Genomic DNA, 120,260 nt, shown 5'->3' on the forward strand with positions numbered 1-120,260 from the left:
TGAGCAAGGTATGTTCTTCCACTTATGTAAGTCTCTTTTGGTTTCTTGCAGAAGTGTACTGTAGTTTTCTTTGTATAAGTCTTTTACATCTCTGGTAAGATTTATTCCTAAGTATTTTATCTTCTTGGGGGCTACTGTAAATGGCATTGATTTGGTGATTTCCTCTTCGATGTTCTTTTTGTTGGTGTAGAGGATTCCAACGGATTTTTGTATGTTTATCTTGCATCCCAATACTCTGCTGAACTCTTCTATTAGTTTCAGTAGTTTTCTGGAGGATTCCTTAGTGTTTTCTGTGTATAAGATCATGTCATCTGCAAATAGAGATACTTGGACTTCTTTCTTGCTAATCTGGATGCCCTTTATTTCTTTATCTAGCCTAATTGCTCTGGCTAGGACTTCCAGCACAATGTTGAATAAGAGTGGTGATAAAGGGCATCCTTGTCTGGTTCCTGATCTCAAGGGGAATGCTTTCAGACTCTCTCCATTTAGGATGATGTTGGCTATTGGCTTTGTATAAATGCCATTTATTATGTTGAGGAATTTTCCTTCCATTCCTTTTTTGCTGAGAGTTTTTATCATGAGTGTGTGTTGAACTTTGTCAAATGACTTTTCTGCATCTATTGATAAAATCATATGGTTCTTGTCTTTTGTTTTATCTACATGATAGATTACATTCATTGTTTTTCTAATGTTGAACCATCCCTGCATACCTGGTATGAATCCCACTTGGTCATGCTGAATTACTTTTTTGATATGTTGTTGAATTCTATTGGCTAGAATTTTGTTGAGGATTTTTGCATCTAAGTTCGTAAGGGATATAGGTCTGTAATTTTCATTTTTGTGGTGTCTTTACCTGGTTTTGGTATTAGGGATATTCTGGCTTCATAGAATGAGTTTGGGAGTATTCCGTACTTTTCTATGCTCTGAAGTACCTTTAGTAGTAGTGGTGTTAACTACTACTTTCTCTGAAAGTTTGGTAGAACTCTGCAGTGAAGCCGTCTGGACCAGGACATTTTTTGTTGGGAGTTTTTTGATTACCTTTTCAATCTGTTCTTTTGTTATGGGTCTATTTAGTTGTTCTACCTCTGTTTGTGTTAGTTTAGGGTAGGTAGTGTGTTTCTAGGAATTCATCCATTTCTTCAAATTTTTTTGAACTTGAGTATAGTTTTTCATAGTAATCTGATATGATTCTTTTAATTTCAGTTGGGTCTGTTGTAATATCGCCCATCTCATTTCTTATTCGGGTTATTTGCTTCCTGTTTTTCTTTTGTCAGTGTGGCCAATGGTTTATCAATTTTGTTGAGTTTTAAAAAAAAAAAAACCAGCTTTTGGTCTTGTTAATTCTTGCAGTTGTTTTTCCGTTTTCTATTTCATTTAGTTCAGCTCTAATTTTTATTATTTGTTTTCTTCTGGTGCCTGATGGTTTCTTTTGTTGCTCTCTTTCTATTTGTTCAAGTTGTAGGGATAGTTCTTTGATTTTGGCCCTTTCTTCTTTTTGGATGTGTGCATTTATTGATATAAAGTGACCTCTGAGCACTGCTTTTGCTGTGTCCCAAAGGTTCTGATAGGAAGTGTTTTCATTCTCATTGGATTCTATGAATTTTCTTTATTCCATCCTTAATGTCCTCTATAATCCAGTCTTTTTTGAGCAGGGTATTGTTCAGTTTCCAAGTGTTTGGTTTCTTTTCCCTGCTTTTCCTGTTATTGATTTCCACTCTTATGGCCTTATGGTCAGAGAAGATGCTTTGTAATATTTCAATGTTTGGATTCTGCTAAGGCTTGCTTTATGACCTAATATGTGGTCTATTCTTGAGAATGTTCCATGTGCACTAGAAAAGAAAGTATAGTTGATTGTTGTTGGGTGGGGAGTTCTGTATATGTCTACGAGGTCAAGTTGGTTGATTGTGACATTTAAATCTTCCTTGTCTTTACTTAGCTTCTTTCTGGATGTCCTGTCCTTCACCAAAAGTGGTGTGTTGAAGTCTCCTACTATTATTGTGGAGCTGTCTATCTCGCTTTTCAATGCTCACAGAGTTTGTTTTATTTATCTTGCAGCCCTGTCATTGGGTGCATAAATATTTAATATGGTTACATCTTCTTGGTGTATTGTCCCTTTAATCATTATATAGTGTCCTTCCCTATCCTTTCTGATGGATTTAACTTTAAAGTCTATTTTGTCAGAAATTAATATTGCCACTCCTGCTCTTTTTTGATTGTTTTTTGCTTGATATATTGTTTTCCATCTTTTGAGTTTTAGTTTGTGTCTCTAAGTCTAAGATGTGTCTCTTGTAGGCAGCATATAGACGGATCTTGTTTTTTAATCCATTCTGCCACTCTCTGTCTCTTTATTGGTGCATTTAGTCCATTTACATTCAGGGTAATTATGGAGGTATGAATTCAGTGCTATCATTTTGATGTCTTTTTTTGTGTGTCGACAGCTTCTTTTTCCCACTTGATTTTATGTGCTGAGTAGATTTTTTTTGTATATTGTCCTTTCCTCATATTTGTTGTTCTTGATTTTGTTTCTGCTGAGTCTATATTTTTCCCTTGTATTTTATTTTGATGAGTAGTATAGTTTGACTCCTTTGTGGTTACCTGATTATTTACCTCTATTTTTCTAAATTTAAAGCTAACTTTTATTTCTTTGTATCGCCGTATCTTCCTCTCCATGTGGAAGGTGTATGATTACATTTCTTAGTCCCTCTTTATTATTTTAATGTTGTCTTCTTTTATGTAATAATATCACCATTACCCTGTGTTGGGCTTTTTTTTTTTTAATCTTGCTTTGTTTATGTTTTGGATTTCCCTGTCTGGGTTGACTTCTGGTTGCTCTGCCCAGTGTTCGAGTCTTGGGTCAATACCTGATATTATTGATTTTCTAACCAAAGAACTCCCTTTAGTATTTCTTGTAGTTTTGGTTTGATTTTTACAAATTCCCTCAACTTGTGTTTATCTGGAAATGTCTTAATTTCATCTTCATATTTAAGAGACAGGTTTGAGGGATATATGATTCTTGGCAGGCCATTTTTTTCCTTCAATTTTTTTAATATATCATCCCATTGCCTTCTTGCCTGCATGGTTTCTGCCGAGTAGTCCGAGCTTATTCTTATTGGCTCTCCTTTGTAGTGACTTTCTTTTATCCCTCGCTGCTCTTATAATTGTCTCTTTATCTTTGGCTTTGGCAAGCTTGATTATAGTATGTCTTGGTGACTTTCTTTTAAGATCTACCTTATGTGGAGTTCGATGAGCATCTTGGATAGATATCTTCTCATCTTTCACAATATCAGGGAAGTTTTCTGCCAACAAATCCTCAACAATAACAATATTCTCTGTATTTTCTGTTATCCCTCCCTGTTCTGGTACTCCAATCACTTGTAGGTTATTTCTCTTGATAGAGTCCCACATGATTCTTAAAATTTCTTCATTTTTTTTAATTCTTTTATCTGATTTTTCTTCAAATATATTAGTGCCAAGTGATTTATCTTCAAGTTCAGAAATTGTAGCTTCTACTTGCTCAATTCTGCTCCTCTGACTTTCTATTGAGTTATCTAATTCTGTAATTTTATTGTTAATCTTCTGAATTTCTGATTGCTGTCTGTCTATGGATTTTTCCAGCTTATTAATCTTTTCATTATGTTCCTGAATAATCTTTCTGATTTCTTCAGTTGCTTTATCTGTGTGTTCCTTGGCTTGTTCTGTGTATTGCCTCATTTCCTTCTTGATGTCTTGAAGGGTGCTGTATATTAAACTTTCGTATTCTGCATCTGGTAATTCCAGGAATGCACTTTCATCTAGAAGATAGCTGGATTCTTTGTTTTGAGAGCCTGTTGAGGTGATCATGGCCTGTTTCTTTATGTGATTTGATATTGACTGTTGTCTTCAGCCATCTGTAAGTTATTGTATTAGTTTATGCTTGCTTACTGTGTCGTAGCTGCTTGCTTTGTTTTGTTTGGTATACCCCTATGGGTTGCTTGAGTGAGCTAGCTTGATTATTTTCACCTTTGGAGCTCTGGTGTCCTGTCCCCAGCTGGCTAGAGCTGTTATTGGGTATATAAGTCTAGGAGTCCATTCAGTTTTCTTGTATGAATTCAGCTCAGGTTTCCAGGTAGCTGATATCAAGTGTGTGGTACAGGCTGTGTCCTACAGTCTTAGAGGGGCAGGGGTGATTGGCATATATACCGGTATCTGATTGCAGCAGGGGGTCACGCTCTGAACAAGGCAGGGGGCTGAGAACTGACCCCCAAGTGTCTCTGAGGAAAACACATCTTTGTTCCCTAGAACGTGCGGGTGGGTGGGCTCTGTAGAGGGACCATGGGCACCCAAAGTTTTTGTTGTAAGGACTGGTAGGTACCATTTATCCCTGAACCCCTGTGGTGGGTGGCTGGGCTGACCAAGTGGAGCCACCAGTCCTTAGGTCCCTGTTGTGGGTAGGCGAGGACCTTGTTTAAAAGGCAAAGCAATGTCAAATGTCAAATACCTACCTCTCCACCGTACCGCTGAAATGGTTGGAGTTTGCCAACAAGGGCCTATTCTCCCGAAATAGGCCCACACAGGTCCATGCAGAAGGGAAAGGTGCAAAAGGTCCACAGACGGTTTATGCCTGGACAGGAGCCACTTCTGTCCTGAGCTCCCCCAGTAAATGGAGCTAGCAAATTACCTTTTCCCCCCAGTTGCAAATTTTTTCCTTCCCCAAGGCCAGGAGGATGGCTCCAGGTGCTCAGCAGGGTCTACCTCAGGCCCAGAGATTCAGCTGCTGAAGCCGGCTTGGGGGTGGGGGGGGCGCGGTAAAATATACACAAGTACTTAGCTTTTGCCGAGAGTGACCTTCTCCTCCGGGTCTGGAGGTGTGAGTGGGCTGTGTGGCTGGCTGCTTCTCCCTGAGGAAACTGCTGCCGAACACTAGTACCAGCCCGCTGCTGCTGCCACCGCCGCCGCCACTCCAGGAATGGTGTCTGAGGGCTCCCCGCGATTCAGGGCCGGTAACTCCTCTCCGCTTCTGAACGGTGTCTTCCTCCCCCTGCCCCTCAGTTTGTTGTCTAAGCTTGCCTTTGATGCTCAGGGCTCCCAGCTCGTCACAAATATACTCGTTTCACTTGTTTTTTCAGGTCTTTGTTGTAAAGAGGGCTGGACGGAAGCTGCCATCTTGGCTCCGCCTCGGAAGTGGACATTTTGAATCCCAAACTCATGTGAGAACATGTCTGAGCTTACAAATCCTCATAGGGAGACATTTTCACCTTCCCAGAGCCCAGATAGTCTCCCTACACTAGTGAATGGATTTTTGTCTAAAAAAATTTTTTTTTTGTCTAGTCCACCCTTTACTGAAGGTGTAGTCCTTTGAAAGTCTACTTTTTCAGTTCCAGCTCTTTGCTTTCCTTAGGCCCAAGGCACTGTCTCCTGCCTTTACACAGCTATTAAAACCTAAACACCTTACTTAGATAACCAAGTTGCTCCCACCCCACCCACCAAAAAAAAAAAAACCAAACATGTTGCTGTCCAGTTGATTCCGACTCATAGTGACCCTATAGGACAGAGTAGAACTGCTCCATATGGTTTCCAAGGAGCGCCAGGTGGAATTGAACTGCTGATCTTTTGGTTAGCAGCCATAGCGCTTAACCACTACACCACCAGGGTTACACACCCAGAGTGACTAAAACTTCAACTCCCACTAAATGCTCTGGTTTTCGGTTTTCTGCTTTGTATTTTGACCCCTGCTGATTTCCTTTACTTAATTGCTAGCTTGGTTGTACATTTAAAAAGATTTTATATTTTGTTCTGTATTTATAAGTGTTTTGTAGTTTGGGAGGGCTTTTAGGTTATTTTGTCCATCACATTACTGGAAATGGACAACAAAGATTATTTTAAAAGGAAAATACTCTTAGGATTTCAGGCAGCCTGGGCTTAGATGTTAATTATTTAAGAAGGCCAGCCCTTTCTTTCATAGAAGAATGTAAATGGATTTTTTCCTGCCCTGTTTGTTTCATCATCTTGAAATATTTTTGCTTGCTTAAAAAAGAAAAAATAATCAAATTACCAGTTTTGTGATTTTTGTTGCCTCTTTTCTTTTTTACCCCAATCTTTGCACATTTGGAGTCCCTGGGTGGTGTAAAACAGTTAACATTCTCAGCTGCTAACTGAAAACTTGGAGATTCAGTCTATCCAGAGGGGTCTTGGAAGAAAAGCTTGGTGATCTACTTCTGAAAAATGAGCCATTGAAAACCCTGTGAAGCACAGGTCTACTCTGACACACATGAGGTCGCCATGAGTTGGAGCTGATTCAATGGCAACTGGTTACTGGTTTGGCACATTTGGCACAATACTAGATTTCTTGCCAGTTTCCTGAAAAGGACTATATAGTGAGGGTGAGATGAAGGCTACATATCACATGCATGCCTCTATATTGTGGATGTGTCATTTTTAATATGAGAAAATTGATCAGATTAATGATTCTCGACTTTTTTTGGTGAGCTCTGGTACAAAAATAAAACCTGCTTTGCAGGCTTTTTGGAAAGGAGAGAGTAATTTATCTCCTTTCACATCTTTTAGGAATGAACAAGTGATATAATATGGATAAAGAGCAGGCTTTAAATGGAAGAATCTTGAATAGTTGGTCATCCTCATTTTTTTCTCTTACTTCACACATTTAGTCATCAAAATCTGGCCTATCTAAGAATTACATTTCTGCCTTAAAAATCTACCACATCTCTACTTCAAGTCTTGGCCTTTTCCAGTCTTCCACATTGATGTGTTTATGATTTTCCTAAAACACATGTCCTTAAAATATTTCAGAGATTCCCTATCACCTTCAAAATAAAATCCAAATTTCTTAGCATGACATAGCCATATAATTTGTGTCTACTTTGTAATTCTTATCTGCAAAGATTCTCTAATATATACCTTGTGTTTAAGTTGTACCAACACTTCCCCAAATTCTACATATTCTTATTAGGCCTGACTTTCTGGTTTTAATGAAAATATTGATAAGTTTGCTTCCATTAAAGCTAGGAAAGTTAATTTAATAAATTCTGTTTTGGGTACAAATAATACATTTAAACTTAAAATAATGCTGTGACTTGTAATAATCTACTTTTCAATTTTTCAATATTTTTTCAACTGCTTTAATATTCTGGAAAAAATTAACCATCAAAAAATACATAAAAATGTATATAAGACCTAGATGAAATGGTCAAATTCCTAGCCACACATAAACTTCCTGCATCGACTCAAGTAGAAAAACAAAATCTCAACAAACCCGTATCAAGTGAGAAGATCGAATTAGTAATCAAAAACCTCCCAACAGAGAAAAGTCCTGGACCAGATGGCTTCACTGAGGAATTCTACCAAACGTTGATAGCAGCAACCCCAATCCTTCTTAAACTTTTCCAAAAAATAGGAGGGAATATGTCCTAACTCATTCTATGAGGCCAGCATTACCCTGATAATGCCCAAAGACACCACATGAAAAGAAAACTGCATACCAATATCCCTTATGAATATAGATGCAAAAATCCTCAACAAAATACTAGCAAGCCAAATCCAGCAGCATATTAAGAGAATTATACATCACGACCATGGGGGATTTATCCCAAGGATGCAATGCTGGTTCAACATAGGAAAATCAATCAATGTAATAAACCACATTAAAAGAACAGAGGAAAAGAACTACCCAATCATCTCAATCGATACAGAGAAGGCATTTTGACAAAGTCCAACACCCTCTCATGATAAAAACACTAAACAAGCAAGGAACAGAAGGGAAATTCTTCAATCTGATAAAGAGCATTTGTGAAAAACCCATTGCTAACATCACGCTCAGTGGAAAAAGACTAATAGATATCCCCTTAAGATCAGGAACAAGACTCACAACTGCTATTCGATATTGTACTGAAAGTTCCATTGTTATTATTAGTTGCCATCAAGTCGATTCCATCTCTGTACCCCATGTGTACAGAGCAGAACTGTGCTCCATAGCGTTTTCAAGGCTGTGACCTTTCAGAAGCAGATTGCCACTCTTGTCTCCTGAAGCACCTCTGGGTAAGTTCAAACCACCAGCCTTTTGTCTAGCAGTCAAGTGCTTAACTGTATGACCCAGACATCCACTGAAAGTTGTAGCCAAAGCAATTAGGCAAGAAATAAAAGGTATCCAAATTGAGAATGCAGAAGTAAGTAAAACTATCCCTATTCACAGATGACATGATCCTATGCATAAAAAGATCCCAAAATCCACAAAGAACTCAGCAAAGTGGCAAAATACAAGATCAGCACACAAAAATAGTTGGATTTTGTGAGTAGCATCTGGGGTCTTAAAAGCTTGTTAGTGGCCATCTAAGATGCATCTATTGGTCCCATCCCATCTGGAGCAAAGGAGAATGAAGAAGATCAAAGACACAAGGAAAATATTAGCCCAAAGGACTAAAGGACCACATGAATCAGAGACTTCATCAGCCTGAAACCAGAACTAGATGGTGCTCAGCTACCACCAACAACCACACTGACAGGGATCACAACAGAGTGTCCCGGACAGAGCAGGAGAAAAATGTAGAACAGAATTCAAATTCACGTAAAAAGACCAGACTTACTGGTCTGACAGAGACTAGAGGAACTCCTGAAACTATGGTCCCTGGACGCTCTGCTAACCCAGAACTGAAACCATTCCTGAAGCCCACTTTTCAGACAAAGATTACAGGCGTATAAAACAAAATATAACACACTTGAGGAATGTGCTTCTTAGTTCAATCAAATACATGAGGCCAGATGGGCAGCTCCTGTCCAAAATCAGGATGAGAAAGCAAGAAGGGACAGGAATCGAACAAATGAACACAAGGAGCTTGGGGTGGAAAAATGTTCACCTGTGTTTTATTGACTATGGGAAGGCATTCAACTGTGTGGATCATGACAAATTATGGATGATATTGCAAAGAATGAGAATTCCAGAGCACTTAATTGTGCTCATGACGAACCTGTACATAGACCAATAGGAAGTCGCTCAAACAGAACAAGGGGATATTGTATGGTTTAAAATCAGGAAAGCTGTGTGTCAGGGTTGTACCTTTCACCATATTTATTCAGTCTGTATGCTGTGCAAATAATGGGAGAAACTGGACTATATGAAGAAGACTAGGACATCAAGATTGGAGGAAGACTCATTAACAACCTGCGTTATGCAGATGACACAACCTTTCTTGCTGAAAGTGAAGAGGATTTGAAGCACTTACTGATGAAGATCAAAGACCACAGCCTTCAGTATGGATTGCACCTCAACATAAAGAAAACAAAAATCCTCGTAAATGGACCAATAAGCAACATCATGATAAAGAGAGAAAAGATTGAAGTTGTCAAGCATTTCATTTTATTTGGTTCCACAATCAATGCCCATGGAAGCAGCAGTCAAGAAATCAAATGACGTATTGCATTGGGCAAATCTGCTGCAAAAGACCTCTTTAAAGTGTTGAAAAGCAAAGATGTCACTTTGAGGACTAAGGTGTGCCTGACCTAAGCCATAGTATTTTCAATCCCCTCATATGCATGGTGTCATGGATTGAATTGTGTCCTCCCAAATATGTGTGTCAACTTGGTTAGGCCATGATTCCCAGTATTGTGTGGTTGTCCTCCATTTTGTGATTGTAATTTTATGCTAAAGAGGATTAGGGTGAAATTTTAATACCACCCTTACTCAGTTCACTTCCCTGATCCAAGGTAAAGGGAGTTTCCCTGGGGTGTGGCCTGCACCACCTTTTATCTCTCAAGAGATAAAAGGAAAGGGAAGCAAGCAGAGAATTGGGGACCTCATACCACCAAGAAAGCAGCACCAGGAGCAGAGCGCATCCTTTGGACGCGGGATGCCTGCACCTGAGAAGCTCCTCGACCTGGGGAAGGCTTCCTCCAGAGCTGACAGAGAAAGCCTTCCCCTGGAGCAGACGCCCTGAATTTGGACTTGTAACCTAGTAGACTGTTGGGAAATAAACTTCTCTTTGTTAAAGCCATCCACTTGTGGTATTTCTGTTATGGCAGCACTAGATGACTAAGACACATGGGAAGGCTGGACAATGAATAAGGAAGACTGAAGAAGAATTGATGAATTTGGATTACAGTGTTGGCAAAGAATATTGAATATACCATGAGCTGCCAGAGAAACAAACAAGTCTGTCTTGGAAGAAGTACAGCCAGAATGCTCCTTAGAAGCAAGGATGGCGAGGCTGCGTCTTACATACTTTGGACAAGTTATCAGGAGGGACCAGTCCCTGGAGAGTAGAGAGTCAGTGAAAAAGAGGAAGACCCTCTATAAGATGGATTGACACAGTGACTGCAACAATGGGCTCAAACATAGCTATCTATGATTGTGAGGATGTCTCAGGACCGGGCAGTGTTTTGTTCTGTTGTATATAGGGTTGCTATGAGTTGGAACCAACTCGAGGGCACCTAACAAGAACACAACTTAACAACCAAAAGATAAAGAACCCAATCAAAAAATGGCAAAGGACTTGACTAGGCATTTCACTAAAGAAGATAACCAAATGACTGATAAACACATGAAAATATGTTCGTCAGTAGTCGTTGTTGTTGCATGCTGTGTAGTTGATTCCAACTTAGAGTGACCTGATATGACAGAGAACTGCCCCGTAGGGTTTCCTAGGCTGTATTTAGGGAGATGCAAGTCAAAACTACAATGAGGAATCACTTCAGACCCACTAGGATGGCTATAACCTAAAAAAAAAAAACGGAAAACAGTAGGTGTTGGCGAGGATTGAAGAAATTGGGATCCTCATCCATTGCTGCTGGGATTGTAAAATGTTATGACTGCTGTGGAAAATAGTTTTGGGGTTCCTAAAAAAAGTTAAAGATAGAATTACCATATGATCCAGCAATTCCCCCCCTAGGTATATACCCAAAAAATTGAAAGCAGGAATGCGAACAGATACTTGTATACCAATGTGCATTGCAGCACTATTCACAATAGCCAAAAGGTGGAAACCACCCAAGTGTCCACCAAGAGACGAATGGATAAACAAAATGTGGTACATACATACAATGGAATATCATTCAGCCAGAAAGAGAAATTAAGTTCTAACATGCTACAACTTGAGTGAGCCTTGAAAACAGTATGCTGAGTAAAATAAGTCAGTCACAAAGGGACAAATATTGTATGAACTCACTTATATGAAATATCTTGTTGTTAGTTGCCATTGAGTCAGCTCCAACTTAACAGCAACCCCATGTATAACAGTATGAAGTGTTGCAAAGTCCTGCAGTGTATAATGACCAAAGTTTATTAGTGGTTACCAATGGTGGGTGAGCAGGAGGGAAAAAGGAGTCCCCTCATTGCTTAGGGGACACAGAGCTTCTGTTAAGGGTGATGGAAAAATTTAGAAAGGCGTAGTGGTGATGGTTGAACAACATGATGAATATGATTATTGCCACTGAATTGTACATGTAAAAAATGTTGAAATGGGAAATGTTTTGTTACACATATATCTACCACAATAAAAATTGTATATGAAGCACACATTTTCCCTTTTGCCTCAGGCTTCATTCAGACTCAGTATGGCACTGTTACTGATCCTCTTTATATAAAATTTTGATATTTTGTTCATCATAGTTTTTTTTAATTTTTATTGTGCTTTAAGTGCATGTTTATAAATCAAGTCAGTCTCTCATACAAAAATTTATATACACCTTGCTATATATTCCTAATTGCTCTCCCCCTAATGATACAGCACACTCCTTCCCTCCACTCTGTATTTTCATGTCCATTCTGCCAGCTTCTAACCCCCTCTGCTCTCTCATCTCCGCCCCAGACAGGAGATGCCAACATAGTCTCATGTGTCTACCCGATCCAAGAAGCTCATTCTTCACCAGTATCATTTTCTATGTCATAGTCCAGTCCAATCCCTGTCTGAAGAGTTGGCTTTGGGAATGGCTCCTGTCTTGGGCTAACAGAAGGTCTGGGGACCATGACCTCCGGGGTCCTTTTAGTCTCAGTCAGACCATTAAATCTGGTCTTTTTACGAGAATTTGGGATCTGCATCCCATTGCTCTCCTGCTCCCTCAGGGGCTCTCTGATGCACTCCCTGTCAGGGCAGTCATCAGTTGTAGCCGGGCACCACCTAGCTCTTCTGGTCTCAGGCTGATGTAATCTCATGTTTAGGTGGCCCTTTCTGTCTCTTGGGCTCATAATTCCCTTGTGTCTTTGGTATTTTTCATTCCCCTTTGCTCTAGGTGGGTTGAGACCCATTGATGCATCTTAGATGGCCGCTTGCTAGCGTTTAAGACCCCAGATGTCACTCTCCAAAGTGGGATGCAGAATGTTTTCTTAATAGAATTTATCATGCCAATTGATTTAGATGTCCCCTGAAACCATGGTCCCCAAACCCCTGCCCCTGCTACACTGGCCTTAGAAGCATTCAGTTTATTCAGGAAACTTGATTGCTTTTAGTTTAGTCCAGTTGTGGTGACCTTGCCTGTATTGTGTGTTGTCTTTCCCTTCACCTAAAGTAGTTCTTATCTACTATGTAATTAGCGAATACCCCTCTCTCTCCCTCCCTCCCTCCCCCGTCTCGTAACCATCAAGGAATATTTTCTTCTCTCTTTAAACTATTTCTCAAGTTCTTATAATAGTGGTCTTATATAATATTTGTCCTTTTGCAACTGACTAATTTCACTCAGCATAATGCCTTCCAGATTCTTCCATATTATGAAATGTTTCACAGATTCATCATTGCTCTTTATCAATGCATAGTATTCCATTGTGTGAATATACCATAATTTATTTATCTATTCATCCGTTCATGGGCACCTTGGCTGCTTCCATCTTTTTGCTATTGTAAACAGTGCTGCAACGAACATAACCAAAAAACCCAAAAACCAAACCTATTGCCATCGAGTCAATTCTGACTCATATGAGCAACGAACATGGGTGTGCATATATCTGTTCGTGTAAAGGCTCTTAATTCTTTAGGATATATTCCAAGGAATGGGATTGCTGGATCATATGGTAATTCTATTTCTAGTTTTTTAAGGAAAAACCAAATCAATTTCCAAAGTGATCGTACCATTTGACATTCCCACCAGCAGTGTATAAGTTATAAGTGTTCCAGTTTCTCCACAACCTCTTCAACATTTATTATTTTGTGTTTTTTGGATTAATGCCAGCCTTGTTGGAGTGAGATGGAATCTCATTGTAGTTTTGATTTGCATTTCTCTAATGGCTAATGATCGTGAGTATAATGATCGTGAGTCTGTGCTCATGTATCTGTTAGCTATCTGAATGTCTTCTTTAGTGAAGTGCCTGCTCATATCCTTTGCCCATTTTTTAATTGGTTTATTTGTCCTTTTGTAGTTGAGTTTTTGCAGGATCATGTAGCTTTTAGAGATCAGGTGCTGATTGGAAATGTCATAGCTAAAAACTTTTTCCCAGTCTGTAGCTAATTTTTTTACTCTTTTGATGAAGTCTTTGGATGAGCATAGGTGTTTGATTTTTAGGAGTGTTCATCATAGATTAAAAAAAAAATTTTGTACTTTAGATGAAGGTTTACAGAACAAACTACTTTCTCATTAAACAATTAGTACACATTGTTTTTTGACATTGGCTAACAACCCCACAACATGTCAACACTCTCCCTTCTCGACCTTGGGTTCCCTGTTACCAGCCTTCCTATCCCCTCCTGCCTTCTAGTCCTTGCCCCTGGGCTGGTGTGCCCCTTCAGTCTCGTTTTGTCTTATGGGTCTGTCTAATCTTTGGATGAAGGGTGAACTTTGGGAGTGACTTCATTACTGAGCTAAAAAGGTGTCCAGTGGCCATACTCTCAGGATTTCTCCAGTTCCTGTCAGGCCAGTAAGTATGGTCTTTTTCTGTGAGCTAGAATTTTGTTCTACATTTCTCTCCAGCTCTGTCTGGGACCCTCTACTGTGATCCCTCTCAGAGCAGTCAGTGGTGTAGCTGAGCACCATCTAGTTGCACTGGACTCAGTCTGGTGGAGGTGGTGGTAGATGTGGTCCAATATCATCATAGATTTTTGCATTAATTTTTATTTTAAAAATATTACATTAAAAATGTTATTTATATTGATTACTGAATATTTTGACACCCCCTTAAATTTTGCACGAGGTGAGTGCCTCACTTGCCCCCCCCCCGCCCCCGCCCAGTCCTAGCCCTGCTTGAGGTTCTTGGAGATATAAATTATCTATTTGAGAGTAGTGGGCATATTAAAGTATTGTAGTTGCAGTAAAGGGTTTTTACTCCTGGAAGTGGCTTCCATCAAGCCTCCCTACATTCTAGTACAGAGTTCTATTGTGTGGAGAAATTTTATTAGTTTTTAAAATAATATTTATTTTTTGAATATGTAATATGTTTACATGATTTAAAATTCAAAAGGCATAAAGATATATACTAAAACATCTCCTTCCCACTCCCTCCATCCCCCAGCCAACGCATCCCCTCCCCAGAGGCAACCAATGTTAACAATATCCCAGAGCTAATTTATGCTTATTCAAGCCAAGATGTATACATATAGTTTTATCCCCTTTTTCCTTAAAAGGTTACATACTGTGTTTGAATCTTGCTTTTTAAAATTTAAGAATGTGTATTGGAGCTCATTCCATATCCGTACATAAAGAGGTTCCTCATAACCCAGACTTTCTGGACCATGGGGACTGATTCCTTGAAAATGTTGCCCTGAGATAACCTTTAAACCTTCAACCAAAAATATCCCCTGAAGTCTTCTTTAAACCATACAAAAAGTTAGCTTATTTAGTAGAGAATGTTTGCCTTGAACTAGTGCTCTTTTGAAGAACTATCTATGTGTGATCAAATTGCCTGCAGCAACTTGAAAGATTAGATAGGAATCTTCCGTAGCGGTGAGTTCATGCTAATGGGGGAGGAACAATTTGGAAAAGGAGAGCGAAATGGTTGCATAACTTGAAGAATGTAATCAATGTCACTAAATTGTACATGTAGAGATTATTGAATTGATGTATGTTTTGCAGTATATACATTCAACAATAAAAAAATGAATTAAAAGAAAGTTTCTCACTCTTTTTTCTGATACTTAAAACTACTTTTTTTCTTGTGCTTTAGATGAAGATTTACAGAGCAAATTAGTCTCTCATTAAACAATTAATACATATGTTGTTTTGTGGCATTGGCTGCCAACCCCGTGACGCATCAACACTCTCCTCGACTTTGGGTTCTCCATTTCCATTCGTCCAGCTTTCCTGTCCCCTTCTGCCTTCTTGTCCTTGCGCCTGGACTGGTATGCCCATTTACTCTTATATACATGGTTGAGCGATGTGTGTTATTGTTTGTTTTATGGGCCTATCTAATCTCTGGCTGAAGGGTGAACCTCAGGAGTGACCTCAGTACTGAATTAAAAGGGTGTCTGGGCAGGGAGCACAACAGAGAACCCCTGAGGGAGCAGGAGATCAGTGGGATGTAGACCCAAATTCTCACAAAAAGACCATACTTAATGGTCTGACTGAGACTAGAGGAATCCCAGCGGTCATGGTCCCCAAACCTTCTGTTGGCCCAGGACAGGAACCATTCCCGAAGACAACTCATCAGACATGGAAGGGACTGGACAGTGTGTAGGAGAGAGATGCTGATGAAGAGTGAGCTACTTGTATCAGGTGGACACGTGAGACTGTGTTGGCATCTCCTGTCTGGAGGGGGGATGGGAGGATAGAGAGGGTTGGAAGCTGGCAAAATTGTCACGAAAGGAGAGACTGGAAGGGCTGACTCATTAGGGGGAGAGCAAGTGGGAGTATGGAGTAAGGTGTATATAAACTTATATGTGACAGACTGACTTGATTTGTAAACGTTCACTTGAAGCTCAATAAAAATTAAAAAAAACTATAAAATGAATATTACTTCAAATAAAAGTTATTTTAATGTCAAAAAAAAGGGTGTCTAGGGGCCATACTTCCGAGGTTTCTCCAGTCTCTGTCAGACCAGTAAGTCTAGTGTTTGTGTGTGTGTGTGTGTGTGTGTGAGAGAGAGAGAGAGAGAGAATTCTGTTCTACATTTTTCTCCAGCTCTCTCCAGTACCGTCTATTTTGATCCCTGTCAGAGCAGTCGGTGGTGGTAGCCAGGTACCATCTAGTTGTGCTGTACTCAATCTGGTGGAAGCTGTAGTACTTGTGGCCCATTCGTCCTTTGAACTAATTTTTCCCTTGTGTCTTTGGTTTTCTTCATTTTCGCTTGCTCCCGATGGAGTGGGACCAGTGGAGTATCTTGGATGGCCGCTCATAGGCTCTTAAGACCCCAGACGCTACTCATCAAAGTAGGATGTAGAACATTTTCTTTATAAACCTTGTTTTTTGTTTTTATATAGCTGTATAGTTTCCCACTGTAGGAACATAATTTATTTAACCGTTATCTTATTGAGAGACAGGTTGTTTCCAGTCCTTTTCTATTGCAGACAATGCTACAGTGAAAAACCTCATTTATGTCATTTTGTACATGTGTGAGTATATCTGTAGTACGAATTTCTAGAAGCCAGATTTCTGGGATGGAAGGTTTGCACATTTGTAATTTGGTAGGTATTGCTAAACTGCTGACTGTGGAGGTGGAACCAATTTACACTCCCACCAATAATATAAGGTAGTACCTATTTGCTCTGCCGGTCTGATATGTGAGAGATAGTTTTCCGTTCTGGGTTTTGTGTCAAGTGTGGAAGCTTGATGAAACCTCAAGAATAAAGGCCTAAGGGGGGATATCAGTAATTAATATATCATAAGGAAGGGAATCTACCACCCATCTGTCAGTTTGTCCTACTCTAGTGGCTTTTAAGGAACTGTGCCACTGGTATTTTAAATACCAGCAGTGTCACCCATGGCGGACAAGTTTCAGCGGAGCTTCCAGACTTAAGACAGAGTAGGAAGAAAGGCTTGGCGATGTACTTCCAAATATTAGCAAATGAAAACTCTATGGATCACAACAGAACATTATCCAATAGAGTGCTGAAGATGCATCCCCTAGGTTGGAAGGTACTACACAATGGCTGCAACAAAGGACTCAAACATACCATTGATCGCGAAGATGGTGCAGGACCGTGCAATGTTTTGTTGTTATACATAAGGTCTCCGTGAGTTGGAACTGACTTGACAGCAACTAACAACAACAAAGGAAGGGAATATAAACCAGAGTCAACTGTTGGAAATTTGTAAAATCTATAACCTTTGCAATTTCCCCATATTTATCGTTTGTGTTTTCACATGTCTATTTCCCCATAGTGATTAAAAGCAAAACCCTTAAAATAGTACGGGCCTACGTGCTTGTCTTGAGAAGGGAAATGGGGTGAATTAGGGATAATAGTTAATCTTGATGGGAAGAAAAACCCCAGTGTTGGCAGCTCCTAAGAAGGAAAGCTGATTACATCCCTGGGACCTACCTGAGGAAGAGAAAAAGAAAGTGCTTGACAAATAAGGCCCGGGTCTTTTGACCTTGTGGTGTATCCTGCCACACAAGGATAATGAAGAATAGCCTTTCAGAAAAGAATTAAGCAGTGTTAATAATGTTTACTTCAAAGTGATGAGATACATAGCCATGTCACGACCATATTAGATTTTTAGTTTGAATAACCCTGGTCTAGTACATCAGGTCAGTCATGTCATATAGTAAATGGTTTAAGCCTCAAGGAAATAGCTACAAGTCTAAAGTTCAGTGTAACAAATACCGCAAGTCCCTGACTCCTTACTCTTTCCTTCTTTCCCTTTTTTGGTCTTTCTCTTCCTTCCTCCTTTCCGTATCAAAGTGCAGTGTTAAAACACAAATGATCATTTTTATCTTTTTTTTGCTTGGCTTATTTATAAATTTTTGTCAAAAGTTTGTAAAACATTATAGTTGTGAGTGATCTTTTAAGTATTTCTGACTTTAGGGTATGGTATGTTCCTTAAATGGGGGGGCAATAAACAATTCCAGGGGTTACCCAGACCCCAGAGCTATAGAGCTAGGTATGGATAGGCTTTTGTGCAAGTTCTTCTCTGTAGCACATTCAACCTGATCAACTGTTAACCTTCTTCTTCCTGGTCGCTTCTGCCCTTTGAGCCTCAAAGCAACCTCTCATTAGCACATTATTATTCTATATCCTACCTCTTTTCTTACTATCATCTGTTTTCCTCCTTTCCACTTTACTCCAGACTCCTTTCTCTCACTACTCCCCCATGTTTCAAATACGTTCCCTCTTCCCCATCTCCACTTCTACTATCTAAATTAATTTCTGCATTAAAAAATAAAACCCCATTGCCAAATAAAGAACAATGATGAATCTGCGAAGCATCTCAAAACATGGAGGAATCTGGAGTGCATTCTGCTGAGTGAAATCAGTCAATCACAAAAGGACAAACATTGTATGAGGCCACAGCTATAAAAACTCAGGAAAAGGTTTAAAGAAAAAGAAACAATATTTGATGGTTACGAAGGAGGGGAGGAGTGGGAGGGAAAAACACTGAATAGACAAAGGTAAGTGGCAATTCGGAAACCCTGGTGGCGTAGTGGTTAAGTGCTATGGCTGCTAACCAAAAGGTCAGCAGTTTGAATCTGCCAGGTGCTGCTTTGAAACTCTGTGGGGCAGTTCTCCTGTCCCCTATAGGGTCGCTATGAGTCGGAATCGACTCGATGGCAGCGGGTTTGTTTTTTGTTGGTTTTAAGTGGTAATTTGGTGAAGGTTAAGGCAGTACACAATACTGGGGAAGCCAGCAAACTTTGTACAAGGCAAGGTCATGGAAGCTCCGTAGACACATTCAAACTCCCTGAGGGACCAAATTGCTGGGCTGAGGGCTGTGGGGACCATGGTCTCGGGGAATATCTAGCTCAATTGGCATAACATAGTGTATAAAGAAAATGTTCTACATTCTACTTTGGTGAGTTGCGTTTGGGGTCTTAAAAGCCTATGAGTGGCCATCTAGGATACGCCACTGGTCTCACCCCTTCGGGAGCAAAGGACAATGAAGAAAGCTAAAGATAGAAGGGAAAGATTAGTCCAAAGAACTAATGGACTACATCTACCACGGCCTCCACCTCTACCTCTTAACCATCTACAGTACAACCAGATGGTGCCCGGCTACCACCACTGACTGCTTTGACAGGGATTGCAATAGAGGGTCCCGGACAGAGCTGGGGAAAAATGTAGAACAAAATTCTAGTTCACAGAAAAAGCCCATACTTACTGGCCTGACAGGAACTGGAGAAATCCTGAGAGTATGGCCACTGGACACCCTTTTAGCTTAGTAATGAAGTCATTCCCGAAGTTCACCCTTCGTCCAAAGATTAGACAGGCCCATAAAACAAAACGAGACTAAAGAGGCACACCAGCCCAGGGGCAAGGACTAGAAGGCAGGAGGGGATAGGAAAGCTGGCAATAGGGAACCCAAGATAGAGAAGGGAGAGTGTTGACATGTTGTGGGGTTGTTAGCCAATGTCATAAAACAATGTGTAATAATTGTTTATTGAGAAAGTAGTTTGTTATATAAACCTTCATCTAAAGTACAATAAAAAAAAAAAAAAACATTGCCATTGAGTTGATTCTGACAAATAGCGACCCTATAGGACAGAGTAGAACTGCCCCAAAGAGTTTCCAAGGAGCGACTGGTGGACCTGAACTGCCAACCTTTTGGTTAGCAGCCGAGCTCTTAACCACTTCGCCATCAGGGCTTCCCAATTCTCCATGTTTTTTTTTTAAATAATATTTTATTGTATTTTTGGAGAAGGGTTTACACAGAAGTTTAGATTCCCATTCAACAATTTCTACACAAGTTGTTCAGTGACATTGGTTACATTCTTCACAATGTATGAACATTCTCATTATTTCCATTCTGCTTGTTCGTTTTTCATTAATCTAGTTTCCCTGCCCCCTCACATTCTCATCTTTGTTTAAAGTAATTGTTGATCCTTTGGTCTCCATAGTTTCTTGTCTGAACTGGTAAAATGCCCTTATTACTGTTCTTTCTGCCTTAATCCAACCTCCATACAGCTGCAAAGGTGATCTTTCTAAATGCATATGTGAGAATAAGGGGAGAACTTTTACTTTATACAATTCTGTAATGTTTTAAGGAGCCCTGGTGGTGAAGTGGTTAAGAGCTCAGATGCTAACCAAAAGGTTGGTGGTTCAACTCCACCAGCTGCTCCTTGGAAACCCTATGGGACAGTTCTGTTCTGTCGTATAGGGTTGCTATTAGTCAGAATCAACTTGATGGGAATGGGGTTTTTTTTTGTATTGTTTTAATAAAAAGTGCAGACCTCATTATGTCATTCCACTGTTTAAAATCCTCCAATAGCTTCCCGTTGATTGCAGGATAAAACCCCAAATTCTTACTATTATATGCTCCATTAGCTCTGCCACTTCATCAATTGATCAACTTTTTATGACGTGATTTCCTGTTTTTCTCCTGTTCTCTCAGACAATGACTCTACCAGGGTTATCAGAGATGCTCAATTCTGAATAATAGTAATAAATAATAGCTACCTCTTAACCATCTACAGTGTGCAAAGTACTGTATATGTTACCTCATTTTACAACCCTGCAAGGTAGGTTATTACCATCTCAGTTTTATTAACTGAGGATCAAAGAGGTTAGTGATGTCCCTAAGGTCACAGAGGTATTGGCAGGCAGGATTTGAACCCAGTTCTGCCTGATTCTAAAATTTGAGCCCTCTCTAGTATGCGTTCCAGTGGTTATGATCAAGCCCCTTAAACAAACATCGCTTCCCATCTTTACATCAGGAGGCAGTTTATTGTAGTAGTTTCGATCATGAGCTCTGGAGTCAGACTGCCTGGATTCAAATTCCAGCTCTAACATTGTTAGCTGTTAACCTTGGACAAGTTACTTCTCTGAGCCTCAGCTTCTCTATATGTGAAATGGGTATGGTGATAATAGTTACTCTCATAGAGTTGTAAGAACTTTAAAAAGATGATCCATGTAAAATACTTAGAAAATATGTGGCCGATGTGTGCATACCATCAATGAAACACAGCTATGGTTATCGTTATACAGTAGTCTCCGACTTATGATGGGGCTCTGTTCCGATGACTCCATCATAAGTTGGTTCTGATGTAAGTCGAATACATTTTTTTTGTTTTCATTATTCTTGCCTTTTATTACCAGTATCAATATAAATCATAATGTTGAACATCTGAGTATGATGTTGCCGCTGTTGCTGTTAGGTGCTGTGGAGTTGGTGCCGACTCCTAGCGACCCTACAGGACAGGGTAGAACTACCCCATAGGATTTCCAAGGAGCAGCTGGTGGATTCCCACTACCAGCGTTTTTGGTTAGCAGCTGACCTCTTAACCACTGTGCCACCAGGGCTCCCTGAGAATGATAACATCAGCAAATTACACACTGCAACATTGTATGCAGTACATATTACTAACGATAAGATGTAAAAAAAACAAAAGACAGTCCTAAGTGTGGTTCACTGTAACTTGAATATGTCGTAAGTCGGGGATTGCCTACCGTATTGCAGATACATCTAAAAATTCTCTGGGCCCCGTGGAGCTCCTGATCGGTACGTCTGAATCCTGGTTTGCCACATCTTATTTGTCCCTTCCATGTATTTCTGTGTAATAGAAGCTCCCATCACTTTATTGCATAGGCGTGGCCTTTTTGAGAGTGACTTTTACAAGATACAGGTTTAGACTTACAACACAATTTTTATTAGTTCATACTTTAAATGGCTAATTGTTCAAACGCTGCTCTCTTGTTACAGTGTTGAAGAATGTAATGGTTTAATTGCCAAATTGCCTTAGCATTTCTTATTTAAGTACTAAAGATAGTAATTTTTTTTTCAAGCACAGTTTCTATCTTTTTTCCCATGTGCAGTGGTCAGCTCTACCTTGCTTGCCTTCATAGTGGGACCTCACTGTGGCCAGAGTAACATCCTGGTGTATACTCTTACCAGCTCTTTTGCTGGCTCACTTTGCGTCCTGTGTCAAAGGTTTGGGCATTGCCTTGAAGCTGTTGATTTTAGGGACCCTACTTACAAAACCAGCCCCAGGCTGGATACTCTTGCTTTGTCTTGTGATTTACATAAGCATTCAAATTAACTATCTGAACAAGGGCTTAGTGTGATGTCGGTAGTCTTTCCCAGGTATTGTCCTTTTCACTACTGTAGTCATGACCTGCCCTGCTATTGTTTTCAAGGGATGACAGCATATGGCCCTCAACAACCGTCTGTGGTTTCCTTACCATAGTTTTTGGCCTTTTTTTTTTTTCCAAGCCTTTCGAGGGGTCTCTCTTGGTCCTGACTTGTTGCCCTTTCACTTGAGATCAATAAGCCTAAACAATGCCCTTACTACTCCATAGATTTTAAAGTGAAGTGCACCAAACCTTTCCCCATCTTTTGAGTCCAGAAGATGCCAACGAAAATAATGCTAAAGGAGATTATGAAGTATCTCAAGAGAAGCACTATTAGGTGGTCTTTGGAATAAAAACTCTCTAGGCCAAGACTTTTTAAGATGTCAATGAGGATAACTGGTTTTTTAAAAAAGGGCCATCAATTGCTTTCCATTATCCCACGCAAAAACTATATGGGGCTTATTGACTTGTTACAAGCTCCTTATTAAAATTTATTATCATCAACAAACATGAAGTTCTTGCTTGATTTCTTTTTTATCTGTTATCACTAATGTTAGTTCCTGAACTCACTGGACAGAGACGTTAGGGATAGTCTTATTCCTGGTAAAACCCTAAAGGTCCTAAGACAGTGCTTTAGGCATCACTGGGGAGTGTGGGGGAGCCCTGGTGGTGTAGTGGTTAAGAGCTCAGGCCACTAACCAAAATGTCAGCAGTTTGAATCCACCAGCTGCTCCTTGGAAACTCTATGGGGCAGTTCTACTCTGTTCTATAGGGTCACTGAGTCAACTCGACGGCAATGGGTTTTAACAGGGGAGTGAGTGTGTAAGGAGAGAACGCAGGCAGGGCCCCAGTTACCCCCACTACCGGAGCAGCTTCACTTTTCTATTTTATGTATTAGGCTTCTAAGTAAGGTTTCATCTCAGGAAAAGGGGCTGTTAACAATTCTTTTGTTTTACAGTCTAGTCTTGAGTTTTCTACCTTGAATAATTGGAACGAAGACTTTGAATGCCATTAAGGCTGACAGCACTAGCTTTCTATCCAGGTACCGAAAACTAATTTGAGATTGATGAAAAGAAAAAAGTCATAATGGTTGTTCTGGTAGTCAACAACCTCCTGAGGACAAGGGCAAATGTTTGGTGCTCAAATATATTGCATGAACGTGACAGATCCTGTTTCTCACGGTGTATATTATTAGCTCAGCAAGCAATAACACTGTAAAAGAAGACATTTCAGTGTGTGTCTCACTGCAACAAGAATGCTTTCATACTAAGTTAAATTAATAAGAAGGAAAAGACTCAAGAGCCTTCCTTCATGACTTGAAGTTTTACATGAACACATTAAATTTTGGAGCGAAAAAATTAACGAAGGCATACAGATACACAGTATATGCCAAAAAAACCAGAAACCTGATTTCTCTGGGCTTCAAAATGCCATTGTTTTTATTACTACTACATTTCTCTGACCTCATTTCTTAGCATTCTCCTTACTCACTTCACTCCTGCCATACTGACCTTTTGGCTGTTCTACAGGGCATACAGCCCCCACCTTGGGGCCTTCGGATGGGCTGTCACCTCTCCTGAGATGATGTTCCCCAGACATACCCACGTGGCTTGGCCACTTGACTTTCAGGTTTCTGCTGAAATGCCACCTTCCCAAGGAAGTCACCTCTAACCATCTTATATAAAACAACTACCTCACGCATACATTCCCTTACTCTGCTTTTTCTCCATAGCACTCAGTATTGACAGATTTACGTTTATTGCCTGTTCCTGCTCACGAGCCGGGGTCAGGGGGCAAGGACGGGGACTTTCTTTTGTGTACTGCTGAATCCCTGGCACCAAAAACAGTGCCTGGCACAGAGTAAGCCCTCAAATGTGTTTTCACCATGATTTAAAAAAAAATTCTTTGTAGTGCTTATATGGGGAAAAGCTAAATAGGGACTTGAGACTTCTAGAATGTTTTATTTCCCCAACTTTCATGAATTTGCACTAGAGGCTCAGAACAAGTGCATCCATTTTAGGTCTATACTCCAATCTACTAGGATTTGAAGTAAGAAGAGGGGAATCCAGTCAATATGATCTCTTTACGGCACTCAGGGACTTAACTGTCAGCATTGACTTCCTTCCCTCCCCATCTCATCTCAAGGTTCTTTTTTTTTTCTCATAAAATGGTCAGGGATCCATGGAATACTGTGTTATGCCTTACACAGACCAGGCACCTAGACTGACTGAATTTCAGCCTTATAACCAGCCCACGCTAAATCTCTCCGGGTTGCAGGCGATAACCAAAATAGAAATCCTTCTCGATCAGAGCTGAATCTGTAGAAGCTTTTATTTCAATGATCAAAAGAATGCAGGTAATAGAATCTATAGTAATTAACATTAGGCATGCACCTCTACCTGAAACTGCTGTTAGTTTTTGACTGGCCTAAATCTTTATGACTAATTTAGGCACATCTTTAACTTTTCTGTACCCTGAAATACAGGGGAAGTTAACTTCTTCCTTGTGGCAGTCTACTAATGTGAATTACCTTCACTGGCTTGATTCCTTTATAACTAAAAGCCTCTAGACTCTCAGGCTGCCTGTACTGCCTCCAGAGGCCATACTTTATATAGGTCTTTAAGTAAGTCATAGTATAGGGGAGGGAGATAATCTAGAAAGTGAAGTGTACAGTCTGAATGCTCCATAGGTTTTTTTCCCAGCACTGATAGTCTAATACTAGATAAGGAGGCCTGGAGTTACAGTAGCAAATTACTCTCCCGCCCCACCACAGCTGTCCTTTCTGCTACAAATATGACTATCAGCCTCCCCAGTAATATGAAATGAATCCACACAAATGACAGATTTTTACCTATGTGGTCCCACTATCAAATTATAGAAAGCAGTTCCACTCTCAAATTATAGGAAGCAGTTAACGGGACTTTGAAAAAAGCACAGTCCCACATACAGTAATATGCATCTGGTAGAGTTTTCCATTCATCTGTCAATTATTTTCACAATATTAGCATTAAAAAACACAACCAAATACACATATGACCTTCAAACCACACACACACAAAATTGGTCTTTGTTCATTCTCAGATGACACGATGTCCCCAAAGTGAAAAAAGGTGGAAACCAATTCCCCGGTAGCCTTTTCTTCAACCTTCCCATCTACAGGTCTTCATTTCTTGAACTACCTTCCTTCTCCGAAGAGGTAATGCTGAGATCAGTCAGAAAGGCTTTCTGAGAAGACTGGCTTGGATTTCTGGGTCTGTTCCAGTCGATTCAAGATGAATTGGCTTGTATCAATGAAGCGCTCAACGCAGTTCACAAAACAGGCCTCAGCCCGACTGTCCAACTTTGGCCCAGGCTTGTCCATGCACTTCTCCTGCTCAGGACAAGATACAGAATCACAAAGGGAACTTGGGGGTGGGGAGAGTTACTTATTGATTAGAGGAAAAACTTCACCTAAAATAGAATCTGATGTTAATAATGTTAACACCTGGCAACTTACCAGGTGTCCAGCAATTTTCTACAGACTTACATTAAATTTTCACAACAACCCTATGGAATAAATAGTACAGTTCCTGCAAAAGCCGGAACCTGAATAAGGCAGAAACCTGTCAAAGAAGAAAAACTCAAGTATTTTCTACTAATAGAGAGCAACAGAAAAGTGATAAGACTGCACCCCGTCAAAGGCAGAAAACTTGCAAGACCTGGAAAAACAAGGCGGTCCCGCTGAGTTCTGGCTCTCACAGGTTTCACTGTATCATTAATCCTCATTTTACAAAGTGAGAAACTGTAGCACAGAGATAATTTGCCCAAAAGCATAGCCAGGAAATGGTGGAGCTGAGATATTACAAAGCTGAAAATGGCAAAATACAAGTGAAGTAGCACTTCACTGAGTTTGGGTATAACCCTAGTTCTGCTTGCATTAAATGCCTTCAAGTTAACTGCAGAAAAAAAGGGTGAAAGGATTAATCACTGCAGCAAGACAGCCTAAAACTTACCAGAGGAAAAAAATCCATGACCTGAGATTCTGTAACCTTGTCTGCTTAAGCCAAAAGTTCTTGAATCCTCTCAAAATGAGTGGTCCATAGCTTACAGGTTCTTAAAGGGTCCTTAACCACCACACCCCCTCCTGAACCAAATATCAAGAATCAAAGCACTCTGGTCCAAGGCAGACCAGAGTCAAGTAGACATTTGTTAAGGGGGCATGGTCCTGCCATACCATAAGTTTATGGGAAAAGGAATTATGGAAACCGATTACTGTATATAGTTCAAATGAATTTCCTTCATTCTTCTCTGTGTACACAAGCTTCAGACCCTCCAACTCCAAGGGAAGTTATCCTTGGCCTCTGGATTCTGTGGGCAGCGTACCGACCGTCCTCGACAGCCAACAGAACACTTTGATCCCAAGTTGCAAATGCCTTCCACCCTTTTGCCAAAGTCCTCTCACGGAGCACACTCACTTCCTCAACCTTCAGACCTGAGACAGCCTGGCGTTACACAACAATCCAACAAGAAAGGCATGTAAGTGTGTAGTTGGGAGAGATTACGCCACTTTTATAGTTAGTGGCCTAGAGCCACTCATTTCTCACGGGGGGGGGCGGTTAGGGCAACTGGGTAATCGAGGTAAACCTCGGGGAGTCCACAAAGAGCAGATTCACTGACTCCCCGGGACTTCGGCTTCTAAAATTAAAATTCCAGTGCTACGGGCTCTGGTCAGGCTTGGTGATCAGCACTAGTCAGCTTCTACCTCAGGTGCCCAAAAGTGTTGGGTGGGACAGCGGCATAAGTTTTCTTTGATTCACAGTCCTCTGCACCTCAAAACCGAGGTCCGGAATGACAGTCCCCTGAGAAGTGGAGTCACCCCTTCTCTCTTCCAGCTCGGCTTGTGGAACCCGGGGAAACCAAAGCGGTGCTGCTGGGTCCGCCCCCTCCCTGAATCCCCGACGTCATAGCGGGTCCCGTGGGGTAAGGGCAAAGGGAAAGTGGGTAAAAGTGTCCAGGTCCCAGCCCCAGGGTCCTCACCCAACAAAGTTCAGTCATCTGGTGTACCAGCTGCTGAAAGCGCTGCTTCTGCGTCTCCACCTCGATGAAATGCTGCAACTGCGGGTCCACGGTGCCCAGACCCGCCGCGGAGGAAGACGAGGGAGAATCCATCCCAGCGCGGCCACGCGTGCCGAGACCAACCCCGCACCAACTCACCGACCTTCACGTGTCTCCGCGACGGAACCGGAACCACAACCGGCCGGCTCAGGGCCCGCCCCCATACGCGCACTGCGCCTGCGCGAGGCAGCCCGTCAGGCCGCTCGGTTGGCTTCGCGTGGCCGCAGGCTTTGTCTCTGCTGTTGGCCGGGGAGGACCCGCGTTCCGCCCCCGCTGCGCCTAGCCTGCGCCTTCAGCTCGCAGGACTTGCCCAGCGCTGCAGTGGCGCTGGCGAGAAATTACTTGCCAAAATAAAATATATATATATATATATTTTTTTTTTTTAAAGTTACCTCAGACCACGTGGGCAGTTCCTGGGGGCCCAACAGCTCCGCCCCACCCACTTCCAAATTGGCCCGCGCTTGAGAAGTTACTTGCCAAAATAAAATTTATATATATATTTTTTTTTTCTTAAGTTACCTCAGACCACGTGGGCAGTTCCGGGGTGCCCAGCAGCTCCGCCCCTGCCCGCTTCCAAATTGGCCCGCGCTTTTTTTTTTTTTTTCAGCCAGGGTGGTTGGATGCGGGCCGGACTCCTGGTCCCATTACTCCTCTTAGCCATTCCCGGGCCCTGGCTCTAGCTCTTTGATGGAGTTTTCTGCTTCCTGACATAGGGAAATGAGGCTCTGGCAGAGTTTATCCCCAACTTTCAGATTCACCCAAGTATTTAATGCCTACTCTGTGCCAGACACTGTGCTTTAGCTTGTGAGTTTGGCTCTGAATTCTCCAAGAGCTTGAGGGGTTAGATACCGAGAATCCTGTTGAGTTCTCCGTCCAGGAATATTGTGAAACCAATGCCACATCACAGGAATACTGAGATAGGGCGCTTCAGGGAGGCTGTATGATGAATCGAGATAGCAGAGGCCTTCAAGCTTTCTAGTAACTTTATTTTATCAAAAACACCCCTCCCATTTTTATGACGCCATTTTATTCTTGCCCAATCTGCCCCCTCCCCAAGCTCTAATGCCTACCCAAAGAGCTCTTGGGCCTCTTGTGTGGCTATTTACATCCCTCCCTCCCAAAATTGTTTCTATCCAAATTCAGTCTGTTTTCTACTCTTCGGAAATTTCCGGGGTGGGGGGGGCAGCAATACCAGGCAAAATAATTCCTTGGCCTTTGCTCTCAGGGGAGTCAAAGAAGAGAGGCATTCTTAGATGGAGAGTGGGGTCTCTGTGTATTCAGTGGGAGTATAAAGGCCCCAGGGCCAGAAAGCCTGGGATTTCCTCAGAGAAAGTGAAATTGGGGCTTGTGGAGGAGAGGAATAGAACCAAGAAGCTTATTGGCCAGCTCAGGATTCTTCATCCATGACATCTAGAATGTTGCTCAGAAGAATTTTGAAAGTGGGACGTTCATCTGCTTTCTAAAACCAAAGAAAAATACAGTGTTATAGTGGCCTTAAAAAGAAAAAAATGAAATCAAACTCGTTGCCGTTGAGTCAATTCCCACTCATAGCGACCCTATAGGACAGAGTAGAACTGCCCCCATAGGGTTTCCAAGGAGCAGCTAGTGGATTCAAACTGCCCACCCTTTGGTTAGCAGCTGAGCTCTTCACCACTGCGCCACCAGGGCTCCTATAGTGGACTAGAGTCCCGAGTCCAGAATTCAAGAAAAATTCAATGATTAAGCAGCAAACATTTATTAAGTACATACTGTATGTCCAGCACCATACCTTGTTGCTTACAGAAGGAAGAAAGAATAGAAATACAGGCTCTCCATAAACTGCTTGTGAACTTTTTGTTGTTCATAACTCAGGTTATAAGTGTGATAAGAAAAATTTGCAAATTATACTGACAAACGTATTGATTAAAACTGAGGGCTAGGTTCATTATATATTTGCACACAAGTACATTTTTTATTTGGGGTGTTGTTGTTCCACTCCGTGGAGTCAATTTTCAACTTATAGCGACCCCATGTGACAGAATGAAACTGCCCCATAGGGCCTTCTAGGCTGTAATCTTTATGGGAACAGATTGCCAGGTTATACTGAAGTGAAAATGGCTACCAAACAAGTTTAAGTGGTTGAAAGAATTGAAATCCCATAAGCTGTGAAAATTTTTAGTTTTGTTTCAAGCATTGTTGCTATCACCCCATATATCCAAAATTAACAAAGGGAGTAACATTTCAAAATGAGGGGCTGCATTACTGGGCAGGGATCCTGAGTGCCTGGGACCTTTTATCACTGTTTGGCTTCTAGACTGAGGCTCTTTTTGACATCCACAGTCCATAAGCCACTGGGATATTTGGTAACTCAGGGCACACTCATGCTAGAATGGTCACCACCTGTCAGAACCGAAAGGTCATTAGTTCCTTGGTCCTTTGAATCAGTGGTTCTCAAGCCTTGCTGAGTATCGATATTTCCTGAGAAGTTAAAAAACTTCTAAAAGGGTCCTTGGGTGACATAAATGGTTTGCACTCAGCTGCTAAAGGAAAGACTGGCAATTTGAATCCACTTGGTGGTGCCATGGAAGAAAGGCCTGGCAATCTGCTTCCATAAAGGTTACGGCCAAGAAAAACCAAACCAAACAGATTTCTGTGCCCCACTCCAGACACACTTTATTAGCCTCTCTGGGGATGAGCCCCAGCAGTCCATATTTTGAGGACTTCCCCAGGGATTCTAATGCATGTCCAGTTTTGTGAACCACTACTTTAAACAGGCTATGGAGAAAGTGCCTGTCTGAAATGGTTTTTAGTGAGCAGAGTGAGGGTACCCTAACTGTGAGGGAGTGTAGCCAGCCGCCCTTAATCCTGCCTCATGTAGGAGAGACAAGGGAAATGGTTCCAAAGCGTTCTCCTTTTTCCCACACTTTCCTTGTGACCTCTGTCATTTGTTCAAGGGCAAGGAAGCATGTTCTGACTTGCTCTTCACCTCACCGAGGAGGCTTCAGATTCACATATGTGCTTCTTGAACACTGTCTGTCTTTCCTTGTTTGGTGGGGGTGGCGGGGGCAGAACTAAGAGCTGGGCATTTATTTCCTACAAGAGATTTAGGTTGTCAAGTTAAGGTTGCCAAATACCCACTGACAAGTGGAGAAGGCAGCTCTGGAAGGACCCAAAGTGAGAGCAGCAAAGCATTTAATAATAGTGGGACAGGTTCCTTATTTCCAAAATACCACACCCATCCACATACCCCACAGTGTACTATATTAAAAAAAAAAAAAGTACTACCTATTTTAGTTCCCTTTCATGTTTTAGGATTAAAAAGATAATCTAATTTAGGACCTCAGGCAGAAAAGATTGGCAGCTAGTAAAGTAGAAGAAAGGGCCTATGACTCCCAAAAGAATAAACAAACTCTAATGACTTTTCGCTTTCAATTGTCCATACGCTTGCCTGGGTGCCTTTGGCTGCCTGGTTTTCCTACATGATGTGGCTCCACAACACCCCCCTCCCTAAAACTGAGTTCGTATGGAGGGTTGCTAACAATACTCTGGAGTCCTTGGGTGGCACAAACGGTTAAGCGCTTGACTACCAGCTGAAAGGTTGGTGGTTTGAACCCACTCAGAGGTGCCTCAGAAGACAGGCTTGGCCATCAGCTTCTGAAAGGTCACAGCCTTGAAAACCCCAGGGAGTGCTTCTACTCTGCACACACGGGGTTGCCATGAGTTGGAATCGACTCAATGGCAACTGACAACAATGATACTCTAGTGAGAACTGGGGTGGGCCTGGGAAAGCCTCTGGTCATTAGAGAATTTGGGATGTAGGCTGGGGTAAGGAATGTGTACAGTTATCAGTCTGTGTCCAGCTGGCAGGCAGCCATGGAGGAGGACCTGGGGGCCTGGCAGTTTACATGGCAAAGTAGGTTTGAGCAAATAATCTAAGAGGAATCAATAAAACACTTACCTCATGCCAGCAGCTGTACATGATGGTATATACCCTCTCAGAAGCCAGATGAGGCCTGTAGAGGCGTAGGCCTTGGGCAATGTGTTCGGCGGTCTCACTGTTAGTAAATCTCTCATATGGCATCTTCCCTAGAGAGTAGATTTCCCACATCAAAACCCCTAGAAGATTGAAAAAAGAATGTGTTTAGCCAGTTGTCAGTCTTTTGGGGTAGTAAGGGTCCTAGTCTTCTTAGATCACCCTCAAAGATTGGAATCAACTGTTCTCCCCCTGTGTTTTTTTGCATTTGTACAAACTTCTGCTATAGTACTGACTACATGGGATGGCGATCAGGGTTGCTCTAGAATATTAGCTCCTCTCTGACAGGGACAGGATCCCAAAGTGGCACAAATGATTTGCACTCAACTACTAACCCCAGGGTTGGGAGTTTGAACTCACCCAGTGGTACTACAGAAGAAAGCCCTGGCGATCTGTTTCTGTAAAGATTACAGCCAAGAAAACCCTATGGTGCAGTTCTACTCTGTAATAGGGTCACCATGAGTTGGAATTGACTCGACAGCAATGGATTATTTGGTTAGGAGAAGGACAGCATCTTTATTTGTCTTTGTAGTTATAGGATCTGGCAGAGTCCCTGGTATAGAACTAACCAAAACCTGTTGCCGTTGAGTCGATTCAACTCATAGTGACCCTATAGGACAGAGGAGAACTGCCCCACAGGGTTTCCAAAGCTGTAATCTTTACAGAAGCAGACTACTACATCCTTCTCCCAGGGAGCAGCTGGTGGGTTCGAACCGCCAACCTTTCAGTTAGCAACCGAGCTATTAAGCACTGCACCACCAGGGCTCCTTGGTACATAATTAGCTTTCAGAAAATATCAAATACTGAATGAATTGTTTGCTTCCTTCAATATATTATAAGTTCTAAGAAGGCAGGGATCGTTCTAGTTTACTGTTGTTATCCCCAGCAACGCCTGTGGCGCCTGACATGTAGATGGCACTCCCTAAGTATTGGATGAATGAAAGCAGGAACAGTCTCTTTGGGAAAGCTGCAAAGTGTGAATTTTCCCATTGCATTCCTCTTCCTTTAGGCTGTGTAATTTTTACAATCTTATCCACTTACCAAAAGCCCAAATGTCAGATTTGCTGCTGAACTTGCTGTACATAAGGACTTCTGGTGGAGACCACCGGACTGGAAATTTGGAGCCTACTGAGCTTGTATATTCATCATCCAGGACATACCTGTGAGGGATTCAGGACTTGGTACAGTTAGGATTAGAAGAGCTTGCTATTTGCTTTAGTTTTCTTGGCACAGTCACAAGAGTTGCACAAATGTGCACTTACAGGTTTTCTCAAAAGGCTCTGCTGGCCAACCAGTGTCTTTTACAAATGCAATTTTTAAAAAATATTTTCCTGTTTTTCATATCTGATTTAGCTTTTCCGATAAACATTGTGATTACAGGAAGGATGAAGTGAAATAAATCTAATAGGTGCTCTTCTCTATCCCCCTTTCCATTCCCTGTTCCTCTCCTTGCTGCCTTCTATTCTGTCATTGCCAGTGGGAATTAGACCGCTTATTAAAGAAGACGGGATGGAGCAAAGTCAACAGGATTACAAATCAAAATAAGGTGTTGGGAGACTAGCTAACAAAGAGGCAGGGCAGAGATAAAGGGAGAAAGGAGAAGAGAGGGATATAGCAATAAGGCAAAAGGATGAAAGAAGTGACTTAAATACTTCAGAGGCAGAAAAGGAATAAGAAGATGGTAGAAAAGACTAGAATGAGGGGAAAAAAGAAACAGAGGGGTTAAAAACTATAATGTCTCCTCATCTTTGTATTGTGCTATTTTCACTTTTAAAGGGAAAGATGAAAAGGGCACACTCACCTGGACAGGCCAAAGTCAGATACTTTAACAACTCCTTGGTCGTTAACCAAACAGTTTCGAGCAGCCTGTAGTACAACAAATACCAGTGAGACTTGGGCCCTGGCACACAGGTTAAAGGCACAAAGCTTTTCCCCACTAGCAGAATGAAGCCTGGGAAGCTTCATCACTTTGAACTAGACACCTTATCACCTAATAAGAGTCAGTTGCTGCCACTAAGACATTTTGATGCATTTTTGCACATGGAAAGCAACCTGCTGCGTAGTCATAAGTAAAGCCCTGAGGAGATACAGAATGATTTAATTCACACGGGCAATTCCATAACACCCATCCCATCCCTGAAATGCTGAGAAAATTAAGGGAGAATGGAAGAGAAGTTTCTTTTGTTTTCTGCTTTTCTGCCAGTGGAAGGAGGAGCAATTTAGCCTTGGCCTAGCTGAAACGAACAGTGCCACAGACTCAGATGCCACCAGGGGCCAGGCAGGTAAAGTAATAGAATGGAGTGGGGTGGGTAGTGATTGCAGGAAATGGGAGAACACACGTCTGGTCTAAAGGAGGCAGCTCCGGCTCAGCTGACTGTTAGCATGGCCTGTGAGAATACTGGCCCAGTATTACAGGGTGGTCCAGATTTTCAATATAAGCTGGAAATTCCAGTTTTTTTTTTAATGTGAAATATCTCTTTTTGAGTGACTGCTAACTAACATATAACATTTTCTTTTAAACCCATGTGGGCCAAATACACCCACAAGCCACCAGTTTGTGACTCTGATGTAACCAAATGATAGCTCTGTGCCAGGAGCAGTCCCTTTGGGAAGCACAGGGTTGGGTTGCCCTCCTGTTCCAAGTCCAGAATGGCCACTGAAGGGCCCCACCATTTCCTTTTGGGGGCTTGGTGGGGAGTCACTGCTGTAGTATCCACCGTGGCAAAACCCATGGATTTGAGGCTGGAGATAGTTGACTGGTTCTCCACTGGGGCAGAGGCACAACTAACTTTTAGCGTTTTCTAGATAAAACTTAAACAATGGCACCAGTAACCTCCTTTCCCCATCAGTGTATGGTATATCTTCCACTGCTACTTCTATCCCCTCAGCCCTCAGCCCCAGGCCAATCCTCCTGAGGTCCCACCAGGTCTCGGTGAAGGAACTGCTTTGACTCCAGGTATTCCATGGCTTCACAGACATCCTTGCACATCTCCAGCAGCTGCTGAGTCTGGAAGCGGTGTCGCATCTCCCTCAGGTAGTTCAGGAGGCAGCCATTGGCCATGTACTCAGTGATGATAAAGATGGGACGCTGTTTGGTGCAGACGCCATACAACTGCACCAGCTTCTCATGGGAAAGATTCCTACAGAAGACGCAATGAACTAGTTCTCCCCTTCTGGCCCTACATACTAGTCATAAAGGGGCTGGGGAAGAAAGGGGTTGGCCTAGAAGTAGAGCACCAGATAAAGGACCATAACGTCAAGTTTACGTTCCTCCTTCCCACCCTAAACCTCAAGTGCCTAATATGTGGGAGTGAGCAGGGATTTAGAGCCCATCAATAGAACAGAAAACAAGCCCAGGGCTGAATGAACACTAAGGCTAAATTAAAATCATTCTTTTGATAGTCTCATTTTCTACATCTGCTCCCAAATGCTACTGAGATGGTACACATCCATGATCAATACTATTCTCAACCAATATCTAAGGCAGAGAAATGATTACCTTAGCAGCTAGAACTCCCACAAATCAAAGGTTGACCTCAGGCCCTGGTCCCAAATCTCTCTCACTGTAAGTCACCTTAAACCATAGTATGTTATCCTGGTCATTCTTAGATTCCAGCAAAGAGTTGAGTTTGGACTGTAACTCACATCATGACTTTGGCTTCTTCAATGAACTCATCCTCGGACATGGAGCCTTCCTTGATCATCTTGATGGCCACGTCATACTGGCCTCTCCATTTCCCGTACTTTACTACCCCAAATTGTCCAGTCCCCAGCTCCTTCAAGAATGTCAGGTCCTTTGGATCTATTTCCCATGATCCTATAACAACAAAACCTTGGTGTGATTCTTTGGGAGTTAACCCAGTGATTATGCATATAAAATTCCTACACTAGATAATCCTTACTGAGGTAGAAATAGGGAACTAGTAAAAGTGAAGTTCTCAGGAATACTTATCCATCTTTGCTCATGGTAAATCTCAGGCACAGGGAGTTCATGGTTGGAGAAATCTGGGAATTTTAGGTGAAAGTTGGTCATAAGGCAAGAAGATGAACAGCCTCTCAAAAAATCCCTTTATGAGGTTAGATAGGAAGCTTAGGGGGCAATGAGTCCATGATAACGCAGGAACAGCAATTCAGAAAAGAAGGGTGAGAGTGGTTGCACAGTTTGAAGAATGTAATCAATGTCACTGAATTGTACATGTAGAAATTGTTGGATTGGTGTATGTTCTGCTGTGTGTATTTTCAAGAACAAAAAATAATTTTAAAAAGACCAAGGCCATTAACAATACCATCAAAACATGAAATATTTAGGAATAAACTTATTAAAAATTTGCAAAATATTTGTGTGAAAAGTACAAAATATTCCCGGGACAAATGTCTAAAAAAGTAAATAAATGGAGGTTTTTTTTTTTTTTTTGTACCTCGTTGGTGGGGGGAAAAAAAATTTATGAATCTATGTGCTTGCAATACCAACAGAAGCCACTAGAGGGAGAAAAATCATTAAAAAAAAAAGTTGTGCTTGGCTTTGTCTTAACTTTCCTTGGGGTAAAAAAAAAAAAAATTGTAGCTGGTGCAGAATTGGGTGCTGCAAGGACACTCACTGACTTAAGGTGTAATTGGCTCTCCCGAAGGTAGTCCTTGCAACTGGCTAGCTCACCCTACCCCAGAGAAACAAGCAGTTACCGTAACCCAGGCCCGCAGTGGAAGGCGCGTTCTTATTTTGTTGAGACACTGGATATTTGAGCCTGGATATGAGTCCTGAAACATACAAAGGGGTATGTTTGTACCTAGCTGGTGCAGCCTAGACGATGATCCCTCACATACCTCCCTCACAGCCTCACTCTTCTGATGTGCGTTTTTCTAGGAAATCTCCACAAAACCACATTTTGGGGAAGTTTCTCCTGTCACAAGAGTTCTCAGGGACCAAAAAAAAGAGAGAATACTAATTTAAATACATCCCCGTCCCCCAACTAAATATACCCTTACCTAGGCTTTTTTTAGGCTTAGCTCAAATCCTGCCTTCTCCGGGAAATTTTCCCCGTGAATTAATGCCCTCACCAACCTGCCAGTTTCTAGGATTTCTACACTACTTAGAAAATGGCTTCTGATGTTTTCTAATTTTATATTCTTTGAGGGCAAGGACCTTGACTCATAATGTTTCCGTGTGCTTCTCTCTCCCTCTTTTTTTTTTTTTAATACTTATGGTCGAGTTGATTCTGACTCATGATGACCCTAGGTTTGTCAGAGTAGAACTGTACTCCATAGGGTTTTCAGTGGCTGAGTTTTCAGAAGTAGATTGCCAGGTTAGTATCAAGGAAATTTCTGAGCATGAAGTAGGAACTCAGTGAATACTTCCTGATTGATCAATCATCAGCCTCTTCTGTGTCTTTCCTTAGCGCTGAGCATTTAAATCAACTGACCAATCACCAAAAAGAACTCAGTCCCTATTGGGTGTCCGGTCTGCCTTTGACTATCTCTATACTTGACCTCTTTCCAGCCTCATAGGGGTTTATTTTCACAGTTTATTCACACTGCCCTCTGAAGCTTATTCTTCCCCTCACCACCGTGTCCTCAATTGCTTCTCCAGGTGTTTGTAACATCCTTCTTTTCAGTTGCCCCTGACTCACCTGCAGAGTTATGCTGGTGGTAGTTAATGAGCTCAGGGATGGTGCTGAAAAGGTGCTTCTCAGCCAGGTAATACTGGCTCTGAGGTGTGGAACACACAACATAATGGCGTATCACCCCTTGAGGGTCCCTGAGGAAGTGGATGCTAAATCAGCAACTTGGGAACCAGAGTCCGTGGAACCCAACAAATGAAGTGAGATAAGTTTTGAGTTGAAGGGACAGAGGGATGGGGAGGGGCCGACCATTAAGGAGCTGTTGGGAGGGCACCCCCTTCCTTTCTCGCCAGGGCTTTGGAGCAGTGGCACTTACCCTGTAGATTTAGCAAACACAGACACAGTGTATTTTCCAGCTTTGCTGGAGTCTCTAACAATGAAACCTCCTTCTTTCCCCTGAAACAATGAAAAAGAAGCTGACTGTAGGAGGAAGTGGCACTCATACTTGCATCCCACTTGCCCAAACCTGAGAGAAAATAGAACCCCTGATTTTACTGCCAAGTTCCATGCTTGAGCTGCCAGCCTCATTGCTTTTGGTACTGAAAAGTGGAATTGGGATCCCGTAGTATAGTGGCCTTGCCACTGCCTTGCCTGGAGGTGGTGGGCAGCAACAGGCCCTCAAATCAGGATCCTTGCTTATTGTGCAAGGAGAATGTTCTTTGTTCACATAGTTGCTTACGGTCCCACACTTACTTCTTGCTTTAGCAGTTGCTCAGCTTGACTTCGAGTCATGTGTTTGGAATACCACCTGCAAAGGGAAAGTGCTTGAGTGGCTCCTAGACCATGTAGTAATTAGTTCAGAGGTTAGAGCGACCTCCAGGGCTGGTCCATGTCAGTGTTTCAATCAATTCACTCAAACCCTATTATTGAGTACCTATCATGTGCCTAGTGCACTGCATCCCTTTCCCAGCCCAGGTTGACACCAAAGATTCATGGAAATGGACAGTGGAGGGTGAAGGGACCAGGGCTCTCAAGGAAAATCCACTTCCATGATTATGGAGAAAAGGACAACGATAGAAATTTGACATTTTTATCCTTTGAAATGTTTCCTATCAGGCTGTCAAACTCTGGTTCTTCTGGAGCTGGGGGGGTGGGGGGGTGGTAACCTCACCAGCTCTCCTTAAGCAGAGGGTGTTTAGGGTAAGGGTAAGAAATTGGTACTAACTTGGGATGGTAGCATCATTTGACCCAGTTGGCATTGATTTTAATATGTATCTTAAAATTTAAAAATTGTTGATGGTATAAAAAAGATATATATTTTGTTCCTTCTGGAAGATCGTGGGCTGGGAACATAAGGATACTCACTCATACATTTCTATGGAGTCTTCTGCTTCTGTGACGTAGTTACTAGGGATGTAGCCTTCCTCCCTGCAGAGAAGACAACATGGTAGACCATCCAGCATCTCCCCAGCTTTGGGGAGAAACAGATTCCTATATCCCTGGGCTCAGAACCAATCTCAGATGGAGCTGTATATATATCATGCCCACTCTCAAAGAACATCACGTCTCTGATGCACGCACCTGTGGCATTGATTCTATGCGCACGACAACGTGTGTGCTATACCCTGGAAGCTCAGAGTGGCAGCAGAGGCCACATGTGGAGCTACACGCTGGGAGGTGCTTGGAGGGAGAGCATATTCACTTTGGGATATAATGATCAGGATACTGAGTGGGGGAATTATGCTGCAGGATTTTGCAAGGGCATGGATGGGGGGGGCACAAGGCTCAGGAACGGCTGACATGAACTTACCCATTTTTATCCCGTGCTCTCCACCACGGTAAGTTGCTCTGCTCCAGGATAAAATACTCTTCACCCTTGCGCAGCTGTAGATCATTTGCATTCATTGGCATATAATCATAAAGGGCTACAACCTTTTTCAGCTCACTTGTGGAGACAGGGGCTGCTGTTGGCTCAGGAGGTAGTGGTTTTTTCAAGATCTGTGTAGTTAGGAGAAAAAGTAGGGGGATTTGGTTAACTATAGAGTATTCCCATCATCCCTCCCAATTCTCTGGCTTACCAGAGACACGATTCTAGCCCAAATCAGGCACAACAAAAGGTTTATTTAGCATTCAGTCAACAGCCGTTTTTGAAACACCAACGTGAGGGTTCTCAGCCTGGGTTGTGTACATTAGAATTATCTGTTGTGGAGGCAGAGCCAACATTGCCCTATAGACAGGTAGATAGACAGAATCGCCTGTTGTTTTTGTTAGCTGTCGTAGAGTCAGCCACCAACTCATGGTGACCCCATGTACAATGGGATCAGACCAATGTTATCCGTAAGGTTTTCACTGGCTGATTTTTGGAAGTAGCTCTCCAGCCCTTTCTTTCTAGTCCATCTTAGTATGGAAGCCCTGCTGAAACCTGCTCAGCGTCATAGCAACACACAGGCCTCCGATGACAGATGGGAGGTGGCTACTTATAAGGTTCATTGGCCAGGAATCAAACCTGGGTCTCCAGCACGGTAGGGGAGAATTCTACCCCTGAACTACCACTGTCCCCAGTGGAATCACCTAGGGAGCTTTTTGTCATTATTATTATTTTTGAAATTATTTATCAAGCATTATTCTTTCTTTGTGTGTGTGTGCTTTAGGTAAAAGTTTACAGAGCAAATTAGTTTCTCATTAAACAGTTAATACACAAATTGTTTTGTGACATTGGTTGCCAACCCCTCTATGTGTCAACATTCTCCCCTTCTCCACCCCGGGTTCCCTGTTTCAATTCGTCCAGTTTTCCTGTCCCTTCCTGCCTTCTTGTCTTTGCTTTTGGGCTGGTGTGCCCATTAGTCTCGTATACATGATTAAACTATGAAGCACTTCCCTCATGTGTGTTATTGTTAGCCCTATAAAATCCAAAAAAAGCCCACTGCTGTTGAGCCAATTCCAACTCACAGCGACCCTATAGAACAGAGTAGAACTGCCCCATAGGGCTTCCAAAGAGCGGCCGGTAGATTTGAACTGTCGACCTTATGGTTAGCAGCTGAGCTTTTAACCACTACACCACCAGGGCTCCGTTAGGCCAATAAAAAAAAACAAACCCTTTGCCATCCAGTCAATTCTGACTCATAGCGACCCTATAGGACAGAGTAGAACTACCCCATAGGGTTTCCAAGGAGCACCTGGTAGATTCAAACTGCCGACCTTTTGGTTAGCAGCCGTATCTCTTAGCCACTATGCCACCACGGTTTCCATTAGCCCTATAGACCTGTCCAATCTTTGGCTAAAAGGTGAACCTCAGGAGTGATTTTGGTACTGATTTAAAAGGGTGTCTGGGGGCCATATTCACAGGGTTTCTCCAGTCTCTGTCAGACCTACGGAGCTTTTAAAAATCCTGACACTCAGGCAGTTTCCCAGACCAACTGCATCAAAATCTCTGGGAGTGGGCCCCAGGCATCAGTATTTTTGAAGCTTCCTGGGCAAATACCATGTACAACCAAGGTCAGGAAACCTGCTTGGCACTGAACTAGTAAGTGGACCTAGTAAGTGGCTCGGAACCTAAGTTTCTGTATTTGTAAAATGAGTGTAGTAATACCCACGTTGCTTACTTACAGTATATGATAAAGAGCTTCTTAGACCTCAAAAAGTAACCAAAAAAAATCAAATTTTAAGGTAAAACGTTAGTGGTAGATTTTAGGTGTCGTTCACTGTTAAATTCTTTCACCTTTACCATATGCTTCAAATTTTTTATAATAAAATGATGGGGAAAATACCAGGGTTTGTGACAGTGTTTCAAACAGGTGATTGGATTAAATTGTTACCAACAGCGTCCTAATAGCCCTCTGCCTTTCCAGTGAAGAGGAAGTCCTAATGAGCAGGACAAATCCTCTGTCCCAGCAAGAATACCAATTAACACTGCCAATTCCCAGAGGAATTCTAAGACTGGTGTATTTTGCAGTGGTTAACCATTGGGCTGCTAACCAGAAGGTTGGCAGTTCGGATCCACCAGCCGCTCCTTGGAAACACTATGGGGCACTTCTTCTCTGTCCTATAGGGTCTCTATGAGTCGGAATTGACTTGACAGCAATGGTTTTGTGTGTGTGTGTGTTTCCAGGGTGTGACTGCAAATTTCCATCTAAGCAGTAGCAGCATCCAATTTCCGCATATACCTGGTCCTCCTCGGGAGTGGGAGGAAGAGGCTTTTTTGTCTTCCGGTGGGAGCTCCCAGGTTTTAAGCCTGAAAAATAAGAAGCCAGCGATGATATGGAATGCATTTTAGGACAAGTTTCAGGGTCAGGTTTGGTCAGGAACTTGGCTCCCATACAGTGCCTTTAGGTAAGGTAGAAAAAGGGTGGGTGGATACAGCCCTGTGCCAGGGCACACAGCTTGGAGAGCAGGGCCCTAGCTGGATTTCTGTCCCTTTTTACAGGCCCCTTTGTGCCTGGGCTAAAATGGAAAACCACATGCATATGTACATGTTTGGCAAGTTGGGTTAGACAGTTGGAGAGCGATGGAAATAGAATCAGAGGAGGGAGAAATCAGAACTCTTACTTCCATTCCTGTTCTCCAAAATTTGGCAGCCCATGGCGTTTTTGGCTGTCTGAGAGCAGCAGAGATACTGCCCATCAATCCAGAAGCAAGGGTGGTATTTCTGTACCAGATCACTGTTGTACCGGATTACTGTTGCAGGAGAGAAGAAAGAGAGAAAGAGAGATCACATCTGACACGAGGGAGAATCCATCATTAGCATGTTTTCCTCTTTGACTGGGGTTAGTGGTGAGCTTCAAACAACTGCCCCTTCCTCATTCACCCTGAAGGAAAGAAGACAACAGGACTGGTTGGCTCACATGACTAGCCTATCTGACGTGTATCCTGGCCCTGCAGTGTTCCTGTGCAGTTCTCTCCAGTGGTCTGTCATGATGAATAACTCCTGACCAGCAAGATAAAGATATCTGATGTCTCCAGAACTCAAGAACAAAAATGTGATATCTGTATTTTCCATAGCCATTTACAATCTTCCTGTAGGTAGGGCAGGTATTGATTATGGTGTTCATTGTCCAGATAAGGCAAACAATGTGTCCAAGCCAAACTCTCACTCCAGTGTTTAATATACCAAGTTCCCAGGTCCCTGAGTGATCTTTCAGGGATATCCGCATTAATGAGAACTTCTGGATTAAGCTTTCTGTGTTAATAGAATAGTCAACAGAGCTGAGCTCAAGAGCAAAACTACTGGTAGAACTGAAGGTGATTCTGCCTCTGGAATAAACATGGCCTTAGTCTTCCTAGGGACACTGGAGTGGGTTGAGCCCATTGCTGAGCATGAACATAGAGGCTCCATTGCCCTCACAGGCTTATGAGGCTGAAAAGATTTCCCAGAAGCCAAAATACTTTGCAAAGACTGGGATGGTTTGCAGATAGAAGGAATTCATGTGTCTGTGTTTAATAGTATGACACTTCAAGAACTGTAACATAAAGTCAATTAGAGAAGTCATCCGAGAATCATGTTGTCAGATAACCAAGATAGTGCTCCAAGAAACAATTGACAGTAGTAACCACTGGGGCACAACCAGGCTGCTCTAAGAACACGCACATTTTATGACACACACATTTCAGCATTTACTACTAAGAAAAATCCCTGGATTGCTCAAAACAAAACAAAGCTTTCCTCTGTAGAGACCAACTCAAGTCCTTAAGAGCGTGCTAGTTACACTGTACTAGCTTATGGCTTTGGAGCAGGCCTAGAAGCTTCTGGTGGCCAGGTGTGTTTTAGAGGCAAATGAACAAAAATTCTTTTTTTTTTTTGTAAGTGTTATCTTTATGCTTTTCTAAACATGGATTTGAGACTTCTAGCCATTCTCCCCCGCCCACCCTCACCCCTCGCTTTTCTAGCACTCCTCTTCACCATTGGGAACTTTGGTGGCGCAGTGGTTAAGAGCTATGGCTGCTAACCAAAAGATCGCAGTTTGAATCCACCAGGCGCTCCTTGGAAACCCTATAGGGCAGTTCTACTCTGTCCTGTAGGGTTGCTATGAGTCAGAATCAACTCAATGGCAACAGGTTTGGGTTTTTGTTTTTGTTTTTGTTTTTTTGGTTCTTCACTATTGGGGAGTCACTGAATGGTGCAAACAGTTAAGCACTTGACTACTATCCAAAAAGTTGGTGCTGTGAACCCACCCAGAGGTGCCTCAGAAGAAAGGCCTGGCAATGTACTTCCAAAAGGTCACAGCCTTGAAAGCCCTATGGAACACAGTTCTACTCTGCACGTATGATGCCATGAATCAGAATTGATTCAACGGCAACTGGTTTGTTTTTTTCTTTACCATTGTACCATCAGCAGGGTGGTGGGAGCTGTTCAGGTAGGGTGCAGGTAAAAATGGGCTGCATGGTCTGCAGAGAATTTGAAAACAAAAATAAAACTGACTAAAAGTCCATCTGCCTTTTATTTTTACCATGCACTGGCAATTCTGAACAACGTCCGTGATAAACTACTCCTCCCTGCCAGGGCTGATTGCTGATTGCTCTCACTACCTCCCTTCTCTACCTATCCGCCCCTCCCCCCCGCCCCATGCCTCAGAGATTTGAAGACCGTCAGATCCTCCGTGCCTTCCGCAAGGCTGGGCAATAGTGTACATGCCAAGAATACTTAACTGACAACTAACTACTCTGATAAATTAGGTTATGCTAATATGCTAATGAAGGAAAATAAGGCTTCCTTCCCCTCTCTACCCCACCCCCACCCCCACCCCCAGCACACTCATTAAGAACCCTCCCTACATTCCTAAATAATGTCTGACTCTTAAGAGATTCCTTGAAGATAACACGTCTTCTTTTGCCGGCTAATCCAGAGCTGGCATTTCCAACTACTTAGGCAGAGCTGGCATTTCCAACTACTTAGGAGAAGATTGCAAAAGCAGGGTGTCCAGTGGGAGGTCTAGGGCAGACTGCTTACTTCACCAATGCATAGGGCCAGCCCTGCCTGAGAAGCACTAATGGTTGGTGCACATCTCCAAGTACTTGATGGTCTGGTCTCTTATATTTACATTTATCAAGATAGCTATAATTCCCGGCTACCACCAATGACTGTCCTGACAGGGAACGCAACAGAGAATTCCTGCTGGAGCTGGAGAAAAGTGGGGTGCAGACTACAAATTCTAGTAAAGCGACCAGTTTAATGGTCTGCTGAGACTGGAGGGACCCCAGTGGTCATGGCCCCCGGACTCTGTTAGCCCAAAACTAAAACCATTCTTGAAGCCAACTCTTCAGACAAAGATTAGACTGGAATGTAAGGTAGATAATGATACTGGTGAGGAGTGAGCTTCTTGGCTCAAGTAGCCACAAGAGACTATGTGGGCAGCTCCTGTCTGGAGGCGAGATGAGAGGGCAGAGGGGGACAGGAGCTGGTTGAATGGACACAGGAAATACAGGGTGGAGAGGAGGAGTGTGCCATCACAACTACGGTCACATAACGATGTGTGTATAAGATTTTGTATGAGAAACTGACTTGAATTATAAGCTTTCACTTAAAGCGCAATAAATAAATAAATAAAGATAGCTATAATCCTGTTTCAGGCATGAAGGAAACATTTCTCCCCATACTGGTCTTGGAGTTCCACTAATGCCATCCTTTCACGCATTTTGGTGACATTGGTCATTTGTCTGGCTCTTGAAGTGCCCATTAGGACAGGCTGTATTGGCCTTTAAGTAAACAAAGATTGAAGAGTGAAGTGTACACGAAGTGGGACTGTAACATAAAAATGTCCACTGCCACGTTCAAGGAAATGGAAGGAGACAGGCCATGGCTAAGTCCTCAGGGATGCAACCTACGCGTGGAAAGTGCTGTTGAAGCAAAGGTGGCGGCCGGATATGAGGCCCCTGAGGCCCTACTTTGTTAATTGAGGTATAACTGACATATAATAAAGTGCACGGATCTAAGGTGTACAGCTAGCCACATTCGTCTAACAACTGTTTAACCACCATCACTCAGATTCAGCACCTCAGAAGATCCCCTCATGCCTCTTCACAGTCGATACTCCTGCAGAGGTAAACAGTATTCTGACACGTTCCCTTTTCACGTTAGTAATGTTCCATTGGGGCATTTCACCCAGGAGACAGAGAATCTATCGGTAGAGTGAGATTTATGAATCCTACGGCATCCCACCGCTGGCATTGCCAGAACCTTGGGCTGACCTGGGATTGTCAGTGACTTGTACCTGAGTCTCCCAGAAACCATGGTATCTGTTGGTAAGTGCCTAATTTGGGACTTATGTTGTCAGCCCAGGCAGGTTCAACAAGACATACACCCGGGCTTGGAACAACTGGGAAAAAAAATGCCTACAGTAAAACATAAGGGAAGAGAAGGCAAAACCACACCTGGCCACACTACCGACCCACTAATGACCCAACTGAAGTGGTGGGGGCATTTTGTTTGTTTTGGTTTTATTTTTGGCCTCTTGTAATTTTACTTACCCAACGAGATTTAATGGCAGTGCATAATCGACACAGCAAGGTTAAGACTTAAGTAAATAAACCGAGTTTATAGTCTGGATAGTCTTACCCTCGGTCATTGCTTACACCTTGAATATACTGGGCACTCAATAAATATTTGTTGGATTAAAGTACCAACTGGTTTTGAAATTAGTATTTGACACATAAAGGAGCTACTATCTCGAACACGCTGTACTTTTTCCCCTTGTTTAGCCCTCGGCTAGATTGCCTCACTTTCCCCTTCTTCCAAACCAAATCCTAGGTGTCCATCAATGTGGAGCTCATTAACAAATAGAAAAATTAATCAACACAACCATTATTGATGCCTCTTTGTGTGCAAGGCACTGTGGAGAGAACCAAAGAAGTACAAATAGATACGCCCTCTGAAGCTTTCGTCTCAGTCTTTTGCGAATATTTCTCTGGCTTGGAAATAGCCCATTGATTCAGAGGATGGCCTTGGGAGCCTGGGTGCAAAGCCTGATCCTGCCACTTACTGGGTGCCCGCCCTTGGGAAAGTAACTTAACCTCTCTGTACCTGTTTTTATTTTCCAATCTGTAAAATGGGGATGATAAAAATAACTGCCTCATGTGGTCAATATGAAGAATAAATGAGTGAATATGTGTAAAGAACTTAGAAAAGCTGGGAAAAGAAGGGTAAGAATGGTTGCACACCTTGAAGAATGTAATCAGTATCACTGAATTGTACATGTAGAAACTGATGAATTGGTGTATGTCTGGCTGTGTACATTCTCAACAACAACAAAAAATTAAATTAAAAAAAGAACTTAGAAAAGAGCCTGATCATAACAAGCACTATTAAAATGATTTCTCTTTTTGTACTTCCCAGGGCTATTTTGCTCTTTTTGTATTCAAGCCCCTTATGTCAAAACATCCCGAGAACTTTGTGGTGTAATATATCACCTGTTTGTAATACTCAGCCAGGCCTTATCTTAAAATATTGTGCAAACAACTACAGGTAGAATTTCTGGACTTGAAAACCAAGCAGCATAAAATTATGTAGTACAACTGGGCTTTGGAGTCATTCAGATGACCCAGGGATATGGTAAGACTCTGGGCTCCACTACTCACTAGTGGTGTACCTTTGAGCAAGTTACTTAACCTCTTTGAGCCCCGGTCCCTTATCTGTAAGTAGGGTAATAATACATACTTTGTAAGTTTAGCATGAGGATTAAATGAACTAATACATTTGAGACACTTGGCACAGAACTTGGCACATAGGAAGTACTCCTTAAGCGTTAGTTATTAATATTAGTATTGTTTTTAGCCCAAGGTTGCTGTAAGAATTAAATGTGCTAATAAATACAAGGTACCTATCTTCAGTGTCTGGCACACAGTTGGAATTCAATAAATGACCCTTCTCGTCTTTTCTCCTTTCTTTCAGTTAGAAAGACTTGGTGACTATTTTTCCGACCAGTCAGACTTGCATTTAAGGGAGTGAACAAAGCTGGTATAGTCAGCCACCAAGTATCAGAATCTAAATGTTTATTAAGACAAAGAGCTGTCATGCAATAACCCAACCATGCTGTTATCAGCCTGCCATCCTTCCTGTTTTTCTAGGCAGCCTTTCCTGATGTCAACTCAACCAGTTAATCTCTCAGTCACTTGACATATGGCTATATATACACACAAATATGTGTGCATGCATCCTGTGTTGCAAGCATTTACAGTCATGTTTATCTGAACACACACTGGTACAGTCTATGGGAAACGCTGAAACTATATTCAATTTTAGATCCTCAAAAAGCAATGAACGCGAAATAGCTCCTTGGCAAATATTTATCCCCAATGAAGAGAGGTACAGTGCTTTCCTGTATGGTACTCTACAGTTTTCCACATGCTTTCATATACATTGCTTCATTTGATCCTTAGGACGACTCTGGAATAGGGCCAGTTTTTGTTATAGTTGTGTGCCGGCAAGTCAATTCCAACTCGGAGCAACCCTCTATAACAAAGTAGAACTGCCCCGTAGGGTTTTGTAGGCTGGAATCTTTACAGGAGTAGATCACTAGTTCTTTTCTCCAGCAGAGCAGCTGGTGGGTTCAAACCACCAACCTTTCAGTTAGCAGCTGGGCACTTTACCATTGTGCCAACAACATTATTATTCCCCTGTTTCAGAAGAAGAAACGAAGCCCCAAAGAAGCTTGTTGGCTTACTTGTCAGAAGTCACCCAGCTTGTAAGTGGTAAAAGAGGACTTGAAACCAGGTTCTCTGACTCTGACTTCAAGCACTCTCATGTGTCATCATTTCATTCTTAGAATTCCAACTATTGCTTAACCATTGAACTCCACAACACCTTATAATCGGAGTGAAGAATGGGGGCCTTTTTATACATGGAGAAATGGAAGTGCCTACACTTACAAAATTGTACTAGAGACATAGTGGTAAAACTGGACTACAACTCTTAGTCTAGTGCCTAATCTTTATGACGAAAAATACTAAGCCCAATTGTATTACCAGTATCAGGGCAAAATGCTATCTTTCTTTCTCCCTCCCTCCTTCCTTCTTTCCCTTCCTTCCTCCTCTTTCTCTCCCCTCTTTCTTTCTTCTGTTTCTCCCCTCCTTTCTTTCATCCTCCCTGTGTTCCTCTCTCTCTCCCCCACATTCCTTTCTCCCTCCCTCCTTCCCTCCTTTCCTCTTTTTTCTTTCTTTCTTTCTTCTTCCTTCCTTCTTCCTTTGGAAACCAGTTTATTTTCCAAGTAGCTCTCACCGTTTTTCAGCTGGTGAATCCACCGCTTCCTCAGGTCTTCAGTTGGGGAGAAGACATAGAGAGGCCCTTCATCATACACAACCTGGGGCAATGGACACACAGACATCAACAGTTAGGATTCAGGAAAAAGAAGAAAGACTTTGAGGGAACTACAAAGCTATAGCTTTGTACATTCATTGTGGAAAACAAAGAAAGGCTGGGTCTTCAGTCAGCAGTGGAGCTGGGGACACATGAACTGCCTAAGGAATTCCTGAACAATTCATATCCAGGGATCTAGGACTTAGAATCTCTTAACTTTTTTAATACAGTACTCCTAGGTCCTCTTGATGTGTGTTTTAATTTGTGTATAAACTCAGTTCATAACATTGCTCTCAGCCCTTGGTGGAGACAAGATTTTTGTTTCTCCAACAAAGAATATTTTATGATATTATTAAACCTTCAGTCGCTATAGAAAAGAATTGAAGTAATGATCTATGTAACTTAAATCTTGATTATTACATATAGATTATTCAACTGGCTAATATGGAACAAAAATTTAATTCGTAGCTAATTTTCCCCCATTGCTTATGCTTTCCCCTCACCAGTATTAGCCAAAAATAAAACAAACTTGGAACCAAAAACCTACTTCAAAAAGAATCAAGTACATATTAAGCACTATCATCAAACAAATCAGTCAGTAGTTTCTGAACACCTGCCATGTACAAGGCATCGTGCTAGGTGTTGTGCATGAAATATATAAGATACGGTTTCAAACCTCACAGAGTTCATACATATCACATCCAAAAAACCCATTGCCATCACATAGTGGATTCTAAAGTCAAATATAAATTAATTTTGAATTATCTGCTGTTTAGCGTTATCCAATAGCCCAACCAAACAACATCATCTTGTTGAAAGACGACGGTAGTTAAAATTATGCCTAAAACATCCCTCCTTCACAGACTTTGCAAACTTTCATGCAGGCAGGGGCATGAACAAGATCCTTTTACATTTTTCTTTTTGCTTGTTAGTCTTGCTGTGCTCATAAATCCATGACAGAAAGCCCCCTCCCCTGAGACTTTCCACTTCCTTTTCTGGCTTTCACTGTTACAGAGGCTGCTTTGTTCACGACATGTGGCCTTATAGAGTTCACAGGACATAAGCGAGCCTAATTGAAGATTGAATTTGAAGCCCTCGTTCTCCTTTCTGACTTACACTATGTCTACCAAACAGATGCCTATGTGGCTTTTCAACTAATTCAGACTAGAAGAGAATTTAGGCTCATGTGTAAGCCTAATAAACCTTCCCCATATGAAACTTCCTAATAGTACTCCTTCCCTCCCTTTTTCTGTCTTTTCAACCCACATAACCACCATTAGACAGATAGGCAGAACTAGACGGAAGTGAAATGCTCACTCAACAAACAGCATCTTTCTCAATACAGTTACCATAGACAAGACATACCATAATAGAATTAAAGCTGTCATGGATCCTCTTTGAGGTGTAGAGACTAAAAGACACTATATTAGATTGTGAAAATAGAAAAACATTCTCAGCCCATGTCAGTCTCATTTCTTGGTTTAACTTCCTATCCACCTCACCTCTGTCTACTGAGATCTAGTATCCTGGCCTCTGCCCCATGCCCTATCTCTAACAACTGCATTACAGGCTCCCTTGGAGAGTTGGTGAGAGAAAATTACTCACCTGGAAGGGGTAAGGGAACCTTTCAATGATTGAAATCTGCTCCATTTCGCCGGACTCTTCACCCCTTCTCTGTAACGAAAGAAGAAAGTGTGGGTATTGGTTGATTGCTCTTTTCTGGGTTACTTTTGGTACTTGGAGTCCTTTGCAATGGCACCGGAAGGCTCTCTGGGACAAATAGCTAACCACTAAATTTCTCAGGGTGTGTGGGAAGGACTAGGTAGCTATTTCACACCATACACCAAAGTAAATTCCAGATGGATTCAAGAACTTAATATCAAAAATGAAACTATGAAAGACTGAGAAAAAATATAAATGGCTATATAATCTTTATATAATGCTGAAGGTTAGAACTATTAAGAAAAAAACCCGTTGTCATCGAGTTGATTCTGACTCATAGTGACTTTGTAGGACAGAGTAGAACTGCCCCATAGGGTTTCCAAGAAGCTCCTGGTGGACTTTTGAACTGCTGACCTTTTGGTGAGCAGCTGTAGCTCTTAACCACTACGCCACTGGGGTTTCCATTAAGAAAAAGGTGAACTAATTTAATGGCATGGACTTTAAAACCAAGTATGGCCAAAAAAAAAAATCAAAGACAAATGAAAACCTGGAAAAATATTTTCTACAGACATTACAGTTAGATTGAATTCTTAACATATCAGAACCTCTTAAAAATGACTAGGAATATGGTGAATAGAAGAATGGGCAAAAATTAGAAGGCAATTCACAAGTGAAAAAACATAAATGAGCAGTAGATATACAATTTTTCAACTGTACTAGTAATAAAAAAATACAAAATCAGTCAGCAATGACATACCATTTTTCTTGACTGTCGAACTGACTAATATTTAAGAACATTATAATATATAGTGTTGGAGAGAACATAGGGAAAAAGATACTTTCACACATAGCTAGTAGGAACGTATAAAATTCAAATTCCACTTCTAGAAAATAAAAAAGAAGAAATAGCCAAGGTGCACAGATTTCATAAACAGAAGAACAAAATTTTACTTCTAGGAAAAGAATGAGGAAACTACACAAAGATATATACAAGGATATTCCTTTCAACATGGTTTATCGAATAATTAGAAACAACCTAAATGTGTAGTAATAGAAAATTAGGTAAACAATTTATGATACATCCATAATAAACAATACTATTCAGTCACTGAGATCATGTTATTAAAAAGTGTTGGCATGGGAAAAAGTTTATCGTATATTGTTAAACTGAAAAATTAGGTTACAAAGCAAGATGTGTAGCAAGATTCTGGGGTTTAAATATATACACCATATACATTAGTGTGAAAACCCTGGTGGCGTAGTGGTTAAGTGCTACGGCTGCTAACCAAAAGGTTGGCAGTTTGAATCCGCCAGGCGCGCCTTGAAAACTCTATGGGGCAGTTCTACTCTGTCCTGCAGGGTCGCTATGGGTAGGAATCGACTCGATGGCAAGGGGTTTGGTTTTTTTGGTTTTATATATAAGTGTGTGTGAATTGAGTTTGTGTGTGTACGATTGTTAGTAGACAAAAGCACCTGTAAGTCTAGGCACCAACATGTTAATAGTTGTTTTAGCTGGGTGATGGGATTATGAATGATTTTTATTTTCTTATATGTGCTTTTCAAATTCAGTATTTTCCAGACCTTCTATAATAAATGCGCATTAAATAAATAAATAAATACGCATTATCTTGTCATCAAGGAGTCCTAGTGGCACAATGATTAAGTGTTCAGCTGCTAACTGAAAGATTGGTGGTTTGAACCCACTAGCCGCTCTGTGGGAGTACCATGTGGCAGTCTGCTCAGTTAAAGATTACAGCCTAGAAAACCCTGTGGGGTAGTTCTACTCTGTCATATGGGGTCGCTGTGAGTCAAAATTGGCTCAACAGGACCCAACAACAACACTCTTGTCATCAGGAAAAACAATATATGCTATTTTTAAAAAATCAACTCAGAAGTCAGGGGCTGTTGTGCCTTGGAGGGGCTCTGGGAAATGAAAGGAGAATAAACAATGAGATATCAAAGAATCTCATATTACTCAGATCCCTAAGATTCTAGCATTCAGACACACTCAAGTCTCTAAACTTGATCCTGGTAACTGAGTGAGTAAAACTAACCATCTCTGGCCAGTTGGAAAACTTGATATGACATCATTTTAAAGTTGGTGTTGTAAGGTTTTCAGGTTAAGTGAGATAGATATTCTACATCTGGGGGAAAAACGCTGAGACTCAGTATAACCAACACATGGTGGCGTGAAGAAGTTTATCAGGGTGTTTTACTGTGTTCCACATTGAACAACATCTCCAGCTTCTTTACAGAGAAATTAAATGTTCCAAGTTTCTTAAAGTCAGTCTCTCTCTCCTCTCTTTCTCGGGGACAATGGTCTCTCCTTACCGGAATCTGTCTTTCAGGGGGAGGATTTTTTTCAGGAACCACTGTTTCAACGCAGGTGATCTTCTCAACATCTATTGAACCCTTCTTACTGCCTCTTCTCTGAGAAAGAATGAGGAAGAAAATGGAGAGAGATTAAGCAATCAGATGATTCGATTTTATTATCTAATCAGTCAACATAATGAGGTAACACCCACACGCTATATCAGGACCTGTCATTTTGAAGAGAGAGAGAGAAAAAAAAAACCTCCAGATCTAGTAATCTAACTTTTTGTGAGTACCGGATGGAGGGCAAATACTAAAGGAGAGTGGATGACTGCGCATGTCTTTACCACAAGAAATAAGGAAGCAATTTCTAACTCTTAGATTTCATTCTCAACAGTCATTTAATGAGTGCCCACCAACTGCAAGATTCTATGTTAAGGTTTTCCCCATGGCTTCTTAGCAAATTTGAATTTTTGTCCCAGCATGGCGGTAGCTAGTTCTAGGTTAGGAATTATTTTGCTGAGTTTGAATGTACTTAGGTTCATTCCACCTCCCTTCTACTACCTCCTCGCGAAGGAAGATCTAAGACCAGTCCATGAAACTAGGGTTTCACAGCAGAGAAACTTACCCCACGTTCAAAGTCATACTCATAGTAGGAAAGTTTCTGGCCAGTCAAAAGAAAGAGGCGCTTCTTGAAGTTTAAAGGTGATGTTTTCTTTTTCTGCTGGGATCGCTTCAGAAAGATGCTCTCCAGGATCACTGAAGCCATAGCTTCTTTTTTCTGGAGCTCACTTGTGTGCTGTTGATAACGAGAGTTCTTGAGGACCCAGCACATTAATCCTCATCCCTCCTGGTTCCACCTCAGCCTAGCCACCTGACTTCAAACGAAACAGAAATGTACAATGCTAACAAAAAACCTTCTGCCTACTTTGGCATCCTCTTTCCACAGCTCCGTCTCTGTCAGTTTTCAGGTATAATGGATGCACATTGAATCAGGGTGATTGGTCCTACATTGTGAATTCATGGAAACTGGGATCTTATATCAGGCAATGCAATGCTCTGGATGCCAAGTGGCATGTTCCTGTATGCTTGGTAATGCCCACAGGCAGCTTTACATTACTAGTTGCGTCAAGCTGACTCTGACTCATGATAACCCCACATGTGTCAGAGTAGAACTGTGCTCCACAGGGTTTTCAATAGCTGTGAACTTTCAGAAAGTAATCACCAGGGCTTTATTCCAAGGCACCTCTGGGTGCACTCGAACTTCCAACCTTCTGGTTAGCAGCCAAGCTTGTTAACTATTTGCACCACTCAGAGACTCCAGCTGTACGTTAACCAGCCTGTTATGGTGCTTGCAAGTATAATCTGTGAACAGCGAAAGCCTCCATGCAGCTGTTGACCCTGATATCCCCAGAAGGGATAATGCTTAATGCAGGTGTCAGAACTCCACTGAGGCAGATGTTGGACTTTCAGTTCCCAGTTTCCTAGACAGTAAATTAAATTTTTCAAACAGTGTCCCATTGGGGTCTGTAACTGAGGGGTCTCATAAGGACATATGGGCTGCACCTGCAGTAATGGACACAGGCTAACTGCCACCCAACTGATTTTGCCCCTCACCCACTGAGCTACAAAAGTTGGAAGCTTTGTTTTAAACTTGCAAAAAAAAAAATTGGGGCAGCGGGGGGGCAGTTTGGTTTTGGTTTTTTGGCTTTTTTTTTTCATTCTTTTTGCTTGGATTAGTTTGTTTAGACAGCATCATGCAGAGGTGGTATGACTCCTACTGCTGTGGATGTTGGATCTGATCATTAAGGAAGAGTAAGTAACTTGTTTAGCCTCTCCAAACTTAAAATACTCCAGAAAGCTTCAGTTTAGATAACTGAAATACAAAAAGGCTAGGAAAGTCACAGAAAAATCACCGCTGGTTTTTTTCCTCTTGCAATTTTAATTTTTAAATATTTTTTAAATGACAGAAAAGTTGTAAAAACAGTGCCAAAAACCAAAACCCGATGCCGTCAAGTCGATTCCGACTCATAGCGACCCGACCCTCCAGGACAGAGTAGAACTGCCACATAGGGTTTCCAAGGAGCACCTGGTGGATTCGAACTGCTGACCTTTTGGTTAGCAGTCGAGCTTATAGATTTCCCATATACCCTCCATCTAGTTTCCTCTAATGTAACATCTTACATACCGTAAGTACAATGCTCAAAAGCAGAAAATCAACATTTGTACAATACCAGGAACTAAACTACAGTCCCTAAGCTGGTGACAATTTCCCCACTACTGTCCATTTTCTCTTCCAGGATCCAGTTCAGGATCCCACACCACCATTGTTTTTTTATTCACACATACAATGAAAAGATAGATTCTGCCACAAAAATGGAGCACTACAAATTACCAGTCTTCCCCCTCCCCACTACCACCACCATGTTTTGTTAGCAGTTGGGGTTATTTTCCTGTGGGCATTGGATTTATTTTTTGAAACCAAACTCCTTATGCTTTTGGGAGCCCCATGGATGCAGAGTAAATAAAACCAGCAGAGTAAATGGTCAGCAGTTTTTTTCTGCTTGTCCAGCACAGATTATTGCTCACACTAGGCAAGCAAAGGAGTGGTTATTTTTGAAGCCTGAGGCTATCCCCACCATCATTTTGCTCTTTCCTGTGGTGTAGAAGGTGGGGAGACAGAAATAGATTAAAGGAACACCAAGGACGTTCAGAATGATCATGTTGCCACTTTGCCTCCTCTATCCTCTGGTGGTGGATTAAGTTCAATGTTGTGTAAACGATCTTTTGAGAAAAATCAGGCAAAGGAGGAAACCTTTCCTCACACCCTGCCACACACCTCTCTTCCCTGCCTCTGGTTTAAATGCTGTCATTGAAGTAACAAGCTGATAGAGTTTACAACCAATCAGAGCCCTTTCTAGCACTCAGGTTCAGCTGATATCCCAAAGAGGTTCCTTTTAGAATTAAAATTATTCATTTACACAGAAGTAGTGGTAACCAGGGAGTACCTGAGTGGCACAAATAGTTAACATGCTTGGCTGCTAATCAAAAGGTTACAGGTTTGAGTACACCTAGAGGATTCTTGGAAGAAAGGCCTGGCAATCTACTGCTGAAAAATTAGCAACTGACAACCCTGTAGAGTACAGTTCTATTCTGACACACATGGGGTCATCATGAGTTGGAATCCACTTGAAGGCAACTGGGTAAGTGGTAACCAAGTAATTAACAGTCTGTTCTCAGGAATTTCCAACTCATTGAGATCTCTGTACTAATATCACATTTAGTTCCATGACAAATTCCAGTTAAGCACCTCTTCACAATCAAAACCTCAAATTACAGAAGACAAAATAAACCCTAGAGAAACTTCGTGGCATGATCAGTAAATAAAATCAGAAGGATCCCAACAAACCACGTCCAGCTGTGCTTCTTTTAGCAGAGTGAAGTACACACAGCATTTTACCATACGTTGTGGTGCATGTTCTTGGAGGCACTCCCTGCTCAGACCCAGCATCTGCTTCAGTCTTGGCCTCTGCTCTTATTTTCTATAAGACATGTTCTGCTGGAAGCTGCCTTTGCTCTTTTTTCTTTTTTAGAAGAAATCCAGTTTGTACACGAGGAAGCCTTCCTCTGTTTCAAGTGTCTGGGTTGGGGTAAGGTTTAGTGCTGGTCTAAGTATGAGGAAGTAAGTAAGCCTATTACTAGCCATCGCCCCTCTGTGCAAGGGATGAAATGGCCTCCCCCTCTAGATCATTGAGCTGAATGATTACTGGGATTTCCATGGCCTGGTACCCTCTTCTTTGACTTTTTCCCCTCTATTCCTTGTGACCCAGTCCAGATATACACAGCCTGAGAATGCAGTAGTTCTTCCTTGGTCACCACTGACCCATCAATAATGTGAAAGGAGAGGGATCTTTCTTTATGTCTCCCCCAGAGTTAGTGTGCAGTGGTCAGCTCTGAGTTAGAGAGTAGCTGCAGCTTCTTTGAGTACATGTTCTGGAAGTCCCCAATTTTCTTTTAAACAATTTCAGCAGCCTAGAGTCAATTCAACCACAAGAGATTCACAGATGGGGCTGACCTTTCACCTCACTGGGGTAGGGAGTGGAAACAGAAGTATAGGGAGAAAAATAATAGAAAGACACAGAGCTCTTCATTTAAAATGGAGTTCCAGTGTTATAATGTTTTCTATATTAAACTGCAAATGCCAAAAGGGGGAAAATGTAGAACAGATTTTCAAATTCTCATAGACTCCAGGCTTTCTGGAGCCATGGAGGCTGGATGAACCCCTGAAACCAGTGCCCTGAGATAATCTTTAAACTTTAAACCAAAAATATCCCCTAAAGTCGTCTTAAAATAAAAAAAAATAGTTTAGCGTAACTAGTAAAGAATGCCTGCCTTGAGCATTGTTCTTGTTTAACCCTTTTATGCTTCTTGGAACAGAATGCACCCACAAACATTATTGGGTTCTCAGGTTTCTCGGGAGCGTACTTGTCCCACTAAAAGTATATGCTACCCTCCAGGGGAGGCTTGTGTAACGGTGAAAAATGAAAGAAGCGTTCTTTGGCAAAAATTCACTAAGGTAGAAGGCTTAGGAATGAGGCAGTGCATCCAGGGAGTATGATTAGGTCAAACTTTTGTCTCTTTTGGCTTTTGTACAGCTAGATAATCCTTGTAAGCATATCTATGGCTTCCTGTGTGATATTTAGGGAGCCCTGGTGGGTTTCATTTTTTCTTTTGTGTATCTTATTTGGAAAACCAATATAACAAAATGAAAGTCACCACCCTCCAAAGATCCTTGAGACAGATGGAGCCCACTAAACACTGTGCCAGTCTACCACCAACATTTTGTGGGAAAAATGTGTGCCCATGTGAGATTTTCAAAATGGTTGCACAACCTGAAGAATGTAATCAATGTCACTGAACTTTCCATGTAGAAATTGTTGAATTGGTGCATATTCTGCTGTGTACTTTTTCAACGACAACAACTAAAAACTAAATTAAGAAAAACTAGGTAGTGGAACAGTAATCAAATCATGCTTTGTATTTTTGAACCATGTAAATGTATCACCTATTCCAATAATAATAATAAACTTAATTGAAAAATGTCACAAAAAACCCCCTCCAAATGCAAGAATTTTTACATGATCACTTTTTGCAGCTTACCAGATCCCTATTAAGCAGTCAAATTCAGATAGTGGATGCTTACTAGTAAGAGTTCTCCATCATACAAACTGTGCTATGCCAAGGAATTAATATAAAAAACACATGCAGAATCAGTAAACTCAATCCTGTTTGGCTGCTACATTTGCTCATGTTAAGATAAAACACTATTAAGGGTAACATCAGAGCAAAATTCAGAAAACCACAGCCTGCCTATGATTGGGATAAGTTCATAAGATGCTAGTTAGTACAAAATTCTAACTCACAAAAAAAGACCAGACTTGCTGGTCTGACAGAGACTGGAGAAACCCCAAAAGTATGGCCCCTAGACACACTTTTAACTCAGTACTGAAGTCACTCCCGAGGTTCACCCTTCAGCCAAAGATTAGACAGGTCTCTAGGGCCAACAATAACACATCTGAGGGGCACGCTTCATAGTTCAATCGTGTATACGAGACTAAATGGGCACACAAGCCCAAGGGCAAGGACTAAAAGGCGGGAGGGGGACAGGAAAGCTGGTGATTGGGAACCCAAGGTCAAGAAGGGGAGAGTGTTCACAAGTCATGGGGCTGGCAACCAATGTCACAAAACAATATGTGTACTAATTGTTTAATGAGAAGCTAGTTTGTTCTGTAAACCTTCATCTAAAGCATAATTAAAAAAAAAAATGATACCTAGCCAGAATAGCCAAGAGGCAGTGTTTTCTCTTTATTTCTTCTTCAAAGTGCTACTTAATTGGCTAGTGAGTTTCTGGCCATTCTCTTCCTCTCCTTAGGGGAATGGAAGGGAACTACCATTTTTCATAGTGCAGCCTACCTGTCCGATGTTTTACATGCATTATCTCATTTATTTCTCACAAGGAACAGATGAAGAAACTGAGACTTGGAGAGATTAAATGACTTGCCGGACATCATTCATATGTGACTGCATAGCCTCTGCTGTTTCTGTGATACCTCATTGCCTCTTAGAGGATTGTTTTTTAATTGATTGATTGATTGCTTTTGATGAGGTGTGATGCCACCTACCTCAGCACCTGTATCATTCTCAAAGGCTATGATCAAAGAAATGAGCCTGGTTGGCAAAAGCGGTTTGCGATTGGCTGCTAACTGAAAGGTTGGTGGTTCAAACCCACCCGGTGCCTCCTTGGAAGAAAGGTCTGGCCACCTGCCTCTGCAAAGATTACAGCTAAGAAAACCTTATGGAACAGTCCTCTGTGTAACACATGAGGTCGCAACGAGCTTTTTGGTTTATCATCCAAAGAGCAGTTGGGACTGTCCCCTCTGCATCTTCTAGAAACATTCACCAAGAGAGAAAATGGTGGTAAATACAGGGGATAAGAGAGAATTCAGGGTTCTAGGGCACTTGCCTCTGCAATATTCCTCCAGGCTGGTAAAGAGGAACTGTCACTGTTAACTGTCCACTGTATTTTTTCCCACATGAGGACTCTCTTCTCAGTTCCACCAGGTTTTCTTACAGTTTCTTTCTTTAATTCCTCCACAGGGAGATCCTGCCTAACTGGCGGATTCTTACAGTCACTTGCTGTTTCTTATGGTTTTCAATGGCTGATTTGTCGAAAGCAGATCACCAGGCCTCTTTTTTCCAGGCACCTCTGGGTAGACTCAAACCTGCAACTTTCGGTTAACAGCCAAGTGCTTAACTCTTTGCACCATTCGGGGACTTTATGTGGTTGTTTCTAAGAGTCACTTGTTGTGTTCTTTCAAGGATGTTTCATTGTTGATGGAATGAAAGCACAGAGGTTAAGTTGGGCATTCATTCTTCTCTGTCCCTGTGGTTGTTATTGCTTATTTTGAATATAATTCTTTGGTTGAATGTATTTTGTTTTGTGTTATGAAATATTTCAAATAGACAGAAAGTATGGAGAATAACATTACACTTGTGTACTCACCACTTAGCTCCATAGAATCCTAACATTGTGCTTCAGGTGTTTTGTTTTGTTTTGTTTTTTAGAAATAAAAGACTATTGATAGAGTCAAAACCCTTTGTGTGTTCCCTCCACAATCTTAGTCCCCTTCCTCCTCAGAAATCTTGGATTTCTAGGCACCTTTTATATTATTACCACATATGTAAGTATCTATAAGAGATATATAGTATAGTTTTGCATGTTTTAAAAATTTATATATATATATAAAAAACAAAAAAACTGTTGCCACCGAGTTGTTTCCAACTCATGGCAACACCATGTGTGCAGAGTAGAACTGCACTCCGTAGGGTTTTAAGGCTGTGACCTTTCAGAAGCAGAACACCAGCCCTTTCTTCTGAGGCGCCTCTGGGTGGGTTCAAACCACAATCTTTTGTTTAGTAGTCAAGAGCTTAACCGTTTGCATCACCCAGGGACTCCAAATTTTTATGTAAGTGGTATGTATTCTTCAGCAACCTGTCTTTTTTGCTCCAGGTAGTATTTCTAAGATTTGAGTATCTTGGTAGCTCTACTTCATGTATTTTAATTAATTTCTATATGTATAAAATATTCTGTATGATGAAAACATGACAATTTATTTCCCATTCTCCTGTTGATGGATATTTAGGTTGTTTGCTTTCAATTTTTAAACAATGCTGCATTGAACATTTTTGTACACGTGCTCATCATTTTCCACTCTCAGAGTGAATTCTCAGTTACTTAGGTAAAGTGGCAAACTCAGGTCTGGCTTAGCTGTTGGACTGCACATTTTGTGTTAGCCCTTGTCCCTTTTCAGTCCTGTCTTCCTGATGCTTCACTGTGAAAACTGGCAGAATCATCAACTGGCTAATTAGAGGTAGACTAGAACTGATGGGCTAAACTCGGGGCCAACCAAAGATCTCTTCTCAGTCTTAAGAAGCGTCCCTCAGGTTTTGATTGAGATTTCAACTGAGAAGTCCCTGGCCTGGGAACCAAAAGAGAATCGTCTTGAAAATATTGCAACCAGAGCCAACAAAGACTCCAATGAAACCTAATCATTTGATGATAAGCTTCGGGGTCAGTTCTATAATGTGGCCAAATTTGTAGTAAAGATCTCCAGCCAACATCCGTTTTCTGGCCGCGTGCTACCAGATAAATTCTTATCTGTAGCCATTTCCAAGAGATCCTGGGAGACTCTTCCCTGACATCTCATGTTGTTAACCTTTTATATGTTTCTTCTGTGATTTTGGAAACTTCTGGGTCTCTGTGATCCACTATTTCTTCTGCTCTGCACTACAAACAATAGATTCTGGCCAAGGGATGATGAAAAAAGACCCAGAGAGCCCATCTGCAAGCTTCCACTCAGCATCAGAGTCATGGTACTATTTCGGGCATTGTCCCTCTACCCTGAAGGGACTACTGATGCTGGTGTCTCCATCTTCCACTCCAGATTGGTGTACCCCTTTGGCCTTCTTTTCTTTTTCAGTTTACATTTTGTTCCCTGATTTAAACATTTCCTCCTTGGATATCAAAATAACATGCCCATTATAAAAAAATATTTCAAGTACAGGGATATTAAAAGAAAAAGTCGGCTATAAGTTCATTATCCAGAGGTATTAATATTTTGGCATATTCCTTTCCATTTTTTTCTGGGCATTTTTCTTATATCTGAGATCATATTGTATATACTATTTGCCACGTGCTTGTTTTTCTTAACATTCTCTATTTGTCCATCCGTCCATCTATCTACCCATTCACCCACCAGGTATCTGCCCAACATACCTTACCTTTTTCCAAAAAGAATCTAAAGTTCTTATTTAACATTGTTGTTTTTAGGTGCTATCAAGTTGGTTCCAACTCCTAGCGACCCTACGTACAATGGAACAAAACACTGCCCGGTCCTGTGCCATTTTATCATGTTTAACGTTATTCCTGATTATTTCCCCATGTTATTGGGATTTCTCTATAAGCATCATTGAAGTGTCTGGATGGCACAAATGGTTTGCACTCAGCTACTAACTGAAAGGTTGACAGTTTGAACCCACCCAGAAGCACAGTAGAAGAAAGGCCTGGCAATCTGCTTCTGTAAAGATTACAGCCAAGAAAACCCTGTGGAGCTCAGTTCTACTCTGTAACACATGGCGTTGCCATGAGTCGATGGCAACGGGTTTGGTCGTATTTTATCCTTTTATAAGCATCATTTACTGAGTCAAAAAAGTACGTGTATTTTTTCATTTTGTTACATATTGTCAAAATGGTTTCCTGGAACATTGTACCAATTTCCACAACAAATAGCAGTTTTTGAGAGTCCCCTTACCCCTGCACTCTCAACTCCTTTATGCTCCATGTCTAACCAATTCATTTCCCTATTTTTGTTCACACTTCAGTGTTTTGCAGACTAATCTATTATTTCCATTGAGGCAGTGATCTTGGACTCCAGTACGTTCCAACCTCTAACTTGTCTCAAATTTACTTCTCTTGGCTCTCTAAAATTTTCTTCTAGGGGTGAGCTAATAAAATGCAGTTTATTTTCATTTCAGGGAGGCAGGCCAGTAAGATGAGCTTCTCATTGAGGTTCAAATAACCAACAGTAGCCTACCAGCCATCTAGTGATGGCTTTCAGAGAGCCAGCCTAAACCCGGCATATTAAGGTTTCCAGCTTCCCAAAGCTCTCTGAACACACTCAGCCACTGCACTTAAATCTCCATAGAAACTGAAAGTCACATGTGGCCCAATTGTTTCAGGGTCCTCAGAGGAGTTCTCTTTCCCCCTCCCTTGGCTTCATTTGCATAACCAAGCAGCTTTAGGGGAAAATAGGTCAAGGTTTCTTCTGTAGCTTCTTGTTGAGCACTGACTCACTGAAAATTCTAGCTCACTCTTATTCCCAGGAGTTGCCAATCAGATCTGAGTATCATTGGGGAAAAGTGGCAGGTACCTGAGGACTTTTTGGAGAACATCCATACCTGGGTTTTCATAAGCCATATCTTCCCCTTATGAATCAACTCGACAGCTGCAGGTTTGGTTTTTGGATCTTACCCTTATACCTAAATCACTTCCTGGTATGGGTCTAGTCCACTGAAAGGAAACTCTTATAGGAAACTTGCCAGAATGGAAATAATAAATCATAGTGATGGTAATTTAAGATTGTCATCAATATCCTAGAAGTGGGTAGAAAGTTACACCAGTTCTCACCATGAAGAATTTACAAAGGATTCTAAACCAAAACATCAATAGCTATAAGCAACATGAGTTTGAACTTTAAAATAATCAGCTAGTTTAGTGTGATGATAAAAGGGGTCAGAATAGAGCATATAGGGCTAGCCCTAAGGGGTGCCGTTTCTGGCGGCTTTAGGTTTCCATGAGCATTTGCATTTTGTGGCTTATTTGGAGGGTGACATTGTTTTATCAAATAACTGAAGCTTCGGAGAGGCCATAGCACCCTTGCTTCAGGGGCTTGGCATGCAAAATGAGTCAAGGAGCAGAACTAATACACAACTAAGAGCACAGAGGACAGCTTCTGAGCTGTGCAGACTCCCAACATCAGGATGTTGCTGCTGCCCTGCCTCTGGAAACGCACAGCACCGACTAGAGACTTCCAGCTTGGAGAATTGGTGGCCGAGAAATCGCACTGGGATTCCAGCTGGAGGTCCAGCAACTCATCCAAGAATGTTTTCAACAGGGTCAGCAATCTCTTATATTCTAAATGTCATTTCATTCACTCTAAGCAGAGCCCTCTGAGGACACTGGCAGATCTCAGGTGGAATAAAAATAATAGCCAACACTGAGAGATAGCACTTGCTATGTACTAGGTCCTATTTTAACTGCTTTACATATATTAACACTTTGAATCCCCGCAACAACCCTATGAGGAAGGTACTAGGCAAATAGGGTAAAGGGAAAAGAGTAGGGGAAGGAAAGGGCAAGAAAAATCCAATGCATCATTTATTAAGTGCTGACTTTGTGCCAGGGGATATAGGAATGAGCAAAATACAGGAGGGTATAAAAAAGAGGGGAGATAGGTAGAGAAAGGAGGAGGAAGAGAAGAAGGTGGAAGATGAGGAGGGAAATAATGAAGACCAGAGAAAAGAAGGCCATGCACATGGTAGGCAGTAGTAATAGGAGAAAGCTTCACCACGACCTCAGGGTTTGGCCACACAGTGTCTGGGCTGAGGCTAAGGCTGCCTTCTTCTGGCCAAGTCTCTTACCCCCTATTACCACGAGGTTGGCTCAGCCTCCACACAGTCCCTCCAACAAGCCAGCTCAGGTCCCAGCCCCCGGTTTGGCCTGATGCAGCTCTACGTAGTTAGCTTTTCCCCCGCTCACGAAGGTCAACTGCCTATTGTGGCATGTGAACTTTGACAGTTTTCTCAGAGAATCTGCCTCATAAAACTTCTTCTAAGGGCTTCGCTGACACAAATCTACATTCTGAGTCTTCAAGCACTATTTGACCAAAGGGCTTATTTTTATCCCACTGGCACCTGCGGTGTTATTTTTCCGCCAAGTTTTGCAGAGGCGCCCCTTTCCAACACTGGATACCTGTTCAGACGGTCATCTCTTGTTACCTTTTTCTCTTTGTGCCCCTCCCCACCATATCCCTCCTTAAAAAAGACCCCTAAAGCCCCTTCTGATCACCAGAAGGGACTGCCAAGACCTTGTGCTGATACTACCCCCCAGCCCGGCAGCCTCCTCCGCCAGCCGACTCTATGGCACCAGCCCTGCTTTCTCTTTGGCCTTCAAGGGCCCCCAGAAAGGTACTTGCTACTGCTGCTGCTTCCCAGCCCCTGCCATGCCCCAGACCCACCTCAGTCCTGACTTAAAGCAGGTAGCTTCCCAGATGCATTGAGATGCCGGGACTTTGAAGGTGGGACTCGATCTCAGAAGACACTGGCCCTGGAGACATATTCTTACAGTCCAGAGAGGAAGGACAGTCTGAGCAAACCCCACCCTTTCACAGCCACTCAGTTCCCTTTTTTTGTTTCCTGACTTAAACCAATGTCTTTTTTTTCTTCTTAGCAGCATGGTATCTGGTTCCCTGCTGCTGTCCCTGTTCCACCCCCCCCCCCCCCCCCCGCAGCCGTCTCCGCCCTTCATTTGCTTGGAAACTCCAACGTGATTATCATGCTTCCTGCTCTGAAAGAACCCTCCTTAACATGACTGTGGCCATTGAGACTCTAGAAGGGGCTGGGTGGAGCAGATGGGTGGGCAGGCCGAGCTCCCCCAAGGTAAAGGGACGACATGCCCGAAGGACTGTGGGGATGGTTAGCACAGGGAGTGGAGACATATAGGAAAGAGGAGAACTGCAGAGACTGGCTGAGACAGGAGGAAGGGAATGCCAAGGAAGAGTGTCTTTTGAGGCTCATGTCCTCTGAGGTGGAGGAGACTTGGGGCCACACAGGTAGAGTTGATGGTGAAGGATGGAGAGTGCTCACACAGGGACCCCAAAGTACAGAGCCTGACAGAGGTGGAGACAAGACTTCCCCCTGCTGAGTCATTTTCTAAGAAAGCATTTTTTTTCTATAGATAAAAGAGTCAGAATGTGAGCCCTAACAAGGGCTTGTGCCCTGTGCCCGTTCCCATTTCCTGTGAATGTTGATTTTCTCCATTTAAGATTTGGCCTCAGGAATTAACTCTTAATTTACACTTTGCCCTTTAATCCTATGAAGTGATAAACCAGACTGGGTGCACAACTTGAAGCCTAGATGTTTTCTAAACGGCCTCCTAGCCTGTTTCAACTGCAATAGTCTCCCCTAGGATTCTCCTTGGAAATACAGCCACTATTGGCTGCAGATAGTGATGGCAGCAGAGGCCCTGGTGACTGACCTGCTTTCCTACCTTGACACATCTGGTACTCTCATATCTACTTGTTCCTAAGCACTGTACACTAATGTAGAAATAGGAGTCCCTTGGGTGGCGCAAATGGTTAAGTGCTCAGCTACTAACCAAAGTCGGCAGTTCAAATCCACCCTGAGGTGCCTCAGAAGAAAGGGGCCTCGTGGCCTACTTCCAAAAAGTCACAGCCATTGAAAACCCTATGGAGCACAGTTCTACTCTGACATACATGGGGGTGCCATGAGTCAGAATTGACTTGACAGCAACTAGTTTACTGGTTAAGCACCTGTTATGGATTGAATTGTGTCCCCCAAAATATATGTATGTTATAAACTTTATGCTTATAATCCCATTTGGGAAATGAGTTTTCTTTGTTATGTTAATAAGGAAGTTTTAGTGTAGGGTGTGTCTTAAATGAATCTCTTTTGAGATATAAGAAGAGCAGATTAACCAAGGAAACAAGCAAGCACAGATGGGGGAAGATAGATGCCATGCCACATGAAAATCACCAAGGAGCCAAGGAACAGAAGCTGAAAAGAGATAAGGACCTTCCCCCAGGGCCCTAGAGCTAACACAGACAGAAAGCCTTTCCCTAGAGCCAGCGCCCTGAATTTGGACTTCTAGCCTACTAAAAAAAAAAAACTACTAAACTGTGAGAAAATAAATTTCTGTTTGTTAAAGACACCCACTTGTGGTATTTCTGTTATAGCAGCACTAGATGACTAAGACAGCACCATACCCTAATGTAGAAACAGATCCCAGATCCCATTATAAGCCTGGCAGAATTTGTAAATCAATATTGTTGTTAGTTGCCATGGAGTTAGTCCCTGACACAATGAAGTGAAATGTTGCCTGGGCCCGCACCATCCACTTGCTACATTGCAGATCAGACCATTGTGATCCATAGGGTTTTCGTTGAATACACTTTGAAGTAGATCACCATGCCTTTCTTCCTAGTTCATCTTAGTCTGGAAACGCCATTGAAACCTTTTTTTTTAGCATCATACACTCAAGCCTCCAGAGACAGTCAGGTGGTGCCTGCACTTGAGGTACATTGTCTGGGAATCGAACTGAGGTCTGAATAGAAAGTGAGAATTCTACTACTACACCCTTTAAATCAATAGGGCTTTAAAAAATGGCATTTGTAGGATGTTAGAGTAGTTAATTCACACATCTGCACAAAGTAGATAAGAAACCCTGGTGGCGTAGTGGTTAAGCATTATGGCTGCTAACCTAGAGGTTGGCAGTTCAAAGCCGCCAGCTACTCCTTGGAAACTCTATGGGGCAGTTCTACTCTGTCCTGTAGGGTCTCTATGAATCAGAATCAACTTGACAGCAGTGGGTTTTTTTTTGGTTTTGGTACAAGTGTTGCATGATCTCCCTATTTTATTGATAACTTATATCCTTTCACTAGTCACCCCTGAACAGCTGCTCCAGTTGCCAGCCTGTGAACTGGCCAAAGAAATTCGTCCTCCTTCCCTCCCTTTTTCTTTAGTCAGATGCTGCTTACTGTCACATGCCCTGTCCCTTCTCAAGGTCCATTTTTGGGTGGGGACTGGGAGTTGATAGATATAAGATGGGAGATCTAGACAAGGGAGTGGAGGACAGGAGAAAGGGGAATGTAAATTTCAGGCTGTTCCTCGCCTTCTGCCCCACAGCTGCTCCCCTAACACACTTGTCTGTACTGACAGAACAACGACTGTACCCAAATAATGCAAATGAATGGCCTAGTGTCACCTCAAAAGATTCCCAATGTAATATAAGGTTCTATTCTTGGTGTTGCCCTGTTCAACATTTCTATTGATGACCTTTAGGAAGGTATAGAAGATACAGAAATGAAGATATAGAAAGTAGCCTAGCTAATTTGTCCATTGTGCAGAGCCGTGTGAGCTAGACTGGATGGTGGAATCGGAATAATTAGTTTTCAAAATGATCTTCATCACCTGTAGTGATAAGCCAAATCCAGTAAAATGTATCTTACCAGGGCTAAGGGTTATGTCCCATAATTGGGCCCAACATTAAACCTCAAAGATTCCAGGTGAAAGTGGGGTATCAGTAACACTTGTGAACATGGCTCAGGGGTTTTTGCTACTAGTAATCAAGCGAAATGTCAAGCCAGTGACGTGGCTGCCAGAAAGCCAAGGTGACAATAGGCTTCACTTGGAGAAGTAAAATACGTACACAGGAAAGTCAATGTGCTACTTACTGCATGGTCAAGGCACATTTAGAATTATGTGTTCAGTTTTGAGAGCCTCATCTTGTTTTGGTTGTTAGGTGCCGTCTAGTCGGTTCCGACTCACAGCGACCCTATGTACAACAGAATGAAACACTGCCCGGTCCTGCGCCATCCTCACAATAGTTGCTATGTTTGAGCCTATTGATGCAGCCTCTGTGTCAATCCATCTCGTTGAGGGTCTTCCTCTTTTTCACTGACCCTCTACTTTACCAAGCATGATACCCTTCTCCAGGGACTGGGGTCTCCCGATAACATATTCAAAGTATGTGAGACGAAGTCTCGCCATCCTGGCTTCTAAGTAGCATTCTGGCTGTACTTCTTCCGAGACAGACTTGTTCTTTCTTCTGACAGTCTGTGGTATATTCAGTATTCTTCACCAACACCATAATTCTAAGGAATCAAGTCTTCTTCAGTCTTCCTTATTCATTATCAAGCTTTCCCATGCGTGTCAAACAGTTGAAAATGTCAGTAAACTATTAGCTGTTATAACTATTACTGTATAATGGTAAAGGGACCCATACTCTGAAGTCAGATTACCTGGGTTTGTATCCTGGATCCATTAAATACTGTCGACATTGGGCAAATTGTTGAACATCCTACAGCCTCAATTTCCATATGGGTAAATAATAATACCACCTACCTCCTAGAACTACTGTGAGAATTATATAATAATCCATTTTAAATGGTTAGTACCCGGCCTGGCATATACCAAAGAACAAAACAAAACAAAAAAACAACAACCCCATTGCCGACTCATAGTGACCCTATTTGACAAAATAGAACTGCCCCATAGGTTTCCAAGGAGCAGCTGGTGGATTCGAACTGCCGACCTTTTGGTGAGCAGCTGTCTCTCTTAACCACTGCACCACCAGGGCTCCGCCTGGCTTACAGTAAGAACTTAATTCAAAATAACCCTGCTGTCTTTCTTTGTGGAGCCCTGGTGGGTAGTGGTTAAGAGTTCCGCTGCTAACTGAAAGGTCAGCAGTTGGAATTTACCAGCTGCTCCTTAGGGTCGCTATGAGTTGGAATCCACTGGAAGGCAATAGGTCTTTTTTTTTTTTTTTTTTGTCTTTCGCTACTAGACTTTTGAAACCTAGTATATGTCTTCTGCCAGGTATTCAGGGAAAGGAAGAGCTGCTGGCTACTTTCCATCTCTTGGCCTCATTATTGCTGTTGCAGGAGCTGAACAATTTCATTGTCAGTTTTCAGAACCTAGAGCAACCAACTCTTACCCCCTCAACAAAAGGGGACTGCTTTAATGCCGATAATTGTTCCTTTTCTTCAAAATACTTAGACCGTAATTATGCATGTATGACCATTGCTACTTGATTATTGTGTCCCTCCTCTTGAACATTGTCTGGCACTTAACAGGCATTCAATTAACATTTATTGAATGGACCATGTGATAATGACCTGGAGCATTTGGTTCCCTCAAACCTTCAGTGAAGCAGCAGTTGCTGCAAAAGAAGTTCCCAGTGTCCTTGAGGCGAAACAGGAATGGAACATGGAGGTGGAGAGCCCCTCCCCTTGATCCTAGTCCCTGCTTCTCTCGGGGATAGGGAGGTCAGAAGGTCTGGGCAGAGCACTGCTCCCTCCACTTAATGCTGCTATGTAGCAGCTTCTCCTGAAAGTGATGATGTGATGAAAAGTTGCAAAGCTGGGGGGCGAGAGAAGATTTAAAAGAAAGAGAGAGAGAAAAGACCCTCTTTGGGCCGATGTCTTCCTCAAATTCCCGCCCGCGGTTCCGAGTCGAGTCTTCTCAGTCGCCCGAGGGCGCTGTGCACACAGGCTTAGACTCTATGGTCGCTCCCCACCGTCTCCCATGAGGAAGTGCGATCAGGAACCTCGTATATACTTCCGTTTCCGGCCCTGCTCCCTCCTTTTCGTGTCGATAGCGCTCCAGCAAACATGGTAGGAGCTGGGGAGTGGGCCTGGTAACATCCGATTTGATCTCTTACCCCTATTGACGGTACTGTTCCAGAATGGGTCCGAAATCCTACGTGGACCCGATGTACTAAAGAAACCCAATTTTGCCGGGTCCTTCTCACTAAGGGACCGGGCTCTGGGGCCAGGAATTGAAGTGGCGGGATCGAAAAAGTAGACTTAGCCGGTGGTGGTCACCTCTCTCGGGGGGTGGAGTTAGTATGACCCCTTCCTTCTCAGCCTCGCAGAGAGCGCTCTACCGGAGCATGTGCTGCGGCGCCTCTTTCTGGTCAGCTGCAGGAGCGCTGTGTGTTAGCAAGGGAAGTTAAGCGCCCTCCTGGCTTCGGCTCCGTCAGGTCAGGCGTTGTGCTGTTGTGCTCTGGTAACACTGCACGTTTTGAATGGTTTACTTACTAGGTGAACGTTCCTAAAACCCGCCGGACTTTCTGTAAGAAGTGTGGCAAGCACCAACCCCACAAAGTGACACAGTACAAGAAAGGCAAAGATTCTCTATATGCCCAGGGTAAGGTTTTTAATATAATTTGGTTTTAATGTGGTATTTGCGTAGTTATGTTAATATATGAGCCCAGTATTTTTTTTCCTCTAGGCTTGGGCGTTGTATTTGTGTTGGAAGGCCCAATATAAACGCCGTCAGGAGACATCGTGTGCCTGTTGTGACATGTGCTATAGTGCTATAACAAATACCTTCCTTTTCCAGGAAAGCGGCGTTATGACAGGAAGCAGAGTGGATACGGTGGGCAGACTAAGCCGATTTTCCGGAAGAAGGTTAGTGATAATTGCTATTTGACATGTTTCTCAGGAACTGTGTGGTAAGCGCCTTGAATTTTGTTGTCACAAGTCCTTGTACCTCTGCTATATAGGTACGCTGAAGTTATCCAAATTGCCTGCGGCGACATTCCCAATAGGTAATGAAGCTGGAAGTGCAGCCTAGGTGGACTCTAGTCTGTAATACTGCACTGTCTCAATTGTTCTTGTTTTTGGTCTTTCCCTTTCTGAAAAATTAATATGCCCCACCTTTTTTAAAACTCTTGAGAATAGCCATTTAGGCCTTCCACTGTCTTCAGTTCTTTGTCACTCTCAGGCTGAATTGAGTTTCTGTCTCACTCTAGGTGATTTGGCTACCACAGAAAGTCATTACCGCAGTACCCCGAACATTTCTTTTGGCACTTTGCAAACTGCTCATCTAGCCTAGTTCCTAAAAGCACTTATAGAATGATTTTAGTATTGATTTAGCTGCAATAAATGGTTTGCTCTCTGGGTGGTAAAAGGAATGCTTGAGTGTCTTTTCACATTTGGGTAGCTTGTTTAATGATGGGGAGATTCTAGCTAGATTTTGGCTTTTTCTTTTTTTTTGACAACTGCAGGCTAATAGCAATAGAACTCTGAAGGGGCAGGCTGCAAAAGTTATTAATAGTATATTTAAGTAATACTTATGAACCCTTTTTAATGAATTATAAAAGGTGTTCATAATTGTAGGAACTTGGTTGACCCATTTTGGGTTGACCGAGAACTATGGAGAACCTGCTGAAGAGCTACCCATTCAAGGTGGCATGAGTATCTATTTGAAAGGAAGCCCTCTCTACTAGGATGTTTCATCTCAATGAAAATTCAGTGGTAGAACTTGATGTAAATTATATAGCCTGTTATATTTAAAATTAAGTCTTCTGTCTGGAGATTCCATTTTCTTTTAAATCCACAGGGATTTGTAAAGATCACTATTTTCTCCCTGTGGCTAAAGACAACTGGCACGGCACTATCATTCTTAAGGCTTTAAGTAGTACTTGATTCAACACAGTCAAATTTTTTGAAGAAAATGATCTTATGCAATGGTTTATGAAGGGTTTGGCTTATTTTTTTCCAGGCTAAAACTACAAAGAAGATTGTGTTGAGGCTTGAATGTGTTGAGCCCAACTGCAGATCTAAGAGAATGCTGGCTATTAAGAGATGCAAGCATTTTGAACTGGGAGGAGATAAGAAGAGAAAGGTATATAATTATAAATGGAAGGTGTCGTCTTCTCTACGTATTTTTGTTATATTTGAAGAGGTGAATAATACGTGCAGAGAGATGGGGCAATCTTGAAAAATAACTTGATTCATAGCTGAAGGTGTGAGGTTTTTGGTGCTGATTTTGGCTCATGTAGGAAGGAAGGAGGAGACTACAAAGGATGGTAATCTTTTTAGGGGGCACAGATGGTATTTGATTGAGCAGAGAGGTTCTTTGCAAAACACAACTCACCTCTTTTTTTCTGTTCCATTACAGGGCCAAGTGATCCAGTTCTAAGCTTCATCTTGTTTTATTACCACGACAATAAAATCTTGAGGTTATGTTCACTTCATTTGATTGCATTTGGTCATTTGATAGGGAAATAAACTAGGTGTCATCTATTAAATGCCCCTTGTAGTCATTTGGGTACTCATTTTGGATTTGAACCTGACTGGTTGTGCTAGCATCAAATATTGGCACTTCAACAGCAAGCCAGTGGTTATTGGTCAACATGGGAGACTTATAGATTAACATTAAACCCATAGTCAATGTAAGTAGAAAATAGTTGCATATACTTTGGCTACTTCAAAATATTTTTCCCCAACAATTTCTACATGTGTAATTCAGTGACATTGATTACATTCTGCAATCATTCTGTCTTTTCCAAATTATTCCATCAATAACCAATATAGTCTCGAGTAAGGAATTTTGACCCAGTTCTTTGAACACAGTATAACACCCTTGTCTTACATTAAGGGTGTAAATTTTCAAATACCATGTAAGCCCTGGCATTTTTATAGACAATTTTTTTGTCATGTTTTAAGTAATTGTAAAAGAGAATCTGTGGCGTAATATAAGGAACAGGGATATCCATTCCTAACAGTTAAAATTTTACATCATTTCTTTATTATCCTTCTGGTGTCAGCTCTTCGTACTTAATGCAACAAAACTGTATGGCTGTGGTGAAACATGCCACACACTGATGATTGCATTTCAAGTGCATCTCCAAAATGTAGCACTTTTCACCATAGAAGAATGTTGCTGTAGAGGATTATGTCTGGGCTTATCAGTTCTAGTTTTTGTTAAGAAACCCTGTCAACTAGACGGGAATGGGCAGAGTTAAAAGAAATGGTAACCACCAGACAGGCAAAAGAATTATTATGACATTGTATTTTGAGTGGACCTTGACTTGGTTTTAAAACATTCAGGATGAGTGAGAAGGCACATATCATTTTTTGTGCTTGTGTGGGAAAAGGGGGATTGTAAAAGGGGAGGTGCGTGAAGCCTTGACTACCGGTTGGTTCTCAGGAAAACCAATTTTAGTAAAGATGGGGGATTTGATTTTAAATTCCCTTAAAACCACCCTTGCCTGTATACACTAGTTTGAAAAGATCACTGCCTTGTCACACACAAAAAAAATGAGGCACATCACCCTACGGGGGTCTTCTGGACAAAGATAATACATGCCTGTTTTGCACCTTGCTTGGATCATAATATATCTAGTTCTAATTTTGGTTGAGAGTAAGCCATCTTCATCCTGTAAACTTGGTTGTATATAGGTTACAAAACAATCTTGGGATTTGGGAACCTAGGTTATAGAGTTTTTCAGAGGTTCTTGAATGGCGGCCTGTTTTCTGAACAAGAGTCCCTTAAAAATTTAGTATTGTGTCCGCGCTTCGTTTGTCTCTGGTTCCAGATCTGGGGCTCCCATTTACCAAAGTTATTCCTGCTTGGGTGTTTGTTTTTTCTGTCCTTTGAGGTAAAATTCTTTTTGTCTTCCCATGTGGCTAAAGTTGTAAGCAGAGCCATCCAAATTACCTACCTACCTCAGTAGCAGGCTTCGTTCTGGTTCAAATCCCTGCTGAGAATTTGCATTTCTAACAAGTCCCCAGGTGATGCTGATGATGCTGGTTAGGGACCCTGAGAACCACTAGTACAGCCAAAACCAAAACCAAACCCACTACCGTCGAGTCGATTCCAACTTATAGCGACCCAATAGGACAGAGCAGAACTGCCCCATAGAGTTTCCAAGGAGTGCCTGGCAGATTTGAACTGCCGACCTCTTGGTTAGCAGCCATAGCACTTAACCACTACACCACCAGGGTTTCCACTAGTACAGCAGTGGTTCTCAAATTTTATTATATGTAAGAATCACCTGGGGATCTTGTTAAACTACAAAATCTAATTCAGTATATCTGGGGTGGAAGTTCAAGTTCTCAGCAGGGATCCGCTGGAGTCAGTAGGCAGCAGTGTGGTGGATAAGAGTCTGGCTTCAGATCCTGGCTCTATACAGTGAATACCTGCCTCAGGGTTGTGCAAACTAAAATGAGTTGATACGTGTTAAGCACCGAGAACAGTGCCTAAGACATTGCAGGTACCCAATAGACAACTTTAGAAGTAGTTTTTCTAAAAGAACATCTTTGGAAGATTTTATTCAACAAGTGGGAATGAAGGAAAGGTGGACAGGAAGAAGTGGGGTAGTCTTTTCAGCAGCAACATATACATTCTATACACTCAAAGAAAGTTTTTTGGTATTGCAGTTCAGCTTCAGCTGGGTTTTTTTATCCGAACCAGAACAGTGCCTGTAGGATTTATTTGCATTTTTAATGCTGAAGTCCACTCAAAGAGCCCAAGCTCTTTTTTCACAGGGAGGAGCTGTGTGATGAGGCAGGCAGGATTACAGGCCGCTGCTCGACCCAGGGTGGCAACTGAAATGGTATGAGAATGAGGTCCACCTATCTCCCGCAGACTTCTTATAGCCACAGCCCAGGCTAAGTTTGAGAGAGGCCGTTCCCATACCTCAAATTTGTCTTCCTGAAAAGCAACCCAAGAATAGAGGTGTGATAGGTAATAATTTGGTAGCTGGCAATAAGTTGCTTCATTAGTTCTAGCCATTCAGTCTTACTGTCCTAAGTATCAAGTACTTGCAGGAAAAAAATAGCATATTTTGGAGTGCCTGGGTGGCACAATGGTTAAGTGCCCAAGCACAAGCCAAAAGGTTGGTGGTTCAAACCCACTGTGAGGTGCCTTGGAAGACAGGCCTGGCTATCTGCCTTGAAAGCCCTATGGAGCACTGCAACACATGGGGTTGCCATGAGTCGAAATCAACTTAATGGCAAGAGGTTTGGTTGTTTTTTTTTTTTAATAGCCTATTTTGGAAATAATGGTTGTAGCAAAAAGCCTCATTACGGAGTCTAATACCAAGATCAAGAGAAAAAACACAAATATTTTTAAAAGATCCATACATGTCCCCATGTAACAGAATCAGGCTCAAGACAAACCTGGTAACTTCGATATAAACCAAACCAAAAAAACCTCTGCCATGGAGTCAATTCCAACTTATATAGCCACCCTTTGGGGCAGAGCAGAAAGAACTGCGCCATTGGGTTTCCAAGGCTATAAATCTTTATGGAAGCAGACTGCCACATCTTTCTCCCATGGAGCAGCTGGTGGGTTTGAACCACTGACCTTTTGATTAACAGCTGAGCACTTTAACCACTGCACCACCAGAGCTCTTCTTGGATATAAAGTCAATTAAAAAAAAAAAACCTGTTGCCGACTCACGGCCAACTTAAAAATACCCAAAATAAACATCTGGATGAGTTGTACCATAAACCAGAAAAATCAGGAGAATATGTATCTGTCCAATTCCTGTTTTCTCCCATAGAGTATTAATTACTGTACCTTTCTAAGCAGGTAACCCTGCTTGCCCAAGATGTCCTGGTTGATGGCAATTACATCCTTATCCTGAAGCAGAGCTTTGGCTTGAGGGCTGATGTGTCGGAGGTCGTTAGACATGAGTAAGGGAGCTGCCATGATAGCCCAGAGGGCCATCTGAGTTACCTGCTGATCCCAGCTGAGGCCAAAGTTGCCAATCACTAACTGGGAAAAAGGAAATAATCCAAATAAGAGAAGATAAAACAGCCCCCTGCTGTAAGTACACCCACATAAAGGCTCCTCCCACAGACTTGAACAAGGAGGACTCAAGGTTCTTACCATATCTGGGTCATTCCAACCCCCTGGTCCAGCAACATCAACAATTGTGTCCTGGTTTGAAGATGACCAGTCCAAAATACCCTTTACACTTTGCCAGGAATCAAAGATATCACCAAAATTTCTCCAGTGATTGCAGTACTGTCGGATTTCCGTGTAATTGGGCTATGAAAACAGAGTTCTTCTGTTTACTTTCTAGTAACATCCTTGTAAGATGAAAACAGCCAAGTTCAAAGGAGACACTTGCATCCTTCTCTTTAGTTAACACATCTCCATCTAAATCTTTATTATAGTAGTCCCTCCTTATCCTCATTGCTTTCCAAGGTTTCAGTTACCTGTGGTCAACCTCGGTCCAAAAATATTAAATTAGTGTGATGAGACCCCGTGCCGTCCCACTCCATCCCGCGCAGGACCACATTCATATAAATTTTATTACAGTATATTGTTGTTCTATTTTATTATTAGTTATTGTCAATGTCTTACTGTGCCTAATTTATAAATTTTATCATAGGAGTCTTGGAATGTATCCCCCAGGGGGATAAGTGGGGACTACTGTATAATGGAATTTCATTGTGAGAAATATGCTTCAGAAGTAGGCGATATAACTTAAAATTCTTACTTAAAATGCTTTAACACTGTTCATGCTGGAAATTTATTAAAAGGTGTTGGGGTTACGGGTGATTTTTAAAAATTTACTGTGTTTGCATTACTTTTATAATCAGAAATAACAAATGATCTTAAGTAAAAGTAAAAGCTGCAAAATTCCATAGTACTCATCATCAAGCATATAAAACAATGTGAATCCTAGGCATATAATTTGTTAATGGAATGAATAAAAGTTTGTATCTGACGTTTAAGGTGTTAAGAGGTGAGATTTTTTGCAGAAATCAGAAGGAAATAATAGGGATTCACTCATTATTCAACAGTTTACCATATGGTAGGAATACAGTGATAAAGTCAGAAAAGGTCCCTCCTCTCATGGAGCTTACATTCTAGACAGACAGCCATGTCAACAATACTTCCATATAGAAAACCCAAAACCCAGTGCCGTTGAGTTGATTCCGACTCATAGCAACACTATAGGACAGAGTAGAACTGCCTGGCAGATTCGAACTGCTGACCCTTTGGTTAGCAGCCATAGCACTTAACCACTACGCCACCAGGGTTTCCATATAGTGCTAAGCAGTTTGAAGGAAATTAAACGGGACAACATGATAATGAATGGGTAGAAGGCTATTTTAAAGCAGAGAAAAGTCTTCTCATTCTTCAAATGTGGCACTTGGTAGGAGACTTCAATGACAGGAGCTGGCCAGTTAAAAATCTTGAGGGAAGGGCATTCCAAGCAGAACAAAAAGCCAGTTTAAGGACCCTGAGGCAGCAATAGGCTCGGGGTGTTTGAGAGACCCGGTGGAGAAAAGAAAACCTGTGTAGCAAGGGAAAGAGTGCTGGAAAATGAGGCAGGTAAGGGTCAGATCAAACTGGGCCAGGTAGGCTGTGGTATGGAGTTTGATTTTATTCCAAATGCAATGGGAAGCTAGTTGTGTTTTAAGCAGGGGAGTGATACGATTCCATTTATATTTTAACAAGATCACTCTGGCATTGGGTGAAATATGTATTTAGTGGTGGTGGGGGTGCAGGCAGAGTAGAAGTACATCAGACCGTTACAGTAGTCTGGGTGAGAGATGATAGTTACTTGGATGACCAGGACAGCAGTAGTAGAGATGGAAAGAAGCAGATTGATACTGATAGGACTGCTAGTAGATAGAATGTGAATGGTGACATAAAGGGAAAAATCAAAGATGATTTCCCAGTTGATGGTGGTTTAGACAGTTACGGCAGTGGGGTTGGTGAGAAGCGATTGGATTCTGGGGGAGATGGTAGAATGACAGTCTAAGTAAAGTTGGACTATGAAACCCACTGCTGTTAAGTCGATTCCGACTCATAGTGACCCTATAGGACAGAAGAAAACTGCCCTACAGGGTTTCCAAGGCTGTAAATCTTTATGGAAGTGGACTCACACATCTTTCTCCTGCAGAGTGGCTGGTGGGTTTGAACCAGTGATCTTTTGGTTAGCAGCTGAATGCTTAACCACTACGCCGCCAGGGCTCCTAAAGTTGGACTTGTAACCGTTCTTAAGACCTTTCTGATAGGTTCTTGAGTCCTGAAAATCTATCAGCAAGGCTCTGTTGGATTTGGGGCTCACTAGCTCACCTTATGAAAGGGCCACAGATAAAGGGGCCACTCACAGGAATACACAATGCTTCTGCCAGTCCTGTTTAGGGCCAAGGACATGTGCTTATAACCTGTATGAGAAAACAATGGGTGAAATAAGAGAAAGAAGGGAATTTCCAGCTGGGGCTGTATACTTTAAAAAGAGGCTGCCTGGAAGGTCAACGTTAAGATTTTAAACCAGCAGCAGAGTTGGGTGGATGCTTCATGCTTAAATGGTGTATAGTACCTTCCAGACTGCTGGGATTGTTCTGAGGAGGTAGTGCGGGAATGATGTGTATATTGAGAACAGAAGGCAAGGAATGAAGATGCTTTTCTGTGTGACTGGTTGACATCCTGGACTCTTTCCCCTCTTTTTTTTTTAGTGAGGGCACCAATATACAAGTGATGTTACAGAGATTTACAACTAGTAATTGTAACTGACTTAAAAAAAAATCAGTTGCTGTTGAGTTGATTCTGATTCATGACTACCCCATGTGTGTCAGAGTGGAACTGTGCTCCTTAGAGCTTTCAATGACTGATCTTTCAAAAGTAGATTGCCAGGCCTTTCTTCCAAGATGCCTGTGAGTGGATCTGAACCACCAATCTTTCAGTTAGCAGCCAAGCGCTTAACCATTTGTGCCACCCAGGGCCTCCTTAATTGACTTTTAGAAAAAAAAATTAAGGTGTACAATATTAGCCAGGGTTAGGCATGTGTGGATTTTACACGAATGAATGGAGAAAATGAAAGAAGAGAAGAGGTGGGAAGCACTATCACATAAAAAAAGATGGTAATTATTTCTAGTACTGTGATAGGGTGTTTAAAATCCAAAGACTAGTTCTTTGGATGCTTAGCTACTTTGGCAAATTTCTTCCCTTTACTCATGGCTAAATCTCTTGAATGAAACATACCATCTGCCAAATGTTTCACACTGTCACAGAAACAACCATCAAATTTTAGCAGATCTACTTCCCAGTCAGCAAAGGTCTTGGCATCAATGTCGTAGTATCCAAAACTCCCGGGGTAGCCTGCGCAGGTTTTCTGTCCTACATCTGCATAGATCCCTAGCTTCAGTCCTTTGCTATGGACCTGAAATTAGAGGAAAGAGAGTTACCACAATAGAAGGTCAATCATGAAGTGGCAAAAAGAGAGAACCACACCACACAGGGACAGAGACAAGTGTACTTCACCAGGGATCTGGTTCTTTTTTTTTTTCCACAAACCCCCAAAATCATACAGATGAGTTTACTGGGAGACACAGACCTAATTTCCTAATTCTGCTGAGCAAGTTTAAACTATGTATTTGAGTTACAGCACAAAACTGAGAAGAAAGCTATCAGCCACTCTAATGTTCCTCTGATGGGATCCTTTGAGGTGTGGAATCACCTTGCAAAAAGCAATTTAGCTTTGGTTCTTGGTTCTGTCCATCCATACCAACATCTAAGGCCAATGAGTAGGGGCTGACCAAACCAAGAGGGACCACCTGGGGTCCTGATGCTAAGACTTACAAGGCATGATGTAATCTATCATGGCCATGTGAGGAGGCCAATAAGAGGCCTGAACCCTGAGACTGCGGGGCTTCCTGGTTGGTTGGTAACCATGCACAGGAGAGAGTAGCGTGTCCCTCTTTGGCGCTGTGACTCCTCCCAGACCTCACTCTATGTGTCTCTTTGTATCCTTTATGGTTGTAATGAAGCGGTAGTCTTAAGTATCATAATGTACGCCGTGAATTCTGTGAGTCATTCCAGTGAATTAACAAACCCACAGGGGCAGTGAGAGCCAGTAGGGCCTGGTATCTGCCTATTTGGCGGTCTGAAAGAATGTTCCCTGCTAACGTGTGAGCTCTGACCCAGCTCTGGGTGGCTAGGGTCTGAGAAATGCTGCACAGGCAGCTGGTCTAAAAGACAGTGTTCATCTAATTAGTGAGCTCTGACCCAGCTCTGCATGGCTAGGGTTGGAGAGTGTGCCATGTGAGCAGCTGGTGATGAGGATGGAGAAGTAGGAAGGTAGGCACTTTGAGAACCGGATTCTTGCTGATCCTTACCATGCAGTTAGCAATGAAGGTGGGATTTGCCCACTCTGCCCCTTGCTTAGTGCAGATGCTAAGTGTTATTTTTACAGGGCGATTATAGATTTAGCTCCAGAATATTTTCCTTCTATCTTCTAAAATTCTAGTTATAGTATAATTCCAATAGCTGCTTAAAGCTTATATGGAAATATATGCACACATACATCAAGAACCAAGTTCCCTTTTGCTTCTTAGAGAATTCAGTGGTTTTGGCAAAAGGAGAACTTCTTCAAGATGAGAGCTATTGCAAAACAAGTATCTGCTGATGGAATGAAAATGCCACCTGATAAGCCTTCCAATTCAACGTTCAGATAAAAGCCTAAAAGCTGCTATTCCACTTTCTAAATGTCAGGAGGGCTATTTCTGAAAAAGCTTCTATACAGAAGAGTGCTTATAGGTCCCTGAGTGAAAACAGATTTGTCTATAAACTCACATAATTTGCTAGGTGGTGAATCCCACCAGGAAAGCGCTCAGGATCTGCCTGAAGTCTGCCTTTAGAATCTCTTGTGGGAGCCATCCAACAGTCATCAATGCAGAGGTACTGGTAACCTGCATCCTTCCAGCCATCTGATACCATGAGATCGGCCATCTGCATAAAGAGCTGCTCACTGAAAGACAAAGTCTAAGGATCATTACAATTTATTCAACAAACCCTTGGGTGCTTCCTACCTGTCAGGTACCCTGGGGTTTTACAACTTTTTTCTTTAATCCAGTAATAGTATGGTAGCGATCACAACCAACACAAGGTAAAAGAGATTTTTTTCACTGGGTCCTTTTTCTCCTCCCTCCCCTATCTCTTTAATACTTGAGCTAAAAAAGAACCCAAGCAACATTAACATGTCCAATTCACATAGGAATGAGAAATGGATGATGAAATTTAAAAGCTATTAGAACTAAGAAGAAAGCTCAGTAAGATGAAAAATTACAGTTAACATAATCAAAGCTTCCATGTTGTTAAATGCTGTCACATTTGTTCCGACTCTCACAGCAACCGTATATACCACAGAACAAAACACTGCCCAGTCCTGTGCCATGCTCACATATTGTTGCATGAGCCCGCTGTTGCAGCCACTGTGTCAATTCATCTCACTTGAGGGGCTTCCTCTTTTCCACTGACCCTGTACTTTACCAAGCATGATGTCCTTCTCCTTCCTGACAACATGTCCAAAGTATGTAAGATGCAGTCTTGCCATCCTTGCTTCTAAGAAACATTCTGATTGTACTTCTTCCAAGACAAAAGCTTCCATAGACGTCAAAAATAACCTTTTTGAAGCAAAAGATCCCATTCACCAGAGTCACAGAAAAACCTAAAATACCTAGAAATAAATCTTCAGCAGGAAGCTGACGTTGAAGAAAATTAAAACAAGCCCATGAGAGCCAAAGTACAACTTTGAGTATATTCCACCTGAATTTAGAGACCATCTTAAGGACAGATTTGATGCATTAAACACCAATGACCGAAGACCAGATGAGTTGTGGGATGACATCATAAAGGAAAAAAGCAAAAGGTCATTAAAAAGATAGAAAAGAGCTGAACAGAAGATTTCCAAGGGCAGCTTGAGAAGACAAAGTAAAGTATTATAATGAAATGTGCAAAGACTTGGAGTTAGAAAACCAAAAGGGAAGAACATGCTCGGCATTTCTCAAGCTGAAGGAACTGAAGAAAAAACTGAAGCCTCGAGTTGCAATTCTGAAAGACTCTATAGGCAAAATATGGAGCCCTGGTGGTGTAGTGGTTAAGAGCTCAGCTGCTGACCAAAAGGTTGGCAGTTCAAATCCACAAGCTGCTCCTTGGAAACCCTATGGGGCAGTTCTACTCTGTCCTATAGGGTTGCCATGAGTTGGAATCAACTCAATGGCACCTAACGACAACAATCAGCAAAATATTGAACAACACAGGGAGCATCAAAAGAAGATGGAATACAGAGTCACAGAACCAAAAAGAATTGGTCAATGTTCAGCCATTTCAGGAGGTAGCATATGATCACGAACCAATGGTATGATGCTTACCTGTGTTTTACTGACTATACAAAGGCATTCCACTGTGTGAATCATAACAAATTATGGATAATGTTGTGAAGAATGGGAATTCCAGAACATGTAATTGTGTTCATGCAGACCCTGTACATAGACTGTTATGGGTTGAATTGTCCCCCCAAAATGTGTGTCAACTTGGCTAGGCCATGATTTCCAGTACTGTGTGATTGTCTCCCATTTTGTCATCTGATTTGATTTTCCTACATGTTGTAAATCCTGCCTCTCTAATGTTAATAAAGCAGGATTAGAAGCAGTTATGGTAATGAGACAGGACTCAATCTACAAGATTAGGTTGTGTTTTTAAGTCAATCTTTTGAGATACAAAATAGAGAAGTAAACAGAGAGACCGGGGGCCTTATACCACCAATAAAGCAGGGGCAGGGGCAGAGCATGTCCTTTGGATCCAGGGTTCCTGCTCTGAAAAGCTCCTACACAGGGAAGATTGATGACAAGGACATTACCTCAGAGCCGACAGAGAGAGAAAGCCTTCCCCTGGTGCTGGACTTCTAACCTGATCTTGGATTTCTAGCCTCCTAGACTGTGAGTGAATAAATTTATCTGTGTTAAAGCCATCCACTTGTGGTATTTCTGTTATGGCAGGACCAGATAACTAAGATATAGGCCAAGAGGCAGTCATTTGAACAGAACAAGGGGATACAGCGTGGTTTAAAATCAGAAAAAGTTTTCATCAGGGTTGTATCCTTTCACCATACTTATTCAATCTGTATGCTGAGCAAATAATCCGAGAAGCTGGACTATATGAAGAAGAATGGGGCATCAGGATTAGAGGAAGACTAACTAACAACCTGCGATACGCAGATGATACAACCTTGCTTGCTGAAAGTGAAGGAGTTGAAGCACTTACTGATGAAGATCAAAGACCACTGCCTTCAGTATCGATTACACCTCAACATAAAGAAAACAAAAACCCTCACAACTGGACCAATAAACAACATCATGATAAATGGAGAAAAGACTGACGTTGTCAAGGATTTCATTTTACTTGGATTCACAATCAACACCCATGGAAGCAGCAGTCAAGAAATCGAATGACACATTGCATTGAGCAAATCTGCAGCAAAAGACCTCTAAACTGTTAAAAAGCAAAGATGTCACTTTGAGGTGTGCCTGATCCAAGCCATGTTATTTTCAATCGCTTCATATGCATGTGAAAGCTGAACAATGAACAAGGAAGACTGAAGAAGAATTGATGCCTTTGAATTATGGCGTTGGCAAACAACATTGAATATAATATGGACTACCAGAATCTTGGAAGAAGTACAGCCAGAATGCTCCTTGGAAATGAGGATGCCGAGACATTCTCTCAATTACTTTGGGAATGTTACAAGTGGGATCAGTCCCTGGAGAAGGTCATCATGCTTGGCAGGGGGTCATCGAAAAAGGGGAAGACCCTCAAGAAGATGGATTGACCCAGGGGCTGCAACAATGGGCTCAAACATAGCAATGATTGTGAGGATGGTGCAGGATCGGGCAGTGTTTCGTTCTGTTGTACACAGGGTCGCTGTGGGTCAGAACCAACTGGACGGCACCTAACGAGAACACATGCAAGACCCAAATGAATAAAACTGATGCTCCTAAATGATTTGAATAAAGAGAGACATTATTTTATTCTTTAGATAAAAAAAAACTCAATAGTATAAAGAAGCTAATTATTCCTAAAAACCTTTATACATTTAATAAAACCCTGAACAAGTCCCAAAGGAATTTTTTAAGGAACTTGACAAAATGATTCAAAAAGGTCACCTAAAAGATTAAACATATCGCTAATTGCTGAGCCTCTCTGATGTTAAATTTCAATCTGCCCAGGCTGCTGCTTAGTGTATGTGGACTCTGGAAGGTAAGAGTTGTTATTCCAATTTACCGACAAGGAATGAGGATCAGACCGGTTCGATACCTGTCTCATCCAGCTTCAACCCTCCTCTTGGATAGGTAAAGTTCCTTCAGGTCAACACTCAAAGGCGAGGTGGGGGAAGGGAAGAGAAGGTCAGGAGGGATCTCAGAAACCATGTGGTTTAACACTTTTGAGTTACAGGTAAGAAAACCACGACCCAGAAGTGGGAAAAAACGGCACGGGTCTTGGTCCCTCATCTTTCCTACGCACCACAACTATGCTCACTGGTAGCACGAGGCACAGGCAGAGCAAAGCTCACAAGAAGGGTCTGAATGGAGTTCCATGGTAATGGAGGAAATAAGCTGGGTGACTAGGCAGGAAGAGAAAAGGGAGAAGTAGGCGCTGCTTGCCTGACTCCCATCCCAGAAGGGGTCACGCGGAGAAAGTTTAGGGCTAGTCCCCACCCGGTACAGTTTGCTGAGGATAAAAAAGCAGCAGCAGTAGCGGAGCTCTTCCTCTGGCTCAAATGCCTCCGCTGAGACCCTCCATCCCTCAAAACACACCCAGACAAACACACGGAAAAGCGAAGGAAGGGGTGCGCCCAGTATCTCTGATACCTGATACAGGAATCCGGCTCTTCGGTGCAGTCAACGTTGCACATGAAGCGCTCCCAGTGCAGCCAGCCCATGGTAGGTGTCATCGCCAAGCCATTGTCCAAAGCCTTAGTCCCAGGGACGCTCCAGAGAACTAGGGCTAGAACACTAAGCGCAAGCACACAGCCCAGCCGCTGGCCTAGCTTCATTAGCTTCCCTGTCACCATGATCACCCAGTACTGATTACCGCGGATAACCTGGACTTTTAAGTTTAACCCCAAAGGCGGACCAATCACCAAGGACTTATTAAATAATGACGTTATTGTTTCTCAGGCAACTGGGAAGGTTATCCCCAGAGGCGGACCAATGATCAGTCACGTAAGACGCAGCGGAACCAATCGCACTTTTTTTTTTTAAATATCCGCCCGCCCTATTTCTGTACCAGAAGGAAGTGCGGCACCTTAGTGATCTCGAGTTGAAGCTGTGCGTTGCTCACGTGACCGAGATCTCACATGACGTAGGAGCTCACGTGATCTATCGCTTACGTGAGCAGAAGTAGTTCTGGTCGTCGTCTACCGTCTCGCTATAGCCGTTTGAGGGAAGAAGGAGGAAAATTACTCGATATCATTAGAGGTTGGTGTGTGGGTGGGAACTGGGGACCCGGGGGTGGTGATGATGGAGACCAAAGCGGGGTCCGGAGGCCGTTTCCGCCTTTTTAATTCCCTTCCTACCCCTCCCCCCCTCCCCCCATCTCAGTGCCGGGAAGCCGCCTTTGCTGCGCCTGGTGGGGAAATGGTGGACGTTCGTGACTGTGTGTTTGTGTATCTATCTGCCTAGGCGGGTAGTAGAGGACCCCTAGGAGAAACCGCAAGGTGAAAAATGTTTGAAAACTACGGCCTTGAATTAGGAAAAACAGATATCGAGACTAGTGGTATGAGTGCTGGTTCACCCAATTCAAGCACTCAACCTTCACTGTCTGATTGTCTGTAGGGGGAGGCACCAAGTGAATTATATCCGTAGAGCCAAATCTAGGCAAATGCTGCGTGCCTGACAGACAGGTGCCCAATAAATGTTTTTACAGAATTGTATATTTAAATAACGTTTATTTTTCCGCATATAATAGTCTATGTGCTCATTCGCTAACATTTGAAAAATAATAGTATACTGTAAATTTCTTTTAAAAATACACGTAATTCACCACCTGGAGATAACCAGTCAACATTATGGTGTATTTTTCTTCCCAAGAAGAAAATACACTTATTTCACATGTCATTACAATTTTTTAAAAGTGTATGTATAACTCACATATAAATACACAAATTCTTAACTCTCAAATGGAATCCTGGTTCCCACTTCAGGTATCAGTGTCCTGGTGGTCTTCTCAGGAGATGCAGTAATGAAGCAGAACCTCGCTGTCACTACAGAGGGGTTGTTAAGGCATAGAGTTCTTCAGAGACATTAAATGGGACGGGACATCCCAGGGATAAGGCAGGCAAAAAACCAGACCTTAAATCGTCCACTGAGACCTAAGGATGGTTTATAGGAAGACTTATCACCACAGATGCAGTGTGTCAGGCACATAATAGGCAATTAGTACATGTTTATTGAATTTAATCCTCAATATAGTTTTATGGCAGTTACTACACTTTGTACTTTCCTTCCAAGAGGCCCATTGTTCCCAGACCACGTCAGACCATGCACATACAAACCTAGAAAATTTTATAAAATCTGCTATACCAAATGCTAGAAAAGCAAACATTTTATTTATTTTATATTTTTGCTGAAAGTACTAATTCTCTCTGTAGAAAATTAACAATGTACAAAAAAAAAATCCATAAAACTAGAATTTAGAGTAACCCCTATTAACATTTGACGCATTCCCTACGCATATATTTTTTAACTTTTTATACCAGTTACAGTGATTTTAAAGAATTAATATAGACGTATATAGGGTAAAAGGTGAAAGGGGTGACAATCCCCTTTCACTCCTCCTACCTTCCAGTTCTTAAAAACAAGTTTGTATCTTACGCTTTCAGATCTTTTTCTATGCATTTACATACATGCATACTTAATGTTTTAATGTAAGATCATACTGTGCATATTCTTTCATTTAATATATTTTGGAAACCTTTCTAGTTTAGGACAGATGCATCTCTTTTTTAAAACTGCTGTATAGCATTCCATTTTGAGAATAAAGTTCATTCATTCAACCATCCCCCTATTGAGGAATATTTATTTTATTTAAGTTTCTAATTTTCTGCCATTACTAACTGCTGCAGTAAACATTTGCGCTTGTTGGCAAATTCCTAGAAGAATCATCACAGGGTCAAACAGTATGTGAATATATATTTTTTACATAGTTGAAGTTATAAGGTAGCTTCTATCTTGGGGCCCACTTAAGATTATAGCATAAGTAATTTCTCATGTTATTGAATATTTTCATAGCTTTTTTTGAATGTATACTATTCCATGTTTATTATTAAATACCTATCAGAGACTACATAGCTCCATAAATTTTTATCTAAATTTCAGATCATCTCCTTAGGGCACATAACCTGAAGTGGATTTATTGTCAGAAGTTGTGATAACATATTACTGAATTGCTTTCCAGAAATACTTTATCAATTTTCACTCCTTTAGTTTTTTTTTTTTAGTAGTGTATTAATTTGTGAATCCCAGTTGCACTGACATATTCTCACTGTTTATAGTTTTCTACTATCTTGATGGGTGAAAATGGTGATTAATTCTGGTTGTAACTGGTATTTCTGATGATTGGTGAGGTTTGAAAATTGCTTCCAATGCTTATTAGCTATTTATATTTCCCAGACTCCTTCTCTCCTTTAACACTCCCACCCACCACCACCCCCCCAAAAAAAAATCTAATCTGTCATCAAGTCCAGGAGATTCCACTTCTTTGATATGCTTAGATCCTATCTTTACTCTCCCTTTACTGTGTTGCCTTAAGTGAAACCCTTAATACATGTCTAGATTCTACCTGATCTGGCTAGTTTCACCCCAGCCCCCTTCTGTTTGAGTGCCACACTGTTGCCACGGTGATCTGTCTGAAAGGGTTCTGATAACGTCACTCCCCTCACGCCTCTGTTTAAATCCCTTAAAAGGCCTTTAGCATTTGTATATCATATAAAGCCTTCCGGATCTGGTTTCTACCTTGCCAGCCTTGTCTCTTGCCTTGCCCCGTCCTATTCTATGCTCCATCATATATATTTTTTATTTGTTTATATATCCTTGAACTGGTTTGTCTGTTTAATTTAACCAGTCTGTCTCCAGCCAATACAATTGACCAACCAGTCCCTCCCTGATACCACCTTTATACCCTCCGTGAGTTCTGTTGCGGCAGGCATAATGTATTTCCTTACTAGTATCTTAGATGAAGACATGCAGTCCTCCTATAGGACCATAAGCCCCGGGGGCTTATTGGTACTTGTATACCAGAGCCAAGTGCTCAATCTGCAACTAAAAAATGTTTGTAAAGTGAGTGGCTGTATTCCCCTTAATATCTTTTTTACAATTATCTTTTAAGTCTTAATATTTCTCTGAGTTTATCAATTTACATGAGTTTTTTATAGTAAGGTTATTTATGTGTTATTTATATATTTGCTGCAGGATCATCTTCCACTGATTTTGTTGCTGTTAATGTTTTATGCCCTTTTTCCCTCTGATGTTAATACATGCTCAGTGCAGAAAATTTTGGATATACAGAAAGGCCCAAAGGAAAAAAATTCCTGAAAACAAAAAACATAAGCCTACTGCCCAGAATTTTAACCACCTTTAATGGTACCTAGGCATTCAATAAATGACTGTGGAATGAATGATGAGTTAAAATTTTGGTGCTGTCTTTTTGCTTATACCAACGTTTTACAAAAAGGTATCGGTGTAATTAAGTTTTGTATTAATAGTTTGCTTTTTTTACTTACCATATCGTGAATGTTTTTCCATGACAGTAGTCTTGTAATTTTTTTTCAGCCACACTGAAATTGCACTGAGCCTAGCTTGCCACCGAGATCCCAACAGTCACCATGATGCTGAGCACAGAAGGCAGGGAGGGGTTCGTGGTGAAGGTCAGGGGCCTACCCTGGTCCTGCTCAGCCGATGAGGTGATGCGCTTCTTCTCTGATTGCAAAATCCAAAATGGCACATCAGGTATCCGTTTTATCTACACCAGAGAAGGCAGACCAAGCGGTGAAGCATTTGTCGAACTTGAATCCGAAGATGAAGTGAAACTGGCTTTGAAGAAGGACAGAGAAACCATGGGACACAGATACGTGGAAGTATTCAAGTCCAACAGCGTTGAAATGGATTGGGTGTTGAAGCATACAGGTCCGAATAGCCCTGATACTGCCAATGATGGCTTCGTCCGGCTTAGAGGACTCCCATTTGGCTGTAGCAAGGAAGAAATTGTTCAGTTCTTTTCAGGGTTGGAAATTGTGCCAAATGGGATGACACTGCCGGTGGACTTTCAGGGGCGGAGCACAGGGGAGGCCTTTGTGCAGTTTGCTTCGCAGGAGATAGCTGAAAAGGCCTTAAAGAAACACAAGGAAAGAATAGGGCACAGGTACATTGAAATCTTCAAGAGTAGCCGAGCTGAAGTCCGAACCCACTATGATCCTCCTCGAAAGCTCATGGCTATGCAGCGGCCAGGTCCCTATGATAGGCCAGGGGCCGGCAGAGGGTATAATAGCATTGGCAGAGGAGCTGGGTTTGAAAGGATGAGGCGGGGTGCCTATGGTGGAGGGTATGGAGGGTATGATGACTATGGTGGATATAATGATGGGTATGGCTTTGGGTCTGATAGATTTGGAAGAGACCTCAATTACTGTTTTTCAGGAATGTCTGATCATAGATATGGAGATGGTGGGTCCAGTTTCCAGAGCACCACAGGGCACTGTGTACACATGAGGGGGTTACCTTACAGAGCCACTGAGAATGATATTTACAATTTTTTCTCCCCTCTTAACCCTATGAGAGTACACATTGAAATTGGACCTGATGGCAGAGTTACTGGTGAGGCAGATGTTGAATTTGCTACTCATGAAGATGCTGTGGCAGCTATGGCAAAAGACAAAGCTAATATGCAACACAGATATGTGGAGCTCTTCTTGAATTCTACTGCAGGAACAAGTGGGGGGGCGTATGATCACAGCTATGTAGAACTCTTTTTGAATTCTACAGCAGGGGCAAGTGGTGGTGCTTATGGGAGCCAGATGATGGGAGGCATGGGCTTATCCAACCAGTCTAGTTACGGAGGGCCTGCTAGCCAGCAGCTGAGTGGTGGTTATGGAGGTGGCTATGGTGGTCAGAGCAGTATGAGTGGATATGACCAAGTTCTGCAGGAAAACTCCAGCGACTATCAGTCTAATCTCGCTTAGGTAGAGAAGGAGCACTGAACAGCTCTTACGGAAATAAAAGCTGTGCATTTATGGGAGTTGACTAGAATGGGAGGAGGGATGTCTAGCATATCCAGTATGGTTGGTAAATGGGAAATATAATTGATTCTGATCACTCTCGGTCAACTTCTTCCTTTCTTTTTCCTTCCTTCCTTCCTTCCTTTTTTAAGAAAATAAGAAATTAAGTTTAACAGTTTTGCATTACAGGCTTGTGATTCATGCTTACTGTAATTGGAATTCGGGATTGTTTTAAAACTTCAAGCTCAGTAATTTTGAACACTGAAACATTCATCTAGGATGTAATAACAAATTTCAGTATTGACCATAACTGTTAAACAATTTTCAGCTTTCCTAAAGTTAGTTACGTTGTAGGAGTGTATCTAAGCAGTAAGCGTATTTAGGTTAAAGCAGTTTCACTTATGTTAAATGTTGCTCTTATACCACAATACATTGAAAACTTTGGATGCATGTTGAGAAACATGCTTTTCTGTAAAATTCAAATATAGGAGCTGTGTCTACGATTCAAAGTGAAAACATTTGGCATGTTTGTTAATTCTAGCTTTTTGGTTTAATATCCTGTAAGGCACGTGAGTGTACACTTTTTTTTTTTTTTTTTTTTAAGGATCTGGGAAAATTTCGAGATGTAATACCAATACTTTAGGAGTTTGGTCGTGTTGTTTGTATGGCATTCTAAGGCTTTGATTTAAATCTTTCCTTGTATTGTGATTTCCATTTAGATGTATTGTACTAAGTGAAACTTGTTAAATAAATCTTCCTTTTAAAAACTGGAAAATAATTTTGTATAGTCTGATTATTATTATGTTCTACCATATGGGCACCATGTAATACACTTTACAATCCCCTGCTATTGAAATTTAAATTGTTTTAAATTTTTTAATTATAAAAAATACATGAGCAACCTTATATATAATACATCTTTGCACATATTATTTTAAAGATTTGCAAAAAGTGGAATTGCTGAAATGAAGGTATATATGTTTTTGAGGCTTTTGATTTGTATTACCAGACAGTGGTACTTTGTGTTTTCACCAAGAGTGTGTGTTTTACTTTTTACTTTCCTCCCCATACCCTCCTCTGCGATACACGTTATTCTCTTTGATCTTTGCCAGTTTGTTAGTTGAAAAACAGTATCCCATTGCTATTTTAATTTGATTAATACTGAGGTTGATTATTTTTGTTTCTAAACATCACCCTGACTGCAGACTGACTGTGTTACTCTGTAGACTTTGCAGTATATCAGGACAGCATTCTTGAAGCTCCAAAGAAGTAAAAGCGATTTCTTTGCCTTTCATTTAACCACAAACTAGATCCAAGGTACCAGTAGGTTTTATAAAATAAGTGGGCTTGTGTTATTATTGAAATTGTTCAGTCTCTTTCATGAATTTATTAATAGAGCCTACAAACACCCTTTACTTTTAGGTTTTTCAGGGCATCTAAAGCTTGTTTTAAGCCAGTGGGTCTCAAACTTGAGCATGCATCAGGATCACATGCAGGGCTTGGAAAAACATTGATTGCTGGGCCCCATTCCTAGAGTTTCTGATTCAGTAGTTCTGGGGTGGGGCCTGAGAATTTGCTAATACTGCTGCTCTTATGACCAGGCTTTGAGAGCCATCAGAGCGCTGCAGTGGCTTAAAAAAAAAAAAAAGGCCACTATAAACCCACTCTTTCCCCAAAACTGCATCTTTGAGGAGCTGCTTCTTTAATGATCCCTGATTGCTTCCCCTTTGTTCCCCTAACACATAGTTTAAACTTACTAAAGTACAAGTAACACATGATTATTTACAACATCTTGCACCTGCTGTGAGGACTCTGAACCCCTGTGGCATCAGGGGTTATCTCACATTTTTGTCCTGATCACAGTGCCTTTAACAATTCACCACTCAATGGCCTGCAGGTCTGTATGTCCTCAAGCCAGTGGTACCAGCTGTACTAGAATTTCTACAGACCTCATAAATCTGACCAGCCTGGAATTGAACTGTTAACTTTGGGTTGTTTAGGCCTTTGAACCTGGCGAAATGCCCTAAGACATGAGTGAGATACCAAATTGGTATTACCTTGACTCCATTTCATTCAGGTACTCTCTTCATTGAGAACCATTCTCAGAAAATGCAGTGGGAGGTGATTTAAGATTCTTTGATGACTTCTGTTTTCTATCATAGATGTCAAAAGACTAAGAAATCCATTTTGACTCCTATTCCCTACTAAGTCAGTCATTACCTTGCCCTCTTAAGCCTTTCAAGAAGCTTCTCTTAGAGGATTCAGGAGTAGGTGTTTTGCTTCCCAGGCTGCTCAATTCATTTTCCAGAATGTTCTCTAGGTACGACTGAAGATTCTCCAGTTAGCCACTAGATGTCATCACATCCCAGGAAAGGACACGCTGAACCCTGAGACACTTGTTTCCTCTTTGCTGCATGAGAAAACTTACAAGGACTTAGGGAAGCAGTCAAAAGAGACCCTAGAGAAGGTCAGTGGACAGACTAGGGGTGTGCAAAGGGAGAGCAGTACCTGCCACGGCAGCAGCACAGATGTTTGTGCGTGTGCATGTGTGCACACACCCACACACCCCACCAGTGATCTCTCTCCTCAAATTTAACTCCACCCAGAAGAGCTGCTGGGCAGTAAAGTGGGCAACCCACCCACACCCCCCCCAACCACAAGTCCGGGTTCATTTTAGACTGTGGACGTGAGCTACCTGGCAGGATCAGGCGGAAAGTTCGTAGTCATGATAATCTTGGCCTTACGGGGTCCCTACTGATGCCTTGTGCCAGTGGTTCTCAGAGTGTGGTCCCTGGTCCAGCAGCATCGGTATCACCTGGGGCCTTGTCAGAGATGGACATTCTCAGGTCCTACCCCAGACCCACTGAATCAGACACTCTGGGGAGGGGCCCAGCAACCTGTGCTCTAACAGGACCTCCAGGTGATTCTGGAGTGTTTGAGAAACACTGGCTTATGCGTGGATTCTTTGATTCAACCATTCATTTCTTCATGCATTCGTTCATTTATCCAGCAATAAAGGGGATAACTAAAGTGGGGACAATCCTATCTGTAAACATGGCGTATCTTCCCTGTCTCTGTCCCCAAGCAAACTGACAGGGAAATACATTGCAAAATCTTTGACAAATCAAGGTCCTTTTCCATCAGGGAGAATTCCTAGTGTTGTCAGCAAAAATGAGGATTCCTCCAAGATGGGCCCCAAGGGCTATTGCAAAGTAGCTAGCTGCTGATGGATGGAGTTTCTCTTGTTGTGTCTGGTGCCAACTGGGGAGAGTCACAAGAGTCATTTCACAACCTGCACCCAGACTGACCAAAATTCAGTCTCGTGAAGGCAAAACTGCCTTGTTCATGAAGTCGCCAGGTTAGTGCGGGGCTGGATCTCACCAGGGAGGTGAGGGGTCAGAGGGTGCCTGAAGCCTGTACATGGAAGCCCTCCAGGAGTGATTAGCACAGATAGATACTCAGAACACACATCCCTCCAGCCACCTATTAGAGGCTTCTGAAAGAAGAGATGGGTACTGAGAGTCAAAATCTAAGAAGTGCCGAAATTTATTCAGTAATCGGTTTCTGAACCACTTACCTAATCTAATGCTTTCTCTGGAGTCCCTGGGTGGTGCAAAGGTTAATGTGCTCACCTGTTAATCGAAAGGTTGGAGATTTGAGTCCACCCAGAGGCACCTGGGAAGAAAGGCCTGGCCATCTACATCCAAAAAATCAACTATTGAAACCCTGTGGGACACAGTTCTATGCTTACACACATGTGATCATTATGAATCCGGAGTCGACTCCAGGGCAACTGGAACTAGAATGCTTTGTCTGACTATATGCTAGGTTAGGACACCTTTTTCTCATTCCCTCCCTTTCTCCCTCCTCCAGCTTCCCCGCCCCCTTCCCGCTTTGCACAGGCTTGTTTCTCACACACACAATGTCATTGCTTGTCATTGCCACCCCCATTCTAGAGATGAAGAAACTGAGTCTCAGGGAGGATGAGAATCAACCTTGTCTCTGGGAAAGCAGCAGAATGCTGGAGTAACTGTAGGAGGGGCGCAGGAAATAAGCTCTGGTGAGGGAAGAAGACAAGGCTTGGGTCCGTTTGGGGTATCAGGGTAGCCCTGCCCTAGGCCCTGTGGGGTGAGGGTGCCAATGGTCTGCTCTGGGTCTGTCGCCTCCTCTCTGGCTCCCCTGCCCGCTTTCCCTACGCTAGCCCCCCACGAGGCCGGGGACAGCAGGAGGTAGGTGGGGCCTCAGCAGGGCGAAGATTGTTTGATAAGAATCTATTCCTTCCTCCGCACTCCCGCTTTTCTGAGACCCTCTAATGCCCTCTCCCGCCCCGAGCGTGCTTTCAGGGAAACGGTGGGGAAGAGGCTGCCGGGAAAATGGCGGCCGTGGGCGGGCGCGCGGGGGCTCGTGCCGGGGGAAGTGGTCTGCGCTGGCAATGGCTGATGGTGGGGAGGGAGCGGAGGAGGGTGGGCAGGGTGTCAGCGCAGCTGTGATAAGGGAGGCAACCACTTTGTTCGCCACCACAGCCCAGAATCTGGAATGGCACGCCTTGGACCCTCGCCCGCCGTCCCAGGCCCACCTGCTCCTTTCGGCCTAAGCCGGCTCCACCGAGAGGGGGGGCCCAAGGCCGAAGCACGCTACGGGGGAAGGGGAGGGGCGTCTTTGGAACCGCCCTCGGTGCCGTGCCTGTGGCGGACACCCCCTCCCCTCAGTGAGTTAGCTCTGAGTGGTCCCTGGGGAGTCCTGCTTCCTGCTCCAGACGCGCTGCGTAAATGCTCCTCCTCCGGCTGTAGCCGGGAGGCCGGGTGGGAGGGAGCCCTTTGTGGCCGTGGCTAGCACACGGAGAGCTGCCACTGGCAAGTACGGGGAGTCAGGTGAGGTGAGGTGAGTTGTTAGCTGCCATAGAGTTGCTCCGACCCACGGCGACCCCATGTGTTACAGAGTAGAACTGTTCCATAGTTCGCCAGGCCTTTCTTCCACGGAGCCACTGGTGGGTTTCAACTGCCACCCTTGAGGTTAGCAGTTGGGTAAAACACTTGCACCACCCAGTCTCCAAGGTGAGTTGAGGGAAGCCTCCTTTTGTTATATGGTGTTAAGATAGGGATCACAATAGAGGGTCCTGAATAGAGCGGGAGAAAATGTAGAGCAAAATTCAAACTCACACACACCCACAAAAAAAGACTTACTTGTTTGACAGAGACTGGAGAAACCCAGAGAGAATCTACATTTCTGTCTTTTGAAGGAGGAGAAGTTAATGTGAGTGATATGTAAAATATTCTGGGAAAAATTGAGGGAGTTTACAGATAAGGAATGCTTGGAACTAGAGAAAAATCTGCCAGTTGATGGTGTGCATTTAAAATAACAATGTAGCCTTTAAGGAACTTAGAGTTGTGTTTATTTATTGAGAACTTCCATAACTATCTCCGTTTGATATCTTTTTTCCTTTTTTAAAATTGTGTTTTAGGTGAAAGTTTACAGAGCAAAGTGGTTTCTCATTAAACAATTAATACATATATTGTTTTGTGACATTGGTTGCCAACTCCATGACATGTCAACACTCTGTTCAGAGAGTGTACTGTAAGAGACTGAAAACACGCCAGTATTGTCACCGAGAGCCCCTTCCTCCGTTGAACCCAACCAGATTACTGCCGCCCAATAAGGCTATTGAGGCAGCCTGGAGTCACAGAAGCAAATTTATTTTGCCAGCAGCTAGCAAAAGGAGACAGTAAGGAATGACTGAAACCTTCAGAGAGAGTGACTCAAGGATTTGCTTACTAGCCAAGTATTTAAGGGTTTCAACAAGGGGAGGGGGGAGGGGTCTTGATGTTTATTCATGAGGTTGGGGGGTGGGGGGAGGGCAGAGATTCCTGAGAAGGGGTTGGGTTATGCAAATGCAGGTGCTCGGGCAGGATTTCTTCAAGACGGAAGTCCTTCGGTTCCCCTGGACAGGACTTATTATGGTAGGTGGTGCATGCGCACTGGGTCTCCTCCCCACATCACTCCCCCGCCTTTGGCGGGCATGGGAAGAACAAACAGTAGTTGCTTTTACTTCTTTTGCACGCGCTCTGCTCCCGTGGAGTCCTGTAAGAACTATATTAACAGTTTATTTGCAACATTTCAGTTCCTACCACCCATCAGCCAGTACACTTTGCCCACAGGGCCTGTGTGTTCTGTTCTGATCGCCAAGGGGTGGGCCAGGTTGTTTACTCCACTCTCTGTCCTGCTTGTCTCCCCACCTCCCACCTATGTGCAAAGTGTGGGGGGTGTGGAGGGCCAAAAGGCCCTGCTCTAGCCTAGTCCTGCTCCTGTGACTGGAGTTCTGAGAGAGACGGAAGTGTGGTTGAAGTTGAGGCTGTGCCTGTATGTAGGGATTGGGACCTGCAAGGCCTTAGGAGCCATCTTAAGTGGTTTCATCTATCATAAGAGCCATTGGAGGCCCTTGGGATAGGGGTAGTGAATCAGATTTGCCTTTTGAAAATATCGACCTGGCATAGTGTGGACAAAGGATTGAGGAGGGGTCCCATTAGGAACTATTGGAACAATTTAGATTATTGATTATAGTACCTTGGTATTAGTGGTGGTGGCGGCGGTGGCAGTTGCCATTAAGTGGGCTTCAACTCAGGGCGGACTTTATGTATAACAACAGAACGAAATATTTTCTGATCCTGTGCCATCTTCATGATCATTGGTATGTTTGAAGCCATTTTTGTGGCTATTGTGTCAGTCCATCTCATTGAGGGTTTCCCTCGCTTATATGGAGGGAATTGGTGTATTTTAGAGTTACTTAGGAGATAAAATCCATAGGACTTGGCAATGGATTGGAATTAGGTGTGAGGGAGAGTGAGGGGCCAAGGATAACCTCTAAGTTTCTAGCTTGTACAACTGTATATTTGGGAGTACTGTTGGCCTGACTCACAGAACACTGAATACCAGGTTCAGGGATGAAGATCGTGAGTTTGGTCTTAGACATGTGTTTGAGGTGTCTTTGAGATGCTCAAGAGACATCATACAGCTAATCAAGTGGATGGATCTGGAGCTCAGAAGAGGACTCTAGCCTGGAGATGTAAAGTGTGGGCCATATGCAGATAGGTGGTAATTGAAGCCATGTGTGGGGATAAGATGGTCTAGGTTAGAGAGTATCAGAGTGAGAATGTAAGAGAACATAGGAATAAGCCTTGAAAAATGCCAGTATTTAATCTGGAGTAGAGGAGGATCCACCTGCAAAGGAGACAGGTTAAGAGCAGTTGGGGAGGTTTAAAAGAATGTTACGAGGTCATCTACCTGTGCTAAGAAGATATTTTTCTAGTTTACCATGCCACTAAGGGTGAAGCCATTCAAGGGTCCTGGTTTCATGCAGGTTTTCACTTAAATCTCAGGGTTAAAGAATGGTACAGAAGATTATTTGGGAAAATATATGCAAAAATTATCTTTGGGGAAAAAACCATTAGTGTGGTTTTATGCATAAACACACATGTGGTGACAGGATTCTAAATTTAGAGAATGCAAAACACATAGATTTCAGATTCATCTGCCTTTTCGTTATATTTCTCACCTTTAAGGGCTTTCATACACTGGATGGCAGCTAACAACAATCAACCTATTCTGATACCCTTTTCCATCAGCTGTAATAAAGAAACAAAATCAGGCCTTACCAATGAGAGATTAAGTAAGGCAATACTAAAAACCTTAATTTAAAAAAGACAGACATCCTAATTAACCCCAGAAAAGGTCTAACTTATTTGCAAAGAAAAAAAAAAAAAAAAAAGAAGTGGAGAAAGTTCTGAATGTGGCTCCCTGGCTCCTAAGGGAATTATTGCTGGCATTCTACTATGCTGAAACACATGCTTCTTACTCCACTCTTTAGTTTCTCCATGTTTCCCTTCTAGTACTATCCATGTTTCCCTGCTTAGTCTTGAGGACACTGTCCCACTGGAATCAAAAGGAAGAATAAGCTCTTCTCTGTCCTGATAGTAGGTTAGTGACTGAAGGAGCAGATGATTCTATAATTGAAATGGCAAGCTGAGATTACTTCTTAAGATAAAACTGTATTATTCCTTGTAAAATCCTCTTCTTAAAAAAAAAAAAAAACAAGAGCATGGCCCCCGGACACCTTTTAACTCAGTACTGAAGCCACTTCTGAGATTTACCCTTCAGCCAAAGATTAGACTAGCCTATAACGCAGACAGTAACGCACATATACGAGACTAAGTGGGCACACCAGCCCAGGGGCAAGGATGAGAAGGCAGGAGGGAACAGGAAAGCTGGATGAATGGAAATGGGGAATCCGAGGTCAAGAAGGAGAGAGTGTTGACACGTCGGGTTGGCTACCAATGTCACAAAACAATATGTGTATTAACTGTGTGTTTAATGAGAAACTAACGTGCTCTGTAAACTTTCACCTAAAGCACAATTAAAAAAAAAAAGGTCTTAAATGGAGATAGTTATGGAGATTCTCCATAAGTAAACACAACTTCTTAAAGGTGCTTTATTGTTATTTTAAATGCTCACCATCAACTGGCAGATTTTTCTCTAGTTCCAAGAATTCCTTATCTGTAAGCTCCCTCAATTTTTCCCAGAATATTTTCCGTATCACTCACATTAACTTCTCCATCTTCAAAGAAAGAAATGTAGCTAGATGAAAATTTTTAATATGACATAAAACCTCCAAAGTATGAAAAACAAATCATGTCCCGAAAAAATTAAAATAAAAAAAATCGTGTCTGTTCAGCAGCAGCATGAGACTTTTGTATCAAATTATCACAAACAGTTCTTTTCACACTAAGAATGCAGTATCTATAATTATGGGGTAAGGCAACACAAAATAACATACAAGTGGTTCTTGGAACTCCCAAGTTATTTAAGATATCATGACAGTTTATCCAAACTTTTAGTATCTCTGTATTCTCTTAATTATGACAGTTGTATCTTTAGTTTTACCTCACTACTTAATATGTGAACCCAGTATAAAGTGCATTCGCTTTTGAAAACATTTGATTCTATTATAGAAGATAAGTATTTTAATTCAAGTTTGTAGTGTGTAAAACATACACTAAACTTTGAAAGATGTGTTCAGTATAGGCGAGTAGTTAGTAAGTAAAACAAACACAAAAAAAAAAACCAAAACAAACCCCAAAACAAACCCACTGCCCTCGAGTTGATTCCAACTCATAGCAACCCTGTGGGACAGAGTGGAACTGCCCCATACCGTTTCCAAGGTTGTAAATCTTTATAGAAACACAGCGGTACATCTTTTTCCCAAGGAGCGACTGGTGTGTCTGAACCACTGACCTTTCAGTTAGCAGCTGAGCACTTAACCACTGCCCCACCAGGGCTCCTGAGTTAGTAAGTACAGGATATATATGTTAGAAAGAAAGGAATGGAAGGACCAAGCAATACCTAATATTTGTGAAGCGTTAAATATTCATGAGCTCCCTGTTCGCAAAATATTCCTTATTTGCAAAATAAATAAGAGGTTCTAAATATGTATGATCCACTAAATGTCACTGAGGCACTGGAGGCACTAAAGCGGGCACTAAACATTAAGATACAGTAAGTATTCATGCGTCTTTAATTTGGCCGTTCTGGCTTCATGTGTGCTCTGCTCAGGCAAGGCAAAACCCGTGGCTCTTCAGCAGTCTTGTACGGCAAGCTGCAGCTATTATCCGGGTGTACCGCTTGTTTCTGTGTCTCTCTGAACGAGCACGTTTATGTCACTGGCCAGAGCACCTTCTGTCTGTGGACCGCCTCGCTTGAGCCTCAACTCCGGTTCTTGTAATCGTATCGTCAGCAGAGATAGCCGATGCAGCTGATAACATATGAACACCGTGTACCCCAGACTCAGGAAGTGCGGTCCTTCCACCCCTTGCCCCCTACCCTGAATTTGTTAACTTATCCCATCCTTTTTCTTTCGCTTCTTGCTATGTGTTTAAACTGACTTCATAAAAACTGTGGGTTTCCAACAATAAAAAAAAAAAAAGATGCATGTTAGGGGTGACTTGTATCATTGAAGCCAAAGGAAGAGAGACTGTTTTAAGAAGTAGGGAGTGGACTGTCAGCAGTGTCCATTGGTCCCGAGAGGTCAAATAAGACGTGGACTGGTAAATAGGTGTTGTATTAAGGATATGGAGGTCACTGATGACCTGGTTATTGTTGTTAGTTGCTGCAGAGTCAGTTCCAACTCATGGCAACCCCATGCATGCAGAGTAGAACTGCTCCATAGGGTTTTCAAGGCTGTGACCTTTTGGAAGCAGATTGCCAGGCCTTTCTTCCAAGGTGCCTATGGGTGGGTTCAAATTGCCAACCTTTCTACTAGTATTCAAGCGTTTAACCATTTGTGCTACTCAGGGACTCTTTGGTGACCTTAGTCCTGTCTTTTTTCATGGAGTGACAGGGCAGAAATCTATATTGGATTGGACTGGAGTATGGGTAGTAGAGAAAAGAAGGCAAAGAAATGGAAACAAAAAGTATAGAGAATTTTTTCAAGAAGTTTGACTGAAGGGCAGGGAGAAGACAGGATAGTAGCTGGAGTGGGGTAAGTGGTCAAGAGAGGCTTTTTTTTTTTAGCAGGGAGAAATTTTGTGGCTGTGTAAAGTTCACAGTTAGGGATCGGTTGAGAGTGATTGGTTGCATATGCAGTAGCGAGAAGGGATAAATAATAGTGAACATTTGCTGAGAAAGAGGAGGGGCTGGGACCCAAAGCGTAAGTGGGGAAATTAGTCCTCAGGAGAAGGGAGAGCATGTGTGCAGGTGTCAGTGGGTTTATGTTTGGTGTTGGGAAGATGGGGGAGCGCTCCCTTCTGAAGGCTTCCTTCGCTACATTATTTTCTCTGTAAATGGGAGGCGTGGTCATCTGCATATAGAAGTTTAAAGAGAGTGGAAAAGGTCTGAAACCGCTGTAAGCATGAGAGTGGATTGACTAGAGAAATACAGGACTGCTGAGTACTGTTGACAGCTCATTTCAGGTTGTTAAGTTTATCATGAACCAAGCTGTACTTGTTGTAAATGCTTTTCTAAATGTTCCAATGTTTTATTAAATCCTCAAAGCTGTCCCTCGAGGTAGGTACTATTATCACTCCCTCTTCATGGATGATGAAATGGAGGTACAGCAAGGCTATGTCACTTGTTTAAGGTCACAGAGCTATTAAGGGTTGGAGCCAGGCTTCGAATCCAGACACTCTGACTTCAGATCCCATGATCTTAACCACAACACTAAAATAAGTCCTTAAAAAATTCTGATGAAAAGTGAAGAACAAAATTTCAAATTCTCATGGACTCCAGACTGTCTGGATTCATGGAGATAGAATGAACTGCCGAAACTATTGCTCTGAGATAATCTGTAAACCTTAAACCAGAAATATCCCCTGAAGTCTTCTTAAAACCAAACAGTAGTTTGGCTTAACTAGGAAAAAAATGTCTGCCTTGATCATTGTGCTATTTCAAGATTTATCTGTATGGGATCAAATTTACAACAGTAACTCAAAAGATTAGATAAGAAACTTAGAGGGCTGTGAGTTTATGTTAATGGGGAGGGAACAACTCAGAAAAGGAGGACGAGAATGGAAAGAACGCAATCAGTGTCACTGAAGTGTACGTGTAGAAATTGCTGGATTGGTGTATGTTCTGCTGTGTACTTCTCCAACAATAACAAAAAAATAAATTATTAAAAAAAATAGGTCCTCACCCTGGCAGGGAACACAACAGAGAGTTCCGAAAGGAGCGGGAGAAAAGTGTGGAGCAGAAATCAAATTCATGTAAAAAGACCAGACTTAATCGTCTGGCAGAGACTGGAGGAACCTCCGAAACCATGGCTCCTGGATGCTCTGGTAACCCAGAGCTGAAACCATTCCCGAAGCCCACTCTTCAGACAAAGGTTAGACAGGACTATAAAACAAAAAATAGTACAGGTAAGGAATGTGCTTCTTAGTTCAATCAGGAACATGAGACCAAATGGGTGGCTTCTTTCCAGAGGCAGGATAAGAAGGCAGGAAGGGACAGGGACTGGGGTGGAAATGGGGCCAGGTAGCTCTCTTCCAAATTTCTTGGCATAGTGAGCATCTCCAGTGCTGCATCTGTTTTTTTGAAATATCTCAGTTGGTATTCTGTCAATTCCTGGAACCTTGTTTCTCGTCAATGCCTTTAGTGGAGCTTGGACTTCTTCCTTCAATACCATTGGTTCTTCATTATATGCTGCCTCCTGAAATAGTGAACATTGGCCTATTCTTTTGGTACAGTGACCCTGTGTATTCCTTTCATCTTCTTTTGATGCTTCCTGTGTCATTCAATATTTTGCTCATAACCCATACCAAACCCACTGCCGTCGAGTGGATTCCGACTCACAGCGACCCTGTAGGACAGAGCAAAACTGCCCCATACAGTTTCCAAGGAGCGCCTTGTGGATTTGAACTGCCAGCTTCTTGGTTAGCAGCCATAGCTCTTAACCACTACGCCACCAGGGTTTCCATTTAGAATCCTTCAAAATTGCAACTCGAAGCTTGAATTTTTTTTTTTTCAGTTCTTTCAGCTTGAGAAATGCTGACCATGTTCTTCCCTTTTGGCTTTCTAACTCCAGGTGTTTGCACATTTCATTATAATTCTTTACTTCGTCTTCTCCAGCCACCCTTTGAAATCTTCTGTTCAGCTGTTTTACTTCATTGTTTCTTCCATTTGCTTTAGCTACTCTACATTCATGGGTTAGGTACTCTACATTCAAGAGCAAGTTTAATAATCTCTTCTGACATCCGTTTTGGTCTTTTCTTTCTTACGACTTTGAGTATATCCCATCTAAATTTGGAGACCATTTCTAGGATAGATTTGATGCATTAAACACTAATGACCAAAGACCAGACAAGTTGTGGGATGACATCAAGGACATCATACATGAAGAAAGCAATAGGTCGTTAAAAAGACAGGAAAGAAAGAAAGTCAGTCACTAAAGCCCAAAAAACCAAACCCGCTGCCATCGAGTCGATTCCGACTCGTAGCAACCCTATAGGACAGAGTAGAACTGCTCCATAGAGTTTCCAAGGAGCACCTGGCAGATTCGAACTGCTGACCTCTTGGTTAGCAGCCGTAGCACTTAACCACTACACCACCGGGGTTTCAGACACCATCAAATCCCGGAATCAGGGAGAAGCTGTTTGAGCCCTGGGTTATGGGAGTTTTAATTTTCCTTCTTTCTACTTTGCTGTATTTTCCAGGTTTTCTATAGAGAGTATGTGTAACTTTCATTTTGAGGGGGGAATGAAGTTAACTTCTCTAAAATAAAAAAGTCAGACTAGACAGGAGACAGAGATCTAAGATTTAGTGCTTTTGAATGTACTACAGCAAATGATTAAGTGCTTGACTACTAGCCAAAAGGCTGGCAGTTCAAATGCACCCACAGGTACCTCAGAAGAAAGGCCTGGCAATATGCTTCCAAAAAGTCACAGCCTTGAAAACACTATGGAACAGTTCTGCTTTGCACACACAAGGTTGCAGTGAGTCAGAATCGACTGGATGACAATGAACAACAACATAGCAAAACCTATGGCCACCCTACAATCCATCTAACAATTCCATCCCTAGGTATATATACCCAAGAGAAATAAAAGCATGTGTGTATACAAAGACTTGTACAGAAATGTTCATAGCATCTGTAGTCATGATCACCTCAAAACGGAAACAACCCAAATGTGAATAAACAAGTGAGTGGATAAACAAACTGTGGTACATCCATTCAGTGGAATGCTACTTAGAAATAAAAAGAATAAATTATTGATGCACACACCAACATGGGCAAACCTCAAAACAGTTACGCTGAGTAAAAGACCAAAACAAAACAAACCCACATACTGTATGATTCCATTTCTATAAAATTTTGGAAAATGCAACTTAATGTATATTTACAGTTACATTAATGGTTACGTGTGGGGGTGGAGATTAACTGGGAAAAGGAGCAAGGGAGCCATCGAGGTGATGGAAATGTCCTGTATCTGGACCTGGATAGTAGTTACACAGGTGTGTACATATGTAAAAGTTCATCAGTCTATACATTTAAGATTTGTGCACTTTACTGTGTGAAAATTGTTGTTGTTGTTAAGTGCTGTCGAGTTGGTTCCAACTCATAGTGATCCTGTGTACAACAGAACAAAACACTGCCCGGTCCTGTGCCATCCTCACAGTCATTGTTCTGCTTGAGCCATTGTTCCAGCCACCATGTCAGTCCATCTCATTGAGGGTCTTCCTCTTTTTCGCTGATCCTCTGTCATGGGTTGAACTGTGTCCCCCCAAAATATGTGTCAACTTGGTTAGGCCATGATTCCCAGTATTGTGTGGCTGTCCTCCATTTTGTGATTGTAATTTTATGTTAAAGAGGATTAGGGTGGGATTGTAACACCACCCTTACCCAGGTCCCATCACTGATCCAATGTAAAGGGAGTTTCCTCAAGAGATAAAAAAGGAAAGGGAAACAAGCAGAGAGTTGGGGACCTCATACCATCAAGAAAGCAGCGCCAAAAGCAAAGCACATCCTTTGGACATGGGGTCCCTGCACTCGAGAAGCTCCCTGACCAGGGGAAGATTGAGGACCAGGGCCTTCCTCCAGAGCCGACAGAGAGAGAAAGCCTTCTCCTGGAGCTGATGCCCTGAATTTGGACTTCTAGCCTACTAGACTGTGAGAGAATAAACTTCTGTTTGTTAAAGACATCCATTTGTAGTATTTCCATTACAGCAGCACTAGATAACTAAGACACCCTCTACTTTACCAAGGATAATGTCCTTCTCCAGGGACTGATCCCTCCTGATAGCATGTCCGAAGTATGTGATATGTAGTCTTGCCATCCTTGCTTCTAAGGAGCATTCTGGTTGTACCTCAATAAAAAGGTTAAAGATTCAGCTGTTTTTTTGGGTCTCTTTTCTCCTTACCTTAACCCTTCCCTATTCTCCTCCTTTCCACCCCTCTCTCTTCTTTCTTTCTTGTATCATTTTGGGAGACAGTTGATAGTGAGTCCAAGGCACTGTTGCTGATTCTGCCCAAATCCTGCTAATCAAATGTTCACACCGTCCTCAAATAGAAAATGCAGACGACAGCTTATTCAGGAAAGTGTGGTATAAGAAGTCTGCGGTTAAAGCAGCAGTCCTGGGAGTGAGCACTTCTTCCTCTTCCGTTGCATTTGGATTAGATATGTGTTTTGGGGCCATCACTTCTGCTGTGGTATTTCTCTAAGAGCTGGTGTCTTTGGAGTTGGACTTGCCTTTGATTCCTTGCTCCACCACTTAATAGTTGTTTGACCCTAGGAAAATGACTTAACTTCTGTAATCCTCTATTGTCTCATCCAGGGCATGGGTGTAATATGTAATAATCCCTACCTTCTAGGTTTGTTTTAAGAATCCATTGAGATAACACAGGTGAAGCAAAGAGAGGCCACTTAATTTTGCTTGGCTCTCTTATTTCCGCACAGGATTGGGAACCTGTGACCTTTGGACCTCAGGTGACATCTGGCTCTACTCCATTGGGTATTAACTTTTCCTATCATTATTTCAGGAGCACCTAGGTGGTGTAAATGGTTAAGCGCTCAGCTAAGAACTGAAAGGTTGGCAGTTCAAACCTATTCCGAGGCACTTCAGAAGAAAGGCCCAGTAATCTTCCAAAAGGCCACAACTGTGAGAACCCTATGGAGCAGTTCTACTCTGCACACATGGAGTTGCCGTGAGTCAGAATTGACTCAATGGCAACTGTTTATTTTTTTGGTTTATCATTATCCCGCCACTTCTCTGTCAGTTTGTCATACTGTGGTTGTGTGGGTGTTGCTGTGGTACTGGAATCTATGCCACCAATATTTCAAATACCAGCTGGGTGACCCATGGTGGGCAGGTTCCCGTGGAATTTTCAGACTAAGACCACAAAGAAGGCCTGGCAATTTACTTCTGAAAATCAGCCAATGAAAACCTTATGGATCACAATAAAATACTGTCCGACTGGCTTGCTTTGGATACATCATTAGGAGGGGTCAATCGCTGGAGAAGAACATCATGTTTGGTGAAGCAGAGGGCCGACGAGGGTGTGGGAGAACCTCAGTGAGATGGATTGTCACAATAGCCGCAATGATGGACTTGAACATTCTAGCGATTGTGAGGATGATATAGGACCAGGCACCTTTTCGTTCTGTTGTGCATAAGGCTACCATGAGTTAGAGTTGACTCGATGGCATCTATCTGTCCCCATCCCTCCCTCCCTCCCTCCCTCCCTCCCTCCTACAACTACTAATAGGAAGACATACTTGCAATGTGACTCTTAAACTTGTGCTTGAGCTCACATAGCCTCTTCCATCCCAAAGAAGAGTAGAGAGGGATTTTTTGCTGCCCATCTGCAACATTTCTGAGTGGTCAACTTGAGACAGCTAGTTGTTGCTATCCTGTTACAGAAGTGAGGACAGGAGAGGAATCTTGACTTTGTCAAGACTCTATAGTTAGTGATGGATCTGGTACTGACAATGTTCTGTATTTTATTTCTTGGGGGCATAATATGGCATTGAAGATTCCTAAGTAAATAAAAATGAAAGTGTGATTTTCCCCCTACCCCAGACTCCACCAGACAACTCATTCTACCACATAGAAATGACCATGAATGTCAACCATAACGTGAGTGTCCATGTATTTCTCTTTTTGCTGATCCATTTTTGAGACCTTTTTAATGCTAGCTATGTTGTCTCTTTTGGGAAACCCTCGTGGTGTAGTGGTTAAGAGCAATGGCTGCTAACCAAAAGGTTGGCAGTTTGAATCAACCAGGCACTCCTTGGAAACTCTATGGGGCAGTTCTACTCTGTCCTATAGGGTCTGTATGAGTTGGAATTGACTCGATGCCAACAGGTTTGGTTTTCTGGTTTTATGTTGTCTGTTTTAGGAATGGATCAGTGGCAATAGAACTGATGTTTGTTAAATGATTGCTCTGTGTCAGGCCCAGGGCTAGTGTTTTATGAGGGATCTAAACAACCCTGTGAAATAGGTACCACTATCGGATTTTGAAGATGAGGAAATTTGACTTTTGCAGGAGAGAATTCATTTCTAGACACTCACCCAGCTGATATGTGGCAGAACCAGTATTCCCTATCCCGATCCATTGATCTTATTTTTTGCATTATTTTTAATAAAGAACAAGTAACACATAGAGCAGCCTTTCTCTGCCTCAGTATCATTGCAGTCTACATGAACTAAGGTGTCTGCCTGAAACCAAAACCATTCAGCTTAACCATAGAAGCAAATCAAACACTGATGGTCCATAATCTCAGAGCAAGCTTTGGCCAAACATCTATCCACCCACCCACTCATTTGTTCATTTATTCAACAAATATTTATTGAGCACTGACCATATATGCAAGGTATTGTGTGAGATGTGACTGTTGACCCCAGAGTGGAACCAATTATCTTCCATAGATGAAACACGACTCCATAAAGGGACCTGTGTTAGGAGTGAACAGCTTTGGGGTTAGGGTAGGAAGGATTGTGGCAGATCCATGGGATCCTGGGGAGCTCATTAATCCCCAAGAGGATTGCTGGTTTTCAGCCCCAGGCAGCAGCATCTTGGGAGCCTGCCCTAGAGGTGGTGCTCTGAAGGATCCCAGGCCCAAAGTGTGCCCCCTCCAGCTCTCTTCCTTTCCACTCCCTGAACTCCGGGGTCTCAGATGGTCATGTTTGTTTCTGTATTCAAAACCTACCTTATAAAAAAATAGTGTATGTTTATTTCCATCCATGCTGTAAGGACATCTTGTTTATTTGGGATGGTCATCCTTCAGACTGGAACTTCTTACCACATAAGAGGCGCTGTCAGGACACAAAGTGTATCTGGGTTTCCTTCTGAGGTGATGGAAATGCTCTGGAACTGGATAGAGGTAGTGGTTGCACAACATTGCGAATGCACTAAATGCCACAGAACTGTGTACTTTAAAGTGGTTAATTTTATGTTATATGGATTTCACTAAGAAAAAAATAATTTCTGTAAACACTTCTCTCAAGGTTTGCATTCTGTCCCTCTTATGGCTGTAGGCTGGTTCACTTAAACACACATTACCCTTGATGCTCTTTCTGACCAGTCCTCCCCCTATATTTCCTGCCTCGAAAACTGACTGAACTGAAGATGAGTCCCTTACTCTCTTGCCCTTAACAATGGTTTCATGTCAGAGAGTTCTGCCTTCCTGGATAGTGTGCACCACATCCTCCAAGATACCGGACTTTTCTTTGATTTACTACACTCTCTCTCTCACACACACACACATATAATTTTTTAAAAACCACTAGGGCAGTGTTAGGTCCTTGGGCGGGGAAGCCCTTTGTGCTAGACTATTTACGTAAAGGTTGGCAGTTTGAATCCACCCAACAGTTCCACAAAAGAAAGGCCTGGTGATCTACTTACAAAAATATTACAGCCAAGAAACTCTCTGGAGCAGTTCTAATCTGTAACACTTGGGGTTGCTATGAGTCAGAATCAACTTGATGGCAATGGGTTTGGTTTTTTGGTTTAGGGCAAGGTTGGGAAATAGGAAGGTCTTTAAATATACCATTTGGGGAAAGGTACTTAATTTCTCTGAGTAGGGGTTTCTTCATCTGTTACATGGATCACAAGGGTACAACTTCACTGGGTTGTTCTGATGAGTAAATGAGAAAATGCCTATAAACCAAGTTGAATCCTCAGCATAGAATGTTCTCTATAAATGCTGGCCATTATTATTACTGTCTGATAAATGACCTGATGTGGAGAAGTGTAGACTGAGTGGAGAAAATGAGACAGAACCTAGAATCGGTAATTAATAATGAAACAAAAAAAATATTTTCCTGTAAACCCATTTGCTTTATGCATGTTGAGAGAGTCCAGGCTGGGTCTGGGATGCTTGAGACCACCTCAGAAAACATTCTATGTCAGAGTCTTCTCCACAAAGAGCATCGACATGAGGAGAGGGTGGTAAGGGAACTAACATTTTCTGAATACCTACTATGTTCCTCACACTGTGTCAGTGTGTCACCAAGGTTTCTAGTTTAATGCTCTCAATGATATTGTGAGGCAAGAGCCATAATCCTAACTTTATTGATAATGAAGCTGAGCCTCAGACAGGTTCTGAAGGTTTTCATTGCTAAAAGGCAGAGGCTGCATGCAAATCCCAGGAGTGCCAATCTCCAAAGCCCATGATCCTCTTCTTTTCACCATGATGAGGGGCTTGCAGAATCGCTCAGGCATGTAGCCAAATTTTATTTCCTTCACTTGGATAATCCCTATCTCCAATCATGATTTAAGGAAGGCAAAGGACAGACACCCTGGCCAAGGTCAGCGGTCAGCAAAGGGACAGCAGTACCTGGCAGGGCAGCAGCACAGACATTTGGGTGTGTACACCCAGTCACACACATATACACAAAAATACGCACCCCAGCGGTGATCTCTTTCCTCTCACATCTAACTCTACCCAGAAGAGTTTGCTGGGAGGTAAGGTGGGCAAACCACCCATACCCCCCAAGCACTAAGTCAGGGCACTCATTTTATTTTTGTTGGTGTGATTGTTGTTGAGGATATGCACAGCAGAATATACACCAATTCAACAATTTTCTGCATGTACAATTCAGTGACATTGATTACATTCTTCAAGTGGTGCAACCATTCTCACCCTCCTTTACCGGGTTGTTCCTCCCCATTAACATAAACTCACTGCCCGTCAAGTTTCCTATCTAATCTTTCAAGTTGCTGTTGTCAATTAAATCCTATATAGATAGTTGCTAAAAGAGCACAGTTCTCAAGGCAGATGAGAACTAGTTAAGCTAAACTATTGTTTGGTTTAAAGAAGATTTCAGGGGATATTTTTGGTTTAAGGTTTAAAGATTACCTCGGGGCAATAGTTTCCAGGGTTAAACCAGCCTTAATGGGTCCAGAAAGTGTGGATTCCATGAGAAAATGAAATTCTGTGGGATTCATTTTAGACTGTGGACATGAGCTACCTGGCAGGATCAGGCGGAAAGTTCATAGTCATGATAATCTTGACCTTATGGGGTCCCTACTGATGCCTTGTGCCAGTGGTTCTCAGAGTGTGGTCCCTGGTCCAGCAGCATCAGTATCGCCTGGGGACTTGTCAGAGATGGACATTCTCAGGTCCTACCCCAGACCCACTGAATCAGACACTCTGGGGAGGGGCCCAGCAACCTGTGCTCTAACAAGACCTCCAGGTGATTCTGGAGTGTTTGAGAAACACTGGCTTATGCGTGGATTCTTTGATTCAACCATTCATTTCTTCATGCATTCGTTCATTTATCCAGCAATAAAGGAGATAACTAAAGTGGGGACAATCCTATCTGTAAACATGGCGTATCTTCCCTGACTCTCTCCCTAAGCAAACTGACAGGGAAATACATTGCAAAATCTTTGACAAATCAAGGTCCTTTTCCATCAGGGAGAATTCCTAGTGTTGTCAGCAAAAATGAGGATTCCTCCAAGATGGGCCCCAAGGGCTATTGCAAAGTAGCTAGCTGCTGATGGATGGAATTTCTCTTGTGTCTGGTGCCAACTGGGGAGAGTCACAAGAGTCATTTCACAACCTGCTCCCAAACTGACCGAAATCCAGTCTCGTGAAGGCAAAACTGCCTTGTTCATGAAGTCGCCAGGTTAGTGCGGGGCTGGATCTCACCAGGGAGGTGAGGGGTCAGAGGGTGCCTGAAGCCTGTACATGGAAGCCCTCCAGGAGTGATTAGCACAGATAGATACTCAGAACACACATCCCTCCAGCCACCTATTAGAGGCTTCTGAAAGAAGAGATGGGTACTGAGAGTCAAAATCTAAGAAGTGCCGAAATTTATTCAGTAATTGGTTTCTGAACCATTTATCTATACTAGAACATGAGCTACTGGAGCAGGCACAAATAGGAGTCCTGATTCCATGGCTGCTGTTAGAATACCCTACTACCCTAATGACAAGGCTGTTTTCCTGAGCTGAGCTCATAGTTCCAGGCTGTCTTCGCTCAGGATGAATTCTCTTGCAGCAAATCCCACCGCCCCTGCATATGACCTGAAAGTAGTCTGGTGTCAGACCTCCGCACCAGTTCACCCAACGTGCCCTGACTCAAGCAGTGAACACAGTGAACGCAGCTTGAGTTCCTTCCTGGAGGCTCCTCAGCCTCTACTGCCAAGTAGACGGTAGACTTCCTTTGGACCCATTTCACCAGTTACTTCACCAGACATGTTCCAGGGATGATGCCCCATACCCACCCCAAGTAAAGGAATCATGAGTACCTTTCAAGAGGCTTCCAGCCCACTCACAATGGGACCTCTGCAAGGTTCCCCTGCAGGCCTTCAAATCTGCCTTCCCAGTAGAATCCTGAGTAGGGGCATATAAACCAACCCCTAGGGGGAGACAGATTTGTGCTACCCAAGCAGATTTTTGACCTCAGCTATGCAGAAGACCTTGGTAAATTTAGCAGAAGAATGTCCTCCCCCCAGGGGTCAGACTGTCAGCATTCCCCAGGCCGTGCCCCCCTCTTCCCTCTGCACATCCCAGCCCCAGCCTGCTTGGTCCTGACCGCGGGGACTTTAGCTTCTGTGTAAAGCTCCTGAAACTCAGAGTGGGAGAGGGGACAGGTTCTAAGAATGTCCGTGTTTGGGCTCGACCCTGGACAAAAAGAGAGATCCCAGAAGGACAGTTTACCTAAGGCAAATGTAGGACAGCAAGCCAAGATCAGTTGGAAAAAACAGGGCCTTGTTTACCTTGATTCAGGAGGCGATTATGAGCCGCACAGGCAAGGGCTATGCTGCTTCTTAAGTTCACGTGTATTTACAAGGGAGGTGAAGTGGGGCTATGGGGAGGGAGGGACCAAAGCAAAAACCATTGCCCATGAGTTAATTCCAACTCATGGTTACCTCATGTGTTACAGAGTTGGACTGCTCCATAGGGTTTTCTTGGCTGTAATCTTTACAGATTTTTTAAAAATTAAAAAAAAATTTTTTTTAATCTTTACAGATGCAGATTGCCAGGTCTTTCTTTCACAGTGCTGCTGGGTGGGTTCAACTGCCAAACTTTAGGTTGGTTGTCAAGTGCAAACCATTTGTGCCATCCAGGGACCTGTAGGGAGGGAGAAGTGTAGGGAACGTTGAATCTGTACCCTGGGCTTAACACTTGTGGGTGTGGACTCGAATTTTTTTTTGGAATTTAAATTTCAGGGCCAAGTTAGGATTCCACAGTTGCTAGTTGTGGCATTGGGGAGTGGAACCTTGACTACTGCAATCTGTTGCGATCCATCTTAGGGTGAAGTAAGCAGTCATATAGGCATGGGTCAGCGTCTTGATTCAGTCTTAATTAGCTCTCTGACTTTGAACATGACAACCTGTCTGAGCCTCATGTGACATGGAGAGAGTAATAATAAGATATTATTACTGTCTAGCTAATAGTGCTGTGGCGATTTGCTATTTGATACACGTAGCAAGCTGGAACAGTATGTTTCTCATATTTAATAAATTCCAAAGTCACCCACTAATATTCATCAACTTTCAGTTGATCCATCTCCCAGATAGCAATCATCTTCATATCAATGCTGGCACCCCCACAATTGCCAGGTGGCAGTGCAGATACAATTTCCTACGTCTTGTAAACGTTTGTGTTGCCAGGCCAAGTGAGTCCCTGCCTGGTGCGCGGTAAGGCCAAGAGACAAGACGTGCTGAGTTTTGAGGAAAGAGAAAGCAGTTTATTGCAGTGCAGCAATGCAAGGAGCCAGGGGGCTTACCCAGATCTGACTCCCTGAGCAGGGGTTACATTACAGTCTTACAGTCTTTGTTGGTACTCTAATTTAGGAAGTTATACATATTTATCAATTTCCTTGGAAATCTCATACATAGGTAATTTGGGTACAGCTCGGCCGGACTGCACATGTTCCACAGGCCATATCTGGTTCAGGCTGGTGCTTGTCTACCACTCTGGCCTTGATTTCTTGAAACACCTGGTATTTTTCTGCAAAACAAGCTAACAAAGTAGTTAAGCAAGGGGCATGGGGGAGGGTGGATAAGAAACAGAAATACACTGGGGTGATTAAGAAACAGAGAGACACTGGGGTGATTGAGGCATAGCCCTCAGCTTCCATTCAAGGTTAGATAAGAAACAGAAATACACTGGGGTGATTGAGGTGCAGGCCTCGGCTTCGTTTGCACTTAGACCTGAATTTAGCAAGATAAGGAAGAGACTATGAGAAAATGGCATGGCTTTGCAGAAAGAAAGACGAGGAACAACACAGGGAAGGGGCGAGGCAAGGACACCCCCAGAGTCCACTGGGGCCTAGGCTCCCTTCCTGAAAGGAGGGCAAAATGGCTGGGAGGCCAGCAGGACAGTGACCACTGTCCAGCCACTCCCACTTCTAGCCTGGCTCAGGTGCACTACATCACAGCATCCAGCTTTCATCTTATGGCAGCAACGACCTCCCTCTGGTGAGGTTTTAACCCATCACCTCCACAGATACGTGACAGGGAGGAATGTTCTGGAAATCACCCCACAATCCCAAGGTTTTAGTACCTCTGTCATAACTGATAAAGGCTAGTCATGCTGTACATGTGAGTACATGTTTATGATCCAATTCCTATTTCATCCAACTGAAATAGGGATTTTTCAGCAAAAAATGTGTTTTCTCCAAGATGGGGAGCCCTTGGGTGATGCAAATGATTAATGCACTTGGCTGCTAGCTGAAAGATTGGAGGTTTGAGTCCACCCAATGGATCCTTGGAAGAAAGGCCTGGTGATCTACTTCCAAAAAATCAGCCACTGAAAAACCCTATGGAGATCAGTTCTACTTTGACACACATGAGGTCGCCATGAATTGGAATTGACTTAATGGCAGCTGGTTTGGTTTTGTTTTTCTTCAAGATGGGCTTCAAGGGCCATTGTAAACCATCTCTGCTGATGGAATAAAAACCTCACCTGCCCAGTCTCCCACCCTATCATGATCTACCAGTGAGATCTCTATTTTCTGGGTATTTTTATCAGATTCCAGACAACTATTTCCCAATGGTCCTCTTCACAGAGAGACCCCAATTCAGTGCCCAGAATGGAAGGCACGGTTGTGGAAGGGAGCCTAGCTCTAAGTCCTATAGGGGAAAGAAGGTCTGAGGTCTCCTAAAGGATGCTGTCCTTGGACTCTGGAGTAGACAGTGTCCAGCAGCTATGGGACAAAGGTACTCAGACCCTGCATCCTTGCAGCCTCAGGGTGAGGAGGTGGGTGCTCATGAGAGACTGAGCCCAGCAGTCACCTTCATTCATTTATAACCACATACTGAGTGGCTGCTGTGGGCTAGGCAGTGTGCCAGGAAGGATGATAATGCCTGCATTTCCCAGAGGCTTAGCCAACTCTTGTTGCTCTTCCTGATCGTATTAGTTTCCTGTGGCTGCTGTAAGAAATTACTGAATATTTGGTAGCTTAAAACAACAGGAATTCATTCTCTCACAGTTCTGGAGGCCAGAAGTTCAACACGAGTTTCACAAAGCCAAAATCAAGGTGTCAGCAAGGCTGTGATCACTCCAGAGGCTCTAAGGGGGAATTCATTCCTTGGCTCTTCCAGCTTCTGGTGGCTGCCAGCATTTCTTGGTTTGCGGCTGCCTTACCCAAATCTATACCTTCATGGTCACAATGCCTCCCCCTCTTCTGTGTGCCAAATCTATCTCTGCTTTTCTGTTATAAGAACACTTGTGATGGCATTTCAGTCCCATTGAATAATTCAGGATAATCTCCTCATCTCAAAATCTTTAATTTAGTTACATCTGTAAAGACTCTTTTTCCAAATAAGATAACATTCACAGGTTCCAAGGATTAGGATATGGACATATCTTTGGGAGCCATTATCTCCCTATCACACTGAATGAATATCTACAGGTTACTGAGAGGACAACATCCTGGATGACCTGCTTCTCTCCCTTCCTTCATCAAGGCCCACTGCAGGAAGGGTCCATCAGAGAGAACAGGCCATCCACCTCCCAGTAGTCCACCCCTGTAAATGCTTCCCCACCCAATGCATCATCCCCACAGCTCCCTGGCTCATTTTTCCTGAAGCTGCCTCTGCTCTCATCATCCAGACATTCTAGAGTTCTAGAGGCATCTCACTGCCTACCAACAAAAATGGAACAGAGAATAGAAAAACAATAGAATCAACAAAACCAAAAGTTGGTTTTTTAAAAGAATCAACAAAATTGACAAACCGCTGGCCATATTGACAAAAGAAAAACAGGAGAGGATGCAAATAACCCAAATAAGAAATGAAATGGGGGACATTGCAACAGACCCAACTGAAATAAAAAGGATCATAACAGAGTACTATGAAAAACTATACTCCAATAAATTTGAAAGCCTAGAGGAAATGGACAAATTTGTAGAAACACACTACCTACCAAACTGAAGTTGAAAATCTGAACAGACTCATAACAAGAGAAGAGATTGAAAAGGTAATTAAAAAACAACAACAACAACAAAAAAGCCCTGGCCCAGATGGCTTCACTGGAGAATTCTACCAAACATTCAGAGAAGAGCTTACACCAGTACTACTCAAACTATTTCAGATCATAGAAAAGGAGGGGATACTTCTGAATTCATCCTATGAAGCCAGCATAACGCTGATGTCAAAACCAGGCAAAGACACCAGAAAAAAAAAGAAAATTACAGACCAATATCTCTCGTGAATATAGATGCAAAAATTCTCAACAAAATTCTAGCCAATAGAATTCAGCATCATATCAAAAAAATAATACACCACGACCAAGCAGGATTCATGCCAGGTATGCAAGAATGGTTCAACATTAGAAAATCAATCCATGTAATCCACCACATAAACAAAAAGAAAGAGAAGAATCACATGATCATCTCAATCAATGCAGAAAAGGCATTCGATAAAGTCCAACACCCATTCCTGATAAAAACTCTCAATAAAATAGGTATAGAAGGGAAATTCCACCACATAATGAAGGGCATGTATACAAAACCAACAGCCAACATCATTCTTAATGGAGAGAAGATGAAAACATTTCCCTTGAGAACAGGAACAAGATAAGGATGCCCTTCATCACCATTCCTATTTAACATTGTGCTGGAAGTCCTAGCTGGAGCAATAAGGCAAGAAAAAGAAATAAAGGGCATCCAAATTGGTAACAAAGAAGTAAAACTGCCCCTATCTGAGGATGTTATGATACTATACATAGAAACCCCAAAGGACTCTATGAGAAAACTACTGGAACTAATAGAAAGATTCAGCAGTGTAGCGGATAAATATAAAAAAATAAGTTGGATTCCTACACATCAGTAAAGAGAACTGCGAAAAGGAAATCAGGATAGCAACACTATTTATAATAGCCCCGAAAAAAAAAAAACAAACTTAGGACTAAATCTAACCAGGGATGTAAAATCCTATACAAAGAAAACCACAAAACACTACAGCAAGAAACCAAATGAGACCTACATAAATGTAAAAACATACCATGCTCATGGATAAGAAGACTCAACATTGTGAAAATGTCAATTCTACCCAAAACAATCTAAAAATACAATGCAATCCTGATCCAAATACCAACAGCATTCTTCAAAGAGATGGAAAAATTAATCATCAACTTTATATGGAAGGGGAAGATGCCCCGAATAAGTAAAGCACTATTGAAGAAGAAGAATAAAGTAGAAGGACTAGCACTACCTGACCTCAGAACCTACTACACAGCTACAGTAGTCAAAACAGCCTGATACTGGTACGATGACAAATACATTGATTGATGGAACAGAATTGAGAACCCAGATATAAATCCATCCACCTACAATCACCTGATCTTTGACAAGGGCCCAAAGTCCATCAAATGGGGAAGACAGTTTTTTTTTTTTTAAACAAATGGTGCTGGTAAAATGGTGTTGGTCCATTTGCAAAAAAAACGAAACAGAACCCATACCTCACACCACACACAAAAACTAATTCAAAATGGATCGGAGACCGAAATATAAAACCAAAGGCTATATAAATCATAGAAGAAAAAATAGGATCAACGCTAGAGGCCCTAATACACAGCACAAATAGGGTACAAACCGTTAACTAACAATACACAAATGCCAGAAGATAAACTAGATAGCTGGGATCTTCTAAAAATTAAACACTTATGCTCATCAAAAGACTTCACCAAAAGAGTAAAAAGAGAACATACAGACTAGGAAAAAAATTTTTGGCTGTGACAAATCCAGCAAGTCTAACCCTCAAAATCTACAGGAAAATCCAACACCTCTCCAACAAAAAGACAAATAATCCAATTAAAAAACAGGCAAAGGAAATGAACAGACACTTCACCAAAGAAGACGTTCAAGGGGCTAATAGACATGAGGAATTGCTTGCGGTTACTAACTATTACAGAAATGCTAATCAAAACCACAATGAGATACTGTCTCACCCTGGCGTTTACTGGCACGAATCAAAAAAACAGAAAAATAACAAATGTTGGAGAGGCTGTGAGGAGATTGGAACTCTTTTTTTTTTTTTTTTTTTTTGAGATTGGGAACTCTTGTGCACTGCTGGTGGGAATGCAAAATGGTACAACCATTTTGGAAAATGATATATGGCACTTCCTTAGAAAGCTAGAAATAGAAAAATCATACGATCCAGCAGTCCCACTCCTTGGAATCTATCCTAGAGAAATAAGAGTACAGCCAGAATGCTCTTTAGAGGCAAGGATGGCGAGACTTCCTCTCCGGAACATGTCATCAGAAGGGACCAGTCCCTGGTGAAGGACATCATGCTTGGTAAAGTAGAGGGTCAGTGAAAAAGAGGAAGACCTGCAATGAGATGGATTGACGCAGTGGCTGCGACAATGGGCTCCAGCATAGCATGTGAGGATGGGGCAGGACCAGGCAGTGTTTTGTTCTGATGTGCAAAGTGTCGCTGTGAGTCGGAATCGACTGGACGGCATTGAACAATAAAAACAAATATATTTTAAGAAATGGAGTGAGGTGGGATTTCTTTCCCCTTAAAAATATGTTTCTGGAGCTACTAAAAAATTTGTATTTTCAGAATTGTGAATAAATTGCTCATAATGTCTGTGTACTGACATCGGACAAACAAACAACAAAATCCCAATGGGGGAAAAAACCTCAAAACAATGGAAAGCTAAACCATAGTTTATTTTAAATGGTTATGTTTAGTGAGAAAGAAGAAGCAGTGTGGAGGGGGACAGGAAGAGATAGATAGCTCATAAAAAACATTCTTCTGGATTGTACAGGAAGGGTGGTACTGGGACTACCAATGTGACCTGGTCTAAGTATGCCAAGTATGGCTTCTTTCTCTCCTGCGGCATCAGAGGCTGGCCTCTTCTTTTTTGTTTCTCCTTCCCTCCAGTCTTTAGTGTCTGTGTCTTCCTTAGTCACTCCAGAGAGTTTTCCTTTTGCTCCTCCTTTCCCTCATTTTTGCACATCTTTTTCCCCTGAGGATTTATCCTTTCATATTGTCTTTTTTGGGCTTAGTTTCAACTTTTGTAGGAGCAGGTTTGGTCCACAACCTGCTGATCTCTTGGGCTCTTTCTTTATTGCCTGTTCTGCTGAATTGAAGGTCTTTTTAGGAATCTTGGTGGTGGCTGCACTGCGGATGTGGGGGTGCCTGTGGGCCTTCACAGTTACTTGGTTGCTGTGGGGGTGCCTGTGGGCCTTCACAGTTACTTGGTTGCTGCTGACCCCATAGCCTGAGCTGCTGTGACCTATGGTGGGACCCATGGGAAAACAAGATGGAACCAGATTGGGAGCCTGTCCATTATTTTGATATCATATAAGGCAATATCTATCTTCTCTTTTCTCTCTCTCTCATCTATGTACTTATCTCTCCCTCCCTCCTTTTTTAGATAAACGATAGCATAGTAAACACATTTTTCTCTACCTTGCTTTTATCACCGAACAATATATCCTGGAGATCACTCCAAAGTTGTACACAGAGATATTCCTACTTCTTTTTACAACTGCATAATACTTCATAATATAGATGTATTGCAGTTGCTTCAACCAGTCCCTACTGATGGACATTTGTTTAACCCTTCTGCTAGTACATATAGAGCTGTAATGAATAACCTAGTGTATATGTCTTATTGCATTTTTTCAAGTGTATCTTTGGAACGGATTCCTAGAAGTGGGATTGCTGGGTAAAAGGGAGCATGCCTACATCATTTTGCTAGATAATGACCACTTCCCCTCCATTGGGGTGGTACTGTTTTACATTTCTGCCATCAAAGCATAAGCATACCTGTTCACAGTCTGACCAAAAAACCGTGCAGCCAAATTTTTTGTATTTTGCCAATCTGATAGGTAAGAAATCATATCTCAGTTTAGTTTTAATTTTTATTCCTCTTATTATGAGTAAGGTTTTTCATATATTTAAGGGCCATTTGTATATCTATTTCTGAGAACTCTCTAGACAGGTTTTTAAAAAATATGTTTGATGTGTTTCGATCTCATAGTCATTTTTTTTAATGCTGTATATAGCCCTTTTTAAAAAATGCTCAAGTTCTGTCTTTGACCACTGGAAGTCCCTTTGAGTTATCTCCTGTGTCCTTTGAGGTGTCCTCAGTATTCTTTTATTTTTCCCCCAATAATCTTTTTTTTTTAATAATTTTATTTTTTTCTTTGTTGTTGGGAAATACATAGCAAAACATACACCAGTTCAACCGTTTCTATGTGTAGAGTTCAGTGACATTGATTACATTCTTCGAATTGTGCAACCATTCTCACCCTTCTTTTCTGAATTGTTCCCCACCATTAACATAAGTTCACTGCCTCCTAAGGTTCCTATCTAATCTTTCAAGTTGCTGTTGTCAATTTGATCCCATATAGATAGTTCTTAAGAGAGAATTATGCTCAAGGCAGACATTTTTTAATAATTAAGCTAAAGTATTGTTTGGTTTTAAGATGACTTCAAGGGAAATTTTTTGATTAAGGTTTAAAGATTATCTCAGGGCAATAGTTTCAAGGGTTCATCCAGCCTCCATGACTCTAGAAAGTCTGGAGTCCATGTGAACTTGAAATTCTGTTCTGCATTTTCCTCCTTTTGATCAGTATTACTCTCTCTGTAGAATCCTTGATCAAAATGTTCAGTAATGGTAGCCGAGCACCATCCAGTTCTTCTGGTCTCATGGCAAAGGGAACAGTTGTTCATGGAGGCTATTAGCCACACATTTCCCCCCAATAATCTTTGACAACTTCTTTGCTATCTGGTATGACAATACATTCTAGGCTTAGTTTGCACATTAAAAAAAAAAGTGGCATCATTCATTTCTACAAGGAGCTCTCATTTCTTTTATTGACATGTGACAGAGGTAACAGTCATGGCACTAAGGATTCTCATTGCTATTGAGTTCATCATTGTTTCTAGGCCTTTCCAGGGGACAGAGCTAGAAAATATGTATTTTCTTCTGCATGAAAATACATCATGAGTTCCTATTGATATTTTCTGTTCAAATTTAGTATTACAAGGCTTTACTTATTTGATTATGTATTTGCATCTTATGCTGAAAATATTAATTCCTAATGACATTAACATAATTACTTATTTGTTATCTATCATCTATATCAGAATAATCACACCAGGCATATAGCTCAGGAGTAGGTCATTTGACTGTAGGAAAACCACACCAATATTATTAATAGCAATATGATTATTTAAAATAGTAGTTGTATCTGTCGCATTAGGATGCACCATCAAATTACTGTTTTAAGTCAATTAAAAAAATTCCCCTCTGTGTGTTTCTTGCACCAATTTGATAAACAGTCCCATTTTTGTTTTTAGGAATTGATTTTTTTCATCCTGATTTAATTTTGTTTTAAAACTATATAAAACATTTAATATGTTCCTAAGTAAATATTGCAAAACCAAGTGCATTCAGAAAAGTCTAGAGGTAAACTTTTTATATTTGTTTTCACGGTTTTCTTTTCTCAAATATAAAGACACATATACATATTGTGTGTGTAGGTGTATAATAATTGTGTGTGTAGGTGTATACAGGTTTATATTTTTATGTTCCTCCCTTCCTTGGATAAAAGTAGCATACTATAGACAATCTTTTTGCACCACGATTTTTTCTTTC

At 42.2% G+C, this 120,260-nt stretch overlaps 5 protein-coding genes across 7 annotated transcripts; 2 read left to right on the top strand and 3 right to left on the bottom strand.

Annotated features, from left to right (window-relative positions):
• Nucleotides 1-24,370: 24,370 nt before the first annotated feature.
• On the bottom strand, nt 24,371-27,301 carry TIMM8A (translocase of inner mitochondrial membrane 8A). The gene is made up of 2 exons (XM_003422041.4): nt 27,081-27,301; nt 24,371-25,434 (listed from the first exon to the last, which is right to left on the bottom strand). The coding sequence occupies exons 1-2, from the start codon at nt 27,210-27,212 to the stop codon at nt 25,273-25,275; spliced, it is 294 nt and encodes a 97-aa protein (XP_003422089.1). The 5' UTR covers nt 27,213-27,301; the 3' UTR covers nt 24,371-25,272.
• A 564-nt stretch (nt 27,302-27,865) lies between these two features.
• BTK (Bruton tyrosine kinase) lies at nt 27,866-63,976 on the bottom strand. Of its 3 annotated transcripts, XM_003422040.4 has the most exons (19): nt 63,840-63,975; nt 52,613-52,783; nt 52,003-52,101; nt 49,615-49,683; nt 47,932-48,013; nt 41,271-41,399; nt 40,889-40,956; nt 38,536-38,723; nt 38,091-38,153; nt 37,479-37,533; nt 37,102-37,181; nt 36,795-36,922; nt 35,851-35,925; nt 34,816-34,987; nt 34,094-34,310; nt 32,972-33,036; nt 32,212-32,330; nt 31,096-31,253; nt 27,882-28,617 (listed from the first exon to the last, which is right to left on the bottom strand). In XM_003422040.4, exons 2-19 carry the CDS (start codon nt 52,751-52,753, stop codon nt 28,546-28,548), a joined length of 1,980 nt encoding a protein of 659 aa, XP_003422088.1. In that variant the 5' UTR covers nt 52,754-52,783; nt 63,840-63,975; the 3' UTR covers nt 27,882-28,545. The 3 variants fall into 3 exon arrangements, with proteins under 3 accessions (XP_023396924.1, XP_064134691.1, XP_003422088.1); XM_023541156.2 differs by lacking the exon at nt 52,613-52,783 and having other exon boundaries at nt 27,866-28,617; nt 63,840-63,976; XM_064278621.1 differs by lacking the exon at nt 63,840-63,975 and having other exon boundaries at nt 27,870-28,617.
• A 4,951-nt stretch (nt 63,977-68,927) lies between these two features.
• On the top strand, nt 68,928-71,383 carry RPL36A (ribosomal protein L36a). Its single transcript, XM_023541180.2, has 5 exons — nt 68,928-69,014; nt 69,444-69,549; nt 69,745-69,812; nt 70,909-71,031; nt 71,308-71,383. The coding sequence occupies exons 1-5, from the start codon at nt 69,012-69,014 to the stop codon at nt 71,326-71,328; spliced, it is 321 nt and encodes a 106-aa protein (XP_023396948.2). The 5' UTR covers nt 68,928-69,011; the 3' UTR covers nt 71,329-71,383.
• A 2,046-nt stretch (nt 71,384-73,429) lies between these two features.
• On the bottom strand, nt 73,430-84,207 carry GLA (galactosidase alpha). Its single transcript, XM_010601382.3, has 7 exons — nt 83,808-84,207; nt 79,735-79,909; nt 78,145-78,322; nt 77,236-77,327; nt 75,028-75,189; nt 74,716-74,913; nt 73,430-73,845 (listed from the first exon to the last, which is right to left on the bottom strand). The coding sequence occupies exons 1-7, from the start codon at nt 84,008-84,010 to the stop codon at nt 73,579-73,581; spliced, it is 1,275 nt and encodes a 424-aa protein (XP_010599684.1). The 5' UTR covers nt 84,011-84,207; the 3' UTR covers nt 73,430-73,578.
• HNRNPH2 (heterogeneous nuclear ribonucleoprotein H2) lies at nt 84,071-92,165 on the top strand. The gene is made up of 2 exons (XM_010601381.3): nt 84,071-84,416; nt 87,768-92,165. Exon 2 carries the CDS (start codon nt 87,821-87,823, stop codon nt 89,168-89,170), a length of 1,350 nt encoding a protein of 449 aa, XP_010599683.1. The 5' UTR covers nt 84,071-84,416; nt 87,768-87,820; the 3' UTR covers nt 89,171-92,165.
• Nucleotides 92,166-120,260: the final 28,095 nt, after the last annotated feature.

The sequence above is a fragment of the Loxodonta africana genome, chromosome X, assembly GCF_030014295.1.
Source record: "Loxodonta africana isolate mLoxAfr1 chromosome X, mLoxAfr1.hap2, whole genome shotgun sequence".
In the NCBI taxonomy this organism is placed as follows: domain Eukaryota; kingdom Metazoa; phylum Chordata; class Mammalia; order Proboscidea; family Elephantidae; genus Loxodonta; species Loxodonta africana.

Coding starts and splice junctions, on each gene's coding strand:
- RPL36A (XM_023541180.2), top strand. Junction 69,813..70,908: donor AGCCGATTTTCCGGAAGAAG/GTTAGTGATAAT, acceptor ATTTTTTTCCAG/GCTAAAACTACAAAGAAGAT. Junction 71,032..71,307: donor GAGGAGATAAGAAGAGAAAG/GTATATAATTAT, acceptor GTTCCATTACAG/GGCCAAGTGATCCAGTTCTA.
- BTK (XM_064278621.1), bottom strand. CDS start 52,753: ATGGCTTCAGTGATCCTGGAGAGCATCTTTCTGAAGCGATCCCAGCAG. Junction 33,037..34,093: donor AGTTCCTTCACCGAGACCTG/GTGGGACCTCAG, acceptor GTTGTACTACAG/GCTGCTCGAAACTGTTTGGT. Junction 31,254..32,211: donor ATCTGACATTTGGGCTTTTG/GTAAGTGGATAA, acceptor TCAATCTTCTAG/GGGTTTTGATGTGGGAAATC.
- GLA (XM_010601382.3), bottom strand. CDS start 84,010: ATGGTGACAGGGAAGCTAATGAAGCTAGGCCAGCGGCTGGGCTGTGTG. Junction 77,328..78,144: donor TGTGAAACATTTGGCAGATG/GTATGTTTCATT, acceptor TTTCTCATACAG/GTTATAAGCACATGTCCTTG. Junction 73,846..74,715: donor AGGGTTACCTGCTTAGAAAG/GTACAGTAATTA, acceptor GTTGCTTTTCAG/GAAGACAAATTTGAGGTATG.
- TIMM8A (XM_003422041.4), bottom strand. CDS start 27,212: ATGGATTCTCCCTCGTCTTCCTCCGCGGCGGGTCTGGGCACCGTGGAC. Junction 25,435..27,080: donor AGATGACTGAACTTTGTTGG/GTGAGGACCCTG, acceptor TGTCCTGAGCAG/GAGAAGTGCATGGACAAGCC.
- HNRNPH2 (XM_010601381.3), top strand. CDS start 87,821: ATGATGCTGAGCACAGAAGGCAGGGAGGGGTTCGTGGTGAAGGTCAGG.